Source organism: Tyto alba, unplaced genomic scaffold (assembly GCF_018691265.1).
Source record: "Tyto alba isolate M040663 unplaced genomic scaffold, T.alba_DEE_v4.0 Super-Scaffold_9, whole genome shotgun sequence".
Classification (NCBI taxonomy): Eukaryota; Metazoa; Chordata; class Aves; order Strigiformes; family Tytonidae; genus Tyto; species Tyto alba.
In genome coordinates this window covers 7,916,946-8,061,124 of record NW_024881330.1, presented here as the reverse complement: position 1 = coordinate 8,061,124, position 144,179 = coordinate 7,916,946, and the positions used below count along the sequence as shown (strand labels likewise).

The window sequence follows — 144,179 nt, the reverse complement described above, 5'->3', positions numbered from 1 at the left end:
ACATTGGATAAAAGTTGTCAGGGCTTATCTCAAGGGAAATCCCATTTACCAATCCAGTCACAGTTTTATGGGGATTCAGTAAGCATGTGGCTAATGGAAACACAGAGTACGTTACACATTTTGATTTTTTAAAAAGCATTTGATAAGATTCCGTAACATCGCTAGAAAAACCAAGTTGCCAAGAGATAGTTAAGCCAAGTGTTTGGAATGAAGCTGGTGAAATTGTAGGAAATCACAATTTTCAGGAGTCAGCAGTGGGGGTCCCTTGGATCCTTAAGGCAGAAATTCTTAAAAATAAGCAGAAGGAAGGAAAATAGGACAAAATGACACAGTGAGTATACCCTCTAGACTTGGCAAAGTATATTAATACTCCAGTAATTTAGAAGACACTTCCCTGTTTCCTTCACAGGCATTAAAGGGGCCTACAGGAAAGATGGGGAGGCACCGCTTATTATGGAGTGCAGTGGCAGGATGAGGGGTAACGGTCTTAAACTGAAAGAGGATAGATTTATATTAGATATAAGGCGGAAATTCTATCCTGTGAGGGTGGTGAGACACTGGCACAGGTTGCCCAGAGAAGCTGTGGCTGCCCCCTCCTTGAAAGTGTTCAAGGCCAGGTTAGGTGGGGCTTTGAGCAACCTGGTCTAGTGGAAGGTGTCCCTGCCCATGGCAGTGGGGCTGGAATTAGGTGATCTTTAAGCTCTCTTCTAACCCAAACCATTCTATGATTCTCTGATTAGGTATTATGATGACCATTACAGCTTTGACGAGTTTATAAGTTAATTTGCCACTGCTCCCTCTTGTATACCTTCTCACAGTTGGCTGTTCAGCCTTGGAGACTGCATTCTGGACATACCTCTCTGCTTCTCTTCAGGAAATTGCAGTTCAAGTGCTCTCCAATGTCTCTCATCTCTGGTCATAAATGGACCCTACGTTGGACTCCTTCAATTAAGCTTCTAGTGTCAACACTCAAGTAATCTGAGATCCTTACCACTGCATCAGCTAATATCCTCCTCACTGTCTTAGCTGCCCAGAGAAAAATCAATATTATAAAGAATAACATTGTTGTCTTGCCCACAAATAAGCCATTTGAGCAGAAAAATGCTTGTTTCTAGCTATTATGGAGAAAAGTCCCTTATTCCAGCAGTACAGGCTACTGTTCAAGGTTACTCACCTCCTCCCCAGATCTGACATGATTCTTTTGCCATTTCCTTAGTAGACTTCAATAACAGCTTCTTTATTATTAAACACAAATATCTCAAAAATCAACACACATAACAGGCAAACATCATCAATCTCAGTAAGTTCCTCTTGCCCCACAAAGATTTCTTCCTACTTGGGTCATCTGTCTATCTGGATTTTTCATAAGCATTTATCTTCATCTACCAACTACCCCTTCATTCTCTGAAGATTTAAACTCCACACTTCTCACCTCACATCTTTGGGTAAATTCTGAGGGAGAATGCAATATGCATAGCACAGCCTGCATATGTAACTATTACAAACAAATATGAAATAGTCATACTTATGTCAACAGAATTCAAAACTCAAATGAAACTTTATTATCACAATCAGTAACACATTTAGATGAGAATTCATATTAAGTGTAATATGAAATATGGGTATCATAACAGCTGAGCTATCTCTACATGTCTTTCAGGTTGGTAAGTAATAACATGCTATTCAGAGACACAGATCCACACCCTTCATCCATCCTAACAATGCAAGCACATATTTCTTTTTTGTTCAGTGTCTCATTATATCTATTTTTCTGTAGATAATTTTAGTCCTAGAAGTTCTCAGTGACAGCTATTTACATTGTGCTTCTGTTCTTTAAAGTGACTGTGGAGCTCCATAAGTATTGTATGTTAGTGATTTTCATATCAAATAAGATCAGTTTAATATTAGAGGACTTTTTCCTTCACTGTTTCCAGCTTAACAAAGTCAAGCCTATGCCCACACTGTGATAATCGGAGCTGGGCTTTTCCACAGCAAGTGACACATGGACATACCCACCAAGGATCTGAAGGCTTTGTTTCAGGGCTATGTTTGCTCCAGCATGTACTTATACACCCAGAGTTTCTGACTCCTGGAGTCACCTTCCCAGGAGCCAGCTCTGGCATCTAGACCGGCTGAATACACATGGCTCAGGTGCTTTCTAATTCTTCTGTATCACTACTGGTAATAAAGGTGGTGTCACATCTTTAGCCATACTGCCTTCAGGTTATGTTTCACTGACTCCACACGATGCTAATTTCCATCCCTACAAGGACATTTTCTGCAAAACAGTTTTCTCTTGGTGTAACTTTGGGGACAAGCAAATGTCAATAGGGTTATGGAGGTGTTATTGAATTGTTACTGCTGGCAATAAAGTGCCAGCAGAGAAAAGCACAGTTTGACTGCCATATTCCAAAACTGAGTTACCAGCTATGACAGCTAAGGAAAAGAAATGAGTACATATCTTTTTGTTGGTAAAGTGACCACATTTGACTCAAAGCCCCTGAAATACTGTGTGTTTGGAATGATACGTTACAGCTTTTATAGTCACTAATCAGAGAAGAAACGTGATTTGCTGTAACTTCTTTTAATGCAGACATCTGGATGATATAAGCTAACTGCATGCAGAAAATCTTACAAAAACTAAAATTCTGATCCAAAGTTTTGCAATAACCATACATGCCTACAATAATAGCTTGAGCTCCCTAATCTTTATTGCATGTATAGTGCACCACTGTGGTAGAATAGTATACATTACAGTCATTTGTTTTTCAGCACTGAAAATTTAAATAATGTTAACATCTCTTTAGGTTTGATGTAAATTTAACTTCCTTATATAGCAAACTCCAGTCTTTCCCTGGATAAATTCTGCATTCCTCTTCCATCTTGACCTTTGAAAATCTTCCCCATGACTACCAATCAAAACACTCTATACATCAGAAATTCTTTCAGATCTTGCTGGAAGATTAATGATTCTGTATTCCAAAATATTCAGTTGAGAGTCTTTTAGTTAGTTAATATCCTCAAATCACATTCGAGTAGTGTCTAAGTAATAAAAATTGGCAGATATGACTAGCAGCAGTATCCTACATTTGCCATTGAAAAGGACATGAATACTTCCAAAGATACTCATTCCTCAAAGTGTACTTTTTGCTTCCTAAGCTAGATCCAGTAAGAGACTCCTATGCCTGGAAGCTAATATATGACATTTAGAGGTCTGACTCCCCCTAGGCAGAGCCAAGAACTCTTTGCTGAGTGTCTGGACTGTGGGTATGAGACATAGAGAATAACGTACCACAAAATGAGATTTGGGGCAGCTACTGTGCTGAACAGAAAGCTGACAAGAGTATGCTTGGAGTGCAGCAACCTAGGTGCTGTTGATAAAAAACATTGTTGGGATAACTCTGAACACAGCTTTAAAACAGTTTAAAAACACCTCTGCTCTGTCTCCTTACACAATTCAGTTTATTTTCAGTGATACTGAGAATCCAAATATAAGAGCAGACATATAAGAAAGGGCTGTAAAGCTACATCCACCAACTCTTCCAAAGCACACTGGCAATTAGCACAGACACGCTCCAAACGACTTGACAAATTCAGGCCTTGCCATACCAAAGAATATGGGATGAAGGTGCATTTATGTGTTTGCAGAGAGCATTCATGCAGATCTCAAGTCCCTGCTCCTTCATCTGTTGGTTGATGGAACGTAGGAATGTAATTGAATAAGAAATAACCAAAAAAGGGGTTCTGGGATTTGTTGCCCTAACATGACACTCCCACTCACACAGGAGCACACAGTTCCTGTGGTCGCTATTGCCGCAAGTTTAGTTTCTCCTTTCTATTGCCTTGGAAACATATGTGTCCAAGGGAAGGCTCTGAACTGAAGCAGAGGGAGACAGGCCTTTAACAGCATGGTCATGTAGGTGCTCATCCCTTAATCTCTGCACTTTCCCCCCGAAAGTTCTTTTATTTTTAATTCCTCTGAATATCAAAAATTCATCGTATAATTATATTTATAATAATCCCTCCTTGGAAAGTACCAGCAGGGTTGTTCAAGATGAAGGGCACTTTAGAAAAACATTAGTTATCTTTGTAATATCAGGATTTATCATTTGCAAACTGTACAAATAACAGTCTTAGTAGCTCTTCCTAACTTTATGTTTGTGCTCTCACTAATTGGTATCTCTCTTGGGATTCTTTACCACCAGATGGGTGACCATATGGATAGGGACACTTGTTTATAAACCCTGTTATTTATGCACATACAAGGCTACCTAGGGAAAATAAACATCCCCTAGATTTTATTAGGGAGACAGACATTAAAGTATTGTCATTCCATAGTGGCAGAAATTGCATTTTTCTTGTCCCTTTTCAATGGAAGCTAGAGAAAAAGCTCAGGTTTTGGTTGTTCTTTTTTTTTTTTTTTTTTTTTTTTTTTTTCTTTAATAACTTCTTAAAGAAAGTGAGGATATAAATCAGTAGTAAGGTAAAAAGCTATTAGCTGTGCAACTGCATTGCTTTTTCTTCTCCAAAGAAAGCACAGAATAGTAAAAGATAAAAAAAAAATGTGTCTTGCAATAAGACTGACTCTACTAAAGAATAGCATGTTTGACTATCATAGAGTGCACCAGAAATACCAGCTGGAAATCCTGCAAATGAAATCTGCATTTTAAGTCCCACCAAGAAGGACAAGGTGTCTGGATTTCAATCTGAAAATTAACAAATGTTCAGAAAAAGTATAGTAGCTCTAAGCCAACAGTTATTTGCATTCATGCTGGTGTAATTGAGATCAGACCCTGGCCTGGAAACCGAAGTAAAACTAATAATATTAGAATAACATTTTAGGCTAATGATAATTTACATTACTTAATTTGCCGTTTACCTAAAGCCGTTTAATCCACCAGAAAAATTAATTTGCTGTTAAAAGACCTTTTATATCCCATTGGCTTCAGTGGACATCGGATAAACCTTTATGAGTTCACAGTAATTTTCAAAAGGAAATGAAGATAAATAGTAGCTAGTTTTAATATTGGTCAATTGAGACAGTACAAGTAAGGAATATTATGAAACAATTTATACCAAGTCATTTTTACATAATTCTTATAAGTCAGCAGAAGAGTTTTTTCTAGCATGATGTTAATAATTGTATTAGTAACACATACAACGATTGCCATTGCACAAGGTTTTACACTGAAAAGAAATGCAACCATTTTGCATGCTGTCTGTGACATCAATTCTGTACTGATACACCAGATAAATAAAATCTGCAAAATCATCAGCCCCTGCAACAAAACATCTATTCATATTTTTCTGTAAGCATTAAACATAGTCTGATGCCACTGTTGGACTGAAGGACTGAAGCATAAGTGGTATAAGCAGTATAAGCAATGAAGGACAGAGTTCTTTCTATTACTAGCAGGGTTGTTATGTTCATCCCCTTGTCCAATCTCCAAGGCCTCATCCAGTTTCTCCTAGCCCCTGATCTTCCAGTCTGGGAACCTTACTGGACCCTGCTGGGGTCCTGTTCACCTTCCCAGTTCATGGATAAAGGGAAGAAAGAGAGGGTATCTGGGTTTCATCAGGATGTGAAGTCAAATGTGAGCAGGGCTTGAAAGTGAATACAGGAGTTTGGAAACACAACTCAGGTTGCTGGGGGATTTTGGTTTTGTTTTAGGTTTTGTTTTTTGTTTTCAGATATAGCTCAAGAAACTGCTCTATTTGCGTTTAGCCTCTGCAGCCACTTAAAAGACAGGTTATAACAAAGCAGAGCTTACATTTTCAAACTGTTGGTTTCATCCACACAAGCACTGCAGGGAGGTTTCACAAAGCAGCTCACCTCCAGAGCCCAGTGTGCAAGAATGCCTTATTTCCCTTTTGAAGCCCTGTAAGGGAAATAACAAGACGGTGTGAGATGGGGGAAGTACTCTTCTGTGCTGTGATTCCCCACTTAATTTGTCTGAAATTCTGCCTTACTTGGATATCAATCAAGTTAACTCAGCTGTGAGGTTAAGTTTAGGTAGGAGGTTTGCATTGGCTCTTCTCCCCTTTTCCTATAATACCTCAGTAATACAGCAAACATAGCAGCAGGTTGGCTACCCAAGTACTGATTTCTCACAACTACTTAGAAGATCCACATTTTCAATGACAGACTAGCACAGAAAGTGTTTTCTAAGGTCAAAGGTTTCTTCCTATTTACCCAGTAGTCACATTAATATAGCTTTCATATAGAATTTATAGCTATGTCTATACAGTACATTAAACAGTGCCAGGAAACAGTCCCAGACACAGGTATTCTATTCTCTGTACACACTGTTAAATCATTCAGTTGGTCCCTGGTGCTGTTTGGGCCCATGCCAACCAGCAGTGCCCCAAAACAATGTTCAGGAACAGTCTGGGAGTTAGCACAGGCCAGGGATCACTCCTAAGAGAAAGTTTGGATGTAGTCACCCTCTTTGGAAGCTACAAAGCTTCTGTAGTGTGGATACCAGTCACTAGTTTCAGGGGAAGATGATGGTCTTGGTTACTTTTGACTTGTTAGAATAATAGCCATCTATGATTTTGTTGTATGAAAGTGTACATGCCAAGAAAGAGATGCTTACAAAAGGGTGAAATTTATAGCCATAGTAGATCATAAAAATCACATTTCCATTGTAGTAGCCAGCAGTGCATGTTATTGAGGCAGTTTATGGAAATAGTGGATATAGAAGATGAAGACAATTCCAGACAAGATGGATCCAACAGGTACAATGTTCTGTGAGGGTGACCGAGCACTGAAGCAGGTTGCTCAGTGAGGTTGTGCAGTTTCCATCATTGGAGTTATTCAAAAGCTTTCTGGACATGGTCCTGGCCAGCCAGCTCTAGGTGGCCCTGCTTGACCTCCAGAGGTCCCTTCCAACCTCAACCATTTTGTGATCCTGAGATTCTAATAAAGAAAAATAATTTTAAATTTTTCTGGTTTAATTCTGTCAACGGTTGAAAAGACGATGAGGGGAAATGTCCCTCCATCTTAACTGTTTTGTAACAGAATTGATTGTCTTAGCACGACTGCATAAGGCTTAGGCAGAAGAGAGCTTGACCCATGAAAATACTGTGCTCCTGGATCTGTTCCTATAGTACACAGGAAAGTGGGAAAAAAATGAGTGAAGATGTTAGCTAAGATACTTGAACAAAATAAAAAATGTGTTTGCCACCTTTCCCTTGTAGAGATAAAACATCAAACCCTAGTACTGACTAAGTCAAGCTGGAATGCAACTTTTTCCTTTAAAGGTAGAATGTATTTCTCACAAAAGGTGATGAATTGTCCAGCTTCTGCACAGAACAGGAAAAACACAGGGAATGAGAAAGAAAACTTCTTTGTCATGAATTGACAAGCATGCTCTTAAGGCTATTTACTCTGCAAATATGCCTCTAGAAGTAAGCTGTCATCCTGTCATCTGAAAGAACTGCAGAGGACAAGTAAGGTGGGTATCTGATCACTAGAAACAGGGCTGAGATCACTGCACTCACTTTTGACCACAGGTTGCAGAATAAAAGGTCTCATATCCCATAATTCATCAGGCTTATTAAGCCAGAAATATGGCCACATCTGTGGTCCTATTTACTGAATATGCTTGAACGTTAAAGAACCAATAAATCAAATTTCAGGTAAAATCTGCAAAGGAAACATGTCAGATGTGTCCTTAATATTTCACAGCTTGAATAGGGTTATTGACCCCTTAATTCTCATTTCTCAGAGGGTTTAAAGTTTGAAAGGCATGTCTATACCACCTCCTTCTCATATCAACTGCACCACGTTATTTTCTTTAAATAACTTAAATTCTGGATTAGAGTCATCAAACATTTCTTCATAACTAAGTAGAAAGATTTTGATCCTATTAGTAAAATATATATTCAATCACTTTTAAGAAATCTATATTCATGGACTTTTTTAAAAGTGCCCTTGGACACTGGAGCAATTGATGGTACTAGGGAGAGCAACAGTTCTCACCACTGAAAATGGGCCATGGCTTCACAGAGGCCACTATTCATTAAATGACTGGTGTAAGAGGAATTAGAGACAGATAAGGGTGTAGAGGGGGAGAAGGTGTTTCCAAGGAGAACAGAAGTGGAAGGAGTAAATCCAAGATGGGGGTCAGCTGATACCTACCACTGAAACACCTCATGCAAAGCAGGTTTCTCCTCCTGGCCTTGAATTCATTGTGCATGACCATAACTGCCCTGGTTAATCAGATAGGTCCATACCTCTTGATTTTCACCTGGGCCATAACAGGGTATAGAGTAAGCAAAGTAGGTCCACAGTGCCTTGATGAGCCCATATGGTCTGTTCAGGGTCACATAACCAGCATAACAGCTGTCTGAAAACTGCAGAATATACATATATTTTCAGTGATACCTGATGGCACTATCAACAATTTCTATACGTCATAGCACTAGGTATACTCCTCCTAAGCAGCAGACTACGCTAGCTGGGGAAGAGGATTTACATCCCTATTGGTCGCTTGGATGATGTTTGAACAGATAGGTGTAGCTTCTTCATAACCACAGTGGATGAGAAAGGCCTTGGACCAGGGTCTCACTTTGTGGGTAACAGCTTCTAACCACTTCTCTCAAAGGTAAAGGAGTGACACTACCACTTCTTCTCCTTCCTCTTTAAAAAGGCAAGAGTAAATCATCATCACATAAGTTCTTTGAGAGAACAGTTGTAGGGGCTTATCCTAAAGAGAAGACTTTGGGCTCCACCTTCCAATAGCCAGGTAAACCTTTCTGGAAGACCTTTGTTGAGACTTCTCATCTCTGGAAGATAGTCAGGGTTGAAAATGCACCCACATGCTTAGCAGATTCAACAGACTACATGGATAGAGGTCCACCTGAACTCTGAAATGGTTGAGTTGATCTAATACCTCATGATAATCAGAGGAGTAGCCTACTTATGTTTATATGCTCTAATTGCATCTTACATTCAGGAGAGACCTTGCAGCTTACTAATCCAGGAGAAAACTGTTCACTCATTCTTCTTAGGGCAGTTTTCTTCTAGCATAAGAGAGGGAATAAAGAGAGAGGAGGGGAAAGAAGACTATACCTCTGGCTGAGTTTAGCCTTTTTCATGAAACTTCACCCTCAGAGGTGCACATTCTTAACTTGCTTTCTCTGCCTAAATCTTCCCGTATAACAGTAAGTCAAACCTCTGAGATCTGGATGTAATCCTAGGCATCAGGGAACTCCACTTGTAGGTACTTAAGTCTTATACTGAATTAATTCAACAAGAGTCAATAAGTTACTGTTCAAAAAATCTCAAGGCCCAGTAACCACAGGTCAAACCTCTGTCAACAGATGGGAGTTCTGTTGCACTTTTCTAAAGGCCCTCTGGCTGAGTTAAATTTTCTTGTTCTTCATTGCTCAAAGACAGTGAGCAATATGGAAAAAGTGATATATGTTGGCATGTGCAAAACACTTCAGGAATCCCCCAAGAAATGGGTGCTTTGTTGTATATATGAAAATTATTCGCAACATCATTTTAAAAATAGGACCTTGTGTAAATCAACAATAAACAAATTGGTGCCTGACCTCATGAAAACAGATATCACAATGGATAATTCAACACTTCAGTAATTCAGTTATTTACCATTTTTATTCTTGTTATTAATAATGTTTGTAACATTATTCATCCAGGTTCTTATTTACTTTTGTGTCATTAGGATTAAGTCAGGCTGGAATTCCATTTTTTTAATATATATTAAATGGTAGTTGCTGCTCTAATGAAGGTAATTCCTAATGGACAATTCATAAGAGGCGGGTGTCTATGCCCTCACAACTACACAGATTAATGGAAAAGGTTGGAGAGCTGAAAGAGATAAAGAAGTAGTAAGTAAAAGTGGAAGAGGGGATTTTGAAAACAAAATATTATTTCAGCATTAGTCAACATACACGTAATTTAGAGTTAATTAGTAGTGGCAATTACAACTCCATACTGGCCTAACTATCATCAGATGACAATATTATATAAATATTCATGTTATAAGAATGGATTACCATTATTATTCACAGCTACATTAATTTTTATAGTGACAAAATGGTCAATATCCTTTCATCCATGTGTGGCATATTAAAATCTTAGTTTTGATAGAAACAGATCTGCTCCATCCATCTTAGCACAGCTCAGCTGCTGATGAATTTTCTGATTACTTAACCCTGAAGAAATATTCTTGCTAAACTGCCATTTTCTCTCCTTTAGACACAATTTACGTTTTGGAATAGCAGAACAAGCGCTGGGAGGTGTCGAGCATTTATAATTTTAATTCAGAGAAAGTTACAGATGCTTGATACTTTTCAAGGCATGAACCAATGTCTGCTTCTCTAGGTACTGAAACACCAATGCTGTCCACTGTAATTTGAGTTCACTTTCAAATCATGGATTTGATTGTCAGTTGCTGGAGTTAATGGTAGTCTTGCCATTCATCCCACATGGGCAAGAGAGCGCATTGAGTATTCCGTGAGGTAGCTGAGTAATAGTAAAGCTGTATTTATAGAACAGATTTTATACACAAGTCATAAAAATACTTTACAAATTGCACGGCCTATGATTATATGTCCAACTCTCCCAGCATTCAGATAAACTCTTGTGGTAACATTTGGCTAGCCTTTGCTCCAAGTTCAAAGCTCCAGGTAATTAACAAAGTATTTGTTTATTAACAAAACAGAAGAAAACACTTCTGGAAATAATTATTTAGTTTATTTAGTGGTAAAACTAGACATGAAAATATCAAGTTTGGGTTTTATATTTTTTACTTAAGTGACCAGATTTCAGTAAGTATAGACATAAAAATAAGATGAAAATCCTAGAAGAGATAAATACATAAAGATATTATTCCAGTGTTTACATATGGCCATGTATTTCTGTGCCTAGAGATTAGATGGTGTTTTAGAGACGGTCAAATGCATTTCACGTATTCACCTCTGGGGTCTATAGTATTTCTGATAAGTATTTTTCTAGAAAGAAATGTAGACATTTCAGCAAGAGTAAGACCTGCTGCACAAATGTTGTCCAGCTGATCTGTGTTTGCACAATTCTGAAATTTCCCAAATGGGCTAACCATCCAAGGAGTGGAGGCTATGAGTCCTCCTGTGTCTGAAGGGACACTGAACACATTGCAGTTGCACAGAATTGCACAAAATCATCTAACTCCACTCAAACTAAAGTTTCAGGCCAAAAAAAGATGTGACTGAGATAATGCTGACATATGGTAGCCATAAACCACTGGGCTCTGCAAAGCAGATATACAAAACAGAAGAAAGGTAAATTAAATGTCTTGCAAGATGTTGCAAATGAGAAATAATTCCATTAAAAGTTGAGAATTAAAAAAATCTCACCAGTGGGGTGACAATGACAGTGTACCACTGTCAAGATCTCCACAAGTTCACAGCTCTATTTATTGTAGTTTTCGAAGGATTTTGATCTTGAGAGATCTTCATCACTTATAAATGAACCCGTCATTAGTGGTCTTTTATGTATCTCCAGAGAGCTATCACAGCTCTCATTAACTGCTATATCTAAACAAGTGAGATTTCCTGTTCCAATGGCATGTATTTTCAAGTCTGAGTCCTTACCCGTTACCATGTCCTGTCTTAAGGAAGCAGAATAAAGCCTGAATAAATTAGGGTAAACCACAAATCTTTCAGCACTGCCTCAGTGTTTAGGATGTATATAAGATATATTGAACTTAATAGTTCAGTTTCAAAGACTTTTTCAAGAAAATGAGGAGAATGTAAAGGATTGTCACAAAATATTTCCTCTGAACTTACAGAAGTGAGCTTTTTCCATCAATTGTTGGTGATCTAATTTATATATTCATTTGCTAGCTATGAATGTGATCCTTTAGGTCAGAAAAGAAATCTGTAATAAGAAGGTTTTTATGCAAAACTAGTTTGGACAATTATTGAATCCTATCAAGAAAATCAGCTGTTTTGCTTGTTCTATTTTGCCACAGCTTTCCAGAGGAAAAAAAAATAATAAATCCAGAAATGAGTTGTCACCTAAGACACAGCTTCCACCCTGCTACTTCTATGGTTCTTTGTCTAAGACTGTGTAAAAACACTATGTACTTAATTAATGAAATAATTCTGCTTTTCTCAGTCTTAATACCACTCTTTATTTTAGCTAGAAATGCAAAACATATTCATACTGAATTAGACAAAAGGTCCGTCTTGCCAAGTCCTGTCTGTGACAGCGGCCAGTAGCTGCTGTTTATAGGAAGGTATAAAATCAGACTAAAGATCCAATGGTATTTTCCCTCATCCACACTACTAGCTTCCAGCAAAAATATAATGGGTTGCTTTGTACTCATCTTTTCACCCAATTTCTTCCCTTCCTGCTAACTTGAAGGATTTTATGAAGCACTATAACCACACAATCACTGTCCTCTTTTATGGGCACAGACAACATTTCCCCCCGCCCCCCTCTTTTATTACATTTATAGTCTTTGCCTGCCAAGATACTTTTATGGTGGTGGGAATGATTGCCTCACTCTTGATAAAGTCTGGAGTATCCCTTGGTGCTCTATATAACTTGTCACAATATTCTTAACAACAGCTCGTTGCGTATTCCTGAGCGACTGATGCTTGCTACCAACTCCCCTGGTGTGCTTTCTGACACTGTTAAAAAATGTTCTTCTTTACAATATCTCCCACACAGTGCTGTGCACCAGTTCTTTCCAACTTCTGCTCTTGGTTTCTTCACTCGTCTTAACTCCTGGGTTTTTGCCTTTGGAGACAATGAAAATTTATACATTTGCTTTGCACAGTAACTACACAAACAATTTGAAGTAAAACATCTCCTTTGCTGCATCACATTTCTGTTGAGAGTGTTGTGTGTGTTCTAGTAAGGGGTATATCCTCAACACTTTTTTTTTTAATGTAACTGGAAACCAGGCATGTTTACCTCAAAGTATCTTGTGGAGAGCAGCTTGCATTGTTATAAACTCTGGGCTTTCGATTCAGCTCAGCCTTGCTGCCTGGTTCATCTGCATTTCCAGCTTACAGAAGATTGCATATGTACTTTCTGTACTGAACTATGTGACCTAAAGGGAATAAAAGACCAAGCAATAGTATAGATTTGGTTCTTCTTCGGAGATCTAAATAGGAAAGAATTATTGAAGATACTGTTTGGGCCCCTTGCTGAATCATCGAACTATTTTGCAGTGGTAATTGAGACAGCATATAAATACTGTCTAGAAACCTCTTCAGGCCCTCTTCATAGAGCAGTTATATTCCATTAAAGTGCTTTTTGTGTACAGGTTAATCTCTCAGAATAAAAGTAGAAAATACAGCAACAAAACAAGATGATATTTTCACTATTCAATAGACTTCTCTTCCCTTGTCTGTAAATAAATGATCCCCAGAGGCATCCAAACCAGGGCTTCGGAAAACACAAAAGGGCAAGGAAAGGAATTAAAAAATATCACAGCCTGCTCTGACACATTCAGAGTATTTATTAAAAACAAACAAACAAACAAAACTGCACGTCAAAGGCTGTCCTGCTTTATACTGCATGGAGCCTCACTGACTTACATGGTATGCAAGTTAAATCAGATTTGGACCCAATCTGGCTGTAGGAATACATGCTTTGTACTCCCACTGATTGAGATAAACTTGAAAACAACCTCACAGTTGATATGAAGCAGAAAAGCTGCTTTTTTAAAAAATGAGAATGGCAAATCAGTCTTGATGATCAAGACTAATCCAAAGTGTGAAAGGAGTAGAACAAGCTGCAATATCACCTCTTGTAATTTCTTGTACATCCCTCACTTTCTTTTTTTCCTGTCCTGTGATATTTTTTTTTAGTGCCAGAACTATATCTACAGCTACTGAAGAGCATCTGATTTATTTTGGATACTATCATAGTGTAACTACCAGTAACAAAAATACATTCTCGTTGCAGCTGCATACATATGAAAGTATTTCAACAGTCATCGTTGGATTAATTTTACATTACAGTTTAAAAAAATACAAATGTCTCTCCCAAGGGAAGTGAAGTCCTGCAGTATAATGGCTAGATTCCAGTACCAAGGTACTTTGTTAAATTGAATTTATTTATAATGTATATAATTATATCCTATCTACCATTCAGTTTTGACACTTTTGTCCTGTTTGTATCCCAAACTGTTATATAATGGTATTGCATATTTTTCCAGACAATTGTTTCTTGACCAAGCGGTGGCCACATTTTCTGCATGGGCCTTGTATTTCCTCTCAAAAAGGGTCTTTAAAGGAGTTCGTAAAATGCTTTGGGATCTTTGGGGGATGGAAGGCACTATATAAATCTCAGTTATTACTATTAAAAGAGCACTGAGTGAGTTGTCTAGAGGCAACTCCAGTATGTGGTTTGGCTCTTTATTGATAAATCATAGAAACCTGCATTACTGGTCTGCTTTACTGTATATGAAACAAGTGTTGGATGACACCTTGTATTTCACCAGCTGCTTTCCTGCAATTTCTCAAAGAAAGTAACACAATATATGGCCCACCTGCTGTGATAACATCTGAAATACCACAGACAGTAAAAATCCTTTGAGCAAAGTTCTTCCAGAGAGTCTTTTGTTGATATACTCAATAGCCCTTACTCAGTTTTCAGACACTGTCTCTAGTTTTCCATGGGAAAGAACTATGCTTATATCACTGTTCATTTTTTAATGTGCATGAGAATTTTAGGAGAATATGGGTTTTTTTAAAAATATGTTCTTTTTGTTTTTGGTTTGTGTTTTTTTTTTTTTTTTTTAATTTTCATTTATGTCTGCACAAAGGATCAATCAGCCTATTATTACCTCATTGCTAGCAAGTACAAATTTAGCTCCTGCAAAAGTCCTAACAAAAGACTAATCTTGTATCCTTCACTTATGTAAGTAAATTGTCAGATGTTAGTGGAACTAATTACGAGAGCATTGCTTTCTACTTTCATCAGGACTTCAAGGCCTGATTGAAGCATGGTCAATATACAGCACTGTCTTCCAATAACAACTTTATTCCAGACGTTGATTTAAAAAGTAGTGTCTTCTTTGAAAAGTGTGAAAGAACTTTAATTTCTGCAGTGACCTGGAAGGGGGCTGCAGCTATCCTACCGGCAGGTTGACTGAGTCACAGCAAGGCTAGGTGGGTCATCCGACATATCATCATCAGCAACTGAGCCACATTTTCCATAACCCACACAATTCTCATCGTTAAATTCCACTCGATTCCCTACAAGCACTCTGTGCCTTTGATTTATACTCAATTCCTTTAGATCCACAAAGCAGCCACTAATTGTACTCTACATACACAGTGGAATGGGACCTTAAGGGATAGGTTTTTAGTAACTCTGATGACACCTTTCTAGTTAGCGCGGTGTAGCAGTATCCTATTTAAGATTGCTTTGTTTAATTATTCAAGAGCCATTATGGTAACTGGATATACTCTAACTGTAATTTATTAACTCATACACTTGAATTATCCAGGTCTCTACATCCACTTCACAGAATTACAGAGGTACTAGAATAAGGTAATGGTATGGAATATTCCGTCTGCCGAGAAGTACAGTTCTCATCTCTCATAGCAAAGGGGTTCATAATCTTTTTCAAACTATGCAGTAAGACCATAAGAATCATTTTATCAGTTGTTCATAGATAGTATTAAGAAATTGTGTGTATTTTATATATATGTATATATAAGTAAATATTTACACATATGTATGCATTCATAGATATGTCTTCAATGTAATGCTACCATTCGTTTCCTTTTTTTTTGTGTAAAAAATGATACTGCACCCATCTGTTCACCCCTTTTTCTCTGCTCCTTTGAATACGCTTCTTCACACCCTGATCCTTGTCTGTTTTTCTACTCCTGTGCTTTCTTGCTGTCTACTCCTCTTGTCTAAGCTAGGTTGCCATGTTAAATGATTCCTTTCTCACTGGAAATACTGCCCATTCCCCTAAATCCCGCTTCGCCATCATCTTCTGCATATACTGTCTGTCTGCATCCCACCTGCCAGCATGGGACATCTTTTTTCCTCTGGAAAAACACAGCTCTGGGAGTAGCACCCTGAGAGCAGTTCTTCCTTGCTCCAATATAGTGTCTGTTCCTGCCATCAGCAGCTAGAGTGTCTTCTTGCCACTCAGGCACTTTTACACCTCTCAGAGCTGTCATTTGCAAAAAGAATAGAGACACATGGAGCAGCAGATGAAGAAAAAAAATCTAGAGTAAATCATGTGAGCAACCAGCTCCCTGAAAGCCATAGCAAGCACTCACAGACCATCTCAGTGTTATAAATTAATTTGAAGCTGCTTAGAAAGGAGAACTTTTAGCACTTGAAATTCTTACTTACAGCAGTCTCTTCATCAGAACATTGCTTTAGCTAAAGCATGTATCTTTCTTAACCCAAGATGCTTACCAGAATTCTGCTCTGCTCCAGACAATATGTCATAGCCATCATGAACCTGCAGAGCCAGGTCCCAGAATCTGGGCTGCAGCATCCCTGCTGTTCAAATATACTGGCACAGGACAGGAAACTGATAACAGCAATTCTACAAAGCTTTTGAGCCAAGAGAAGAAAAGGATTACAACCAAATACTGCCTTGGAGGCTTAGATGTTCTAAAGGAAAAGGGGAGAAAACTCCTAATTTACCCGGACTGATCACTCCTGGAAAAACAAACAAACAAAAAAGGTAATTTACTCTAAACCAAAAAGTTTGCCAAAACCAAAAAGTTAGGCAGGCATGCTTGAGAAAGATTGTTAGCATATACAGAATGCTTTCCTGCACAAACAGAATTGCGTAATCACCAATGCACAACATCCCTCTTACACTTAACCTTTATGTGCTACCAAAGTACAGTGTCAAGATTGTCCTTCCAGCACATGTCTCTAACTGAAAGCTTTTAATATCCTTCTTCCATCTCCCTCAAAGCCATGTTATCAGGAACATAGAAAGATTTAACCACTTATTATACAGCACTATCTTGTCAGGCAATATGTTCTTCTCTGCAGGGCACTAGTGAATTGAATGTGCAAGACAGACAAATGTCTAACAAAGAAAAAGTTGCAGCATGACAAGGATTGCTTCTCCTCTCCCAAGGAATTTAACTAGCAAGGAAACCTCTCTGTGGAGTACAAAAGAAAGCAAATGAGACAATAGGAAATCACACAAATAAAGATGTAGAGAGAGACTGTTAGACATGAAATCTGTTTGTTTTGTTGTTTTATTTTTTAATAAATATTGCTTCAATAATAAATGAAAAATTGGGACCTAATTGCTTTGATTAGCTGTCTCATAATCAATCCATCTCTCCCTCTTTGTAAAATGGAGATGGAAAAACCAACTCTCACTGTCATGTTTTACACCACCACTGCACAAACACGGCACACAGCAAGCCGAGCACAGAAAGTAGCTGAGAATCAGGCCTTGTGGCAGGCACTTGTATGCTTAAGAACACAAAATGAGTATCATTATATAGCTATGGGTATATAACACTGTAGGAAAGCCACCGTTGTGAATTGCTCCAGTGAAGAAAAATGCAACAAATAGTTCTCCCATAGCAATAGTAACACATCTTTATGGCACAGTATACATCCATGCATGCATACTGACATGGAGAGGTCAGAATAAGCCTGTATCCAGCCCTACTACCACACAGTTTCAACATATCAGCACCTGCACCACCTGTGGAGACAAAAGCAGTGTGAACAGTTCAGGACTCCTACATTTCTATGCTGGTAATTCTCATCTTCCAATGAGACTATTGCTGATACAGATTTATACTGGCACACATTTGTTTCCTGTCTTTAATGCTATGTCTAAATCCATAATTACAAGTTGATGTATAACCATGAGTCATATATACAAAAGTCACCAGCACTTCTGGGCTCTTCAGTTTCTGAAACCCAACATGAGACATGCTGACCAAACAACATCTCTACTTGCCTCTGCAAATTTCTGCTAATTGGAGGACATAAGGGCTTGGTTATATTCCTCTGTTTTTTCTTTTGGACAGAATTCCACCCAGAAAAAGAAGATGTGGCCAAGAATGTATGGATGCATGGCAGCCTTGAGTTTTAGGCTTCCTATCAGTAGCTATTTTAAAAATGTTGGCTGTAACTTTTACAGGGTGTGGAGCATCCAGTGCAGCTGCTCTCACATGGCCCGATGAGATCCTAAGCACAGTTCTAAGGTGAGAAAGAAAAAAATCCACAAAGCAGCCCCCAAAACTACACCTCCAAACTGAAATACATCGTGATTTCAACAGAAAACTGAAATATTAATATCAAAATTCAAAATTAACTCTACAGTCATAATATTAATTTCACACTGTTAATTTAGTTTCCTTATTTCGTCTTTTAAAAAAGGGGAATTGTTTTACATTCAGTAAAACAAACATTTAATTAGGGTTTGTAATTCACATATAATTGAATAAAATGCATGGAAAAGGGCATATCCATCTCAACTAATTTTATACCATTGTTTGAATTAATACAGCATGCTTCCATAAACAGTGGCTATACCCTGACAAAATGGAAGTGTATTGGATTTAAATGAAACATTAAAACCAAGGACATTTGCAAATTGTTGCACATTCAATCATTTAAGCTCCCTTCCTCCTCCTCCCTACATTTAGTATGAATGGAAATGAACTAGCAGAGACTTCTGTATCACCCTTTGTAAAGCATTACATTTCTCATCCCACATGTGCCAGGTAAAGCTGACAGTCTCCAAGACAAGCTTCTTAAAATGATCTGAAATACCAGTGTTGGTTTTCAACTTCAAGATCTCGCTCTCCAGGGGTTACAAAGAAAGTTCCCCTACACACTAATTGTGTCCTGTGCACATTCATAGCTACATGCCTTATCGCATTATATACACATATATATGGCATGTATGTCTGTAATTTGATCATGCTTGAAAACTTTCAGCTACTCAGTACACTAAGTGTTAAAAAAGAAGCTGGCTATGAATGTGGCACTGGGAGGTCCTGGAGTGAGCGCCTCAAACTTTACAAAGGCTGACCCTTCTTTTAACAGTGACTTTCAGCTTTTGAAAAGGTAGTCATCTCTCTGAAGTCTGAGCGCTTCTGTCCTCTTTGTGCAGACAGGTCAAGTGGACCTGAGTGTTCTGGGAAAGTCATAAGGAACACACAAAAAGCTAATGCATATAATTAAGTTGAAGGGTACAGACTCATTAAATCATTTCTGTGAAATGGTGAGAAGTTGCTAGCCATTAGACTGCTCAGTATGCTGCAAGCGAAATTGTGCTGGACCCAAATTTGACTTAAGGAATATAACGCTTTGTGCATCTTTCTAAATATTCACACCAAGCCACAGTAAGAATTAAACAGTATCAGGGTTTTCAGTCTGAGTTACTGCAGTTGTGGTGGAATAATCATATGAAAAAGTCAGAAAAAAACATCCTGCAGGTGCACATATGAGTGTATCCATGTCTTACTGAATACGGAAAAAAAGAGCGTGCTTACCTGTGCGCATTTAGCACCCAAAATACAAAAGAAACAACGTGCTTGCTTTCAACCGCAAAGCAGCTTGGAAAGGCGGAGGCGGCCACCGGGAGGCAGCACCGCCCCTCCGCACGCCGCGACCCACGGGGGACGGGGCAGCCGTGGGGCCGGGCCGGCCGCTCCGCGCCCCTCAGCTCCCACGCGGGGACGCCAAAGCTGAGAAAAGGTTGCAGGTGGAGGTCTTTCGAGGCTGATGCGTTTGAGCCTACCTTGAATAGTGGCGAAAATAGCCGCACTGAAAGTGACGTGCGGGTTTTGCCAGCTACCCAAAGCTAAAGTGGTTTGGGTTTGTGTTTTTCTTTTTTTTTTTTTTTTTTTTTTTTTGTTTTGTTTTGTTTTGGTTTGGTTTGGTTTGGTTTTTTTTTGTTTGTTTGTTTGTTTGTTTGGTTTTTTTTGTGTAGCATCATCTATCTTCATCCTGAACAACCATAGTATAGCAAATAAAGAAGGCTATAATGCACAAACCAAAGTTTTATGCGCTTATGAAAGAGCTTCTTTGTAAAATATAAATTAAGGAATGTCTACAGAATGAATACTTCTATTTCAAAACTGCAAATTGCTATGCAAAAGAAGAAACTGAAAGTGGTGATTTAATATGACTCTCTTCTCAGTTGACAAAAATCCTTACATTTGTGTTTTATTAATTTTCCACTGTATCAGCCCCCTTGATTATAACCTTACAAGAAGAAACAAAGCTATGTGCGGCACAGATGAAAATCAGAAACCATAAGAGTCTAAGAGACATCCTGTTCTTATAATATCCCTCATTAGAATAAAAGTCTACAAAATCCAACTTTTTTTTTTCTTCTAGATATACCTAAGGTTTTTTTTTTTTTTTTTAATGTAATTAACAATTCTTTTGCAGCCTGAAGAATATTGTAGGTCTTTTTCACCCCTGCATTCCATGACTCTGAAAAAAACTTAATAAAAATTCTGACTCTCATTTATATAGTATCATAGCCAGGGAAGGCTTTATTTAATATTTTTGTCCTATGCGTTTATTATATTTTTAAAAGCTGACATAAACTTGCAAAACTACAGCATTATTTAGGATTTTTGTTGTTTTATAATGAATATATAATATGAAAAATGCTATTTCAAATAATGCTTTATGATCTATATTGGTCCACACATATGAGAGTTTAATTGCTGAAGCTGATTGTGCTCTAACATTTTCCTTTTCTGCTGTTACCCACAATATTTCATATGCAGGATATTTGCCCTTTTTCACTTGTAGATAGAAACACACATATCTCTAATTATTGATAAATGTGGTATCATCTCCCTTGACTGCCAAACAATTAACCCACCAAGATCTGCTGATAGCATGAGGTATAGAAACACTTATAATATAAAGAACCCAAAGTGAACAATTTTAAGGCACATTATGCTTTGAATTATTTAGCTCACTACACAGAATACATTGAGAGAAACACAATACACATCTCAATTGAAACTCCTCTTTAGCGCAGAGGCTTTAATATTAAAGTGAATGGAGCAGGTTAATCCGTGGGAATAACAGATGTCACCTGGAATATCTGTCTGTGCCAAAAGCGTGTGCTCGGGCAGGTGGAAACATCTGGTTTTAATTTTGCTTCCACTCAAAGCTAGCAAAATGCAAATCAGCTCCAGGTTTGATAGCTCTGCTCCTGCAAGAGTGTGTCACCCGAGATGACGGATACGAGCAGAAACCTGAGCCAATGACATTAAATAGTTCTGCTTTTACACCCGGCTCGCAGCCTGCTGTGCTCCAGCGGAGGCAGCGTGCGCCCAGGTCAGATGATGGAGATACACCAGGGCACCCGAGAAAAATGGTTTGCTGTATGGGGTGCTACCTGAAACCTAATCCGCTGTTCTGTCATAGCTTATCTTTGGACAATTTTCTGTGCTTTGGATCTTCATCTACAAAATATTAGTTATCTAATTATCACAGTATTGCAGAGATAAATCAATTGATGGCTGTCATGCACTTCAATACTGTTGTAATGAGGTTCATATAAAATACTTCAGAGAGGTCCTTAGAGCTATGTTCTACAAAAGTGCAGTAATCTGGACAGGCAGAGTTTACATCTCAGGCATGAGACACCCAGCAGCTTCAGGAAGAGGAAAAAAATCTGTTCATTTGATGTATTTATGTACCTCTTCTTGCTGGACAAAGGGAGCAAAGAACAAACATTTAGTTCTATTCCAGAGAGAGAAAAAAAATGCAAAGTTCAACCAATATTCTAGCTGTTTGCTTCTACCTTTATTAAAAACAACTTCTGAAACTATAAAGTTAAGTTATATATGCGATTCAGACCAATTTGTGATTCACACAGTCAGTGGTTACAGAGCAGCTCTGCCCCCACACTGCTTACTGTCTAGGAGTGCTGAGAACCCCAAAGAGTCCACTCAGGAACCTGCGATGACATGGGTGTGTGTTTCTATTCCTGTATTAATGAGAGTTAACAATATTACAGAGAAACTTCTTTTTTAAAAATTGCCATTTCCAACCTTGATGTCAGACATAACGTGCAGGGAGAAAATTGTTTCACTGATGTTATTAAACAACTTGGTTGTTTGCTTAGCCTCCGACTTCTGGGGTTATGGGCAACCAGAACAGGTTTCTTGAACCATTTTCACCCAGTAGCTCATGAGAGAGCACATAGAAAATTATATTTTCAATGTTGTTCCTACAAATTAAGCCATCCAAGGGAGACTGTTCCAGACAAAACCAGAATTTGACCAAATGAAACTCACCAACCTACATTATTAGGAACATGAATTTGTACAGGACTAAGTATTCTTTGTTCTTTTTTTCCCCCTCCCCTAAAGAATAGTATCGTTTCTACAAGTTGGTGGGAGTGGAAACCTATAAATAACTGTTGATTGGTTGGGAATAACAATCCACTTACATTTGTACAGAGTAATAATCATAATTAATAACTTAGTAATATTCTGTACAATGTCATGACCTGGTAGAAGGTCTTTCATCTACAATTAATTATACTCCTCATTTTGGATAGATTTTTTTTTAGAAATAGGAATTACAGTATTTGTCCTGATCTATTCAACTGCTAACATTAGTTTAATTTAATTCACTGTGAAATTTTGTTTCTGATTTGCACCAATGAAAGTGGAATCAGATGCATAACTCCTGAAAATTACCTTACAACAGCTTTGCTTGCTTTTACCGAGGTACAGAAATAGAATTCTTTCCTTGTAAAAATGAGAAAATAGGCATGCACTTACCTTTACTGACTGTCCATTTCTTCCATTTTGATAATGCAGTAGCTGCAGAGATAAAAGATAGGCTTGGAGGACATTTGTTTTAAAATGTACTCTTTGAAGAGTTATTGGATTTATATGCTTTTTTATGGAAAAAGGCAAAACAAAAACCATGGTGAAAACTAGAATGCATAAATAGACCATGTACCTAGTTATGTACTATAAATTATGCAGATGGGTATTTTTAACTGGGGAGAGGCAAAACAGGAACTGAAGAAATGTAGCTGCTTCTAAGCCCTAATGTGATGATATTTTGTTGTTCTAGAGACAACTAGAACTGCACATATACAGAGAGGCTTATAGAGCTTTGCTTACTTCTCAAAGGGAATTGATAAATGGGGGAAGGCATCCCAAGGGGTTCCCTTAGTTTAACAAAAACAAAAGTACTTTTCAGTACATTGCTTTTTCCTGACATCTTCCCTCAAATAAAATGAATTATGCACACAGATTGTTTATTGTCAATTTGCATGCTGTGGAATTTCTGTTGTAATAAACAGAGCTCTGAGGACTTCTCTTTAAATGCTTTTCCTGTTTATTTATGTGTTTTTTATCAATACAAATGCTTATCTCAACGCTAACATTTTATCCCTCCCCCCCAAAATAAGAAACTTTATTAATTTGGAGATGCTGAGATATGTTGTAAGTTGCTGTCTCTCTGCATCTTTCCATCTGGCGGAAAAAATGGAATAGGAAAGTTTACATTCCTGCAGGACTGATTGTGAGATCTGCTGCATTTCTTATATACTTAGAAAAGAGATTCACTAGGTGTTTAACTTAATTTTATAACTCAATTTGCTGTAGGATTTAGGAATAGTTATTCACAACTAAAAAGAAGCATGCATATAAAAAAACAACCTGAGGAAATTTTTTTGGCAACTCCATTTTGTACACAAATATGGCATTTTTTTTTTTCAAGCAGGTGCAGTTCTGTCTTCTTCCTCCAATAGCTCAAAGCACAAGATCTGTCAGGATTCAGAAAACATGTAGAGCAATGCCTACCAATCAAGACACCCGGTCTGGAAGAAGTCTTCTGAGAATGGTTGCGGACACATACTCAAAAGGACAAGTGCTGCCAAAATCTGCTTGTAGCTGCTTTATAAAAACCCAGCTGCAGCAGTATCTATCATTATAATACCCCAGGAGTTGCAATATTTACCCAGAAACCTTTGAGAACTAACTTGTATGCTCTGGGAAGATTCTCCCCCTGAGAAAGCTACTCTGGTCAGTGAGCAGTTCACTCTTTCACATCCTTTCTCCTCCTGCTCTATGAATCTTTCCTCCTTTTTGACACAGGGCGACAATGTACCTACAGGCTACCGTGGTTTGCATTCAGAAGTAAATGGATTTTAAAAAGAAATAATCTTGAGGGCAAATTGGGACTCCATGACTCCACACTTAAGTCAAGGCATTAGACACTAGTGTAAACGCATTTCTGATTAAGTGTTCAAACCAGTAAGTAGGTAATTTTGTACAAGGAGGGCATGACAATGTTTTTAGCACAAGATTTTTTCCATTCTTTCAGATTAGGCATCTTACCTTATGAACCGGTTTTGACTCTGGTCTCTGAGGAGGCTGTGTAGCATCTCCCTCGCGGAACTGACTGAGTTGCCTAAATTGCAGCGAGGACACAAAAATTGGACTCCTCCCATGCTCAGAATTTTCTGCTGGTGACTGCTGAGGCACTAGCAATTCACTAATGAACCTGAGGGTCTTTGGATTGTCTCCCCAAGTGTACTAGTTCTCTCCACAGCATTGCAGAGAAAGCACATAGTGGGTTTTAGCTTCCATTTCTTGGGACCAGTCATCTAAAAAATAACCGTTGCAAAAAATCACCGCAGTTCTTTATCCATCTGTCTTTAGTGGTGGTGTGAGACAATTTTACTCTAAGTTGCTAGTACTGAAGGAGCCCTACTTCACTGAAGTATTGCCATTGAAAACAGCTAGGCAGAGAAGCTGTTCTTGGAGGATATCTTTGCTCACTGAAGCAGATTATAGTGCTCCACAGATTTACACAATCTTGAAACAAGTAAGAAGATGCAGAATGCTCATTTTGGCTCAGGTTTCTGTGGCTCCCTGTTCTCATTATAAATGTGCTTATTAGAGGCCATCATAAAGGCTCTGCATATATGTTTGGAGTTAAACACCTGCACAACCTTTGGCATGATGGGGTTGTAGCTATTGGTAGTTATTTTCATCTGCTCTCATGCTAGCTTATTTTCTATGTTTTAAAGGTTACCAAAGCAGCAAAATGTCATTAAATATTGTTAAGACATGAAAAGCTTGGTGAAGAACTTGAAGTCCTACAGAAAAAAAAAAAAAAAAAAAAAAAAAGCTACACAAAAGCTATATCACCCCTTTGCTTGAATATTGAAATATATAATAAAACTCAGAATTTCAACTAATATTACTACAAAAAAACCCCATTGTAATAGATTTCAACAGATGATTTACTGCATGTTGCTCACAGACCCTATTATGAAGCAAATAATGAAACCCAAACCAAACTGTCCTACATTATGCTCATAAAAAGCATCTGGCTTCTTTACTGAAAGAAATCAAAACACAGGCTCTAAAAACACCAGATAACCTAGACCAACTGTAGCACAAACAAGATAATGGACCCTTATTACACCCTAACATTCTCGTGCTAGTGTCATGTTGTCTTTAACTGTAAAATACAGATTTATCAAACACTACCAGCTCTTCATCCCCTTTTCCAGGTGTGTTAATAAGGCTTAATTACCAAAATAATCACTTGCAGTAAAATGATGTTCCTCAGCCTGTTTTTCTGTCCTAAGACCCAATAACAAGAAACCACCTTCCTGAACCTTACTCGGGGAGTGGATTTTAAGACCCAGTTGAATCAGCCACAATGGTAATGTAGAGTTGTTCTCAACACAGGGTTTTCAGGTATTTGTAAACAAAGACAAAAGATTAATTTTTTATAGGGACCTCATCTCGTCTCAGCTTACCCTGCTGTTGTGTCTGTACAATGTTTCCTTATAACAAAATTTGAAGGGGGAACAACATTTTCGAAGAATTTTCTCACCACAGGAAGTGTTAACTGACATGTAGCATGGGAAATATGTAGGGCTATATTGATAACTTCAGTTTTGGGGGCCTTAAAAAATCTTAAAACCCACAAAGGATTTGTTAATATGAGATAATAAGATTTTTCACATTTTTAATGCATGTTAACTTTTATTTGTTTAAAAATTTCTAATATTAGAACCAATCCTCTTTTTGGTGGTTTGGTTCTAAGGCTCTGGAGGATCAGAAATTGATTCAGAATTTCAGAGCTCCTTCTTTCCAATTTGGATAAAGAAACATGTTACAAGCTGTGTGTAAGGCTTCAGGGTTTTGTGCTTTTTAAGGGTGAAGGTTGATGGCTTTTTTAAAAACAGGTTAGAAATCACTCTAGTAAAGACTTGTGCTGTATCAGCAGATCTGTATGAAAGTAATAGGTATAAAATGATGTATGGGCTTCTTTTCTTTAATAAAAAACCCCAAACAAAAAAACACAAACAAACAAATAAACAAAAAAAACCCAGAAGGTGAGATCTCAGCGTAAATAAGGAAAAGCTAGCTGCAATATACATTATATGAACATACAGACTTGTGCAAAGCATTTGACACTGTTCCACATGACATCCTTGTCTCTAAATTGGAGAGGCATGGCTTTGACAGATGGACCACTTGGTGGATAAGGAACTGGCTGCATGGTCTCACTCAAAGGGTTGCAGTCAATGGCTCAATGTAGAGGTGGAGAGCAGTGACGAGTGGTGTTCCTCAGGGATCAGCATTGGGACCAGTGCTGTTTAACATCTTTGTTGGTGACGTGGCCACTGGGATCGACTGCACCCTCAGCAAGTTTGCTGATGACACCAAGCTGTGTGGTGTGGTCGACATGCTGGAGGGAAGGGATGCCATCCAGAGGGACCTGGACAGGTTGGAGAGGTAGGATCACGTAAACCTCATGAAGTTCAGCAAGGCCAAGTGCAAGGTACTGCACATGGGTTGGTGCAATCCCAAGCACAAATCCAGGATGGGCAATGAATGGATCGAGAGCAGCCCTGCGGAGAAGGACTCGGGGGTATCAGTGGATGGAAAACTGACTATGAGCCAGCAATGTGCGCTTGAAGCCCAGACAGCCAACTGTATCCAGATCTGCATCAAGAGAAGTGTGGCCAGAAGGTCGAGGGAGGGGATTCTCCCCCTCTACTCTGCTCTTGTGAGACCTCACCTGGAGTGCTGTGTCCAGCTCTGGGGCCCCCAGTATAAAAAAGACATGGACCAGTTGGAGGGAGTCCAGAGGAGGGCCATAAAGACCAGGAGGCTGGAATACCTCTCCTATGAGGACAGGCTGAGAGATTTGGGGTTGTTCAGCCTGGAGAAGAGAAAGCTCTGGGAAGACCTTATAGTGGCCTTCCAGTACTTAAAGAAGGCCTACAGGGAAGACAGGGAGGGACTCTTCATTAGGGCATGTCGTGATAGAAGGATGAAAGAGGGTAGATTTAGATTAGATATAAAGAAGAAATACTTTAATGTGAAGGTGATGAGACACTGGCACAGGTTGCCCAGAGAAGCTGTGGCTGCCCCCTCCTTGAAAGGGTTCAAGGCCAGGTTGGACGGGGCTTTGAGCAACCTGGTCTAGTGGAAGGTGTCCCTGCCCATGGCAGGGGGGTTGGAACTAGATGATCCTTAAGGTCCTTTCCAACACAAACTATTCTATGAATCTATGATTCTATGAACACTAAATTAGCTTAGAATTTATTATTTTTTCTTCCTGTGTCTCATATGCTTTTGAAATTGCATGCTCAATGTCATTTTATGTCTTTGAAATGACTATGTGGACTATATTTTCTTAGTTTAATTATTAATAACTTATATAGTTGAATATTTTTCTTCTCCTGAAGGGCACAAATATTAGACCTCAATTTCAGGACAGTCATAGCAATGAAATGCCCTAAGTCCAGATCTTTTAAGATCCTTGATACGGATGAGCCACCCTGTACGATTAGGGCCACAAATAGTTAACAGACTTTGCTTTCATTCTTTTAGAAGAAAACAACTTACTTGTTTCTCAAATTACAGTGTTTGGTTTCGCATCTGAAATCAGATTCCTATATCTTTTTGTAACTTTCCAATAGAAAAGAAAAATCAGAGAAGTACACCTATTCTAACTTTTTTTTTTTTTTTTTTAATTGAATTAAAAGCATCTGTCTCACTACTAGTGTAGTAATAATGCTCTCCACATCTATTTTCTGAGTCCTTTCCTTTTGGAGGAATTTTGAGATTGAATATTGTTTTCTGAACTTCACTCATCCCACACTGCATTGCATAGCAATTTAACTAAAATGACTGAAGCATTAACATTTTAATTATGAAGATTTTATTGAGAATTTATTCTTCAGAAGCCCATAAGTTTTATGATAACCTTTCACAAGTGCCTTCCTTTAGCCTTTATATTTAGTGAGACACAGAAGACCATTAGTCTGCAGAAATTTTATTGCAGTAGGTTTTAAATAAAAAATAGACTAGCCATTAACCTTTTCAGCTAAAAATGGGTTAATTGGGAGATAGTATTGCTAGTATCATTTTCATAACTGTTTCAACGTGTTAGAAGAGCAGTACGGAAAAGATGTGGACTCCTTCATGTGAGATTTACTCATTCCACGTGTAAATAGATCCAGTGGTGCCAATTCAGCATCATCTATGAGCCCTGAACTAACTTGAAAAAGAATTCATACCATGGAAAATAATATAGTGGGGGGTAAAGTTAGGTTTTTCTCTTATGTTTAGTATAAGAAAGGGTAACTAGGCACCTGTATAGAGACTTAGATTCTAAAAGCATAACATAATTATTCACATTCTTTTGGGTGGGTGAATATTAACAAACAAGATGCAGGATGCATAAGAGCAACCTGCATAACCTGAACAAGTGGTATAAACACTATATTTGCTGTCTTACAGCCTTAGGGCAAAAGCTCAAGTCCTGCAGTGAACTCTGTCCTGATGCACTTGCATCCTATAATGCTTTACATCAAAGGAGATGACTGTAGGTATAAGAAAAGGGCATTACCGGGAGCACAGTATCCAATTTTCTGGCAAGGCAGTTCAGCAGATATTAGTGTCCCCTGGACTCTTTCTTTGGGCAAACTGTTGGATTAGATGACCTTCTGGGGTCTGTTCCACTGTTTTTCTTTGGTTCTGTATCATGTAGCTCACTGTAGGACTGTGTTGTCAAGAAAAAAAAATGTGTTGATTTTTTTCCTGCATATAGAGGACAACAGCATCTGCCAAAGACACATAGTATAAAGCTGCAGTTGACCACTGGCCCAATGTGTTAAAGAAATTTGAATATTCGTATTTTCTTCCATATGAAAAAAACAGCAAGTCTTTAATACTGCTATAGCTAGATATCATAAATCTTGAAATGAAAGCATATGTTTCTTTCACACATTCCCACTTTTATGCTTCAATTTGTCCCAGCCTACCTGAAGTGTTTTTACTCAAATTAGATCTGTTACTAGCATAAAATTATAGCTGTTCTATTTATGTGATATAAAAAAATTAAATAGAAATGTATCTGGCTATACTTACGATTGGATATTTTTAGGATTGCTTCCTAATCTTGCTGTGGAAATCTAATGTAATATAATGTAATATACAACATAAGAGATCGAATTATTATCCTTATAGCTATAATATAGGCCATCATGAATGAAAAAAAAAGGATACAATAATGAATATTAAAAATCTAATTATTTGTGTCATTTAGAACATTGTATTTGTTTTATAATATAAACAAGAATATGGCACATTTGTGCAACACATTCTGTTTATTGAAAAACAAATACAAAATGAGATAATTTTAACTGCATATTGTATCATGGGAAAAAAAGATCTGTGGGAAAACACTAGAAAAAAAAATCACAGTAATGAATGAAAAAATCAGGAACCGAGAAACTTACAGCTAGGGACCCATTTGTTCTTTAGGATTGTTATGCTAATTTTGGGGACTTGCTGCAGCCACAAAGTTGAGATTTAGGATGAATACACCAATTACTAACTACTAATGCTATAAAGATATCCCTAGCTTCCTGAGGTAATTTAAAAGACTTATTGGTATCCCGCTTTTCAAGCATTGCACTTTTACTTGAACTGTGTAAGAGGTAAACTCTTTAAAAGTCAATAAAACTTAACAGTTTCCTTAAGAAAACAGAAGTGGTTTCCTTGGGAAGTACTATGTTCTAATTCTCCACTAATTTAAAAAAAAAAAAAAAAAAAAATCTATCTAGAGGCCTGTGAATAAGACCCAGAGTTGGGGTATTAGCCCACTGATGTATTATTTTTAAGGAAATGTGTTCTTGGATACATTTTAACACTTACTAAGCCTTTCTTACCCAAGCTTACCTTAATGGCTGTTCACTGCCAAAATAAGACAGTGCATTAATAAAATTCGAACTATTTATTTTCAGTAAATTGTTTTTGACAGAAACTTATTTCTCAGTTTAAGTCACAGAATTGCATTAAATCAATCTCCCAAATTACTTAGGGCAATGATTGGGTGAGGAAGGGACACTACATTTAATTAAAATATTTTAGCAAGAAAGCAAAGGCATATTTTTGTCTTAACTTTTCACTCTATAAACTGATCTATGATGAAATAGTCCTGCTTTTTACTTTTCCTCAATTTGATAAAACTTAATACATGGACAGAAGTGCTGTGATATTTGTGAACATATGGTCTAGACTATTGTTTCCCAATTGAGTTCTAAATTAAAATTCTGAAATCAGGTCATTCTCACCCACTGAATTCTCAGGCATATTGTGTAGAAACTGATTTTTTTTTTTTTTTCACCAGTGACTTCTCTTTCTTCTCTCACAGCCATATTTCCTTTTACCAACCCCCAAAGCAACAGCTCTCTCAACTCTTCTTATGTTGCTCTATTCTACGTGTTCTGTCTTGTTTCCACAACACATTTAGGACTCACAAATCTGCGACAGCCTCTAGAATTGCTCTTTAAGCCTCAAAAGCCAGTCGTCTAATATTCAATGGCCAGACTGTATTCCCAGAGCACTTTCCCCTGGGATTTACTAGTGCACAGATATTTTTTTTTTTAAATGTAACTACATTTGATAATTTTGTAGTTTCTTTTTGTTTTCCTTGTTACACCATAAAAATTCCAGTGCACTTTCCAATTATAACCAGCCTAGGATTTATTTTTATATATATATATATTTTTAATAGGGCAGGTAAAATTGATTTTCATCTGTTAAGGTAAAACTCTGAAATTATGTAACTTCTTTAAACAATCCTAAAACTGCATGCAGTACAGGAGGCTGTAAGACAGCTAACATGATACCACCTTATAACTGTAAAACTAACATGAAGGGTTGTGACAATTATTCTAATAACTCTCCCCTTATCTCCATGGAATGCTATCTGATGCTGTGACCACTCAGCATCTAAACGATACATGATACAAATATTGTTTTCCTCCTACAGTGAGACAATTAATGGGAGGATGAATCTTGATAAACAATTTTAATTGATACTTACATCCAGACTATCTTAAATAGAGAAGTAAATATATGGTTATATATTTCATAAAATTATTATAAAACATATAATTATTACAAAGAACTCAAGATTGCTGTTCAAATGCAGTACCATATTGCAGAGCATGCACTTTAAGTTTCAGTTCATGTCTGATATAAAAGAAAACCTAAACATGAAATCAGACTGTTACTGAAATGGAAATTACCTAGTTTACTGTTCAAAGCAAGAAATGCTAAACTTATAATATTTAGTTTGCTTATTGCAAAAATGTAGAGAAAGTTAAGTAGGAAAACATTTTATTTCAAAATATAAGATCAAAACACAATGATTAGACGTTCCAGTAGAACTCACTTTAAACTTACCAAGTGACAGATTTAAAGAGTGATTTTCCTGTGAGACAAAATTAATAAATACAGAAGCTGACACAACGCTGCCTTGCCACCATAGGTACTCTCTTTTTCTATTACTAATAATCATCAATATATACACAGCTGAAATCTTTTTCAAAAGAATTGTTTTGTGTATATTGTCTACCTGCTTTGTGATATTACAAAATGAAGCAATGAGATACATATGTAATACATCAACATTTCGGTGTGAAGCTGCTATTGGTAGGTGGCTTGAAAGCACTGGGCCTTAGAAAACAGAACTACTTTGTGTTAAAAGTGCAGGTGACATTATTTGGAGCTAGACGTAAAAACATGATAGCCTTTTCAGCAATTGCTAGTGAGCTCAGCAAATCTCTGATGGCAACTAACTGTTTGATGATTCTGTTTCTGTCCCTTAACTCTCTGCCTCACCATGTACATTGGATCCTGAGAACATTTTGCACTGCATGATCCTTCCGTTGTAGGACATATGCCTGGCAGAGTGGGAGCACTTATAAAATCAATGTTTCACATACTGATTTGCCTGTATACTCTGAGCAAGAGCTGAGTCTTGCTGTGTTTCATGGTGAGTTCATCTTCTTTCATCTGTTGCCTGTACAAGGTGCAGAAGGAGCATGCTCCCATTCCTAAGCAGAAGATGAAGATGTTAGAGTGCTTTATGCTTTTTTTTCCAAGAGCTCCTCTGGGGCTCTCCTGCAGCTGCTGCTGTGTTTCATAATCTCACATGTCCTGGGTTTGAGTGAGTGGTGGGATTTTTTGGTAGCAGGGGAGGGGGCTATAGGAGCAGCCCCCTGTGAGAAGCTTCTCGAAGCTCCCCCAGCTCCACGTCAGCTCCATTTCTGCTCAAAAACTGAGCCCATCAGCTGCGCCTCTGCGATAACACATTTAAGTAGGGACGTGGTGAGGAGGAGTTGGACTTGTGAGGAGGAGTTGCAGCATCTGTGTGAACAGCAAGGTCAGTGGAGGAACAGAGGAAGAAAGGAGGCGGGAGGTGTGCTGGAGCAGAGACCCCCCCGTATCCTGTGGTGAGACGGCAGGGCGGCCCCCCCACCACCACCCATGAAGATCTACGGTGGAGCAGACACTGATTTATGGCCTGTGTATTGTTTCGCCTGGCTGACCAAAGTGTCTGTGCCCGAAGAAGGCTGGGGTCTTGTGGGAAAAGGTAGCCCCTGCTGTTTTAGTTCAGCTCTGGGAGGATTGCAGTACACGGGGGTGTCCCATGGCGGAGCAGCTCGGGAAGGGCTGCAGCCTGTGAAAGGGACTCACATCGGAGAAATTTTGTGGAGGACTGTCTCCTGTGAGAGGGGAACCACGATGGATCAGGGGGAACAAGTTCCAGAAGCTCCCCCCACCGAAGATGGAAGAAGTGACACTACTGACTGCACCCCCCATGCCCTGCCCCCTGCGCTGCTGTGGGGAGGAGGTAGAGATATCAGCAGCAGAACTGAACCCAGGAAGAAGGGAGGGGTGGGGGGAAGGTGTTCTCAGGATGTGGCAATGCTTCTCACTGTCCTACTCTGTTACGTGTTGTTAGTGTCTGTAATAAATGTATGTTCTTTTTTTTTCTTCCCCTAACGAGTCTGCCTTTTGCCCATGACTATAATGGGTGATTTGTCCCTTCTGGTCCTATCTCAAATCCCAAGCCTGGCTCATTTGTCCCTTCTCATCGCTGGAAGAGAAGGGGGAGTGAGGGGCTGCGTGGTGTTTGGCTGCCGACCAGGCTCAATCCACAACATCACTTCAGATATGCAGACTCCTGAAGGTCACTTAAAAGCTCCATTATTTTTGTGTGTACTTTGGTCTCCCCGTGGTCTGCAAAGTTTTCATGAAGTATGTTCTGGATCATTCTTGTAGAAGTAGCTGGTGCAGGTGAGCACCTAGACTAAAAATCACCATCTTCCAACATCTTAAACGAGGTTTTTTACCCAAAAGAAAAATGTACATTTTACTGTTATCCCTCCTCCACCTTAAGAGAAGCACAAAAAATGCTTTTTATAAGACTGCTTCATGGTTACTGTGTCTGAGTTAACTCTGTTTAAAAGCAAATGCAATAAACTACCATCACAAAATGGTCTCTATTATATAACAACTTGAGTTTACCCTAGCTCTCTGAGGACCTGAGCAGTCTGAACAATGATATTTTTTGATATATTATCACAAGAAAAGAAACTATCTACAGTTTTCATGCAGAATAATGAAAGAAATGGGCCATGGGTAGATCAGAAAAGAAGTATTGCAGAAAACAGTTGTATGTAGAAGATATTAATACAGCAGATTTCTTTCAGGGTTGGAATAGATAATATTCTTCACCCTGAATAGCCATTTGTTCCACTAGGTTACAAGGAAAAAGGGTATTTTCAAAGTTTAGGTATCCAGTAAACCTACAGAAGCAGACAAGAAAACAGAGATTAACATTCCAAATTGAGTTCTGTTTCTTTTTAAAGAAAACATCACCATACAAAGATAAATGTTGTGACACATTAAGGTCTTACTAGGACAACTGATAAGTTATGGCTGGTGAGGCCATGGAGGTTAGGAATGACAGTCTGTGAAAGACAGGCTTTTAATGGCATTAAATATAAGAGAAAAAAGTGAGTAACAAACAATTCCACACTGGAAAAAGCTGTGCTAAGAACAAAAGAGAACATTCATTAGCACACAACACAATGTGCTACAAGAAGTGCAACCAGGAAGAAGACAGGTATAACGAAGATAAGCATGTACTGGATTTGGCATCACCCACATTCAGAGCAATAAAAGAGGCATGTGGGAGGGCCAGATGCATCAAGGTTCATAACATGTTGATTGTCCAGCACTAGACAAGACAGTCACAAAGAGCACAAAGCAAACCACTTTTATAAGCATACTACACAGGAAAATAAGGAAGTAAAAAGCATACAAATTTGTAAAAGCTTCTAGCAGAGGAATTTAGCAATAGTACAACATTACTTCACAGCTACAGTACAGGATCAAGAAAATCTTTTCACCATTATAATATTGGTATCATTTTCATCATTAGAATTATATGAAGTGAGTATTACCAAGTATATAAATGAAAATGTGAACATCTAGATTTTTAATAAATACATGTACGAAGCCAATACTGGGACAGAGAGCTGTAAAATCATTGCATTTTATTAAAAAAAAAATTAGAAAATATTTTTAATCTCACAAAATACTTCAGAGCAGAGAAAATAAAATTCATCATGAAGCCTGCAGGCACATCATTTATTACGGTATATGTGCACGCAGCTCCAGGACTATGTGCACTGTTACAACTGCCATTAGCAAAATGCCTAAAGGAAAGAAAAAAGCCTTTTAGATCATGGCATACATGAATATAATGAAAAAAGGTGGTGAACTCACTGCAATGTATTGCCTCAATTACTGCACTAGAAACTGGAGAGACTGTTCTGATACAGTGCGTTAGCTTTTAAGACCTAAAAGGAACAATAAGGTGGAGTGCTAAAATTTACCTGCTACAGATGATGTAATCTTTTTGCTCTGCAGATCTCACACATTTTACGTACTGTGTGTTCTACCTGGATACCAGGAGTTCAGGCCAGGCAGACTGTAGCAACCCACTTTTCAGCTCTCTGGAAGATGGCAGTCCAAGAAAATGCTTTTTATCATGACTGTTGCACATAAGATTTTTAAGGAAGGTGCAACGATATACTAGAAGGACTGTTTGGAATTAGCCATTATTGATAGTATACTGAAACAACAACAATAGCAAAAGATTATGGCAAAATCCTAATGTCACAGGCAAAAGATACAGGAGTTGCAGTCTAAAATTCAATTACATTTGATGGAAAATTGGTGCTAACAATTTTGGTTATGTCTAGGAACAGTGATGTATCTAACTCTCCAGAGTTAGCACATAAAGAGCTGAAGAACATAATGAAAATGATGACTAAGACTGGCAGAAATCTAGAGCAATTGGGGAGGTAAGGATGAAAATGTTATTGGGATCACAGGATGATTTCACAGATGATGTTTTCCATAACATGAAGGATATAGTCGTTTACTTGTTCTTGCATCATCTTAGCTCATTCAAGGAAAGGCACTGTGGTCCAATACACAACAAGGAGAAGTTAAGAGTAGCCCTTAATTAATTTAAATTTATGGTTATCAGAATAGTAATTACTTGTGGACACTATACTTTTTTTGTTTGTTTGTTTTCATTACATATATGGGTACACAGGAGCAATAGAAACTAAATATGATCAGGTCAGATTCAACAAAAATCTTGATAAAGCTTTGGCTCTTTCAGTGCTCACTCTATAACACAATATAAAATATACAAATGTACAACTTTAATGAGGCATATAATCCTTAAAAAAAAAATTTTTTTTATATATTTTGTACAAAACAGAATCTTTGAAGTTGGACAGGACCTCTGGAGGTCATCTGGTCCATCTCCCCTGCTCAGGCAGAGCCACCTAGAGCCAGTTGCCCAGGACCATGACCAGACAGCTTTTGGTTATCTTCAGGGATTGGAGACTCCACAATCTCTCTGAGCAACCTGTGCCAGTGCTCAGACACCTTCACAGTAAAGAAGTGTTTCCCGATGTTCAGAGGGAAATTTCCATGTTTCAGTTTGCACCCCATTACCTCTGTTCCTGCCACTAAGCACCACCAAAAAGAGCCTGGCTCTGCCCGCTTTGCACTCTCCCTTCAGGTATTTATATACATTAACAAGATCCCACCAAAGCCCTCCCTTCTCCTGGCTGAACAGTCCCAGTTTTCTCAACCTTTCCTCTTAGGAGAGATGCACCGGACCCTTCATCATCTTTGTGGCCCTTTGTTGAACTCTATCCAGTATGTCCCTTTCTGTCTTGTACTGGGGAGCCCAGAATTGGATACAGCTCTCCAGGTGTGGCCTCACCAATATGAAGCAGAGGATAAGCATCACCTCACTCAACCTGCGAACAACACTCCTAATGCAGCCCAGGATACCATTACCCCTCTTTGCAGCAAGGGCGTATTGCTGGCTCATGTTCAACTTGGTGTCCACCAAGATCACCATGTCCTTTTCTGACAACCTGCTTTTCAGTTGGGTGGCCCCCAGCATGTACTTCTGCCTGGTGTTATTCTTCCCCAGGTGCAGGACTTTCCACTTCCCCTTACTGAACTTCATGAGGTTCCTGCCAACCCATTTCTGATATTTAATACCATAGAGCAAGGTGTAGAACAAATGGAAGGCTTGGATGAACAAGTGCATGTGACAGTATGGCATGCTACAGTGATTATACATATGGTGGCAAAGAACTTACATGCCTGAAAGCCGTTTTTTTCCTAACACAAGATACTTCTTCCTGCAACACTTGTTTCTCTTAGAAATAAATGTAGAGATCGGGTGAATAAAATAGGAAAACAATATAACAAGTCTTTTAAAAGAAACAACCTTAACATAGCTGATAATGAAGTAAGTTCCATTAGGGATGAAAATAACCTAATCTTTGAACTATGGGGCAAAAAGTGAAAGCCATGAATTCTTAGAAGGAAGCATCCAAAGCTTTTGAAAATGGTTCATGATGGATGTCTTGATATGACAGTGTACTCTTACCTGTATTTTCATAATTTAACCCATGTGCAAGTTTGGAAAAAAAAAAAAAAAAAAAAAAAAAAAAAGAAATGGCCACAGGAATATTAGAGAAAGGAGTGCAATGGTAATTTCAATGTGCCTAACAGAAATTGGCAAATGTATAGTAGAATACTAAGGAAGCCAGCACCTACTTAGCAACATGCTAATCAGAACTATGGTGAGTCACATCAAGGACATATTCACTAGATGTGGTATTTGTGACAAACTATTCCCCAAAATAGACCCTGCTTCTATAGGTCTTCAGCTGTGTGCATTTTAATGAGCTGAAGACTCAAATAAATAATGATTCCATAACAGTCTCTTGTGGTCTGAGCTTTAAATTAGGAACCCAGAGGTAAATCAGAGGCAAGAACCGCATTAGAGCCATGTAAAGTCTAACATGGTCAGCGGCAGCTTAATATGATCATTGAATAAATGGATTAACACTAATCACATGAAAAAATAATAAAAATGAGTGGACAGTAATTTAGGCAAAATTACAAATATTTAAGTGTACTTACGGTAGCAGAAACAAATACTTAATGGTAAAAATACTGCTTGTTATGTTGATCCAGCAAATAAGGAATATGTACCCGCGACAAGTTGTACAGAACCTATATACCAGACTGAGGATGCAGCTCAGTTTCAGCCTCTTCATACATAGTCCCTGGACGTCCCGTTGGCTGCATCAAAAAGTACAAGAAGTAATAAAGTGAATCTCGCCCCTGGGAGTGAAGGTACTAACATGTTCCAATGCTTCTACTATGTATGAATATTAATTTTTGTTTATAAATAGTCAGGGAAACTGTCAGGTCAGACAAGTGGTGCTTTAAGAGAAGTACTGGATATTAGTCTGATGTTTCCTGACTAATGTACACCTACAAAACTAACTTCCTGAGACTATCACAAGCATAGAGACAGCAGAGTAGATGTGTAAAAATCCCTGGTTAGATTACTGTTGGAGAGTAGTGATAAACACATTTAAATCATGAATTTTAAAAGTTTGGACTAATGACTTTTAAACATTTGTGAGTACTAAAGCTAACACTGGGCAGTTCCTTGATCAAGCTGTTTTTCAAGCTTTGTATAGATTTCAGTAGCAAGAAAGCAATCAATCCTTAAGAAGTTGGTATTTCCTGAACAGTAAGAACTACATTCAGCAAGCTTTTCCCAGCTAACCACATCTTAGGCTGCTTTCTGCAGCCTGAGGCTCATAATTTCCCAACCTTTCTGTCCTCTTGTTTTATTACACCCTAGTGAATTTCATTGGATAAAACAATATCCTGCACTTGTTATGTGCAGGTTTGAGTTTGAACAATAGGCTAAAATGTGGATAATTTTATAATTCCTATATTATTATAGACCTGGTGAGAAACAAATCTTCAGATTTCCAGTAAGTCTTCTCTGTTGTAGGCCAGAGGGAATGGCATAATTTGGGAAAAAATACTGTGGTTTCTTGAAACACCGAATGTTTATTTAATCAGTTACCACGGAGAATATGACTCTTTCCAAGAAAGGTACATTGTGTTTTACACCATTTGTAATAATATAGCTACCTTTCCGTCTGAGGTCCTCTATGCTGTAGAAGGACTTTAAATACATTTTTGGCTTTACTGGCAAAGATAAGGATTATTTTGCTCCAGGTCATTCAATAAAGATTACACTCCTACATATTGTCTTGTGTCAAAGTTGTATATGTCTGCCTGTTTCACACCAGATGGCTGCATTTCAGTAGTTTTATATAGAAGATGTATATGGAAGGTTGAAATAAAACATTCATTGTAATCCAACTTCTTCCAGTTGCTTGTATGTTTTAGTTGTATCCATCAAGCTTGATGTCATGCAGGAGAATGTTTAAAATACAACTTTGTAGATTTGTTTCTGTTCATCCTGAATTGAGATTTATTTAGAACGATTGTAGAGAGAATGTAAATCAAGTGTATTTCATATTATAACATATCAGACATTGTTTTATGAGATATTACAGTCTGTAAAATACAACAAGAAATATGATGCCTTAATCTATGGTTCTACTGTTTTAAGGGTGAAAGAGCACATGTAATTCTAAGAGAGCCTTAACCTCTGCTTTCAAGTTTTGAGTTATTCCTCATGCTAGCTTTCTTTTTTTTTTTCCGAGCTTTTTTCTCCCCACCTTGCAAGGATATCACTAAGATACATGGCAAACCTATTTTTTTTGCCTGAAACACAAAAGTAAATGTGTGATTATTTGATTCACATATTTTCAGTGGTCTTTTAACTGCATCTTATGACTTAGTTTCTTATCAGCTTTTCTATTAAATGTTGGTTCAAATGTTACTTTAGCATTATGGTTTTGGCTTCAGTGATTTAGTAATTTTTCTCCAGTTTACCTTTGTACTCCATTATAGAGAATAGTTGGTCTTGCTTCCTTTGGGCTTTTGTCGCCAAAGATTCACTGATGAAACACCTAAGGCCTAATAAGGAAGCCATGTAAAGCCTCAAAGCTAAAGATCAAAGTAAATAACAATCTAATATATCAAGTGTATCAACTGAAAAAAATGGGAAGATAGGCTTGAGCAAGGCCTTTTAAACTTTGCTCCTCTTTCTTGTAAAACAGGCTGCTACTGAATCACAAACCCAGTTACAATGACCTATCAGTGCAATTCACTGGAAATAAGATTTTCTGACTGGTATTTATGAAGCGCTTCGTATCACTAGATGTGCAAGCATAAATAAAGAATATCGTTGTTCGGGGATGGAAAAAAAAATAAAAATCGCGGCTTTACTCCTCCTTTAAAAACAAGTCTTGCCTTTCTTCGTTCCCCCCTCCCCTTGAGAGTGGAAAAGAAGGGTCAGGACGCCGTCCTGGCTCCCCCGAGCCCCTCTCGTACACCCCGTTGCCTCGGGGAGCGGGACCCGAGCAGCGGAGCGCGGCCGGCAGAAGGCGGGACACGGCGGGCGGCTCCCCCCTGCCCCCGCCTCGCTGCAACCCGCCGCTCAGCGCACTCCCGCAGGCCGAGCGCCCGCAAGCTCCCGGCGGGGAACAGCCTCGGCTCCCCTCTCAGGAGAGGGTCCGCCGTGGGTTTGAAGAGAAGACGGCGCCCCTCGACGCCCCGCAGCCCCGGCCCGTCCCCCAGCCCGCTCCCCCTCAGCTGCCCGGGGGCGGCCATTACCTCAGCGCCGCACTCGGCACCGGGAGCGGGGCTCGGGGGCGGGGGGGAAGGCTAAGCGCAACCACCAACCAGAAACCGCGACTGGCCTCTGACTGACAGGTCACAGCACCCAATAGGAGCCGTCACTTGAGCAGGCGGGGTGACAGGGAAGGGCGCTCTACTGTCACCGCCCATAAGGAGGAGCCAGGGTGCGGGGCACGGCTCGGGGGCGTGGCTCGGCGTTCAGGGGGCGAGGCTTCGAGGCCGTTAGGGGCGTGGCCTCGCTAGGGGTATTTAAACCTGGCGCGGAGGGGCTCACCCGCTCAGTCGGCGAAGCGCTGCTGGAGGTGCGGGTGTGTGTTGTGCGCCGGCCGCCTCACGGGCTTTTTTTTTTTTTTTTTTTTTCCCTCTTTTTTTTTTTTCCCCTACCTTACGCGCGTGTGTGCAAGCGGCCGGCGGGGCCCGTCCCACCTGGGTCAGCGGCTCTATCGGCGCGTCTCTTCCTCCTTCCCTCCCTCCTGCGCCTCCGCAGAGGGATTTCTCCGGGCTCCTTGTCCGGTGTAAGGGGGGGGGGGCGTCCCCCCCGGCCCCCGCGCCCCTTCCCGCTCCCGGCCGGGGATTTGCGGCGCTTCCCTCTGGATGCGTCCCCGCAGCCCCGGGCGGGAGGCGGCCAGGGGGAAGCGCTGCCGCCGAGGATTTACCGCCGTCTGGCACTCGGACCCGCGCCGCCGCCGCCCCCTTCCCCGCGGGGGTACCCGGCGTCCCGGCTCCGCTGCCGCTCCAGGCCGCCGCCGCCATGGACGAGAAGTACCTACCCGAGCTGATGGCGGAGAAGGACTCGCTGGACCCGTCCTTCACCCACGCCCTGCGGCTGGTCAACCAAGGTGAGGGCCGGCGAGCGCGGAGCGGGGCCGCTTCGTCCCGCCGCGGGAACGAGCGGTAGGGACGAGCCGGAGTCAGTGACGGCCGCCGAGAATGCTCGGTGAGGGGCTTACTGAAGAGAAAAACACTTGGTGGGTTTTTCTTGTTGTTCGGGCTGCTGGTGTTTACCGGCTCCCGCCTCCTTCCCTTGGCAGGGCTGCGCGGAGCAGTCGGGGAGTTTCCTCCGGCACTACCCGGGGGAGCTCCCCGAAGCTTCCTGGGCTGCTCCTTTAGCAGCCAGAGCGTCTCCCCAGAAAACAGCAAACGTTGGCCTGCCTTCCCAAATTTATCCTGTTTCAGAGGTGTCTTTTACCATAGAGAAGGCGCGATCGTTCACTGCTTGAGTTACAAATTATTCCAAGTTGAATTGCTGTGTAGAACAGCTTTGGACTTCTGCACTCTGCTTGGGCTTCGAGTCGATTGATGAAACCCTGAAAGGTGTTTCTGTTTTACCCTGCTAATGTGTCTCTGAACAATAAATAGCTTACTGTTTATGTGTGAGCCTTTTTAAAAAGGAGCCTACAACCTGTGTCACTTCCTAGGAACTTTTGGCTCTGTAACTGAATATTATGGAACCAACAATATGTTTTGGTGAATTTCTTAAAAACCCCAAAGACTGTTTTCTTTTGCAATTATATAATGCCAAATAATAAGTGATGCCTACCTCTTCTGCATCTGACATATTAGATGAGCTTTAAAGTGCGAGCTTTTTGTTGTGATGCTGTACTGGATAGAAGAGTAATTCTGTGATTTAGAGTATGGTTTGATAGAAATCTAGAAATATTGTGTGATTGGCAGGTGACTTTCCGGTATAGCTCTGGAGAGACAAATACTTGCGCTTGGGATGGTAAAGTGAAGGAAGTTACAAACTGATCTTCTAACATAATGGCAGCTGAAATTATTTTGGCTTCAATTGGAATGATTACAAAGCTGTGCTAGTGTACTCTACTTCCTATAACAGGAATATGTCTCAATCAATGTGGCTGCTTTTAATGCTTTGTTGTAGTTTTTAATGGGTAATGGACTGCGAATGCCCATCTCTAAGCCAGAAGGAGAATCAACTATTGTCTGAAATATTGGGGAGTTTGGAGTAGCTGTTTCAGTTTCAGCTGTGGAATGCATATGCCATGTGATTTACAACTGCATGTCCTTGGATGGTTGGTATTCTGTGTATTTTTCTTAACTTTGCATTTGTAGAAATGCTATCGTTGATAGTGGGAGAAGGAGAATTATGTTAATAAACAGATATTTGTATTGTTTGTTATAAACAAAAACTTGTTAAAATTTAGCTTGATGGCTGAAAATTTAAGACTGCAAAATAGTGAAGTTCCTTTCCAGATAGTGAAGGAAGAATCTATTTTGCATATGTAAATTATTTTGGGAAGTTACAGGAGTATGTGATTTACTATTTTACAAACAGCATTTATGGAAGTAGATATGACTGTATGGCTATTAACAAAATTGTGACTTTCTGGGACTATCATAGTTTTTTGATGTCTTAATTGAAATGACAAATTAGGAAAGACAAACTTCTGCCTGCTTTTATCATGTAATACTTGGTATTTGCATGCATACTTTCAGCTCCAAAAATAAATGATACTGTCAATGAAAAAAATGAATGTAGATGGACATGGATACAACCTCTTTATTCTAGTATGTCTCTGGATTTTTTTTGACTTGGAAAGTGAAATCTTGCATTAAATCTGAAGTATGTTACATGTTAGAGGTAGGTAAAAAAAAGATTAAGCAGGGTGACTGTCAACTGGCTAGTGGTAGTTTAAAATGCAAAATTATATAATTTCTATGTAAAATGGATATTTTAGTGATAGAACCAAAGAACCGGCTAAGGTAAAGTGAGTGTATAAGTCAAGTGGGAAATATAAGACAAGATGTTTTTACAAACCCATCCTGTTATGATGGAAACTATCAGTGACTGTTTTTCTCCATCCCAATTGTAATAATTCTGTGCAGTTAAATGAAGTTGAATATTAATGGAAATGTATATTTAATAGTTCTGGCTTGTACTTCATATGTCAGCTCCACTGAGTTCTTTCTATGATAGTTCAGTGAGCAGGGAAATGATATGGCTTGTCTGATTTTTTTTTTTTTTTAAAGTGGGTTTGTTTAGTTTTTAAATTTAGAATAAAACATGTTTCTAAGTTTGGCTTCTTCCAGCTATGTGTAAGAACGCCTTAGCAAAGGTTTTAAGTCCTTAAAATAGCCAGTTTAGTTCTGTAGTAGCATTTTGATGTCTTAATAGTATTTTATTTACTGTTTGTGTTTACTGAAATATTATAGATCAACTTTCTTCAGAAACTCCAGACTGATTTATAGGAATTGTATAGTGGAATAAGTGAATCCTTCTGAGATGCTGAAGGGATTAAGTGTGTGTACTGCTTAGACCAAAGAGCCAAGTCACTAAGAAATTTCTAACCATGTTGAAATTTGGTTTCTAGGGAAAAGTCCTGTGTCTAGACTTTGAAAATCTGTTATAGTTCTCAAATGGAAGTGGACACAGTTAGATATTATGCTTATAATTACAAATTGTAATTTGGGTATGCACAAATTACATGATTTTAAATGATAAAGGAAAAAGGTGAAGCTTGACATGCTTTGAATTCCAGGGTAGCCTTTTGAAAGAGAACAATGTGGAGATAATGAAGATGCTGCAAGAATATTTCCATAGACAGTATTATTAATCTGTCTTTCAGGATTAAGAGCTGACAGCATCTTCTCTTGCCCTAATAGAACCGTGTTTTGAAAGCATTAAAAACAAATATCAGTATCCTTCATTGTTCCTGTGTGGTACATGGTCGTGCTGACTTTTGTTGTTGAAAACTCTGCTTAAGTATTTGGTGACTTGTCTCTTTGGGACACAAAAATAAGACCTATTGCTTAAATTTTGCTTTAAAAGGTCATTGAAACATCCAGCAGCTGCTTAAATTTTAGAACAGTAAGAATCTTTTGCAGGAGAATAGACTATATCCTTTGCTCTAATTAAGATTTAATTGTATACTTGAACATTAAGCCTTCCTAAAGGGGATATTTTTACCTGTAAACCTTTAAACATGTTACAGATTGGAAGTAGACTTATTTTACATGTGTAGTGAGGTGACCATGCTAATAGGATTGATTTGCAGATGGTACTAGACAATGGGAATGGGAACATTATGTCCAATTATTATCTTACTATACCTTCTGTAATTGAAGAACCTTGAGAAAAATGAGATTCTGTGAAGAAGCAAGAGTTTAGTACATGTGTGTATCTATTTTTTCTGTTTACAAATCTCAGGTGCTCATCTTTATTCAACATGTGAAAAATACTTTTGTATGTGAAAGTGATGCTTGTTCTTTGTGTTTATCAATGCAAGGCACTGAGTATCTTTTCAACTTTGAGACCTTTATTTTGAAGTCAGACTTTATTTGCATTTGGGGTTATGTAAATGGTGGTAAATGTGCAGGTGTAATGTTGATTGTCATAATTTAGTTTGTGATGATGCTGTAAAAATACCGAAAGATCTGTAAGAGAAAAGCTACTTCATTGTCTTCTTTCACATCTATGCATAGTATTGATTTATGACAAGTCTTTTGTGAATGTTGGGTAAAGTATGTGGAATTTCAGATGGAAGATAACTAAATAAAACATGTTGATACCAGACATGTTTTGTAGCAGGGCAGACATTAAAAAGGATGCCTGGCACTTGTTTGATTTGTGTAATGTTAAATGTGTAGGTGAAGAGGACTCTGTAATCACAGTTAGGGCAGCCAAAATCCTTAAGAGTCCCGGTGCCAGTGCTAAGAGACAGCTTTTACTTCTCTGTACGTTGTACCTGTGGAATTTTCTTACAAGCTCATTTTAGCTACTTTGAGATTTGAGGTAATAACTTAAATTGGTGAGGCTTCCTTTAAATTATCAACAAGATGTACAGGGATAACAAGCCTTCCTATCAGTAGATGGCTGTATGTGCTAGCTGTGTATTGAATGACTTCACTGAGCCATGTGTCTAGTATCAAACAGTAGAGGCTTGATGGTTCTTGTGTCAAATTTTGAGTAGGAGTTCAGTGATCAAATAGACCAGTACCTCCTTAAATAGCAGAGAGCATGGGGTGTGAGGAAAGGTGTACTGACTTTCTGCATTGTGGAGGATATTAACCATCTGTTTTTTTATGAGCAGGTAAGGGATAGCTTTGTAAAAATCATTGAAGTAGGAGCTTAATAAATTAAGGTTCCATAGAGGTTATTGATTTTGAACAAATGTCTTGGTATGCAAGTGCTTTGGGGTACTTAGCAAGGATTTTTTGAATTTTTCACAGATAAATTTTTTTCACATTCTAGAGATATACTTGATTATATGTACTAAAGTGACATATATATGTTGTGGTATAAATAATCCGTTTGCTACTGAATCATCTACTTTCCTCTGAGCACAGTCATTTCATGGCATGGAGCAGATGCGTGGTACTGCTCATTCCCAGTCCCTAACAGTGTTACTTGTACTCCATTGCTGTATAACCTCACTCTCCTTCATTTCTCATTGTAGTCTTAATCATATGAGCAACACTTGTTTCAAGTGTCCTGATATTGGAAGCTGGCAAAACACTTTATGAAGGTCATAAGCTATATTTGCTTTAAAAAACACAAGGAATTTGATTGGGTTTTAAGATTACTCAGAGCTTCCTATTAATTTGAATAAAATAGTTTTGCCCTTCAGACAGATTTTTTCAGACAGCAAGTCACTAAGTTGTCTGTCTTAGAGGTTAACTAGAAAGAAGAAATTCTTCAGTTGTCTTCTAGTCATCAGACTTCAAAAAAAAAAAAAAAACAAACAGTCTATGAAAATGTGCAGGGGGAATTGGTTATTTGGCAGGCTCAGTGTGCTAAGAAATTTGTGACAGTACTAGGAATGGATATGGTGTGATGGTAGCACTGTAGAACCAGGAAAGGCTGACTTTGGTTATATTTGTTTTCTTAAAACTGCATAAGAAAGTAATAATACTTGGAGTGGAGGAGGGATATCTCAGAGATTGTTCCTCATGTCTCAGCCTCCCTTGCTCAGTAACACTTCCGAATTTCACATTTCTGTAATGGTTGGCTCTTTTATTTTACTGCAGTGAAACTGTATTGGGAAAGTCACAGGACTTAACAATCAGATTCCAGCCTTGGTCTCTTAAATGGCTGGGGAAGTGATTTATCAGGTATTCCAGTCATGTTAACAGGGCTGCTGTGAAATGCTGCTGAAGATAATCATGCATACTTCACCCTAGGCTCATCTGCTCTGAAGCATGACTAGCCTGCAGCCACCCACCAATGATCACATTTAGTCTAAAGCTGACTTCTAATTCACTTGCACACTTACTTTGGCAGTCAATGAGAGAGATCGAATTTAAAGGTTTCAAATTTAGACTGACATGGTTTGTCACTTTCAATCCTTTTTGACACCAGCCATGCAAATTAAAACTGTAACCTTCTGAGTACTTATTTACCGGAGAAATCAAAAAGAAGGTCACAGCACTGGATGGCTGCTCTTGTGGCCTGTGGTTTGTGACTTAACTTGCATGTACTTAAAAATCTATGTATGTGACCTTTCTGCCCTCTGAGTTTTTTCCACCCCTGCTGGCTTCAAGTATAATTAAGAAACAAAAGAATTTAGGATGTGCTTCGATTTGAAAGAATTGGCTTATCAGAGTTCAGAGTTGAGTACCCTCTGTAAAGTATTCAGTGTGGTACTCCATGACTCTTTAATTAGTATTTAGCAGTTCCAGTAAAAAGCATGTTTAAACGGATTAACTGGTAACTGACACACCTAATATTTTATGGTGAATTAACTGACTGTTCTTAGCTGAGCTCTGCAGGAATCTTGTGAGCTTAATGTTTAAATTTTTAATACTGTTTTTCAAATAGAAGTGACAAAGGACAGGATGTTTATACTGACCAAGTGGAGTATCTTGATAAAGTGGGGTTATTTACCCCCGAGACTTGGAAAAACAAGTCTCACCTGCGCAATGGGAGCTGCATGCTAGGGAGGTGGCAGTTCTGGGGATTACTTTACAGCCATATATTTCTAGCTGAGTGTGACTTCCAAATACAACACTAGATAGAAAATTAATATCTTTATGGCCTTAAGCTAAGGACACAAGGGCATATGGAGCAGGGAATTTAATTTTCTTGTGACATTCTAGATACAGAAGTCCATGTGTCTTAAGCTTTGAGAAGATCATGAAAAAAAAGGTAATTCTTGTCAAGCTTGAGAAGATCTGTAGGCCTCTCACTAGTCTAATTGGTTTGTGAAAGTGATCATTAACATATGGTTTGAGTGCCTTACTGCCTTCAAAGAGGTAAATAAAGGTGCTAAGAGGCCCTTTAAAGAGATGATTAAGTGTCTGGCCAAAAAAGTGCAAATGAAAATATATAGCATAGTACTTTAGCAATGGATGATTAACTTCTAAATCAAATGTAAGAACTGGAAGATTTTTGCATCTCTTGACATCTTTGCTTCAAAAGTAGATGCATTTCTGAACATTTGATCTCTACTAAATTTTTAGGCTCTTTATGAACTGTCAGTGACTTGGGCTATGCAGTAGATGTAGGCTGGCTATTTATGACAAGGAGCAAATTAGAGTAGCAACTGGAGAAGTGGAATAAAGAAACATTTTTAAGATGAGAAAACTGTATTTTTAAGTCTCAACAGCTGAGCACTGCATGTGTTTATTCTTTGTGTGTTTATCCTATATTAAAATATTAATTTACTTCAACTTTGCTATATTTATAACTTACTGTTCTTTTGTTTTGTCATTTTTCATCATTTTACCTTTTTGTTAAGGTAAATTAATAAGAAACTGGAAAGTTAAATGCATTTCCTTCCTATTTTCCATTTCCAGTTGCTGTTTTGCTGGCTGCCTTCCATTTCTTATTTTGATGTGTTTATCAGGCTTTTGGCTTCAGCTAGCAGCTCAACAGGAACAAAGTTGCAAGGCAGCAAACAAATGTCAGCTTAATTCTTGTAGTTGGTAATCTTTCTCTTTTTTGGCCTACATAGGTGTTTTCTTATAGGTCTTTATTTTCTAGGTAGAGTTTCTTGACAAAATAATTGGAAACCTAAAAGATTAGAAATCATTTTAGTAAACCTATTGTTCTTGCACTTAATCCAAAGTAAAATTTGTTATAACAACTGCTGCTGTGCTGATCTTGGTATAATGTAGTGACAGTGAAAATCTGAAGCTGCAAATCCTTTGAGGATTTACTGATTTTTGTCAACTTTTATTAATTTGTTTGGGTTGTACAAAAGGCATAGTCAGTAGGGGAAGATGGCTTTTCATGGACAAGACAGAATCTAGGAAAGTCAAAATTGCTGCTGCTGTTCTGATATTGAATGCTTGGAGAGTAAATGCAACTCTAGTAGCAACTGTCATATCTTACTGCCTCTGATTATCCACTAACAGTACACCTGGAAAACAGATGTGTTTGAAAACAAAGATTTAGATATTTTCATCCAGTTTTTCCTGCCACTTTGGGATAATGATGTTTTTAAAAGCTGTAGAAATGGAAAAACTGCTTTTAATGCATTCATTCTTCCTTTCATGTGTCTCCTTTTCTGGTTACTGATCATGGACAAAAGTTTTAATTATCGGTTCCTTTTGATCTGTGTCATAGTTAACTTAGAGGTGGTAGTGAAGCACCAGTCCTGATTTGTCTCTGGTCAGCAGCCTGGTTTCTGTTCACTGAGCTCTTTAGCCTTCAGGTACTGGGGATCTCATCTTTTTCTTGTTTTTCTCCTGCAACCAAGCACAAATGTGCCACATTGTATGCAGACTTGAGTGATCCAGCTCTATGGGGTAAAACTGTAAAGTCAAAAAAAAAAAAAAACCCACCCTTTTCTGCCTACCTTCAAACCAATGTTACATCATAAATTTCACTTTTGCAAAAGTGAAAAAGACTAAAGTCTGTGTCTGGTTCTTCCATGGCTTTTTGTTATGTTTAACTACACATGGTAGTCCTTTCTGAGTCTGAGGGGAAAACAGGTTGTTTTTTGCCTTCTAGGCCAGTCTTCACACTGAGTACAGTGTTGTTACAATTTATACACAATTAATCAACACTCCACAAACATACAAACAGCAGGCTCAAATGCCCATAAGAGGGGAACAAACTATCACCACACAAACTTCTGGGGTTTAACGACAGCCCAAAACTCTATCCAGGGTTTAAGGACAGCCCGAACTGCTCAATCACTCACCTAAGAAAAGGTGAGGACTCTCAACCTCGAGGAACATCTCAGGGCAGCATCCTGACCCACAGAAACCCCAAGGAGTTTCCTTGGGCAGTGTCCCAACCCAAGGGGAGAGCCCCTACCTGCAGCACATTGCTCCGGGCAGCACTAGCTCAAAATTGCTCCCCCAGGGACTCCATTTATACCCCAGCTGGATCTGACCTGTGGTCAATACCAGCCACTGTTGGCCAAGGACCCCAACTGCTGTAAAGCCCTGAGAACAAGGGCACAGGAAAGGTTCAACAGCCAGGGGGCCACATTTTCATCAGGTGTCTGCACCTGCCACACAATCGACCCTGTGATCACAGTCATGATTTGGCTGGTTTCCTTGAAGTTGTGGTACAGTCACATCTTGCCTTCAAGTTAAAAGGGAGTTCAGTACCAGTGAGTTTTAATACTTGTTGTGGATCATAATTTCTAAGTAATTATACCAATCAGTCTGAAAAGAAAACCCCCACATACTCCAACACAGACTTTATTACTTAGACATTAATATAATCTATTATAACCAAAATTTTTAAACTAGCCATTCTAATAAAAAAAATCAAATATATCCAATCAGTATTTAATACAATAACAATTCGTTTTCAATCTCTCACTACATTTAAGCAACATTAATACAATCAAGACATAACCATTAACAAAGTTCTATCGTAATATTAAAAATGCCAAATTCACAACATTAATTTACCACCATGTTGCTGTCTAAAACCTGATCATCCGTGGGTCACCATCACTGTTGCCAGTAGAGGTGCCTAAAGCCAGATACTTTTTCCCTGAAAAAAAAGTTAAACTAGGCTTCACATTAAAACCCAGGAAACAAGTTAAAAATTAGGAATTATCCATCAGGCACTAATATGATGAGTCCTACCTTTATCTAAGGCCTCCCAAGCATATAACCCTCTAGGTTTTACTAGGGTCGTAGGTACAATGCCAACTGAAGGAAACTTTACCATAATGGGTTGACCCACAGCTATTTTGAATGGAAACTGACCCTTATCATTGTTAAATGTAAAAGTATCATCAGCTGATAACCCTGTATGGCAAAATGCTTTTATCATTGGGTTCTCATAATTTCCCCAACAGTTATTAACAATAAAAACTGCTTTGGACAACTGCATATCCCAAATATGTTGTGAGACCTTAGCATGCTTCTTAATCAAACCATTAATCTCCTCAACCATACTATTAGCCTGAGGATAATAAGGTGTGTATGAAGCACTCACTTGATACCCTCTCCTTGTGCCTGGTCTTGTACCACTATAGCTGAAAAATGTGATCCATTATCACTTTGAATACGTTCAGGAACAGGCAAAATACTAAACTATCCTCACAAAACTGTTTAATCTCCAGTAGCTCTGCTAACAGCTGTAGCCATAGTTAATCCTGATACCACCTCTACTCCCACCAAAATGTATTTTCTTTCATGGGAAGGCTTCGAAGGACCAATATAATCGATTTGCCAGGTGCTCCAGAGTACCTTACCTTGTTTAATATGCTGGGCTGGAGCTTGGTCTGGATGATTAACCTTAACCCTCATCTGACATTGTGGACAAGCTATAAGAGCTGATTCACGTGTTTTCATTGACACAGGCCATCCCTGGGACTGACACTCATAATAAAGATATGTTTTTCCCTGACTGGCCTTGCTTAATATATAGCCACTCAGCCAACTGATCCCAACCTTCCTTATCACTATGAACTACCCTAATTTGTGTTAAATAATCTAGCTATTAATTCTACTTCACAGGGAGGGTCCCATTCCTTGTGTGGCCCTTTAACCACACCACCTTTAAGGGGCATGATCTACTTATTTCTAACATCTATTGCCAGTCCTTGGCTCTCCAAACCTTTATATGGCCCACTTCCCACTGATTAGATTCCCACTGACATATCCACTCTGTAGCACCCTTAAAAATTGCATAAGGGTCAGTATAAATCACAAGAACACCATTCTCTGCTGCCAACAAAAGGGTACACAGCTCCCTCACTGGTGCACTACCTTCTCCCTCCTCTACAATTGTTTTACCAATACCAATTTCCAAAGCTACTGCTTTATATTGCCATTTTAATCGACAAGCAGATGCATTGGTAAACCACACTCCTCATGTATCTGAATCTCCAGTCAATTCAGGTGCCTCTTCAATTAGAGAAGGTTTATAAGATTGGCCTAACAAGACCAAATCTAGATTAATGGGCTGTTGGAGCTTAGAAACTTTAACTGGGCCTTCTCTTAATTGCAATAACTGACTAACTCCTTCTAAATAAACATATCACTTACATACTGTGGCCTTCTGGGCTACCCCCTCAGGAGGAGGTGATCCCTTAAGAATTGAATTTAAAAGAGCGAAAGGGCCTTGTACCACAACATTTGCATGGTACGTAACTTCTCTGATTCCTTAACTGCCTTAGTGAGAGAAGTCCCCTCTCTCACTCTGAATATCACCATTCAGTTACTTTAAATGAAGTAGAAGAAAATAACAAAGATGTAGGTGGTCCCCACGGTCCCTTCTGAAACACTCCACAACAAGAGGCATGTTTGACAAATCCCCACTCCACCCCCAATGGATCCTGTGGGTGCAAAGGCTCCAACCTTTGACAGGCTTAAGCTCATCTTTCAAAATATTCAAAACCTCTGTAGGCTGTAAAGTCCAAGCCCACACTCTATTTTTCCAAAGCATATCATATAAGGGTTGAGAAAGCATATCATATAAGGGATGAGCAATCACTGAAAACCCTGATATATGCTTTCTCCAATAACCTGAAGTCCCTAATAACTGCTGTAGTTCTACCTTATTACCTGGAATTTGCCCCTTTTCAATAACTGATAAAGTATCATCAGGGACTACAACTGCTCCAGCCACCCACCAAGCTCCTAAAAACTTAATCCCTTGCCCAGGACCCTGACATTTAGAAGGTGGAATATCTAACCCATTCTTAATTAACAAATTCCAAATATTTCCAGCCACCTGCCCTACCTGTTCCTTAGTATCACCACCAACCGAGATATCATCTATATACTGATATATATGCAAACACCCAATTGTACTTCTACTGTATCGAGAAGTTTGGCCAAAGCATTATGAGCAATAGTAGAAGAAAGTTTGTATCCTTGTGGGAGTTGATTAAAGGTATACTGTATTCCTTCCCAGGTAAAAGCAAACCGAGGCTTATCCTCATCCCTCAGGGGAATAATAAAAAACATATCTTTAACGTCTAAAGCAGCCATCCATGAATGAGCAGCTGTCTGTATTGCTGTTATTATTTATGATATATATTTAGGACAGCAGCTGTTAAAGATGGGGTATTACTATTCAATCTCCAATAATCAGTTGTTAACCACCAACTCCCATCTGCCTTACAGACTAGCCAGACTGGAGAATTATAGGGAGAATATGTATGATTTATAATTTCTCTTTTCTCAATATCATTAATTACCTCTAAGATGCCCCGTTTAGCAGCTGTTTGCAATGGATATTGAGAAACATGGGTTACCTTAGATTGTGGTAAAGAAGGAGCAACATGCAAAATTCTTGCTTGAGTCACTCTCATGCCCCTACCTCCAAAACTCCACAGTCTACCATCTGGTAAACACCAGTGTTTACCTGCCAACACATCAAGCCCCAAAATATTTCCTTTATAAGGGCTTAAAGCCACCTCCACCGCTGTCAACCTCTTTTCCCCTAGTAACCAAAACTGCATTTACACTACAGGACATTTTTCCATCGCCCCATCATACCTTTTATATTTATGATCTTCCTCAATGGTTTAAGTCCCAACTCAGTAGTTTGTTGCCTGTTTAAAACACTAATTTGGGCCCCTGTATCAATTAAAAATTCTAGACTTACCCATCTGGGACCCACAGGAATATGTATATAAGGTTCCTTGTCAACAGACCATTAATAAGAATTCACCACATGGAATGAGCGGCCCAATCCCCAAACCGAAACTTCTAGTTTTTTATCTCTCTCAATTCCCCTCCTGAAGACACAAAAGTGTTGAATTTCCCTTCCTGAGGGAGTGCAGTTACTGACATTTCCCTTTGTTCTCGAGTTTTCCCCTCCAGCAATTCCACCAGCTTCTGAATGTTATCAATAGAGTGCCCATGTATCATTGCTCGGGGTGCCTCCAATTCCAATGCCCTCCGCCAAAGATCCTTCCATCTTAAAACACAAAATCGACTTGACTTATCTCGGGGCGATTCAGGCTCCCTACAAGGAGGCTGCTCGGGGTGGAAACGTTCCAATTTCCATCCACACCACCACTCCATCGGATCCCATCTCACGCCCCCAAGCAACCAGATCATGTAACACTTCTGCCCACGTTAACACGTGCACAAGAGAGGTCGGAGGATTTCACTGGTTACATTCAATAGCTCTTTGCACCCTTTCCCTAAGGGACTGGACATGTATCTTTAAGGCAACTGGGAGTCCTCTAATAAGAGGTTTAAGGTGGCTAGAATCCACCAGCGCGGCAATCGGTATTCTGTATCACCCCCTCTTGTACATCACCTGAATATAAGCAGCCTTTTGTACTGGACCCTAAAACTCCCTCATCTCGTCATCTCTCAACAGAATTTGATCGCCCCTGTTAAAGAAACCCTCCACAAATACTTGGTTTCCATTTCACCTGGCTTATGTGAGAACTCAACCTGAAGTTCACTAAGCTCAGGTCCTGTGTAGGGGGTCGTATGGATGGTGGTTTGGGGATTCCCACCTTGTGGACCTGTATACCTTTCTGTTTTAATGAGGGGTTGCACATTTCTTTCCCCCAATCCCTCCATTTCCTAAAAACTACTTTCATCAGACTCTCCCCAGATATCCCCATCCCACTCAAGATCTACACTCATAATCAACTTCTGAATCTGGGTAACACTGGGGGATTTTTTTTGCTTGTGCCAGTATAACTTAAATTTTTTGTTCCTTTTCTTTCTCGTAACAATTCTGCCCTCAAACAATCAATCTCCAATCGTTTCTCTAAATTCTCTTTCTTCACCACTACAAAATAATCCTACACCCGAATCAAACAGGCAGCTAAATGGCGCACGTGTTTCCTTTACTTCCACTATCCCCAAAACTTCTGTGGTTCTGTTCCAACTTCCTCACAACTGCCATTGGATCAAACCATTTCTCCTTCGCCCATTGTACATCTGAGGGAGAAGGAGCACAACTATGCCTCTGCAGTAACTCCTCTATCGATATCCTGCCGACTACGCCAATTGTTGCGGAAACTCCCAAAAAAAGAAATAGACAATAAATAAAATCAAAATTTGTTTTTATGCACAATTAATCAACACTCCACAAACATACAAACAGCAGGCTCAAATGCCCATAAGAGGAGAACAAACTATCACCACACAAACTTCTGGGGTTTAACGACAGCCCAAAACTCTATCCAGGGTTTAAGGACAGCCCAAACTGCTCAGTCACTCACCTAAGAAAAGGTGAGGACTCTCAACCTCGAGGAACATCTCAGGGCAGCGTCCCGACCCACAGAAACCCCAAGGAGTTTCCTTGGGCAGTGTCCCAACCCAAGGGGAGAGCCCTTACCTGCAGCATATTGCTCCGGGCAGGACTTGCTCAAAATTGCTCCCCCAGGGACTCCATTTATACCTGAGCTGGATCTGACCTGTGGTCAATACCAGCCACTGTTGGCCAAGGACCCCAACTGCTGTAAAGCCCTGAGAACAAGGGCACAGGAAAGGTTCAACAGCCAGGAAGCCGCGTTTTCATCAGACGGGTGCACCTGCCACACAAGCGTCCTGGGTCCATTTGTGCAGTCACGGAAATTCAGAAATCTAGTGTGGTTTCTTCTTTACTAATTAGTTGACTGTTTGACCACATGCAGCCTGCTCCTTTTTAGGATCAGAAGTCCTAATTTCAAGGAAGAAGGTAGTGCCACAGGTAGGTGTTCTGCCTTCCTTACAGGAATTCCCCAAAACTTTTGTGGTAGGTGCAGTTTCTCAAAGTGAAACAGTTTCTTACTAATGATCTGACTCGGTTTCTCCATTTAAATACTGATGTGTGTGGAGGGGCTAATCTGCCTCACTTCCTGCTTCACAGCAGATAGGTTGCAGTGGTACCTTTAGCTCTAGTTAACACTTACTGCTTTTCTAGATAGCCTAATGATACCTTAGGCTGACCAGTCTGCAAGGTGAAATGTAGCACTTTAGTACTAGATCTTAAGAATGGAAAGCACTACTGTGGTCCAATTTGTCTTGTGTAACACAAATTGGTCTTAAAGATTCTTTTCACTTATCATATACCCTTGACCTTTTTATTACACCATGCATCCATGGTCTGGAAAAATGATTAGTTTTTTATTGGCCTTCTGTATAAAAGCATACAACAGAAGATTTATCATGGTTTTAAAGCTTACTGTATCTGTTCTTCAGACACTTTTTCTGCAGATGCTTGAAGTCTTCACAACAGCTTGTTAATACCGTGTGAAACAAATATTGGGAATGATGTGTCATCGTACAAAATGCTTGTGAGAGAATTAATGACCCTTTAAGATTTCCTCCAGCCTTATTTTTTTTTTTTTTTTTCTGTGAATTTGGAGATCTGGGGCAATTATAAATTATTGATTTGAGCACACTGTGGAAAGAGCAGTAATGTTCCACGATGAGTTTTCCTGTAGGATACCTATAGAGCTTTTTAAATATAGTGATACTGAAATTTTAAGGTGTACCTTAACCAGAAAGGTTTTTGGACGCTGTCTGTGTCAGGAAACTCTGTTGTATCAGCATTAGGTCACTATGTATTGGAGAAATCATCACGCAGTTTTTAATTTTGCGTGGAGCTTCTTCTGAAGGGCTTTGTAGACGCGTGTTTTTTGGCGTTTTTTAAAGAGCAGCGCGGCCCGCCCGTGCCGGGTGCCGGCTGCGTGCCCTCGCGGCAGTGCCGGCGCCGCGCCAGCAGGGGGCACGGGCGCGCGGGCCGGCTGGCGGGAAAGGGCGGCGGGGGGGGCGCATCCCCGGAGGAGACCCGGGACATGCACCGCACCGCTGGAGCCGTGGGTGCTGGTTTGTCCCAGGAGCTCTGGCAGACAGGCGTCACCTGGCTGCACCCAGAACCGCAGCTCCCTCCCGAAAGCTCCTCCTCGTTAACTGAGGCGGCAGCGCTTAGAGACTCATTTCGTCAGTGGCAGTTTTCACGTAGCTTCACTCTGTGAATATAAAAAGTAGATGCTCAAGATATAAAAGGCTTTAGGTGGGAACTGGCCTGTTTGAAGTTAGCATTAATTGCATCCTGCAGGGCCATCGCAGAGGTTTTTCTTTACTGCTCATACCTTGGTCACAAGCTTAGGGTCAAATACAGGCTGAACGCTGTGGCTGCAATGGATTTGCCTTATCTTTGGACACAGGGTTTCCAAATACAACCGTGGTGTGGATGGGACCTGAAATAGCTTTGACCTGTGCAGTTCTCTTGATATATCCTTTAACTAGTAAGACTCCTGTCAGTCAGTATAATTGAAGTGTTGAATAGGGTTTTAAAAAAAATACTTTGCCAGACTTTTAAACTCTAACCTCTTAGAATATCACATTATTATCAGCTGATTAAATGGAGAGTGCAGGGAAACTACCATAATGTTACTTATAAATCATTTGTTCATAGGTGCACTTACAGAATTTACAAATCCCCTGAAATAATAGGTCTTGTTTGGAACGTTACGTAATAGATCACATAGCTCAATATAAGGCTAACTAAAAATGCTGATGTGTATTTCATTATCACATAAGTCGCAAGTAGCTGCCTGTGAGATCAACTCTGTGAAAAACTCTATACAAATTGTCCTTTTTAAATTAATGCCCCAATAGAGGAAAATGGATGTGATTTGCTTCCTTAACCAGTAGATCACAGTTGCTTTAGACTTCAGTGATATACTGAGCATTATGCTAACATAATGTATTTTCTGCCTCTGTGTAGCTTGTAGGTCCTCAAGGCACTGATCCCTTATTTTTGTCAATGTGCCCAAAGCAATGACCAAAGCTTTCAATGTCTGGTTGTATAGGCTAGAAGGCTACCTGTTACGATGGCTTGCATGAAGGTGATGCTGAGAAATTAGCTACTCTAGGCACTAAAGCACTCAGCTTGCTGGATAGGCTCCTGCTTAGTCTTTCTGCAGGGGTAAACAGTGAAATGGATAGAAAAAATTGCATCAGAAGTACTTTACTTTCCCACTTAAAGTAGGATGTAAAACTGTAGGTTTCATTCTGTACAGTCCTTTCAGAATCCTTTGCTTAATAATATACTGCAGTAATACCTGGCTGGAGCTCAAACCTATAGCTTGTAGTGAGTAAATTTTTCAGATTTATTTTTCAGAATTACTCATTATTTGTAAATTTGTACAAATGATGCTAATCATGAAGGTATGTCTTGTCAGCATTTGCACGAGGCATTTTTGGGCACCTCATTTGGAAGGTTTTGGTGCTGTCATCAAAGCTGAGATTTGAGGCTTTTCTGCAGCGTCATCTGAAAAGAGCTGAGTGCAGAGAATACAGAAAGCATAGTGCCTTTATTCAGATTCAGCACCTTAAAACATGGCAGTGCATACTTGTCAGTAATGGATGTCAAGCTGTGTTGTAAAAAAAACAAATGTCAGAGCATTATTTTCCCTTTATTGATGACTAATTAGGTATTTGAGCTGTATCAATTACAGTCAATCAGCTTTTGATAATAATCACTTTTCCCACTTTGCCCTATAGTATTTCATCCTCAAGACAGCTATCCTAACCTGGGAGAAATTTTTACCTGTAACTAATTGAAATCCCAACAGGATAGTGAATGCAATTTCAAGCTAGGTCATGGAATGAAGAAATAAGAGCAGATGGCCCCTTCAGAAAAATAGATTAAAGAGAATAGATGTTCCTGGTCAGCTACATAGTTAATCCCTTGGTTCTTGTCAAGAGGTACTGCCAATGGATAGTAGTTATGCAAGGGTAAAATAAAAGCTGTATGAATTTAGCGAGAAAAAAAGCTCGTTCCCAGCTCTTTCTGATAATTTAGTGCTATGTTTATATTTTTAAGATACAGCTATAGTAAACTGGAATAGTAGCATGTTAAATTAGTTGTGTGTTGCTTCAGAAAGGAATACTACAAAAAAGAGCAATCCAAGGAATATAGTTCCACTTATATTCAATGAAGATTCATCCTAGCATTTGATATTTTCTTGCTCTGTGAAACACTGACAATAGAGTCTTTAAACCCTCATGTCGAATTTGGTGGAGGTATATTTCTCCTGATGGCGTGAGGAAGAGTTTAACTTTTCCCTTGTTAACTGTTCTTTCCAGATTTATTATTAGTGGATAGTCAAATCTTTTTCAGTTCAGTTAAGCACCTTTATTTCTTGGGTTTATGCAAAGTAGCAGATTCTAGCATTTTAGGTGGTTATTCTGTTTGTGACTAGGTAATTCCTGCACTTGCTCTAAAGTCAATGAATCAAGAAGGGGAAGTGAGATTTGAAATCGAATATATACATGTACCATTTTTTACGAAAACTTATGCATGGGACCATAAGTACCCATTATGAATCTTTCGGTCTTTTGTTCTTGCCAAGTGTACTTTTATGCTTTGCTTCTAGTAGCAAGGAGTGATAGAACAATCTACCATAGTAAGTGGTTATTGCTGTCTCAGCTGTCCTTCATCCTTTGGGCACCTAGACCCTGAAATTTTTAGGCAGTTATTTTCTTTTTTTTTTTTTTTAATTTAAAAGTTTATTTATTTAAAAAAATTAATTTAAATTTTATGTATTTATTTATTTATTTTAAAATCCCTTTGTCCTCTGCTACATCTAGAAAGTAACTTGCTTCTTTACATTTGGAAAGTGGAACATCAAAATTTTCTTTCCCATACAGAAAAAATTCAAACATCACTGAACCAAGCAGTAATGGCACCTCAAGATTCTTGGTGTTGATACTTCTCTTATTGTTTCTTGGCAGACAGAATCAGTGAATGAGCAGAAACTTGAAAATATGGGATTATGAAGGCAAGTGGCAGACAGACAGGGCAGGTGTCTGTGGTTAGTAGCAGCATCTGCATTTTTCCAGTTCTACTGGTATCAGTATGACCTGTGTGGTTTTGGTTTTGCTGTCTCACATTGACTGTAGGTGTACTTCCCTAGCTGTGAATCATTCCACTGCTCTTAAAGATGTCAGCTGCCTTGTGCATGTGACACTTCCTAGTATTTGATTATTCCGTGTAAAATCTGTAGAAATGTACTGATAGCTGCTATCTAAACTATTAAATATAGGAATTGCTCCCATAAGAAAATTCGTAACACACACACACACACACACACACACACAGTTGTCACTGGGGAAAAAGTTGTGTTCAGTGAATGCTGGGATTTTGAAATTAGCTGGATTAAAACTAAAACGGTAACAGTTCTAAAATTAATTTGGCACAATGGGATAATGTGGCTTCTGAAACTGCAGTAAAACTGAGGCATCACATTTTCCACTTCCATATAAGCTCTTGCTTTTAAACTGTCTTCAAAACAAACTTGTAAGACTAATTTGCAGTGTCTTGACTGCTGAGTAGTTGCAGAGAACATCATGCAGGTACTCTGCTTCTTAGAGCCATAACATAACCATGTCTATTGGAAAGAAACATGACCTTGGGCTTTTAAAAATACTTTTTACTGAGGAAAGATGCTATTTATAAACAAGTTTACTAACCTGAAATATATGACTTAAAAGGAACTGTATAGTTTTACTTAAGTTAAACATAAAGATACTTTTGTTAGATAAAAAAAAAATAATTCAAAGCTGTTTCCTATGACAAGTAAAACAATACCATAAATGCTATTAATACTAGTATATTTTAATTTTCTGTAAGGTATGTTTCAGCAAAAGATCACTGGCATAAGTTGGTAGTTACTTCAGATATTTATGCAGGTATAAATCATGAGAATCTGTTTAAGTTTTTCTTTAATCTTCAAAATTATGAGTTATATTCTACTAGGTGAATGATAGAAATAGTTTAAGAAAAAACCCAACTTTCTCCAGCAGATGCCATAAAATTTGGAAGATCGCTTTCCTCAGAGAAAGCGCTGCATGGATATGCACATGGTCCTACAGAGGCTTGTTTCAGAGTTAGATCTCACTACTGTCCCGGAGAAACTGGTCTGTTGGCAGAGATGTTAGTTCCTTAATGAGTTGCAGTTGGAATGAGTTCATAAGCTGGACTTTAAAGGTTTGTCACACTTCCCTAGAAGTGTGATCTTGGTCTAAAATTCCATTAAGTGATTCAACTGATACATGAGAATATGTTGAATAGAATAATATTTGGAAACAATCGAATAAGGTAGCAATCTGCTTAATTCTGTGTAATATGTATCTTCATACACAGAAAAGATATTTGGAATCACTTGCTGTTGAGCATGCGGAAGGAATAGTAATTAATGTTATCCCTCTGCTAGTTAAAAATCAACTTGGATGCTGATAGTTTCTAACATTCATTTTATGCTGATGTTAATACATAAAATTTCCACATTAATTTTTTTAAGCTGCCCTTTCCCATTGGGCAGTAGAACTACAAGCTACCTTTGTATGTTTTTCCTGCCAAGCTATGTTACTGCAGCCAAGGACTGTAATGGATGATAAATAATAAGTACTGCTTACAATAATTTTATCAAAAGTAGTGTTTTGCCTCTTATCTGCTGGCAGTGGGAGTAATGGCCTTCTGAAGGATTAGAGGGGTGTTAAAGTCATCCAAACAGAGGGGACTAATGCCAGCACATTCTTCTATACATACCAACTAACTTCCACAGATTTGTTTCATACACCCGTGGAGCAGAATACACAAATGATTTAGGATCTTTCAGGTTCTACCTTTTCATAAGTATTCTAAAAGCATTTTTCAAGTTTTTGAACTATATTTTTGTTTTATGGATTAAAATACAGCCCATCTACAATGTTTATGTGCCTTCACATTCACCTGTGGCTTTATGTTCTTTCTGTACAAGTTTATTTTTTTACACAGTTTGGTTGCACATCAATAGTTCGTGCTTTAGTAAACATGAAGTCTTGAGAATCTGAGCAATTTACATCAAAGGACCAGGAAACTTGTGTTAGAATCAACAAGCTGAGAAAATTATGAACAGTAGGTTGAATCAACATAGATACACATAAAGATTACTCCAGCATATATTGTTTTCAATAGTTAATCTTTTACAGGCTCCAAAGCAGTGGTAGCATTGACTTTCTTAGTTTACTCAACCAGGTCAGTGTCACAGAATGTATAGATATTGTTCTCAATTTCTGTAGTAAGAGTGAGGTTATGCTTGTTGGTAATGGTTATATCGGATCCAGTGGGTACAAATTTTCTAAATCCTAACAGTGTCTGGTGCTAACTCTGAGTTTCATTGAGTTCAATATAAGAATTTGGACACATTACAGCTTCTTGTGATAGCCTCATCTCAGTTCCTTTCCCTAACACTGTGTTAAATATGAACAACGATAAGTTTTTATCAGACAGAAAATGTATTTTTGGCAGCAAGGTGTTCTGGGAAGCAGTGGGAAGAGATGTGTAGCGTTGGAAGAATGTGCATGCTTTCAGCTGTGGAGGGCAGAGTAGTGGTGGGGCTGTGGAGAGGGGAAACAATGCACTGCTGTACACTGGATCTGTCAGAATGTTTCTCTGTACTATTTGAACATATATAACACTATGATGCAACATGAATTTCTAGCATGTCTTCATGTAACAAATCATGGCTTTCTGTGCTATAGTATTTAATGAGAAATAAATCTTAGGGTGGGGGCAGAATTCACTAGAACTAGTATTTTTAAAAAATACTGAAGATGGAACAAATCTTTCCTTCAGAAAATCCTTTCAAAACTCTTCTGCAAAACAGTAGAAATCAAACAAACAGCTTGCAAAAGATTGCATCAGTGCTGAGTAGAGAGGAAGGATCACCACTTCAAAAGTGCTGGCAGTGCTGTTGTAGTGCAGCCCAGGGTGATGGTGGCCTTTGCAAGAATGTATTCCTGGCTAGTGTTCAGTCTGTTAGGACTCACAGGTCCTTTTTGGTGAAGCTGCTCTCTGGCTGTTTGATTGCCACTCTTTTCTCGTGGATGGGATTAATTCCACCACAAATACAGGACATTTCACTTCCCTTTGAACTTCATGAGATTGCTCTCTGCCCATTTTTCCAGCTCTTCAAGGTAATTTTGAATGTCATCACAACCCTCTGCTTGAATCAGATCTCTCAGTTTTGTTGTCCACAAACTTGCTGAAGCTGTACTCCGCCCTATCATCCAGGTCACTGACGAAGATGTTACAGTATTGACTCTTGGAGCACACCATTAGTGTCTGCCCCCCCTGGACTGGCTGTGATGCCACTCATCACAACTTGGCAGGTCAGTCTTCAGTCCACCTCACTGTCCAGTTCTCTAGCCTGCAGCTCATCAGTTTACATGAGGGTAGTATGGGAGACAGTATCAGAAGCTCTGCTACAGATGAGATGGACAACATCAGCTGCTTTTGTCTCATCTGTCAAGATACTCATATTGTTGAAGGTGCTGTTTTCTGTGGTGTGACTTCCCTGTCATAAATCCATGCAGACTACTCACAATCACCTTGTCCTTCACATGCTTAAGAATGGTTTTCCAGGGCTGTTTACAGCATCACCTTCCAAGGGATCGAGGTGAGTCTTGCCATCTTGTTGTTACCCAAATCTTCCTTTTTGCTCTTGAAGATAGGACTGATATTTGCTTTGCTTTAGTCATTAATGTTCCCTGATGACCATGACCTTTCAAAAACAGTGGCCTGACAATGACATCAGCCAGCTCCCTCAGCACTTGTGGATATTTCCTGGAGTTTCTGCTGGTGTGATAATTGCAAGTAAATTGTGATTTACAGAATCTGTGAATTGTCTTATTAGGATTTACCAATAGGATATGACATACTGCTGAATTAAGGATACCCAGAGTGTGATGCTGTACCCTGGCCTTCTGTCAGTTGTGATTGAGGCAAAGCTCTAGAATTGCTCAATGATTTTGAGAAGTAGGAGAATATAACATTACTTTGTCTTGCTAATGGCTACATAAATCTTGCATAATGCTAGGAAAACAGTTGTACACTTATTTGTGTAACTGTCAATTAAACAAAATATAGGGATGGAAGTTCCCTATCAAGATGTGTTTTGGTAGTGTAGGTATCTTCCAGTATTAAATGTGGTTAGTTTGTCAAAAATCTGTCAGGAGATTTTTAGACTACACTGTCTTTCTCAGTGCTCTGAAGCTTTAAGTGTGGTCTTTAATAGTGCTCAAGTCTGCTTTAGCGTTCAGTAATGGGATGTGCTATGGCTGGTGTTTCAACTTGACAATAGTTTAAAATGTGATATATGCATATTAAGAGCTGCAGGTTGTATCAGTTTTTCAAATGACATCTGAATTACGCTTTTCCTTCTTGTGAAAGTTGTCAAAGGAATCACAAAGTTTTAGTGCTATGTACATAATAAGAAATAAAGGATATAGACCCTTCTTGATGACTCGCCAAGATGACAAGTTAAATCTTTTATAAGGGCGACCTAATCATGTTCATATGTATAAATGAAAAAGATGGAACAGCTTTTTGTAAGGGCTCTTGATACAAAATATTAACTTCATTTTGTCTCAGCCCCATTCCCCAAGTAGTATAAGGTATGTATGTTGGATCCCCCCCTGCAAGAAGTTGTGGCTTTACACTGGAAATCTACATCCGAAGTAGTTTTATACCTATACTGCCAATTGCCATGCTTGCACATGCTGCTTTTTTGAGGGAACTAGTTTAGGCTCATGTTTAAAACCCTAAGAAATGTTTTCTAAACATAAAGATTACTCAATATGAACTCCTCCATTTTGTTCCTACTATAACATATAAATAGTTTAGAGGGCTTCCAGAGCTTTGACTTTGGGGCTGGTGGGCTACTTGTGGTGCCATATGGAAGCACAAAAAAGTACTGGCAGAAAGGGAATTGTATTATCTACAGGCTATATGGTAGGTAAAAATAAGACAGTAAGGGTCATTTTTTCAGACACCTGCTAGGAAGGATCATAAGGTAACTGCGGCTTTAAGACATCTCTGAAGGTCCAGTCTCCTGCTCAGAGCAGGACAAAAGCCAATGCTCTTGCCAATATTTAGGCAGCAAGATTAAGTGTTCCTGAAACAGGGAGGAACATGGCAGTCAAGTATTTTTGTCCTGGTAGGATGTAGCATCCAGGTTTCAAGTGCTTGAGAGTAGGACACTGGGTATTGTTCTTCCACGTGTTTAAGTTGCTTTTGGATTTTTTTTATTTTTCAGTTATGAAACAAATGAGTTAACATTTTTGCAGTTAGTGGATTCCTGACCTTGCTAATGTAAAAACATTCATGTTTACCTACTGTTGACAGCTTGCTTTACATCATACAGGAAATTTTAGCACTTCGTTACAGATTCAGAAACTCTCTTCACAAGGAGATAAATAGTAATTTTCAGGAGTAGGGTGGATAAATGGGATGGGAGCCTGTGTTTACGTCATGTTTTTATTCTGGAGCAGGACTGACTGAACATCTGTTAGTAGCTCATGTTACTTCTGAGTTTCTACTGAGGTACTTTCTTCTTTATTGCTAATATTAATCAGTCTAAACAGATTTTAGTGGAGTAATTCTTGATGTGAAGGTAATAGGTGTTCAATTAGTTTTGAATTGCTTAAATAAAAAGGCCTATTCAAAATATTTGTCATACTGGTGACTGAAATGTATTTTCAGATCAGTGCAGACAGTAGTACCTAGACTGTAAAATAGAACTTACAATGCCTGTGAATGCAATTTAAATATTGGTTTGAGTCCTTTAACAAGGATATTATTAATTTGAGTATGCTGAATGCTGTAGACATCATTCTAGCATGAACCACTCATTTTATTGTAAATTCAAATTAGATTCATTGTCAGTTGCTTCTGCAAAAATAAGGTGGCATATGAAAGACAGTTATTTGTAATTCTACTATTGTAATAATGTGCATTTGTTAAAACAAATTCCTATGTTTCTTATGCACAGTTCATGTTCTTAATGTATTACTTTTTATGCCAGTTCAGAATTAGGACCTTCTGTGCAGGGTAAATTTGTAATTTAAAAACATCAAAATAATGGCTGAAGAGGATAGGTGGAGTTTTCTGAAGTTCATATAGGAATGTGAATGGGTGCAATAATAGAGCAGTTGCAGTAAAAATTAAAAATTTTAGTGCATTTTTAAGTGTTTTAGGCCCATTCAAATGGATCTAGGTGTAACCATTCCACATATTTTACTTCCTTAATATAAATTTTTTGATACTATTTTTGTTTACTTGATTACTTCAGTTCTTTAATTTGCCTTTTTCATGAAGATACACTAATTAGTATTTGCTCTGGAAGTATCTTGTGGGTGGAAAAAGGGATACTTGTCTAAGCATTTACTTATATCAGAAAATGTTTGGTTGCTATTCTTAATTTTTTTTCTGGAGGATTGGGATGCTATATACAATTTAACTTAAGGAATTCTGCATTTTCTGTGAATGTATAAACAGAGAAACTGCTTTAAAGCTAACTAGACTGTTAGACATGTTTTAAGTACTCAAATGCAGGAGGCTAAGTTTACCTCTTCTGTTTAGTGCAAAAATTGGAAGGGTTGTCCAGCTTCATACTGATCAATGGGACAGGGCAAGTGAGTAGTAGGTCTCTTGGAGGCTGCTTTCAGGAAATCTGGGGTTTATTTCAGAAAGCCTTTTGAAATGTATTAAAGCCTTAGTGTGGTGATTCTGGTTCAAGTTCATGTTGTGCAGTACTATTTTCAGCTGAGTAGACAATAAATATTTGTTGGAGAGGTACTGTTTCAGAACTTTAATTGCCCCATTAGTCGGGGAGGAATAAAGGAGCCCACTATAAGAGATGTATAATCTAAAGCACAGCTGAGACCATTTTACTGTGACAGTGGTGAGATTAAGCTCTCATCGATGTCATCAAAATTAGTATTGTTGGGTTTCTCATACTATGTTGCTGCACTTTGAATTTACCAGAACAAGTCATGGAAGGGCTGTGAGCATTAAATCAACATCCAGCATAGCAGACTTTCTATGACTTGGCTTCATTTTGAAAGTTCTAACTGCCAGTGTTTTCAGAATAAGTGTGCTTAAAATGTGCCTTCTGAGATAAAGTATGGATTTTGCCACAATGAAAATTTTCAAGTAGGAAACAGTACAGAATGATGGAGAATTTTACCCATGGTATAAAAGTAATGTTTTAATCCCAAAGTCTGTTTCAGAAGCACGCACTGATATTGAATGGGAACGATTGTAGAAAGTTTGAAGAAACTGAACTGATATTGTCCATGGCTTTTTCTCCATTAAGGAAAAACTATTTTTATTCTGAAATTTTGCAACAGGGATTTGGAGTCCCCCTCATCCTCTGGAAGCTTGTCTCTTATCAAAGCTTGAGTGTGTTCCTCAAAGGAGATCTTTATAAAATACAGACTAACAAACCAAAGTCCGTTTTATATAATGTCATCATTTTGATTTTTTTTAACGTGAAACCATAAGGAATCATACTGTCAGACCAGATATCCATCTAACTCAGTGTTGTTTCTCCAGCAATGGTCAACAGCAGTGACTTTTTCAAGAAGAGGACCGGGAACGTATCTAAAGATACTTCCACAGTCTTCAGTTTGACTTAAGATTAAGCTTTCTAAATTGAAGATGGTGTAATTCAGCTATGAAGTCTTGAGAATTTACTGAGAAATACTGTTGGTTTTGGTGCTTCTTTCTCTTAGCTACAAGCTAATAAAATTGAAATAGTCCAAATAAAGCAAAATATATTGCTGCTGTTGTATAGTGTTATTAATTTGCAAAGCCACCTCAGTGTATTTCAGTCAGGCATTATGTAAGAGTACTTCTAAAGGATAATGCTGTTGCTACAATATTTTCATTTTCAAAATTAATGTGGAAACTATTTCTAGTGAAATTGCAGTGCAGTTCTGTCAACCTCCTGTTTTCTGAAGCCATGATCATTTGGATGTCCTAGAATTTGAGCCTTGGATTCTTTACTTCCATCTGAACTAAAAAACAAACAGTATGAAATTATTTGGGTTTAATAGGGTGACTGATAATGCTTCTGAATCTAACGAAAAATAGGAGACTGTTTCTTAAGGATTTACAGACATATTTACCTGGTTCCTGTTTCTCCTGATTTTTTGTTTTGGAAACATTGTATTAAGGACAAATGCGGTGAACCTTCCTGTTTGACATTTGGTCTTGCATTCATGTAGAACAAAGTGATGATCTGTATTTGGCTGTAGTAAACCATTACAGTCAAAACCGAGTATTTATATTGGCTTAGCAGAGGGAGTTGGAATCCTGGTTTGTAGTATTGCCACAGGAAAATTAGTTCTACCTAAAGATTAACGTGAAACAATTCTACTTCGTCATTATCTGATGTATCTAGCAACATTATTTGGTGAATTAACTGAGGAGTAATCATTGCTTAGATAGATCTCTCTTCTGTGATTAAATGCAAAGAAATAAAATCCATGCAGTTGTTACTTCATCCACTTAAATTCCTGGGCTGTGGCATTAGCTGCATGCTTGGTCTGAGAACATGGGATTTTAATCTCTAGCATTATGGGAAGCTTTAACTACATGCCTATTTACTGTTTGTGATCTAGGAAATGTCATTGCTTCATATAGCTAAACAGTACAGAATGTAATCTAAGGATTAAGGAAAAGCAAATCTTCCTATTCATTTGACCTTGAAAATCTGATTGGATTTCCTGTGTGATCTGGCATGATTTTTCCCTAATTATCTAAAGCTTGATGTATGTGAACAACAGATATTGAATGAACTGTGCAGATATGGATAGAACTCTAATGCTTACATTTATTTCATATTCATCTCAGATTTGAGTGCAAAAAAAATGACAAGAATAAAACCAGAAAAATATGAGATAAAATGTGGTCTCAGTGCAAGATAAACTTTTAGTAATTCAGTAGCCTTGACTTTGTTCATTTAACATGGAAGTCTTATGATAGCAGTGAATATGCATAAAGTCTTAAGTCAGCTTGATTAACTTCAAACCACAATAGGAAATTTTTTTATCTTACTTCGTAGTGCTATGTCAATGGGCTATGGCTATTAGAAGAAAAACAGGTCATTCGACTTTAAAATGAATGGGGAAAATTGTGATCCATTTTGCAGAGAGTTGATTGACAGCCTCTTACAGGTTTCAGTAGCTTCTTCAAGCTGATGGAAAGTTGATTGAATAGTGAAAGTTAATAAAGAAATGGTTGTTCTTAAAATGGTCAATAAAAAGTATGTAGCTGTTTGGGGTAGGGAAACTGATCTTCAGAGTGATGAATTTAATCTTTTAATATTTACTTCAGCTACTTCAAGTTGAGTTTACTAGAGCAAGAAGGAAATGTTCTTTCAATGACCTTTTAACTTTTTTTTTTTGTATTAAACGAAAATATTATTGAATTACGAGTGTATCTAGCATTAATCGAGTTGTTTCAGTCAAGTCCTTAAAATACTGAATTAAAGTAAGCTAAAATAGTTGGGAAATACAAATAATGTAGTGATCTCTGAAGGAATTTATGCAACTGGCTTATCAGGAATGTAATGGAGATATTGTTAGACCTCTGCTCTTAACTCTTCAAATGCTTTTTAACTTTGACAAGTCCATTTGAGACATCTGAATGTTCCTGACTAATTTTTAAAACTAATTTTTAGGTGTAATATTACTTGGCAGTTTTGAAGAAGGTCCTTAAACAACTGTTCATTCATAAAATTTTGGTTTTAATTTAGAATTCTTTACTACTTATAGAAATACTGGTTTTATAAAATTAAATTATCAGGTGGGATTGCAGTATATGCGATACTATGAAGTTGTGTACAACGGTGTTTGACTTAACAGGAGAAAACAAAGTTTGGCTTTACCAGTTCATAAAAGCACGTTGGGCTTTGTTAAAGGTACTTTTATTTTGTAAATTCAGATTGCTTCAGGAAAAAGTCCTTCACTGTAACAGTAATTATAGTTACTGAAAACTTCTAAAGATCTTGTATCAATCTAACTACCAAGAGTCTTCAGTGCACTGATCTGTTCCAAAATACTACAGCACAGTGCATTAATTTCTAATCTGGAATGGAGTTGAACTGTGGTTTTCTGATTTTTCTGGACAAATTCTAGTCCTAATATTTAAAGTCAATACTAAGTGAAGTCATATCAAATTTTGTTGTAACTGCATTTATCTCAGACTTAACAAAATGGATTTATTTTGATTAAAATTTTAATATTTGGTATTTCTTGGTGTAAAATGTTGCTAAAGAACAGCATACCTCTGATCAGTTTTGAGCTTTGAGTATTTATGCTGTTGATAGCATATACCACCAGCAGCATTAAAAATCAGTGTCAGGTTTGATTTCTCTTGGAAAACAATACTAGATAGTTAGAGGTTTGTATGTTTTACAAGTGGAAAACAAAGAGCTTTGTCATAAATGCCCTTGTTACATCAGGAATCAGAGGTGGTAAAAGTAGTTTATTTGTATTTGAGTGCCTTGATAATATTGCGCTCTTACATCTGAATGTGATATTCAGAAACTTCTACTTCTAAACAATACCAGTCACTTGCTTTCTGAGTGGGAACATCATGCCCTGTAAAATTTTAGTCTTAATTTCATCTGGAAATTAATTTCAGTGTAACTTTACATCTATTTAATTGTCTATAATTCTCTAGTCCATAAAGTGGCATCTATAAAGAACATGTGAATTCCATTTTTACCTGGATTCAGCTGCTAAAATATGTTCCTCAGTAGCTGTCAGCCTGTGGGCTGAGGGTTTTGGAGTTCTTTCTGAGCATGCTGCAACATAAAGGATGCTTCAGAGGAAAGTTGCTCTGGGGCTCCTCCAGAATGTTTATATTACCACAATCCATATGAATCAAACATCCTAGGGACTTGCCAGGAAGGTGTGAAAGTGTAGCTGGGGAAGGCTTTTCTTTTAAGAAGCTTTCAGGTAGTCTGAGGCTAGTTTGACTTTCTTAGTTCTTCAGTCACTAAACATTTGAATACATGCAATTGTATTCATTCACTGAACATCTGAATACATGCAATTGTATTCATTTCCTGTTCTGTGCTAGCGAGGTGAAAACTTGCACGGAAAAATGGAGTTTCAGTTATTGGGAAAGATGTTGGCATCTTAATTTTTACTGTGGTAAATGGGAACAGACTGATACTCATTAAACAAAGCTGCTCATCATGCATGGATTTTTTCACTATTAAGAAATGTGTTGGTTTACTACAGTTTTTCATTGGAAGCAATTTCAAACTAAATTGTCTTTTAAAGTGTATCTAAAGGATGCTGTCTTCTTTTATATTTTTGATTGGTTTCTTTGCACTCAGTTTTTGTTACTCTCTCTTGTTGGCGTAAGATCACATTGCCACTGAAACTTCAAGGTCTTGATAAACGTAATAAACTTCTAGTTCAATAGAAGGGTGTTTCTTGTTGTGAAAAGCAAACAAGATATTTGAAGATGATTGTGGAGGACAAATGCTAGATGACCAGAGAAGAACTCTTGTTACACTTCTGAAATTGTTTGGATTTTGCTACATCCTGTGCTAACATGTTTAACACTGCAACCCACAGCATGCTGGACCCAATCCAGAAAAGACTTCAAGTAGTGCTTCATTTTCAGTCTCCTTTTATGTTCCTCATATTTCCTCACCAATGAAATGAAATCTGCAGTTTTTCATTAGCACATGGGACAGTCAATATTTGGAGAAAACTTTAATCAAGAATCAGTTTTGTATTTATCTCTGGAATGAGTCATGCAGCCTGGGTTTGAACTTCTAAATCTCATTCCCAATTATGTCATTGATATAACACTAATCTCAGATTTTTGGGTATGGTCTATGTGTTTCTCTCTTATTCCTGAAATTTTATAAGATTGATTTGATATTTGCTTATAACTGCACTGTAGACAACAGTTATTAAAACTGTATACTTTGTTTAGAGGAATAAAATAGTCAAGTATTAAACTATGTTGTTAGTTTCTGAATTTAGGAATGAAGGTATCTAAAAATGGTTTTTACTACTTGAACCATATAAAATGCACATGTATCCTGAGTGCTAAGTTAAAAGTTACCATTTAAAATTCTTGTAATGCTAAATCAAGGTGATGATATGAACATGAATTTTAGTTTGAAAGAAAAACGTGGTATACCCCATTGACCTATATAACCAATTATATGTATCAATTACACAATATGCCATATGTATTATACCACACAGTATTAGTTTTAAAGTTTGAAATTTATACTGACTTTGAAGATTCTTAGCTTTTAGATTGTTGTATTAAACTGAGAAAATAACCAACTTTTTTACTTTAACAGAAATTGAAAAATTCCAAAAAGGGGAAGGAAAGGAAGAAGAAAAGTATATTGATGTAGTCATCAATAAAAATATGAAGTTGGGACAAAAAGTTTTGATTCCAGTAAAACAATTCCCTAAGGTAAGCCCAGTTTTCATACTTGATAAATCTAAATGCTTATAAAATACTCCACTAATATCTTAACTAGTTTTTTTTTTAACTGTTAGATTTAAAACTATTAACAATTTCTACTGTTGCTGTTCTGTAGTCTTATGTAGTTCTAAGGCAAGAATGGCTCTTGGAATAAATGTGCAGGAAAGTGGTGCTGGTGACACAAAATTGTGTATTGAGAGCAAATGATAAGTGAGTCATATTTTCAGGATAGCAGAATCTTCCTCTTCAGAGTATCAAAAGGAATGAAGTACATCTAAGTTGACTCTGATGCCAGTCTTTGAAACTTCTTGTAGGTAGAAGTACAGCTTAATGCACTATTATGGAACTCTGCGTAATTTTTTTCTTCTCATCCTTTTAAGTTTCAGCCACTGTTAGTCTTGAATTAGTTAATTCTACACTAATGTAAATTTTGTAGTCTACACTGGAGGGGTAGGGACTGCTTCGTTAAGAATTCAAGGTGGTCAGAGATATTAATACTACTGCCAAGTATTATCCTGCACTGAAATATTGCTACTTGCAAGCATTTATTCAACATTCAATAGGCTATGGAACTTTATTCTTTTGGTCCCTTTTTAAATGTTAAGGTTAATGTTATGAAAAACAGATTAACATTTTTTTTACTTGCTTGAAATGGCTTTTTCTTTCTACAAGAAATTTCTAGACCACTTTTGCTCATGGAGGGAAGGAATTCCTTTATTATTTTCTCCATTTCTTTAGGAAGACTTTCTAAATATTTGTTTTCCCATACTATCAGTGTTTTTTCTCAAGACTGTGCTGCGTAGCTTGCAGGGATTGCTTCACTGCTTTTCAAAGTTCCATGACGTACTGTTTCAGTGAATTCAATACCGCATGCCATTTCTATGTGGTACCTCTTTGGAACTCTGACTTAAAAGTCATCTTATGACTGGGAAGAGATATATACAAACATACAGAAACATAAAGATGAGAAGGTGAAAGATAGGGGAAGCTTACATGGTCAGTGTTTGCAATCAAGTTGTTTTTCTTACAGATGCTGAGATGTAGATACTTGAGTTCAAGTGGAAGAAAGCCAAAATTAATGTTAAAGGGAAATAGCAGCTTTTGAAGGATGCTTTTGCCTTTACATGTCAACTTTTCTTTAAAGGACTAAACACTGAAATTCTTATTTAGGATAGCTGGTCTGGAAGCACTGACCATCTTCTGCATGTGCAGGTGTGCTCTTCTGTGTGCTCAGTAGCTCTGGGCTGTGGAGACTTTGAGCTCGAATAAAGCCTGGTATGTGCTATGAAAAGAAACCTGAATTTATATCCAGATAGAGCTTTATAATCCTGTATGTCTCTAGACCACCAGGATCCAGGGGGCACAGAGCAAAATTGCTGTGCAGAATAGGCATGCTGTCAGTTCCTGTGGCTCCACTGGGACTTTCTCTACAGAAAGCAGAATATGGGTTTCTCCACTCGCACAAATCTCCCTTCTGCCAGAGTGAATAAAATTCTAGGTACTCTATTTAAGACCATTTTTACCCCAATATATGGGGGCTCAATTTTTATTAGAAATTTCCACTTTATTGTATGTGGATGGATATGTATGTTAAAGCTTACTTATTAAAGATTACATATTGTCAGAAGGAATTAAAATTTCTCACTGTATAGGAGTAGTGTGGGAGCTGAGTATTAAGTCAGACTTATGACAGGTACTCTTGATCTCTGAAAAACACCCACCCTAAACCACAAGCAGTCACTGCAGTTCAGCATCACTTGTTTACTAGAACCAGGCTCGTGGTTTTATTTCTGAGTTCTAATAAATTTAAATACCTTTTATGAAGGGACATAGCTTTAACATGGCAAACTGAGAGCCTTATTTCTGGCATACTGTAGTCTGCAGTGAGTGACATGAATTCTGAATACCTGGACACAGGGGAGCAAAGTCTTTTTGTATCCTAATATTTGCTCTAAAGTCTGGTTTTCTTCCTGTTAGGTGTGTTCAGAGCAGGGCTCAAAAATTAGGGATGTAAAGTGTTTTGGGGTAGATATGGAATTATTGCAGTCATCTTGGTTTCACTGAGATGTATTTAGAGTGCATGTATTATATATTTAAGTCCTGCAGAACTTAGGCAAAGTATTACATGAAGCTTATAAAATCTGAAATGAAGCTTCACATAAATGCTTTATGCCTGTGCTCTTTTCTGTGCATGTGTGCAGCTTCCTAGACCATTTTCCCTACAAGAGGTGTTAGTATCAGTGCAAATGTGTAATTTATAGAAGGTGCCAAGTGATAGTTCCTCAGAAAAATGATAAAAGATTTGGTTCTGATTTATGAGCAGTTTTCTCCTTCCTACTGATCAGGATTGGTGACAAATGTTTCAGAAGAATGGGACTTAAGACTTAAATATGGATGAAGTATCTGCAAAAAGCTCTTCTGCATGTGAATATTGAATTTAGAGAAGTTCTAGCAGGCTGGTATCTGTTTCTGTATGCCTGCAGTCCACACTAATGCTTTTAGCTATTGTGCACGATCCTGAGCAAAAAGATAACTCCAGTCTTTCAGGAGATGTAGTGTTTTTGGTGTCAGTGAACTGGGAATCTGCTGCTTGTAGCTGACCAAGTCACTACAATAATTGATAAATCTGTCAAACTAGCATTGGGGTACCAGTTTGGCTTGAATCTGGCAAACTTGAGTACCCAGAGAGCGGAGAGGAAAAACTAAGATTGTTTCAACTTTATGAATATAATAGTGCTTCCCCAAATACATGATAGTACTTTTAAAAAGATTCAAAAAAGCAAGTTATTAAAGTTATTAAATACTTAACAGGGTTTAATATCTGAAAATGAAAATAATTACAAATATAAGTGATTTTGCTATCAGAAACTATTCCTTTGTTTACATTTGCCAGTGATAACTTTGGCAAGCAAAGATGCCTTTGCTATTTAGGTATATAGATAGGATTAATGAAATATCAATCATATTTTTTTTGTGATAAATGAGGTCTCTGGACCAAAACAGCCCATCACTGTACTACCCCCATTCAGACAGCTTATTAGACCTGACACAGGGTTAACTAAGTTTCCTTTATTATTTCATTGCCCTTTTCCTCTTTACAAATTCTTTCTGACTCCTTGAATAAATCATAATAGCTTCAACGCAGGTCAGGCAGTCCTAGCTCTGATCTGATCAGCCTGGCATTGTAATGCTTGCTCACATTACCCGTTCTGTCAGATAGATTCTCATGGGCTCATAGCTGGGTCCTGTGCGAATTCAGCCTCTACCTCTGACAACCCTGGGAGGTGACAGGTTAACTGCAGCAGAAAGCTATTCAACTGAAGTTCAGAGCAGCTGGATTTCTATTGGAAAAGAGTCTGGTAGACCTCAGAATCAAAGTAGATATTTCACTTTTTTGGGCATCTTTGTTCTCCCTGCAAAAAAAAACCTTATGAGTTTCTGGTCTTCTGCTTAGTGTGCAAACAGTTGAGTCTGATGTGCTTAACTTGCCTCAGACCTAACAGCTCTTCGTTGCTTCTGCGGTGCTATATATTTATATCCTTTAGCTGGGACCTTCTGTCTTGCTCAAACCTTGGCAGTGTTAGCAGGCCTAATATCTCATGCTAGAGCTAGCTGGCCTAAATGTTTGTTTTTTCTTGTCTGGACCTTGATAGAAGATGGTAGAATAACCAAGACAGCCTGATTTTTTTCTGCCTTATGAAATAATGTAAGATAGTCCCAGGAGTTATGTTCAGTTTCTGCTTGAGGCTGGTTGTGCATTTGAATTAATTTCTTCATTTGTGTTCTTTAGACTCCTGTACACATTTAAAACCTGAATTATTATGTCTTAATATGGTGACAGATAGTCTTATTTGGTAAGACAAAACCTCGTGGAAACTTCTGTAGATTGCAGGTCCAGTAAAGTCTTCTCAAAATCCAATTATGTACAATCTTGTTATGAACTTTTCAGGTTGGTCCAGCTCTACAGATTCCTCTGAGAAGTCTCAATTGCTGTGAAATTAAAATTAATGTAATGTATTTGGGTGATGCTTGAATATGCTTTGGTAATGCTGTCTGCAATCCTATTGGAACTGGGATGTGCGACAAGCAAGGATTAGAGAGGTCAGGGATCTTACACAACCACATAGGAAAAGGGCCAAGTTTTTGAGGTAGGATTCTGTTCTAAATCAGGTTACCTATAGGTAGGACTCCACGTAAATGTTGGATGTCTAAACTGCAGTTAGTGGAAGCAGATCTTGTCAGCTTAGTCAGTGGAGTTCAGGGTGATTTAACACAACTTGTTATTTGATCAGCTGAATACCTCAACTGATTCTAGTTCACGTGTGAAAATGTGACCCTTAGACCTGTACTTCTGCTGCATTTCATGCTTGAAAATAATCTTCAAACTTGCACAGACATAAAGGCAGAAAAAGTGAGCTGGCCCTAGAAGGCCATGATGTGGTTGTCTTGGTGGAGGGCTTCTCTGGATTCACACTGCTATGGAATGCCAGCATGTGTGAAAGGGGTTTCATAGCTTAGATATGTACAAATGTGGCAGGAGGGTGTTATCCCCCCTCCCACACATTTAATGAATATGCACTGTGAAGTAGTTTAGTCTCAGAAATATGATTTTGCTTTGACAGTTACTGAGCTCAAGTGTTCTGAGTTCGGAGATAAAAATAGTTCCCATGGATGATAAATGGAATGATGATGATTTTCCATTACATGGATCAAAACTGTGGGAACAATTATTTTTTTTTGTGACAGGCTACCATTTTAAAAATTGCTTATAGATCTACACTTAAATATTGGGTAAGTCTCCGAAGTCAGTAAGAAATAGTCTGTGTTCCCTGAAGTGATAGTTTAAGTATATATTCTCAAAAGTTACTGACTTATGAAACTGGTATCCTTCCAAGCCTTTTATCCAACATTAAAGTGAAAATATCTATTTTAAAATGTCATTGTCATATGTAATATATTTTCAGTTGTTACATGAAGTCATGGAGAGATTAATATTTTAATCACATAACTAGTTGAAAAACAATTTTTCATAGTAGCTTAGCTCTAAGTATTTCTTAGAGTAGAAGTGGGAAAAAGCGGTTGTATAACCATAAGTGACATGGAAGAACAAGCCTCAAACGTAATACTAGGGATAAGTTTCGAGCAACTTAATAGTAATTGACCAAGCTTTCTGTTGTGAATACATGTTTAAAGACCTATTACTGTGTTGTGTGAAAGAGAGAGTTTGGTACAACACAGATGTTTGAAGTATTTACCTTTCTATAGAAACCTTATTTTCTAGAAATGAGTAAAAAAGTCTCGCAGTTTTCCTGGTTTCAGGTCATTTTAAGGAAAGGTACTCCAAATATTTTTTTCTAGTGACCCTATCGCAGAGGAACTGTTGCAGAAAACTAATATACCAAGAAAGCTTTCTATGGCTTTAATGACAGTGGTTTGCTTAGAGCTTTACAGGAAAGCATTTGATCAAGCATTTATCCAAGTCACTAAGTATTTTAAGGTGCATGAGCCATTCTCAGCAGACTTGTCTTGATAGGGATAAACAAGGATTACTCTTTCTATTATATCTCCCTTTCTGTAATACATACATTTAAAAATGCTGTAGCACTGTCATTAATTCCTTTTTTTGCTGAAATTCATATAGTAGATCAAATGCTTATAAAGAGAATGTCGCACTTGTGTACTCTTTGTGGCTGTGTTTTCTCCAGAACTGTTCTCAGGGAATAGTTTCAAGCAGTGATTTGGTAAGGAAATAAATCTCTAGATGACTGTTAAAGTCATATTTTGATTTGGGGATTCTGAAGAAATGGGTGTTAAGCAGTGATGTTCATTATCTCCATTGTACTATATCTGCAGAAATGCTTCTCAAAATGAGGATTTGTGAATATGTAGAGAGGAAACAATTTTCAAGCAAAAAACTGATTATTGATTAATTTTATGTTTTTGTTGGGAAAATTTTTTTCTACTAAAAATGTATGTTAATTTTGAGATTTTTAGTTATACAGCACTTTAAAGTAATCTGTAAAAGGGAAACAAGTACGTGCTTTCAGTATCAGTATAGTTAATTGATGTTTGTGAGCTAGTGCACACCATGGCCAAGGGATAGAATCCCATATCTGAGGAATTTGAGAGGGAGCTGTTGCACTTCATGGTGTCTTTCTACCTACAAAGTAAACCAGAGGTGTAGATATAGGAGGATGTGCTTTCAGTGATCAGAGGTTTTAGGAAATAAGAAAACCTCTTAAATCTTACATCCTCTTGCTCAATCTAATGTATATCTGGGGATACTTTGTAATAATACTACAGAGAGTATGACTTATCACTACTGGAGTATTATTTGTCTTGAACTTTAGCTGAGGTAACAATTTTTCCCATCTTTTTCAATTGTCTCCTCCCAGGTCTGTTAATCTGAATCTCGATACTGTTCTTGTAAAGATGACTTAAATGTTTTGCTGTAATTTTGTTTGAGGTACCATATTTGGCTGGTCTAGAAGCAACTTTGAGCTGGGGATTTGGTCTTTCTGTTTTATGTACCATCATCCATAATATGATTTTTACCAAAGACATCAAAAGCTATTCTAATGTAGAGATAATCCTTGATTTAACATAGGTGATTCATCCAGTGTACAATAACACTCATGGTTGACTCTTCAGAATTCAGTTATCCTGTAGAACTGTGAATATGGCAATAGCTTCCAGATCAGCTTGTGCTGGAAAGCAGTGTGACTGATTTAATACAATGTTAAGCTGAAGCCGGTGAACTTGAGGACAATTTGGGGTATTTACCGCAGTTTTGGTATGATCGTGCTGTACTAGGGAGAAAGGTGAGAAGAGGGGAGTCTGGCATGTCTGATTCTGAGACAGAGCTAGTGAATGTGACTGATCTGACTTGTACAGAGCTGCTCAGATTTCTTTTTGTTAGCATCCAGTGCCTCTAGTTCAGAGTTAGTTTATAAGCCTGAATTCAGTGCTAGTCCCAAATTTGTTTTTTGTTGTGCTCTGGGGCAAGTAACCTCTAAACGTGAAGCATGGGAAGCGCTCATGAGACTTGTACATGAGCTATCTTGTGTAAGAGCTAACTTGGATTTGCCAGACTTAGTTGGTTCTGTTTCACCAGCAGATAGTCTGGATTTATTAATTTTGTAATGAAAACCTGTCCTACTGGTGGTGGTTTGGTACCTTTAGGTCTAAGTCCTTCATTGCTGGGGATAAAGTGTATAAATAACCATAGTAACTTAGTGTCTGATATCTTTTTGAGTGTTTCTATATCTCTATGAAATACTTCAAAATAAACCCTTGCTGATCACGTTTCCAATTTGATGTAAAAGAGAGATAAACCAATACTTTGAACGAAATTCAGTACCTGTTCAAAGTAAATGATCTGTTTTCTACTGAAAGGATTCATTCAGCATCATAAATGGGTTGTATTTATGGAATAATCAACTGAAATGTTCTAAAGCTTTTTAGCTTTGTTATGTGAGAGCAAAAAGGCTGTGGGACTGCATTGCAAGCCATTTTTTAGTAACCCTCAATGTTAGTTGTGTTTTTAAGCTACACCTAGAGATACTGCGTTTTCAAATCAGCAGATTTTCAGACTTGCAGCACAGGTTTCTCATGCTTCAGACTTGTCAAATCTAATATTTAGAGCCTTGGTGCACAGGAAAGAGTAGTTCAGTGTATCTCAGGGCACAGCTAATAAATTTTCATGTTCATTAAATGTGTTGTCTAGAACATGTCATCTGTGCAGCTACTTGTATAGGTACCATAACATCTAGCTTCAACATGAGAGCTTTTTTGATTTTGACAAGATGACAACTTCTGGTGGTGCTAAAGTTTTGTAGGTGAAGTTTTAGATATATACAACATATTAAACTATTGGGCTTTAAACAATACAGCTGCAATAGACAAATGCTCTTTGGAACACCTAAGCCTTCTCTGAGCACCAAAGCCTTTTATTTATTTTGATTACATGCAGAGTGGATTTTGCTTTTGTTGCGGGTATGCACTTCCATTTGTTATGATTTGTAGTGGTTATTTTAATTGTCAGATAGTTGTTTATTCCAGTTAGGAAGTGATGTTCAGAGATACGCATTGCATAGTTAAATACAGGCTTGCCGACTCTTAAATTGCATTCAAAAATTGAGTAAAATTTCATCTAAATATTTTAACTAAGATTACTGCTAGAAATTTAGATTGTATCAGGCTGCAGGTACTCCACATTCTGAAATAATTTCAGCATACTTTACTATAAATGGCGAACATCTCATTTTAAATGTATGCAGTGTTTATTTTTGTTCCTAATAACTTACAAGGCTATTTTAAAGTAAACATAAGTAATCTGAAGTAATGCTTGAAAAATTGATGTAGTATTCCACTATATGAAAGCTTTCATTTGAGCTTAACTATGAACTCCATGTTCATAAATAATGATCCTTTATTTAAGGAAACTGTTCCCAAGGAGTTATTGACTTGTAGAAGTTCAGACTTGTTATGAATTGTTTCAATTTGTTTGCTTACCTTGCAGTTATGCCTCCAGAAATAATAAAATCAGAAGTCCAAGTTGGAAAGGACCTCTAGAGACAATTTGGTCCAACGTTCTTTTGAAATCATGACTGTAAATTAGATTATACAGGGTCCTGTCAGTAGCCCTGAGTCCTGAATATTCTCAGCAAGGGAGATTTTTACTGTTTTGTTGGGCAGCCTCTTTCTAATTAATGTTTTCCTTGACTGTATCTTAGGACCTATAAAAAAAAAAAAAAAAACAACCCCAAAAATGCCTGAGGATTTCTTGATATTTGGCCTGATAATTTCAGAAAAGACTAGTTCATGTAAGGCCTTAAGTTTAATAGCTTCTGTGGACTGTAGTCTTCTGTATGCAGTTTGCTCAATTGTATCTTACTTCTAAGGGGAATAAAATTATGTTTTCATATTTAGTAAGCTTTTCATGTTTGCACTTCTTTCTGTCTAGAGATGAAGTGGGTGAACAGGAGCTGTAGACTTTCTCTGTTGTAGGGTGACTGCAGCTGGGCTTTTTTTCCATCAGCACTTCCAATGTAGCGACAAAGCATTTTGAGCTGCTACTACCCCATTGTCAAGTGTTTTCAAATTCCTCTAGAGGAAGAGGGAGATCAAAGGCTGAACAGTTGTTTGATAAATAATCTCTATTTCAGTATTTTGACAGGAATTGTGGTGAGTTGACCTTTGCTGGCTGCCAGGTGCCCACCAAGCTGCTCTATCACTCTCCTCTCCTCAACAGGATGAGGGGAGAAAGTAAGATGAAAAACTTGTGAGTTGAGAAGGACAGGGACATAACTTGCCAATTAGTCACAGGTAAAATAGACTTGACTTTGGAAAGATTAATTTATTGCCAATTAATTGTAATAGAAGGATAGTGAGAAAAAAAACTAAAACCACCTTTCTTCCAAATGCCACCCTTTCTGAGCTCAGCTTCACTCCTGACTCTTCTGCCTCCTTGCCCCAAGTGGCACAGGAGGGTGGGAAATGGGGGTTGTAGTCAGCTCGTCTCGGCTGCTTCTCCCTCCCGCTCCTCCCTTGCTCCAGCCTGGGGTTCCTCCCGTAGGATATGGTTGTTCACAGCCTGCTCCAAGGCGGGTCCTTCCCATGCGCTGCAGTTCAGGAACTGCTTCAGTGTGGGTCCCTTCCTGAAGGGCTGCACCCTGTGGAACAGACTGCTCCCGTGTGGATCCCCCATGGGGTCACAGGTCCTGCCAGAAAATCTGTTCTACTGTGGGCTTCTCCCCACAGGTCGCAGCTCCTGCCAGGGGCCTGCTCCAGTGTGGGCTCTCCAAGGGCTGCAGCTTCCATCAGGGCACATCCACCTGCCCTGGCGTGGGGTCCTCCACGGTGGCAGGGTGGATATCAGCTCCACTGTGGGCCTCCGTGGGCTGCAGGAGGAAAACCTGTGTCACCATGGTCTTCGCAGGCTGCAGGGGAATCTCTGCTCTGCTACCTGGAACACCTCCTCCCCCTCATTCACTTACCTTGGTGTCTGCAGGGCTGTTTCTGTCACATTTTCTCACTTGTCTCAACTTCAGTGTGTTTACCATTTCTTAAATATGTTATCACATAGGTGCTATGTTGCTGATGGTCTAAGCTTTGGGCAGTGGTAGGTCTCTCTTGGAGCAGACTCTATCCAACATGGGGGCAGCTTCTGGGGTCTCTTCACAGAAGTCACCCCTGCAGCCTCCTGCTACCAAAAGTTTGTGTGTAAATCCAACACATGAATACATTATTACTTTCAGAATTGTTTACAACATTCCATACCAAGTTCCAAGTGTAGCTTATGTTTGCCAGATCTTTTTGGGTGTTTTTTTTCCATACTTTAAGTGAATCTCCAAGTCCTCTCTGTAAGTATCCTTCAAATTTTATATACCTTCCAAAGCACAGTGCAGTGATATATGAAAGTGGACTGCTGAATGTACACAACTTTTCTCGTATGTGTGACTGGGAATATATGCCCTATGGAGCAGTGCTCATGAGAACTTTCAGACCTCCTGGCTCTACTAAGTCCAGTTTTGTCCTTGAGATGACAATTGGCAGATTCTCCCTTTTTGTTTTCCTTTGTTATGAATGGATTTTTTTGATACCTGTTTTCTTCAGCCTACTTTCCCTCTGCAGCACTTTCTGGGCTGAAAGAACACCAGCTGTATGTTCGGGTGTTTTCTGTCAGTGGGAATGGTTGAGTTTTTCCTTGTCTTCCTTTGTGTGGCTCACCACTTTCTCCCTTGTTACCTCAGTGTTGTAATGCCATGGTTATGAACACCAACTGGCTTTGGTAAACTTCAGTGATGATGGGAGTTGAGTTGCGGTTGAGAAGATATCAAATGTTGATTTTGATTTGGGACTGGGTTTATATGCTTATGTTCTGGATTTAATTCCTTGCTTGTTTCTGTGTTTTAGTGGGTAAGGTATATTGTATAGGTTACTTCATAAATCTTCAAGGGAGGATAAGGCAATTGAGATATTTTCTGTCAGCTTTGCTTGGTATTGTATCTGAGATTCTTGCCAGCTTTGTTTTTATGGCTGTGTACCTGGTGACAGTTGTTGAAAAACTGAATTGCAGTTTGAGCACATCTGTTCTCAGTGTTGAGTGGGATAAACACCAAGTTCTTGCTATACTATTTGATTTGTGAATTTCAGATACTTCTGTGTTTCTGTTGGCACCGGGTAGAGCCACTGACATGCTGTTAACTATCCTACACAGTTGTACTAAATGACTGTTATTTATGATGTAATACTTGTTTGCACCTAGAATAAAAAGTAGTTTCAGCAAAATATGTTATTTTGCTTGTTCATTTACGCTTAAGAATCCAATAACCTTAATTTTTTTTTGTTTTCTTACAGTTCAACTTTGTGGGAAAACTTTTGGGTCCACGTGGCAATTCTCTAAAGCGTTTACAGGAGGAAACACTGACAAAAATGTCTATTTTGGGAAAAGGCTCTATGAGGGATAAGACAAAGGTAAGACCTGAGTATGGTAGTGTTTGATACTTGAATTTTGTAACTTAACTAAAATTTTTGGGGAAGCGAACATACCGTGTGACAAAAATTGGAGCAAGTAAATAGCATAGGATATCTTCATATTGGTTAGATTCAAATGGAGTCTGTTTTCTCTAAGGATTTTGTTCTTAGAGTATTTTGAGGCTGCCATGAGTTGTACATAGGCACCCCCCAAACTATGGCGTTTAGGGATATAAGTGGTACATGTTCTAGATTTTGGTCTTGTACAGCTTATAATGAGTAATGCACAACTGAACATGGTGGTATTCTTGCTTCTGAAGGAACCTGACTTCCAGATAGATCCAAACATTTTCACATAAAATAACACTTAACATTTAAATTTAATAACATTTAGTAACATTTCCTGAGAGAGAAAAGCAGCTGATGAAAGGAGATAAAATACAACCAGAAAAAACTTCATGGCTCTGATTTCTGCAGCTAGAGCAGTTGACAAATTGCAGTTTTTTCTGTTGGAATTATTTGGTTATACTGGATATATCCATTACAAGAGCCAAAGTAGACAGCAGGAGAGAGACTTCTAGCCTGATAGGTGTTTGTACTAATCAGTTTCACTCTCTACCAAAATAAATCTCTGTCTAAATCTGTAGCAGGTAAGTGTGCATCAGTGAGGAGAGGTGTCAGCTGTCTGGTGAACTGCGTTTTTTTTTTAATTGGAGCATTCCTAATGATATAAATTAAAACACTGAACATATTTCTTGCCTGTAGCATACCATGTTTTATAAGCCTCCAGTGGAATCATTCTGTGGTTATGTAATCTGAAATTTAAAAATACTGTGTGCTATAAAGACTGATAATGACATGCATATGGAAGAGTGACATAGAGGGCTGGATACTGAATTTCATAAACTATGTATTTTTTAGCACATTTCTCCATCAGCAAAATATACGTGTTATGTGATTTACAGAGTATTTATCAAGAACTTGATCAGAGCCCATAATTACTTTGTTCTGTGCAACTTGAGAGCTAAGTCTTCCTTTTAATTCCTTTTTGAAAGTATTTTTATTAATTATAACATAAATTCAACTTATTTTTTTCCAAATACTTTTTCCTTTAATAAAGGCTTGAAGATGAGAGGGATTTTTTTTTGAATGGGGGCTGTTATATAACACATAATACAGATAATGAAACTTTAAGATGTGTTTCACAGCTAATTATGAAAAAATACATTGCTAGTAACATTAAGAGGAAATATGGCAGTTCAACCAGAAAATAAAGAAGATAAACTAAACTTGCTCTAAGCCAGGATGACAAAGTATATCTTCAGATTCTGTTTTAAATGACACTTGGTGAACCTTCTCAGTTCTTGTGCAATGTGTCAAACTGACATTCTTCTATTGCTGCGTTACATGTTTCTATATCAAAATGTGATGTGTCATGGAGTAGGAAGGCTCCTGAGTTTTTTCTAATGGCTCTGCAGTATAAAAAAGTTTGTTTGATTAAAAACAGAAGCTCACACTGAAAAGTTCAGATCCGAACTTGAGTCTCAGAACCCTGGGGAAGAGTCCTAAAGATTTCTATTTATATAATTTGAACTTCTCTTTTTTCCTTTGGTAATGAAATAATTGCTCATATTCTTATTAGATTTTTTCTTGATTGAGATGTTAGCCAAAACTGCTTAACTTTTTTTTTTTTTTTAAATTAAATGGCTAATAAAATATTTAGTTTGAGCTGTTGTTTGCAGAAAACTTCAACACAATTAATCTTTGAGTTCAGAAACAGTGAGATTCCTGTCATTGTGAGTCTGATTGTGTTTTAGAAGAGACAATAGAGAGGATCCAGTTGGATACTTTGTAATGATACAGCTGGAACAGCTTCTTTGTACCTCCTTGGAATAGTCCTTCAGAAAGTGTCATTTGGAACTAAAGCAGACTAAATTAATGACACTGTTTCCGGTACTCAATTGAACCTACTGGGTATGTGCAAGAAAGTACTGGTGCTACAAAGGGATCCTATCAGCTAATAATCTAAATCGCGTTGCACTGATCCCTAGTTCTTTGGGTTCTCAGCAAGTCAGAGACTCTGTATGTGGAAAACATAAACAAACCAGAATTTAAGACATTTTTTCTAGTTTCATGGAGATTATCTATGTACTGACTGTTTCAACTCTATCTCCTTCACTACCAGGTAACTTGCTTTTTCCCTTTAACGTCATACATTCTTGGTTAGCATTTGGAACTACTGTATTAAACTTGTCCAGAGAACTAGCAAATAAGAGAACCTTAATTATACAGGTGTGTTTTTGTATGAGAAAGAAGGGGTCTTTGCATAAGGGAAGTCCAGTATGGAATCACTCTGTGTCAACAAGTTGCTGCTCAGAAAAGCTTGCAGATTCTCACGTGACCAGACTTTGCATTACCTGGAAAATCTAGTTGAGACTTTAGTGTCGTATTGACCAATAATGAAGTATATCCCTCTTAAAATCATAGAATAGTTTGGTTTGGAAGGAACTTTAAAGGCCATCAAGTCCAAGCCCCCTGCCATGGGCAGAGACATCTTCAACTAGATCAGGTTGATCAGAGCTCTGTCCAACCTGGCCTTGAATGTTTCCAGGGATGGGGCATCTACCACCTCTCTGGGCAACCTGTTCCAGTACCTCACCACCCTCATTGTAAAAATTTTCTTCCTTATATCTAGTCCGAGTCTACCCTATCTTAGTTTAAAACCCTTACTCTTTGTCCTATTGATACAGTCCCTACTCTTGCCCTGTTTGATATATTTCAAATATGGAGAGAAACCTGAGTTGCTCCTATAGGAGAATAATAGTTAAATAGTGTACAGTTTCTACTTAGAAGTAATCCAGGTGCCAAAACAAGCAATTTCGTTGCTGCCTTGGCAATGCTTAGAGCACTGGTCTAGAGAAGATAACTGGTGAACCAAGGTGATGAGCCATCCTAGAGACACACATCTGTGACTCTAGACATGACGTACCTGCCACAGTCTCTCCAGCATAGTTGCTTCTCCCTGTTTTCTAGTGGTCTATCTGTCCAAACAGAAAACCCACAAGTTTCTAGCTTGCTATTTTGCATCTTGTAGGGCAGGAGGAATAGATTAAAAAGTATGATTGCCATTGTGTAAGATTTTCTTTCAATTCTCATTGATGCTTTGATTTATCTAAAGGTCAGATGAAAGTGAATTCTGAACAATTATGTATTCTGGTGAACAGGAAATTGGAGCAAACCTTGTTTTCAGAAGTGCATAGGTGGTATAAGACAATGTTCAATGGCATGAACTGTGATTTTAAAGTAATTTTAAAATTTTCTTGGAAAACCCCCACTATTTTCAGTTTTGAAGCACAATTGTGGTTAGAATTTTTGTTACAGGTGGCAAAATCTTTGGAATTACATTATCACAGAATAAAAAAAACTTCAGCTGGTGTATGTTAGTACTCTTACACTGAAGTCAAATTTGCACCATAACAGCTTAGTATCTGATCTGTTGCCTCTAACAAGTTCATTGCAGCATCTTTGCTGTCACTAGAAGTGAGATAGCATGCTTTGTGGCTACTTAGTGATGGTGACCACAGATGATGGGATGAAACAATTGTTGTTAGCTCTGGATCAGATCATCAGATATTTATAAACACTTACACGTTAGTATACCTGCTACATTACCGGTTTTAAATGAATAATGGTTATTACCTCTTTCCCAAGGGAAGGTGGCAGTAAGCTTCATAAACTTCTCAAACCTAAATGTCTAAATACTATTTTATTTTATTTGAACTTTGAGAGCTTCAAAGGCTCATGGAAGAAAGCTATTTGGTGTGGAAGGTTGAGAAAATGTAGCAAAGATCGCCATTACCTTTTGCAGGTTCTCTAGGAAACATTTAAATAAACCAGGATAATAGATACAGGAAAAACCAGTCTGACTTTAAATTCATTTTGGGTGACGGTATTATTCTATCTCTGACATGTAAGTGCCTTTTTAGAATGGCCAATCTACTCTGTGATAAGAGATTTGGGTTTAAGAGCACGCTCTGGAAAGTTGGGTTTTTTTCTGTATCATCCTTACTGCTTAAGCTGAGTTCTAGAATCAGTCTAGGCTTCTATTTCCATCTCTTGTTAACATGTGGAGGACCATTTCATGTATCTACTTGTGATATACAATATCTAAATTCAGTAATTCTTCTCTACAATTAACATGTTTTTTTCAAGCTGTGCTGTCAGTTTGTCACTGACTTTTCACTACTCAGTGCTGAGATTTTCTGCTAGACTACTCAGGCTTTCATGTGTCTAGAGTGAAAAAGTAAAAGGACTCATTTCAGAATTTCTTTATTCCATGACAAGATTGCTTTTATATTGTAAATCTGAAGAAATAACTTAAAGCTTTCCACTTCAATTGGTTATTCATGTGTTACCAATAGTTTGAGACTGGTACAGGCCGTTCAACAACTTGGAGAATCAGAATGGTTTATAAAATCTGACAGAAGCCAAATTTAAGGTAACATTAAAAATAGATACCAGGTAGTACCTAAAGAAATTTAGAATCTTAATCAAAGGTGATGTAGTGAAGATGAAAATGGACAGTACTCTGAGCATGTTTTGATAAATACTGCTACTCAACTTCTGATTTAAAACAGTAGACTTCTAGGGCTGGTATCTGGTTCTTTATAGCTTGGCAAGTAGAATGAAAAGCAAAAGGCTTAGGTGCAGTAGAATACAGGGCAAAGTATATTAACTGTCTTCTGTAGGCATATTGCCAGATATCTTGTGCTGATGTGCATCATAACCTCTGCTAGTACTCTGCTTTGTTCTGGTCCACGAAGGGATGAAATACAAGAGCACAAGGTACAAAGAAAATAGGGTAAGCTTTCTCAAAAGGCTCTCAGAGTACACTACTGCAGGGTTGTGTCTGTACCGAAAACATGAAGTTAAATTGGATAGTCCAAATCATGAACTGTTTGCCGTGACACATTTTGTGTGAGAAGATGGGGATTCAAAGGACAGGTTTTTTTAAGGAAGTGGCGACCTTGCTGCCTCTTAGCTCCCTTGATCCACATCTGGTTTGCTTTCATCCTTTCAGCAGCTCTCAAATCTCCATTGAAGTAGAGGGGGGGAAAATTGTTCTCTCTTTTGGCTAGTCAAGCACCATCCACATACACGCGGCAGGCCTAGCCAATGTATGTACTGTCAAGTAATGGAAAGCAGAGGATTGGGGAACTAAAAATGCTGTCAGTGAGGGATACTAGAATGGAAACAAGCTGTGGCTTTTGTGTTGGTCATCCCGGGGAATAAAAAGCCTGAAATGCTTAATGTGTGCCCAAGTTTGGGAGATGTAGGCCAGTGAACTTCATCCTCGTTTGTGTGCTGTTAAGAACTGTGGAGAGGAGTGTGTTGCCAAGTTATGTTACAGAATTGAGAAAAAAAAAAATTGTAATCAAAGCGAACTTTGCAAGTGAAGCAAGAAAAAAGGATAAAATTACTTTAAAAGCTTGTCTATGGGAATGATTTTAGAACAAGCCACACTGAAATTTCTTATGTTTTATTAAAATTGCTGATTTCAGTCCTCTTTCACCAGGCATTGCATGTGAAACTGACTTTTCTATTACCGGGCAAGTTGATTGATAATCACATAAATGAATTTTCTTATTTCTTAATTCTCTGCACATCTATCTGCACAGTGATTTTTTTTTCCCCTTTAAAAATGGACAGGGAATGTTTGATAGCATGTATATACTAAAAAATGGATATGGTGAGCTCCACTGATGAAAATACCTATTTTCCAGTGCTAGATGAGAGTTCATGTGTTGAATAACTGTGCTTAAAGTAAGTATTTAAGCGAGAAACAGTTTCTATTAAAATTAAATGTTTAAGAGCTGTAATGTTTATTTTGGTTTACTTCCTATTTTAAGATCTCTTTCCTGGTTTGGGATGGAATAGAGTTAATGTTCCTTTTTTGTAACTAGAATAGTGCTGTGTTTTAGATTCAGGTGCTGTGTTTTAGATTCAGCATGAGGTTTGGTATGAGAAGAATGCTGATAGCACACTGATGTTGTCAGCTGCTGCTGAGATTTCAAGGACTCTCCAACTCCCCACGTCCTGCCCGTGCACAAGTGCACAAGAAGCAGGGAGGGAGCACGGCCAGAGCACCAGACCCAAACTGGCCAATGAAATATTCCATATCATGTAATGTCATGCTCACTGTATATAGGAGGGGTGGTTGGGAAGGGGCTCTCGCGCTTCTGGGATTGTGATTGCGGGATCTTGGTATTTCGGGATTGCTAGCTGGGAACGGGCTGGGTATTGGTGAGCAGGTGGTGAGCAATTGCACTGTGCATTGCCTGTTTATATTTTCTAATGCTGTCATTGTTTTAATTTTATTACCATTATTAAACTGTTTCTATCTCAACCTGCGAGTCTCCCTTTACGCCTCCAATTCCCTCCCCCATTCCCAGGTTGGGGGGGCAGGTGTGTGAGTGGCTGCAAGGGTGGTTGGCTGCCAACCAGACTCAAACCACAACAGTCTCTCATCTGAATTGATAATGGTTTTGATGATAGTCTAATCCTGCAGACTCTGGCCTCTCAATATTCTTGCTCTGGGTGCTCTAACAGCTAAATAGATTCTGTTGATTTTTCTAAAGATCTGCATAGCCAAACATGAAGTATGATGACAATGGTATTTATGAGAAGCAGAAACAGATTGTCACTTACAAACCTCAACCCATAATTAAGGGATATGGGGAGACTTTTCAACTATAATTGAAACTATAATTTTAGTAATCTAAGGGATGAAGTTCAGGGGGGAATTCGTAGGGCTTTGTTTTAGATAGCAAAACTGCTACGAATTTGATATTAATTTATCTGGTAATACAATTTAATTATTTTTAATGGTTGTTTAGTCTCTTGGAATGTACCTGTCATACACATGGGAGGGGGGCAGCCTAACTGAGACTAACAAATGATGTCCTTTAGGTCTGTGAACATGTTGCATGTAAATGCAGGTATTTGATAACTGAGCCCTGCTCCACTACATTAAAATCATAGTTTCTCAGTCATATTGAAGTGTGAGTGAAGAAGAATAAAAGAAAAATTCTCTTCTGAAATAGAGAGGTCCTCCCTGGTTTCATATGCTGTTTTGTGTTCAAATAGCACAGTTCTGTGAAGGATGTAATTGTGGGATAGAAACTGAGAACAGAAAATAAATAAGATCTGAGCAGTGCAATAATACTAAAATTGAAATAATATTGGTAAAAGAACCTTGCTTCTGTGGAATATTAGTTCAAACCTGCACCTAAACACTTTTGAGAAAAGAGGCTTAAAGTTCATTTTTGTTTCTGAAGCTGATGCACTTGGGTAAGTTCCTCGGAACATTCTCCCTTGTGTTTCTGTATGTGAGCAGAAGAGTGAGATGGTTCCTATTTTGTGTGTTACTAGCCACTGTTGATAAGCAAACTGATATTATGCTGATTTTTAGCAAAGTGATTGGTTTGAAGTATATCAGAAAAATATGTAATTTTATACTTTTTTAGTTGTTGATATCTGAACATGAGTAAACAGCATGTGCAAAGACCTCTGAAGAAACTATCACACTTGCATTATATGTTTAAGGTGTTAAAAAAACCCAACTTTTTTCTTTTCTTCTAGGAGGAAGAGTTGAGAAAAAGTGGAGAGGCAAAGTACTTCCACCTAAATGATGACCTGCATGTTTTAATTGAAGTGTTTGCTCCACCAGCAGAAGCATATGCCAGAATGGGACATGCATTGGAAGAAATAAAGAAGTTCCTCATCCCTGTTAGTATTTTAATTTTTTTCATAAGAATTATGGTAGTCTTGAGTAAGAAATTTTGTCACTAAAACCGATTTACTGTACAATATTGATCAGGTCACGTTGCTTAATTTCCTTCATCTGTAAAAGAAATAATGATATTTACAAATACTTTTCATTTTGATACAGGCAGTTATTGGGTAAATGCATAGCTGTCCAAATACTCTCATCTCATGATATGACCTGTAGTAAAAGAGCAACTTATTGTTAATTAAGTGGTTATGTGCAAAGTGTTTAAGTTCACAAATAATTGTAAAAATCTGTAAAATATGGAAAAATAAGTTTCTTTGCTTTAGGTAGGGCTTTTCCGTGTTCTTGGTACACCTGAAGCATCAGCGTAGGGTTCTGTTTCACTAAGAATAAATTTTATTTTTCTTATTTCTTATTTTTCTTTATTGAGCTTGATTCACCTAGTGTCATAAGTGAAGCTTATCAAAACCAAGCCATTACTCTGCTGCCGTTTAAGCCAGTAGGATTACAGACTGATAATGACCAATTGCATTGATTGATTGTACACTTTTCCATCTCAATTTTTGATCATTGCATTTTTATTGAACTGATGTTACATAATCTTTTCTGAATTATGGGATCAAGCCAGCACTGTCTTAATTTCCCTTTGCCTTCTCGAATGTAATCTTATCTGAGGGTTCTCAATGCCTTAATCTCTTCTGCCCCCCTCCACCCTTGCAGCAGCCAATCTAGGAAGCAATCTAGGAACAGCTTTGTCCTCTCTAGAACAGCCATTTGGTTAACTGCAGCCAAAGGCAACTTGATTTTTATTTTCTGTGAGGTCTGTTGTGACTTTCTTAGCAAATCAGTAGTTTTATTTCCAGAAAAAGTCCTGCTATCAGTATATATGATTATGATCTTAATTTGTGTTCTCCTTACGATGTAAGCTAACTATGCTTTCTAGCAAATTTAGATGCTGAACCTAGTTTAGGAAGACGGTCATTGTTCAGTTTCTAGATCAGGCTTGAATATACAATCACAACTACTGCTAGAATGTAAGTAGGATACAAAATATCGTTGCAGTACTTGTAGTAGCTGACTACAGCAAAAATGCCTTAGTCTCTCTTCTAGGATCTCCTTAGATCTATGAACAAGCATATGACCTTTGCATTGAAGCTCAGCCTCATGCAGCTGCAATGCTGTACCTTCCTTTAAGCTTACTGGTATAACTCAAACCAAGACACAGAACCTTGACTTGAGGGTTGTTTTTTTTTGGCTGTGCTTGTCATGTTGGCTTTACTCTTACCTGTCTTCTGCAGGTAGAATTGTGGCTTTTGACTTCATGTGTATTCTTTTGTCCTCCTTTAAATTAGCCAATCCTTTTGCTCTGGACAGACCATCTGGTCAGTAGTCTGTTCAACTGTTAGATTGGTGGGTGCTGTGCTTGATGTTAATTATCCCCAAATTACTTCTGTCTGGATAAAAAGCCAACTACTTCCCCTTGCATCCTGTATTATACCATGTTTACTGCAGTTTTGTCCAGTAGGACTTGTCTTAGTTTATTTTGCTTAATTTTTGAGTAGTGGCAGTCATTCTTTTGACAGCTACAGCATTAGTTATGCTTTGTTGGTTACCCAAGTTACTTGTTTCCCTTGTCTTTAAAGCAAAGTATAGAAACATATTTGAGAGAACAATCTGTAGCAGTCAATTTACAATGTGAGCAGAATTTACAAGTTTTTTGTGTAGTCTGCCTTGCCTCCTGTATGTGCAGTTTGTAAGGTGTGATGATGAAATAGCATTTAATGGCATTTATTTGGAAGAGCTTGGTGGGCTTTGGAAACACTTTTCTTTAGGCAAGCTGGCAAATAACTGTAAGGTGTGTGTCCATAAAGGTGTCTGGAAACCTGATAACTATTGCTCACTGCCAGGATAAAGATCTGCTTGTGTGTTCTGCAAAACTGCATAGGGTTTTGCAGGGATCTGTCCTGAAATGAACATGAAATAAAAAGTTTTTGCTAATAGTTTGAATTATAAATTTGATCAAGGTCTTAAGTTACAGATTTTCCCAGGGATAGCTGCCACCACTGTGTTGATCAGGGCTGGATGGAAGTTGCAGATAAAATCTAAAAGGGTGTTGCTTAGTTGGATCATGTGAGTAAGTCCGTGCAGGGAGAAAATCTCTTGCATGTATCTTGATGTAGTCATTCCTACAGAAGGAAACATCCTCCACGTTCAGAGAAGACTGTAGCCAGTCAGGATGGGCAATATTCATAAAATGAGATTATGTCTGTTTACTTGAAATTAATCAGTAGCATTTGACTGAAATTCGAGTGTTGCTTCTGCCTAAAATGTATAGAAGAGGAGTGCAGTCTGAAGGGTTTCTATGTCCATCTCGTGTTCTAGGTGAGGAAGAGGTTGTCTCCTCAATTTGACTTCAAGTGTGCTGTTTTCTAGTAGTGGATAGTCATAAATTGACCATCTGTTACTTTTAACTGAAGAATCCATTTCAGTCTAATGGATTAACACTGCTGCTTATAGCCTCCTTGTACTGCCCCTTTATTCTGTATCCTCCTGCTGCCTCTAGCATATGCGATGAGGACCATATTTTTTGTCCTGTCCTTTGCACAGTGGAGTACTTGTCTGTGACTATGGCTGCTGGTATGTTTCATAGTATGCTACAGAAAAATTAGAAAGCATCGGGGAGAAAAAAAGTACCCTAAGGTCATCTTTGTTAAGAAATTAATGTAAAATGATCAGAGGTGTTTTTCTAGAAGACCAATTCTTAGTATCTCTTGTGGAGAATTTATAAAGGACATCTGTTTTAAAGGACATATGCTGTGTCAGAACTTTGAGACCTAAGTATTGTGTTTGTGGTAGTTTTAATAATTCATTACCATTTTGTTTCAAGATTGAAGTTCTTTGTTTCATATATTGCATAGAAATTTGCGTACGTAGCTAGTTCTGGTCCAGCAGCAAAGCACAAATACAAAATGGGTTTCTGTACAGTAGTTGACCAGAATAGTTTTCAATTGCCTTTTTCTATTCTACTCCCTGCGATGGCTTTGCTGCATATTGGTTCTGAGTGCTTTTATAATGGAATCTGTTTCTCAAAAGCTTCAGTTATGCAGTTTGAAACAGTTCAGTCTTCTAGACTTTTTTCTTGATCCTGTTTGCTAGTTGATTTCTGCTGCTAAATAGATGATGATCTCAGATGGGCAGTTGTGAGTAAAATTTCAGAGCCTATTTAGGACAGTTTGGACAAAATGTCTTTCTGATGCCACTTCTTCTGACAATAGTAACTATCTTCAGCAATGGCATGCAAAGGAAAGCTCTTATTTCTGTTTGTGGAAGCTATGGGAAGCAGAATGTTTCAAGGATAATAGATATCTTTGAGTTCATAGATGTTTTAATCTCCTTTCAATGCAGAGTTATGTTTTGGTGAGTTGTCGGATGCAAGGCTGCCCGACAGTCTTTTGGTACCTGCCTCGTGCATAAATGTAATAAAATCAGTTTTCTAATAGGAGATAGAGATCCTTTGTTTTGTAATTGAAATGTAAAAATTATACAGTGTTTGGACAAACCTGCCTTTGTGAAATGGGAGGGTTTGCAGAAGATAAGAGCTGTTATATCAGAAGTATCACTTCATTCTTATTAGAGGACCTATTACTATTTTAATACTTAGAGTGTATATATAAACATGGAGTTAAGTATTTTTTTTTCTGATTCACCTTTGCACATGCCTTCTTCAGCTCACTAAGTGGAGGAAAAATTGAGAAAAAATATGTACAGCTCAAGAGTTCATTGATGTATCTCTTCCTCTGATGTGCTAGTTTTGGAGGTTGGCTCAAGGTCCCTGAAAAGACTTGTGTATTTGAGATGTACCATATTCCATGTAAATAGCTTCAGCTTTCTTTTCAATAGACCTTGAGAGAAGATTTGTGCAGAACAAGAAACAAGACATGTGTCTTGAAATTGTTTACCCTTGCATGTTCTAGAATTGAAATTTTTTGAGCTCTTACTATTAAATAATAGTGACTGTCTTTATTGACTGAATTTAATTGTTAATTCTTTAACTCTGGATTTTAAACGTATAGATGTCTACTCTATTCCTTAGTTGTCAGGGGCTGTTCTCCACAGTGTATTCCATATTGCTTTGCAACACCAGACAATGCAATTTTTCCTGCTTTTAACACACTGTCATTCTCCAGCTGGAACTACAAACCAGGTCTCTGCTCAGAAATGCAACCTTGATTTTTTTTGCTGTTTCTCCCTATCTACAGCATTTTAACATTGGCATTTTAATTGGTAAAGCTATGTAGAGGTAATACACAGTGGGAAAGAAAAATATGCCTGAGCAAAAATTTCAGTTAAAATGTAAATTTCTTAGATTTTTTTCTCTGAATAATATTCTGCATATTAAACTTCTTCAATGGGATGTTCAACTTTTTAAGAGAAAAATTTCATCAGTGTTTGATACTAACTTGGTGTGGTGGTTGAACAGTTTGTGTTTTGTTTTTTTTTTTTCCTCTGCCCTTGTTATAGGACTACAATGATGAAATCAGACAGGCACAGCTTCAAGAATTAACATATTTAAATGGTGGTTCAGAAAATGCAGAAGTTCCAGTAGTTCGTGGAAAACCATCTATTCGATCAAGAGGAGTACCAGTTCCTGCTTTGTCTAGGTAAGTACCTCAGCTGCAGTTGGAAGTAAATTTGAATATCTATATTAAGCATTACCCTTCAAATATAAAATGCCCAGAGTACAATAGTGAAATATGTGAAGGACCCCCAAAATAAGAGCAAAAGATAAGGGTAACAATTGTTTTGTTGAATATAGTCTAATTAGCTTGGACTGAATTAAGTGGTGCTGCAATTTGTCTTATGAAACTTGAAGGGTACCTAAGCAAAGAAACAATGTACATCAAGACGTTCAGTCTTACCGTGAGCAGCACAGTATGACTTCTGTGCTGCTTGATTTACAACTTTCTATTGCTCCTTATGTGTGTGTAGGGTCAGTGTATTGGCCCTATGGAGATCATGGCTGTGAAAAACTAATAAATCCTGTTTGAATTGACATGAATTTCTGATCAATTTCTCTAACCTATGGCATATACATGTTCCTTTTACTGTATTACTAATTTTTTATAGTCCTGATAAAATAATGTTATGTAAGTTTTTTGGAGGTGGAATTTGGATTTAGTCTCCTCTGTGTTGTGCTTTTTTTTCAAAAAAATGTGACCTGTTTCATGAATAGGCAAGTCTACTGCTTTTGCTTTATTTTTCTTTGACACAGGAGATATTTTCCTATTTACTCTAGCATCCCCTGTCTTCCTTGCACTAATGAGATGACAGTTTCAGCTCCTTTGAGTCCTGAAGTGTGAAAACAAAACATAAAGTGCGTAACTGTTTCTCTTACAGTACAAAGAGACTGTGGCTGCAGCAGTTAAGTGCAACAGTTTTCTACAGTGAACTGTTTTTGTTCAGTTGTGGCTATGGTGCTTATTAATGAAAGTTTGAAACTTACATTTCAGCTTTTAAAATATTTTCAAAATAATTTTCTGATGTGTTTTAACTCAGATCAAACATGTTAGAAGAAAAAGCACTGAGGAATTTTTCCATTTATACAGATCTGTTTCGTTACATGTATCCTGTCATGATCTCAAATGCAATGCAGAATAAATCTTAATGTAGAGAATTTACACACTGTTACTTGTATTCCGTAAGAATAGAATTATTTTCTCTAAATAAACTAATTTTTGTTCTTAAATTCTTAAGTAATATTATATAATATATGCAATTGCTTCTTTTCTTGAGTTTAATGATGTTCAGAGTAGTGGTAATTACATACCAAGGTTCACTTCTTTAGCACTGTAATCAGCCATAGAAAAGTACTTGCAAATTAGAGATCTCATTTGATTTGAGATGGGTTTTTTACTAACTTCAGTTCTGAAATATCTGGTTTTAACTTTCCAATAGATGCTTGTATCATCTATGCTGCAGGTGCTCAGTATCAGAGGCACTCAGTTCTATTTCATGTTCTCTTAATTTTTCATGTCCTTAAGCTAGTGTTTGTGATACAGAAGTTATTGTTCAGTCTGATCTTATCACTAAAGTTTCCTACCTAATTTCTACTACTAGCATCTAGCACATGCATACATAATTACCTTTCCATAGTACTAAATTTCTAACATCATTAGTTCCATTCTCTGGATTTTGGTAAATTATTTTCTCAAACCTGCATTTTATGTAAAACATAAATGCTGTTAGGTGGCTCACAAATCCTTTGTAGTTCATCCTATTGGCCTACAACTATTGAATTGTCTTCATGGTAAATGTAAATGTTATTAGCATTTGATTTGGAGATGACAGCTGAAAATTATATTTGTCATCTCCTTTTTTTATATATGTTATAAGGAAAACTGAAAGGTGGTTGGTTTCTTGTCCTTACTTTAAGGCTTGTCTTAAACTCCAAGACTTTGTCCCCCTCAAATTGTAGTGCTCTTAGCATAAATTCCTTAAGTGAAATGTAATGCCATTGCTACTGAGATACTACAGCCACTGAATTAAAGAACTTACTCAGTTGCAATGCTCTGATTCTTTCTTAGCATGAATAGATTTCCATGAGTAACGCTTTGGTTAAAGGAAGGCATTGTTAAAGTTTTTGTCTTAGTGTTAAATAAAACAGCTTAATAGCAAGCACCCCTGAGATACCCAGGAGAGATTGAAGCAAAGCTTGAGAAGACTTGGGAAATGAAGTCTAAAACCTCAATCCTAACCTCTTTTTATAATTCAGAGAATATTTAAGATAGCCTTGATACAAGAAACATCCTGTTGAGGATGCAGTAACTGTGTGTTTAATTTCCCAATTTATTTAAGCCTTTATTCCTGAATAGTTTCACTTCAAAGAACCAAAGTACTAATTTATGCTTTTTTTACTCCTTATCAGACATATTGAAACTGGAGATAATGCATCTTATCAAGTGCCTTCTTTTAAGAAGACTTGTTACATGTATGTTTAGCTTCATACCAAAATTTTACTTTGTAGAAAACAGTGTTTGTGCTTGCGTACAAAATTCTAGCTTGTGCACAGGTATTCCTGTATATGGTAAGTAATTTCCTAATGGTTGTGGTTTGGTAATCTTTTTATTCTGCTATTTCTGGCTTGTTCCAGATTTTCTTGACAGAATTTTTTTATAACTGTAGAGACAGGTAAGGTTTTTGGGGTGAGTAGGTGGAATTTGTGTAGAAGGGTTGTATGTGTTTTGAGTTTTACCTTTAGGAATATGCATTTCTTATCACTGATCTTGGGCATCATATAGCTTTTTCCTTCCGCCCTCTTGCCCCCATTTTTATTTTTTCTTTCATGCTAATACTGTTAAAGATGACCAGGTTTAATTACAACACTTCCATTTTCTGTGATGTTTATGCTGAGCATTTAACCTCCTTAGGTAGTTAGTACTTACCTCATCTGTGCAAGGGAAGGGACATGAGACTTTTTCCTTGGTGAAATTCTGGTTTTCATTCCTTTGTTTTTATTGTAAACTGACATTGTTCTTAAATGTTTTTTTGGAGGTGACTATATAAAATGAAGGATCATACCAGTTACTTTGTAATTTATTGTGCTAGTAAGCTTTGAGGATCCATGATGTTTAATGTGATGCTGTTACAGTGAGTGGCTAAAGGATGTACCTCTTTGGATTCAGTGTTCCTTTAATGCATTTGAATTTCCATCCTGAATCAGTGGAATAAATAATACTACTGAAATGTGAATTGAGATTTCTGATTAACCCAAGATTACAAATAAACGTGTAACATACAAGTTAATGTATACTTCTGAGGACATTTTGCAAATAAAGTAGCATTTCCTCTCTAAAACGTCACATTTCTATTTTAAGAATAAGTAAAAATAAGATTTAAGGATCACTCAATTCTGACTTAAACTAAGATATGTTATAAAAGTGAAATTCTAGAGGATGGTAATAGTAAGTCTAAGAATATGGATAAATCTTCCTTGCTACCTTGGGGTGGGGGGTGGGAAAACCAATTCATGTCACTTGTAGCTAGAAATCACTGTTAGAATCATAGAATGGTTTGGGTTGGAAGGGACCTTAAAGATCTAGTCTAATTAAAGAAATAGCAAAATTCTGGTTTATGCTTGCATGACAATATGTTTTTTTTTTTACTTTTCCCATTTATTCTTTTCATTCTTATGTCCTTGTATGCATGGCTGGGATGCTAATGATTGAATGACTGTCACTATCTGGGGACAAAAAAAACTTACAGAAGTTGTAGGTTAGATTTTACTGTCTTATATGTCAGAAGTAATATGAAGTGATGTGGGTAACTGCTGTAATGTGTACACAACTTCCAGTTATTCTTTGTTAGTTACCAGATCAAACTTAGATCACTCGTATCATGTATCTGGACTCAACTGGTTTCTTTTTTGAAGAGTAACTTTTTGCTGAGAACATGTAGGACTGCAAAAAATTCTGTAGCACAAAAAAACATTTGACAAAGCCAGTTCAGGATCCAGGAAAAAGGCAGGTACTATGTTCAGTGTGTGTTTATTTCTTTAGTCCTCTGATAAATATTCAGTTTTTCACAAAAATTGAAACATGAACGTACATATTACTGTTTTCAAACAGAAATGTGAAAAAAAAACAACCCTTGAGTAAGAGTGTTAACATCAATGGCGACTCATTAAAAAAAAAAAATATGTCAAGGTAGGAATTCTAGCTCTGAGTGGTATCTGGATATCAGTGTTCAGTATTTTGGTGCTGACACTTTAAAATAGCAGGTCTGTTATTTTTCAGATGTCTAATATAAAACCTGAACAAAAATACTTAGTGCTTGAGAAACTGACTGTATTGGGCTGTTTTCAAAGGAAGGACTTACATCAACATCTGTTAACAAAATTTGTTAGATCAGTTTATTGGACAGTTTAAATCCTTGCAGATGTATGGAACTATGAATGCTAAAATGAAAGTATTCCAAACATTTCCTCATTGAATAATAGTGTTGGGGAACTTGTCCTAGTTTTCAGTTATTTTTATTTTAAAGCTGCTAATATATTTACTTCCCCTTCTGGAGGGGAGATACTGGAAAGGAACTTTGTACTGCATAAACTGATTTAATTGTTGTTCTTTCACAAAAGCAAAGTGAAGGAAAGCTGTGAACTGACTCTAGCTGTGATTTTTATAATGAGAGTAATTTTTCTAACTCAGTTGTCCAGTGAAAAAAAGAAACTTGAAATAAAAATCGGTGTAATACTAGAGAAGAAAGTGATAAATGAAAAGATAAAGTGGAGCTATTGCTTAGGGAAGCTGGAGGTATTGGCTAGATGCTATGTCTACTATGGTCAAGGACAATAACCTAGTTTGCTGGAAACAAATCCTAGCAACTGTGGGACTAATATAAAGTAGATATATCAAATTATTGCAAATAAAGACCTAAGAGGAAGTATTTGAGTAGTTTTCTATGGATATATTTAAGTTATGTGCATTAGTAAAATACTGGCTTAGTGGCAATCAAAGATTAGATTATTATCTGTGAATTACTTCCAAACATCCACAGATGTTCTGAGTCTAACAGTATAATGTGGCTGAGTTGTACTAGGCTTTCTTTAGAACATTTTTCCACACATCAGTCTCTGAACAAACAGTGTTAATCAGTTACAAAATGCAGTTCTTAAGTAATATTTTAACTGTACACAGTAAGGCACACTTACCTTTTTTTATAGATTATCTTCTATAATTACTATACTGTATTTCAAATCATGCTAACACATTCTAATGCTTTTGTGAAAGTCTGGTTTTCACATTCTCTAATGTATTTGATAGCTTTATAGAAATTTAGTGCTTCACTTATTCTTTTTTTCCTCTCATACTAAATTGCAAGTATAAATAATGAAATGTTATGGGGGAAAATTCAGGTTGCAACTAAAATAGTTTACATGATATTATCTTCAAGAGATACTGTGACATACGAGTTAAATTAGATTATTTCCTCCTGCTATCCTGGTACACTCTTCAGCGTGTAGTGAAAACAAAAGATATTAAATGAGTTACTGGGATTTGCTTTATTTGGTTTAGTTCATGGTATCCAGAATGAAGATGACCTTTTCACTGTAGAGCCTATAAGCTAATTATATAGCTGTGAGAGTAAAATCATTCTTTATTTAACCACCTCAATTACCTGTGTGTTTAATGGGGAAGCATTAACTTCCATCAATGGATTCACTACTGCCAAATGAATAAATTCAGGAAAGTCAAAATCAAACTGATGAAACAGAAGTATTTCAGATTTTCTTGCATAGCTGTAGTAAAATGTTTTAGGGCAGTAAAATGCTTCTTTGAGAGTAGGACTCAATGGTCTCAAGTACCTAGATGATAACTGTGTTGTTAAAGCATGTCTGGAGGTGATAATAGCATCTGACTAGAAGCTAGGATTTACTGAGTATGTTTACTGTCCATTTATCTATCACAGTCTATTTAGTATAAAATACAGTTAATCGGTACTTAGAGTAGGGTATCCCTCACCCAAAGAAATCTGAGATTCTGGATAGCAGCCTGATGTAAGATTCAGAAGAGTAGAATTTTTCTTAAAAATGTAGCAAAAAATAAACCCCAAACAGTAGCATCTTTATAAAAGCCTGTAGGCTGTGTGCAAAGACGAGGAGTTGGTGATGACAGCTGAAATGTGGCCTGCAAAAGGATGTCCTCGGTCAAGGAAGCAAGCAGTAGAAGACTTGGAATGACTAGGACCCATGATGAATTTGATTTGATGGTAAGATATCTCTGTGAATGATAGAGCTGATATGGATGAAATAAGTAGAAGAATTAATATAAATGTTAGCAGATTCACAAAGGTTTCTCAGTTTATAGGTGAGATAGTTGTTGAAGGAAGTGTAGAGAAAATACCCTCTGCAGTTTCTTCAGAGACCTGAGAAGCAGAAGGATACCCCTCACAAGTAGTTGATTGGGAGATAGAAGGAAAGCCCAGGAAAGTGAAAGAACAAGATTCCGAAAGGAAAAATGTCATTGGATCATAAATAGTAAATACAACATGGAATATATGGAGAAACTCTGTAGGAAATCTAGCTGAAAAATTGTTAGATACCCACTGAGAGTGCTTTCTAATATGCTGTGCGTATTTGTGCACCACTGAATGTCCAGGGTATACAGTGAAAAGTTTATTAGTGCATTCACTAAACTTAATAGTAGTAGTGTGTTACATTCAAGTGTGAGTTAAGCTTTTACTTAAAAAGCAAAATAAAACGACTTAAACCTTAAACACCTGGAGTAATATGTAAATTATAAAGGAGTGAAATGGAAAACGAGAGTAGACAAGATGGATCAGAACTGAGCTGTGGAAAGATTAGCGAAAGCATAGATGGAAGATGAGAATTGCAAGGGATGTGTGGAGACTAAAGTGCCCTAGGGCCATTGGTTCTGCCAATAATGGATAGACACATCTGCTACGTAGAGATGAGTAGAGATGACTTGCAAGAGTCATCACCAATGTGGTGAGGGATGTCAAAAGCAACAAGAAGTGCTTCTATGAATACTTCTGTAGCAACAGGAAGACTAGAGAAAATGTGGGCCTACTTCTGAATGGAGAAGGGGCCCTGGTGACACAGGACATGGAAAAGACTAAGGTACCTAATGACTTTCTGCGCTCAGTCTTTACTAGTAAGAGGATCCCTCTGAAATACGAAGACCGAAAGATAAGGGGGAAAGCATACCCTTCGTGGAAGAGGATCAGGTTAGAGAATAGCTAAACAAACTGGACACAAGTCCATGGGCTCTGATGGGATGTACCCATGAGTGCTTGCAGATACCACTGCAAAGCCACTCAATCTTCGAACAATTGTGGAGATTACAAGAGGTGCATGAGGACTGGAGGAAAGTAAATGTCACTCCTACCTTCAAAAATGGCAAGGAGGACCTGGTGAACAGGTCAACCTCACCTCACTCCAGAGCAACCTTAACAGGCTGGAGAAATGGCCTCAAAGGAACCCCATGAAGCTCAGCAAGGGGAAGTGCAATGTCCTGCACCTGGGAAATAACAACCCCATGCACCAATATATTCTGTAGGTGACCCAGCTGGAAAACAGCTTGGTGGAGAAGGACCTGGGTGGACACCAAGTTGAACAGGAGCCAGCAGTGCAAAGAAGGCTAATGGTATCCTGAGCTCTATTAGTGTTGCTTGCAAGACAAGGGAATTGATCTTTCCTCTTTATCTGGGGCTGGTAAGGCCCCACCTGGAGTGCTGTGTCCAGTTCTGGGCTTCCAGGTACAAGAGGGACATGGGCATACTGGCTAGAGTTTGGCAAAGGGCCATGAAGATGATACCTTCTCCATTCCCTTGATGTTTCTGTTGGGTTCTATCATACATGCCTTAGTTGTTTATTCTAATATGAAATGCCTTAATCTACTTAATCGGTCCTTATGTGTAAGCTGTTCTATATTGTTGATCATCTTTGACATAGTTTCTGTTTTGCTTCAGTTCCTTTGTGTTCTTTCCAAATTAAGAAACAGGACTGTAAATACAGTAGGATAACAAAGTTTCCTGTATTCTCTTATTTTCTAAAACTTGATTTGTTTTCATTGTGCTGACCACTTGGCCAATCTTAATTATAAATATTCCATGGATAGCGATAGCTCAGAACCTATTACTTCATATAATGTTAGGATATATAAATTACTGTGTGTGTATATTAAGTGCAAAGTGTTCCCTTTGAAGTTTTTTTTTGCTCTTTTCCTTAAAATTCAGGTTGGGGTTCAGCTACAGATTAAAGAGAATGATATCTGAACTCCTGTTTTAGTTTACAGAAAGACATGGAGCAGTTAGAAGTAATTGCACTTCATTCTGTAATTTGTCTCAAGTTAGTTGGCAGCACCATCCAATGCATTCCCTATAAGGAAAGACTCTAGTATGAGAACCTGGTCTGGTCAATCTTGATTATGTAGCAAAAACTTAATGGATGTATACATATATATACACATATATATATATCTCTCCTTACTGTTCTTCACTGATGATTTTACCTCAGACTGGCAGGTTTCCTAATTCAAGGATGTTTGAAAGACATTTTTGTAGGCTTTTTACAATTTCTTTAAATTCTAACCTGCTTTTCTGAGTATTTTACATCTGTTTTATTAGAATTTGTCTTTTGATGTTAGAGATGGGTTCAGCTTTTCAAGTTACACCTTTTATGATACCTCTCCTTACCCTGCTGTTTTAGACTTACTAAGCTCCCTTTGCCCTTTCTCAAGTTTTTTTTTTTTTTTTTTTTGACAATTATGTATGTGCTCTGACTTCCCATGGGATTTCTCTAAATGTCTTCCCATGTTGTTTATATATATTATTGCTCTTTTAAATCTTCTTAAACATCATTTATATAGCTGCCCTTTTTCAACTTAAGCAATACCAGAACTGATCTGTTGGTTTTGCAAAGGTAGGCAAAGGTTCCTATTCAAAGTGGTTCCTCAGTATTTTCAGATTGTTTATTGCTCGTGTCAATCTAACTTCTGTAGTTCCCTGATAACTTCATAATGAAACAACAATTTCATTTCTAAAAATTCTCTTAGTATCATACACTGATGTGACTCAAATATGCATGGTGATAATTGAACTCTACTATTACTGGGTTTCATATCTCTGTACCTTTCTAGTCTCCTCCCCCCTGGTGCAGTAACCATCTGAATGATGTAATACAGAACTATACATCTCAGATTGTTTGCTCCTCCTGCAGTAAGTCTTTTTAAAAAAAGCGTGTAAATGGTCTCCTAGTAGAAGAGAAATGTGATTTCCCACCCATCACCACTCCAATCCTATTAACTGTTTTTTAAAATGCAGAAAAAATCTTCTCAGCATGTGGATCTGGTGTTCTAATTACTCTTCAAGAATAAATCTATGCTGACTCTAAAAACTGTACTTTTTTTTTTTCTTCCCTCACATGTTTTTCCATGTTTTTAGCATGTCCCATTTCCTGCTGCTCTCACTTGCACCCTGCCTAAACGATGCCATGAAGATTATGGCTAGTAATTCCTCAATCTTTTTACTGACTTTTTTACTTGGTATTGACTATTGTCTATGCCAATAGGTTCATTTCCCTTTCTTTGGCTTCACTTGGAAGGTATCACATTTGCTATTTCTTTATATTACTTCAGCAGGCTGTGTCTGGGAACTTCACTGCTCACCCCTGCCCCCACTACAATGAAGTCAAATAAGCAGCTGGTACCCTGTCCTGAGGAGGCATTCTACAGATTAGCCAAAACCAAGTAATAAGCACAGTTTTAAATCACTTACTCTCTAGGCTTGTTTAAAATACTTTGTGACTGTATATTGATCAGTAATTAGAATTAATAAAATCTATCCTGATTGTATCAACTATTTACGTTTTTGCATTCTTCATTTTAGTGATGAAGTTTCTCAAATACTAATTATTTGTGCTAAAAATTATTATCTTTTCCTGATAAACTTACCAATGAGAAATTATATGACTTATGTGAAATGGGATATGAAATCTTAAAGCCAAATCTAGATCTTTATAATGTTTAAGTTGGAAATTTATACTGAAATCAGGACAGAGTATTTTCACTCAGTTACTACTCTTGAGATTAATTAGATGATGGCTTGATAGGTAGAAAGGTAGTGTAGAGCTTGTGCTTGTTTTTTCGTCTGTGTATCTGTTACAGTATACAATAGGGGTGTGACTTCCTTGAAACAAATCTATATGCCTACAGAGCAGTCATTTAAAATTAATTATAGTCCATGGAGTGAAGTGATCTCCTTTAAAAAGGAGATGCCTATTTGCAATGTCTTAGACATCCTGTTTAAAAGAGGATAAATGATGCAAATTTCTCACAGGTTGTACCTCTAAATCTCTCCCTTTACTATAGGGAGGTGGGGGGGACACCACCTCTAAATGGGTCAAATTTTGAAAACTGTTCTGGTTTAGGTCTTGAGTTTTTCATCCTAATGTTAAGAGTCCAAGTAATGGAATGCAAATTAATGCTTATCATTCTTTCAGAACATTAAAAACAAATATACTGATATTGTTCTTAAATACATATTGAACATCAGGTTATATCCTATAATCACCCTGCACGTTTATTACATGTTTTAATGTTTCCTGCAACAGCTGAAAATCTCCTCTCTAGAACCAGAGGATGTAACTTTTTTGACCCACTCAATCTCAGATGCAATATGATCTTTGGATTGTATTTAGAAGCCTACACAGGATCAGAAGGGAGTTGCAATTGATTCCTCTGTGCAGGGTTTGAGTATGATATGGCCTGAGAGTTTCAAATTAACCTGTTATTCTATGACTGTGATTTCACATACTATAAAGTCAAAATCGAGTGAAGTTGACTGATTCCAGCAAATTGGTTTTGAGTGTCTGTGTATGTGAGAATGGTTCAAGCTAGCAAGTTCATCACTGAATCACGTCTAGTTTGTGTCTTTCAGCATTTTTTTGCATAATGTGTGTAATTGGATTAAAGCATACAGATAAATGACAAACTACAAACCTTTTAGACTTTTTCTGGCTATAGTAAAGCAAAATTATCATGATGTGGGGGAGGGAGCTGTTGAAAGGGAGGGCAGGGGTATAGTATTTAATGGTAAGTGATGCATGCATTCACAGGGGCCGTGGGGGAGTGCCTCCACCACCAGCTGGAGTACCAAGAGGGGCACCAGCACCCAGAGGAGTGCCTCCCAGTAGAGGACCAGTCAGTCGTAGCCGTGGACTTCTAGCACCCAGAGCAAGAGGAGTACCTCCACCTGCGGGCTACCGACCCCTTCCACCACCTCCAGCACAGGAGACATATGGTGAATATGTAAGTCAAGCTGTTGACATACCATGCATAGAGTGTAATTTTGGAGGGATGATCCTAACTATCACTTTAGAACTCAATAGCATCTCTTTAATTAGTACGTAATTAAGTCTTGCACCCAGAATCTGTGGCAAATGTGGTCATCTTTTGTCACACTTTCAGACTTGGAACTATTTCACATTAATGAAACTTCAGTTTATATGTACTACCATAGAGACATTTACAGTGCATTTGACAGAATAGTTATATACCTCTTAAAAGTATTGTATTAGGTTTCTGCTTTACAAAATTCTGAAAAATCACATTGTCAGTAGATTTTTAATTCTCAACTGAAATTGAGAGTAACATTCTACTCTTTCTTAAACCTATACTTGTGGTCATATAACTGTTCAACGATTATACAATTAAAATATTTTTATGAAAGCTTCAGAATTGACCCTAAAATTTTAACAGTATACAGTGTATCTCAGTAAGCCATACATATTTATCTTGATTTTATTGTATTAAAAATTAAAAACCATATAAAAGTATTTTATAATGTACATGACTGATAATTATAGACAGTTATGAATTGTTAGGTTAAATTTAATTTAAATTGAACTTAGCGTAGTAAGATAAAGAAAAAATCTTATTAAAACTATTGTCATAAAAATGGATTTAGTCTTATAAAAAAATAACATTTTCAAGGACAATGCTTTTAATGTTTTATATATCTTAAAGCTTATAGTGTGCCCTCTTTACAGCCAGGTCTGTCTGGACTTTGTTATTCAGACCAGCAAAAAAGGAGTTCCTGAATTCCAGAAAATTATTTTTCTATTTAGACATCTTTTGTTTTTCTCTAACTTTCTTGCACCTATCTTTTCCCTTTCTTTTTTTTATCACCCCTGCAAGATCCTGCTAAATCAAATCTCAACCTTTGTCCTTTTGATCAGAATCTAACTTTCTATATAATGCTTATAGCTTTTTGCAGAAAGAAGTTTAATGTCATTAGTGCAAATATTTATAAATGTACCTGAACGATTCGGAATAAATTAATGTAATATATTCATTTTGAGAAGTAGTATTTGAACAATATATTTAAATGTCCCTTGGCTATACTTGACTTGACTAGTCAAAGTGAGTACTGCAAAGAAGTGGTTATTTCACAATACTTTCAAAGGAATTACTCCTCATTAAACAGCTTATTTCCAGGGCATATGCTGTAGAACGCATAGTAATGTGGTAGAAAATAAACCTCTTTGAGTACCTTCATATTTATGTATGTCTGCTGTTTACAGCGTGTCTTATAGGAGTGTCATGGAAATAACAGCTGTTTGAATCAGTATCCTGATGTATACTTCTGAGAGAGAATAATGAGAAAATCGCACTATAAAGAAAAATAGTGCTGTGTTAAATAACTTCTAAAAAGAATGTTCTCTATAACTGGATCACTTACCTTCCAAGCAAGCTATCTTAACTGGGATAGATATATTTAAAGCTGTAATTGATAAAGCAATGCTATATGGTCTATTTTAAAATTACCATATTTCTGTGTCTCCTTTGGTAAAATGGAGATTCACTAGAACAAAGTTTTGCTAGGACATGAGCCATTAGTGTATTTTATGTTAAGTGTGAAATTTAATGCATGATATTTTTTTACCTGCCCATTTGTAGTATGTTGTCAAAGTGCCTTCACTGTATCTTTTACACATTAAGGAAGCATGGTAGGAATCATCAGTAGTATTTCTATCCTTTCTTTACTAGTTGCTGTTTAGCCATATCTAGTATTAAGCGTTGGTTTGCCAACGACACCTTCAGTGATATTGTGGGTATCGTAAGAATTTATCTTAGACAGCATATATTTTCAAAGCTTCACAGACTGGGATATCCAGAGAGGTGACAGAGCAGCCTTTAGAAGTATATTGGGTTCGTGTGGCCAGGTTTTGGTAGTGGGGTGGCTTCTGTGAGAAGATGCCAGAAGCTTCCCCTCATGTCAGATAGAACCAATGGCAGCCGGCTCCAAGATGGGAGTTGCTGCTGGCCAAGGCCAAGCCCATCTGCAGTGTGGTAGCACCTCTGTGATAATATATTTAAGAAGGGGGAAAACCCCACAAACAAACAACTACACAGCAGCTGGGAGAGAAGAGTGAGAAAATGTGAGAGCAACAACTCTGCAGACATTGAGGTCAGTGAGGGAGGAGGAGGAGGTGCTCCAGGTCCCAGAGCAGGGATTCCCCTGCAGCCTGCATTGAAGACTCTGGGGAGCAGGCTGTGCCCATGCAGCCTGTGGAGGCCTATGGTGGAGTAGATCTCCACCTGCAGCTCATGGAGGACCCCATGACAGAGCAGGCAGAGCCCAAAGGAGGCTGTGACCCTGTGGGTAGCCTGTACTGGAGCAGGCTCCTGGCAGGACCTGTGGCCCCATAGAGAGAGGAGCCCACACTGGAGCAGGTTTGCTGGCAGGACTTGCGACCCTGTGGGTGATCCGCACTGGAGCAGTCTGTTCCTGAAGGACTGCATCCCATGGAAAGGACCCAAGTTGGAGCAGTTCACGAAGAACTGCTACCCATGGGAAGGACTCACATTGATGAAGTTTGTGGAGGACTGTCTCCTGTGGGAGGGACCTCATTCTGCAGCAGGTCAAGAGTGTGAGGAGTCCTCCCCTTGAGGAGGGAGTGGCAGAGATAACAAGATGGACTGACCTCAACCCCCCATTCTCTGTCCCCCTGTGCTGCTGGAGGAGAGGAGGTAGAGAAATCAGGAGTGAAATTGAGCCTGGGAAGAAGGAAGGAGTGTGGGAATGGCATTTTAAGATTTAGTTTTATTTCTTATTATCCTACTCTGTTAATAAGTTAATTTTTCCCTAAGTCAAGTCTTGTTTTGTCTGTAATGGCAACCGGTGAGTGATCTCTCCCTGTTCTTGTCTTGACCCACAAGCCTTTTGTTATATTTTCTCTCCCACTGTCCTGTTGATGAGGGCAATGATAGAATGGCTTTTGTGGGCACTTGGTGTCCAGCCAGGGTCAGCCCACCACAAGGAGGCTTTCCACTGAGGATCGGAAAGTCTGCAAGGATTTGTGAAGCTTTTCATTCCCTTAGGGTTACAATCCTCTGCTTTGTACTCATTAAAATAATGCAAAACTATGCAAATTCAGAAAGAAGCAGACTGTCTTCTGGATGTAAGCCTTCAACCATTTGCTTCTGGAACTCTTTAAATGTCTCAAAGATGATGCAGGAATTTCAGTACATAAAGTCTTTGCCCATTTCCTCTGTGGAGTACTATTAAGTATACGTTGTGACAGAAAATGAGGCCATCATTGAGTGACAAACAGCCTCCCTTTTTCTTCACTCCCTTTGCTAACTTTTTTCTGTAGTCCTTGAGAACAATGAATCTTCAGCATCAGGAGGAACTTACTCAGTTCTGCCTCCTATCCTATTTTTTTCTCCTTCCTCTTCTTGATTAAGAAATTGTTTTCTATGAAAATTATTAAAATAGGGAGGGGAGTATCTATTTCATTCTGAAAAATTGGAAGGATTCATTCTGGTGGCAGTATCTCACATGGGGAAATAATGCCACAGACAAAAACTCATTAATTTGAATTTAGATGCATTTTCATGTGGACTCAAGATCAACAAAACTAGGTGAGCATTGCTGTCCTGTGCTTAGAGCCCATAGGGAAGTTGTCCAAAATTTACCCATTAGAGAAGGCTCTACAGAGGTAGACTATCTCTGTCTGTCAGCTTTCTGGGATGTTTGTAATGCTGACTTTGGATGCTTGATTTGGCCTTCTGTGCAGAAGTCACACAACACATCAGACTAGCAGCAGTATCTGCACGTTTTTCTAGTTCAATATAACTAGTTTTCCCACTCTCCTGTTGCCAGTCTCACTTATATATCTCTCTGAACCAGGACCCATTCCTTCTGGGATCTTGCCATATTGTTAGTACCATGATGAAGTTTTTGAAGCCACTAAATGACAGTTCCTTATCATTTTTCTGTGAACATTGTCTATTTAATAGCTGTAGCATCAGTTTAGATGATAGGAAAAATTCAGGCCTCTACAGCCAGCCAGCTTTATAATCACTATTCTAACATCACTGCTCTGTTTGATGTGATAAACTTCTTCTGAAGGCTAACATGCCGCCCATTTTTATGTCCTTAACTGCTCACAACAGGAGAAAGCATACTATGACGTGTGAAGTATGGCCAGGATTATTTTTGTAATCCTTGGATAAGGGAAAACATAATAGGTAGTTGCTAGTTTTACTGAAGCACTTAACAATGTCCCTGACACTGTCTCTTAATTATATGAGAATTTTTTTCTCTACTCATAGAATGAAACCGTATAATAAATAAAAATATTTTAATGTATTTTTAAATGGACATTTATTCCAGTATTATAGAAATAGTGTTTAACTATTAGCTGGAAATTTTAAGCTTTTCCATGATTTTCAATAAGCAGGAAATTAGTAACAGTATGCTAGAAATTCACTACTCTTTAATAGTGTTAATTCCTTAGTAGATGTTCAGTCAACATAGGTTAAAACAGAACTGTTCAGTCTCAGTTACAGTCTAGTAACAGTTGCTGCTATCTGCCTTTTCCTGTTGTCTTCTTCTTACCAGCTTCAAACCTTTGAGGCTTTTTCTAAATTTGTAACAAAGCTTTTTTAAGATTAATTTGCTGGTATTTTCATTTTACAACAGTAAATATTTGCAAATATTCTGTAGCTAGTATGAATATTTTTGTGATGATGCCATGTCAAGTCCTGTTTTGGCTGCTTAAATGTGTTAAATGCAAAGTGAGATTTATCTGAGTTCATAATCAGATTTTTAGTCATTAAGAATTGTACTTTAAACATAGATTTAAAACCTATTGCTGTAGCAGAGTGGAATGTCTGCACTGAAAAGTAAAACTTGTCAGTCTAACAAGTTAAGACCAAGACTTTGTCCAACACTACTTTGGAAATCAGTCACACCTACATGTTGCTCCCTAGTGCACGTGTGGGAAAGTTGTGGCAGAGCTTTAGTTCTCTGGCAATTTTATTGATGTTTTCTTGTGTTCAGACAGGGGTTACCTCAGCATCAGATTTTTCTAATGCAGTGACCATGTGTGTAATTCCTAGCAGTTACTGCTTCAATTAGAATGCTTCAATTAGAATGCTTCAATGAGATTGCTTTGTGTAATAAGAAAATGAATTAAGATTGAATGTCTACAAGTAAGAGACCTAGGGAGCCTTTCTAATGTTAAGATAATTGTAATCTGGAAAAAAAAAAAACATTATGAACTACTTCCAATTACATGCCAAGATTTTTTTTAATTTAAGGATACATATACAGGCTACTTAGAAGAATGTACAGAACACTTGGATGCAAAAAAGATACTGATAACAAACTTTAAAAATCTACTCTTTAAAATCTATGTTTAGTTATTGCTTGATTCTGGAAGATCCTAAACCTTAGAGACTGCTGAATTTTTAGGCTTTATAGTTCTTGAAGCATACATTGCTAGGTATTTCCAGAAATACATTCCTTTGACTGATGGACAAAGCAGTACTTCTTACTTAATTCAGATTTAAGCTTGTAGTTCTCATACTAAGTCTGTATTATGAGACTATACTTACACTTTGTATACTGTAAGGTATGCAGATATAGTAGGTGTTACGATAGTATGAGACTGTGCTTATACTGATTCCCATGAGAAATGGGGAAGACATAAAAGACATTAACATAACCTGCTCTCTAACAAGATCTCACCCAAAGTTTGAGTGGATGATGTGGTGCTGTATGTCTGTCTTCATAATAGAAAGCTCGATATTTCTCCAGTAGTGGAAGGCCCTTTGTTCAAATTCCTGTTTCAGGTATTCCTATTCCTTTGGTTCTTTCTGGAGGTGGTGTCCTGACCGCCAGGATGGTGGCTGTCCTAGCATGCAGTGTCAGGAGCAGTGGTTTCTGTCCTCTTGGTTTTCAAGAAATTCTTACAAATATGTGGGGAGACTTAAGGGAAGTTTGTTCACAAATAACATTTGGGTGGATAGCTAAGAGCAAAATCAATTTCATGATTGAGTGATTATTATAAAATATGCATGTATGTATCCATTAGTGAAAATAAGGAACGCAAAGTCTTATATTTACAGGTGAGAGCCCTTTCAGCTGAATAGCCTATAGCCTCACTAGAAAGCCAATGAAAATTGTCTGTTTTGATCTCCAGCGTTGATCTTGAATTCCCTGTCTCCCCATTGAGATCATACTCAGTTTAGAGTTTGAAAAACTGAAAATTAGGATTAATATGGAAGCAATTACTTGGAGCTATTAATACAGTGCTGATTTCGCATGGTGAACTGTTTTTAAAGTTGACATTTTTCTCATTAAAATTCATTTCCTCACTTGCTGTTCATGGTTGAAGAAGGACAGATCTGTAGGAAAAAGCAAAAACTTTGTATACCATATTAAAAAAAAATCTTCTTATTTACAAAGGAATGCTTCTTGGAGTTGAGGTGGCAAAATATTTGGCAAAGTAAGGGCTACTCCAGATTACATCACTTTGAGAAGAACTTAAGTTCTCCTTGAATAGAGTTAGAGTATAATTTTAATGTCACTTTTCAAGAGTCACACTATGTTTTAATTTACCTTGGTCTTCCAAATATTGATAGTTTCCTAATAACATGCAACATTAATTTCAAATGTTTTTATTTGCTTAGTAGTTTTGAGTGTGAAGCTTTTTGTTTAGGTTCCTGAAAAAGGGCTTGAGATAGCTTCATTCTCTAAGAACTAGAGAAATGACCTTTTGTCCATTCTGTGTCTTTTGCCCTCTGTGGATAATGTCGCAGTTTCCATTTCAGTATTAGGCCTTTTTTTAAAGCAATGTATTTACTAAATTATGGCACTAAGAAGTGCTAATACTGTTCTTGGAGTAAATTCAGATAAGACTTTTGGAAAGCAAGTTCATAACATCAAACCATTATTTCTTGGCTTTTTTTTTTTGCAATTACAATATTCTTTCATGCTAAATAGGACAAGCAAGAAGAAATAAATGAAAAAGTTTTAAATTTAAGTCCCTCAGTTGTTTTACTTTTTGGATCTTTTACATCTACCTTCTCTGGGGTTTTCAAGATGAGGTGGAGAGAGAATAGAAAATCTTTTAATTTTCTCAGGAACTCGGGCAACTTTGGCTATAGAAACAGTGGAATGTTTTGGAGGAGGGGCTGAAAAGCTTTTCCACCTGACTATCTTGAAGTTGAAAGTTCACCTATAATATGCATACACTTTATTTTCAAAATATTTTAGTTTAAGCTGCTCATCTAAATTGACCATTTTCTGACTTGGTGTTATTGAATGAGTATGGGTCGTCCTCCTGATTCTGACACTGCTCTCTGCTGTTGTGTATAGCAAGACAGAATTGGTTTGGCCTCATAGTGACTTGGGTTAAATGGTATTGCCTATATTCATTAGCAACTCTTATTTTTTTTGAGGTGTGTGAAAGACAATCCACTAGTACATCTTTCATTCCAGGAATATCTTATTTGTTCTGGTTGAATATGCACTAGGCTGCTTCTAGCTGAAAACAGATGAAAATCTACAAAATAGGAGCTTACAGTCTGTGCATGTTTGCTGCTAATGTCCCTAATGTTATCACTCAGACTTTGGATGGTAGTAGCTACCCATATTTGTTTTGATTGCCCCATATTCCCTGTTGATTAAATGACGGGGAGATGTTATTTCCACATAACAAAATGACTGTTCCTTCGTTTTACAATTCTAACTTGCTAAAAAAAATTCTTCATTGCACTGCACTGAAGTTGCCTCATGTTATTTCTCCTTCAAGTTAATCTCTGCAAACAATTTTTTTAATGATAGTTTTTATCTAAGGAAGACATTACTCCAATATTATGTGATAAAGTACTGTTGTAAGTTAATACTGAAATTAATATTTCTGAGAATGATGAGAAAAAAAAGCAACAAACTTTTAGTTGTAGTGATAACAGCCTCATTTTTTCCCCCTTGGATGGATTTCCTTAGGTGGGGAGACATGAAAAATTGATTTATTTGATGATTTTTTTCCAGTGCTGCAAATGGCCTTCTTGTTAAAATGATCTTTTTACCCTGTTTTGTCTTCCATTACTCTGTTTTGTTCTCTTTGAAATGTTAATTTCCCCTAAAGAGGACCCAAACACCAGTCTGTCATTGTCACTGCCAGCAGGTTATAAGTTAAAGACACCGTTTCCTATTCCCCATGAACAGGGGTATATTTAGAGTACTTAATTATAAGAAAGAAACAATGATGAACAAGGGGTAGCATGATTCATAATGTTATGAGTAGTGAAGAGGTTTTGGCAAAGATTGCTTTCATTGCTTCTATCTTCTGACCTGTGATAGTAACTTACCATTTAATGTGTTTGAAGGGTGCATTTTTACACATTGCCTTTGGTTGTGTTCATGAAAAATTCCTGCACTTCACAGTGAACCATTACTGTTACCAGTGCTGCTCTTTGGATTTATATCACTGCACTATCACTGAGACAACAGGCAGAACACCTCTTTAAGAGGAAATGTAATGTGATTCTAGCTTACAAGCTGGCTTAATAAAGAAGTTATTAACAAGGTTTGAGATTTTACAGAATGATTTCATGTTCTTTTCAGAAGATCTGTCTAGCTGTTCTATTACTTTGGGGAAAGATTCTTAAGACTGAAACTAACAGGAGTCAGAACAATCACTCTTGATACATTCCTGGTTGATATTTCAAATGTTGTATGGAAAATACCTGTACTTTAGGAGGACTTTAGAATTTTCAGTACTATTTTCTACATTTTATTGTACACACAAACTCTATAGCACACTTGTCTTTTGATCAGACTAAATCTGATGAGAGTTAGTTTTCTAGGTTATCCTGAAAAGTACAGTAATGAGTAACAGAAACAAAATGATCTCACTCATGGGATGAAAATATGATATTGTTTGGATTTTTTTGTTTTGAGTGGGAGAGGGAATACAGATTCACCAGTAAACTCTTCTTGATTACAGGATATCTTTAGGAAGAGCTATTTATAGACTTACAGAATTAGAGTTGAGAGGGAAGTCCATTTTATTGCATTTGGTAGGTAGTAGGAATGCAAATGCTGCCATCCACATGAAGAATAATGGCTTTAAATACAAAAAGAATGCTGTCATAAATACCTGAACCATGCCGAAAAATCAGCAGGAAAAATGCAATTAAAATATTCTTACAAAGCTGTAATTCTTCCTGGATTATACAGAAAGAAATCTGTACAGCAGTGCTTGTCAGCGATTCTGATGTGATATAGTACAGGATGTCTGTGCATATTTAATTTCTGTTTTGTCCTGTCCATTTTCATTATATATGTGTGAAAATAGCTATCAATTTTATTTCATTTAGTGTGATATTTTATAGTACTGAAGCATGCCAGATGGCCAAGGATATTTCACCTAGATACTAAATAAAGAAAACATTTGTTGAAGCCACAAGAGGTCTGTATTTCAGAAAGAAAATACTCAAGTAGTGTGGATTTAGTCTATAAACGTTAAACATTCTGCCTTGGCCAACCTTATTTGTAACCTCCTGAAAGAGGTTTTCAAATGCTGTATGACTAAGAGAAAATACTGTGAGACCTAATTCAGGAAAGCTCTGAAACATACTTCAGCTGCCCCGGTCTAATTGCTACTTCAGAGAAATAGTGCACAGTAAACAAATGTTTTGGAATTTGAATCTCTTCTCTCTTAACAGAATGAGCCATTGAGAGCCGCTCTTTAAACTTACTCTGTCTTTGCAGCATGTTGCATGTGAAGTTAGACTTGGTTTGAATGTAAATTTTTGGCTTTATAAATGTAAATACATCAATAAAGATGAAAAATTGATTTATTTAAGCAGATTATAGTAATTGCAACAGCACAGGTTGATCTTTTTAATGCTAAGTGACAGGAGTTCCACATATAAACTACAAACCAGATACCTTTTCATTCAAAGTTTACAAGAGCCACCTTCAACAATATAATAATGCGGGGCTTAATTTCTGCAGTAGGCCATTCAACAGCACACAAAATGGTGAACTGTAATGAGTTCTGAGCAAAATTTCTCTGGAAGATAACTGCTAATAGTAGGAACACTTAAATCTGATAGAGCATGGACATCCCCAAAATTTTCTTTCTGTTCTGCTGGACATCTTGTTAAGGGTCTTCCTATTTCAAATTTACTTTGTTCCTTTGTCTTCAGGAAGTCACAGATACACCATAACTTCAGAGCAGTCTGTTTTCCCCTTTTCTTCCATGATCAGTTCTTTAGTAAAATAGTTAACATAAATCTGAAGAATAGGACTGATTTCTTAAGAGGTTGTCCATGATTCCTTAGTGGCAAAGCTTTCTTAACGTGTTAAAATGTTAATTTCAGTCCTCTGCTTTCATTTGGTGTCACTGCTGGGTTGAAGTTTGTGAGTCCCTCTTAGGGATGGCTAGTTCACAGCTGGGAGATTCTAGAAGAGGAGACCGAATGTCATGTAAATACTCTTGAACAGAGCAATTAAGTTGGCTCAGACAGCTTCTGCTGTTGATCAATGTCTGTATTGTTAACAGATGTCTGTGTATTGCATCAGTAAGTAATAAAGTGCTTGTTCATACTAACTGCCAGGAGGCAGTGGTTTTGTGGGTTTAGTAGGTGGCTTATCACTAAAAATCCGTATCTGTATCAGATGGGAAAAGAAAATGCTAAGACCCTATTTTAATTTTTAGTTTCAGGACAGTGAATTACTGAAAGAGAAAACAATGCATTTAGTTTTCAAGTGAGACTCCTTATCCATGGATCTCTTCAACAGACAATTGAAAGAATCCTCGTATCTTCTTTCAGACCTATGAATAGGCTGTCACTCATTTGTGCTGGCAAATATTCATAGACACCCTTCTACTAATGTTCACTGTTCTGGCAGTGGTAAAGCAGTATTGATGGGCAGATTGCCTGGTTTTCCATACAAGCAATTTCAAATGACCAGAAAAAATGCTAAAGACTCTTAGCAAATTCAGTTTCATATCAGTTATTTTAAGGATGTTATTGACTTCTGATATAGAAAGCTTTCCTTACAATGTGTAGCAAGCTGTCAGATTCCAATCATTGGAGATGTTTTCTACTGGAGTTGGACAATCTATTATTTGTCATCCCTACCTAATTGAATCTGGTAGTAGGTTTTGTTTTCTGTCATTGCTGAAAGATTCTTAAAAGTTTCCTTTTCCCAGGAAGAAGTTTGTTCTTTCATCAGGTATTATCCTTACATTGCCAGGGTTTGATATGCAATTACTCAGAAAACACCACATATAAGATGATGCCAGATTTTAATATCTCTGTGTCCCTCTATCTTCAGAGTATTTTATTAGGTCATTCTCATCTGGCAAAATTGGTCAAGTTACCCCTAAATATCCATTGAGCTCTTTGGCATATTTAGGTAGGATTTGGATATTGATATTTCCTAGGGATCAATACAAAGGAAGTGCTGTTTCTACTTTTCATGTGTTTAGCTTAGGTTTATTATTGGATGAAATAATAAATTGGCAACAGTTCTTTTGATTTCTGTAGTTCATCCTTCTCTGGAGAAACATCATTATCACTTGATTTTTATCTTAAACTTCTGTATACATTGTAGCTGGAGTTAGTGCTTTGTTCAACTTGGTATTCAAATCCAGTGCTGCTTTGGGAGGAATGTTACTGCAGTGTATACTTAAATAGTGTGGATAATGTGGAAGGAGTAAGAAATACTTACTTTTAATGTCTTAATGGATCCTAAATTCACACAAGTTGAAGAGTATATAGAGGGCATTCAAAGTAGTAAATCCATCATTCTTACTAGTCTCCTCTAGGGAATTTTTTTCCCATCCATAGTCTGTGTAGGATATTTAACTTCTTTCCCAGAAATAAGTCAGCTACCTAAGTCAGTTCCACATTTATTCAAATGTTTTGATTCCTGAGATGCTTCCTAGAGCTTTCTTGAAGATCAGTAGCTCACTTATCTCAAATTCAATTACATGGAGACATGAAGCATTTGTACTGTCTCTGCACAAGCCAGTGTTAACTAAAAAAAACTTTTCAAAGCACACTGCCAATAGTTCAAAATATCCCTAAAGTAATTAGAGTCTCAGATGTATGTAGCCTTCTAAATTGAAGTAGTCACTACCAATATCATTAAGATTTTGGCATTTCATGGTGTACGTATGTCATATATGCATTTCAGGAGAGTATTGTTTTTCATACGTAGAACTAGCTTCCTACTTTGTTTCTGGAGTGTGCTTATGGTTAATATTACCCACTTTTTATATCATTTCAGGAGTATGACGATGGTTATGGAACTGCTTATGATGAACAAAGTTATGATTCCTATGATAACAGCTATAGCACTCAAGCACAAAGGTAAGTTTCCAAATCTGCTGTAACTACATTTGAAATAATCTACAGTTGCAAAGTTTGTTTTATTTAAAGATTTTTTTCAATTTCATCTTAAACAGCAAAAATGTTAAGAGGCTTATTAGAAATAACCCCCAGTGTTACTTGTCTCTGGTATCACAGAAGTATAAGTCAAGTTACTGAGTGGTTGAAAGAAAACAAAAATGGGATTAGAAACAAAGTTTTAGTGATGTTAAATCATAAATAAAAGTTTTCAAAAGTTCAGGAAAACTTAATTCAGAATCATTTTGGGAGAGGCATGGCAGGGAGGAGAAAAGAGTAAAAATAACTTTATAAAGGATATTAAATCATTTGAAACAGAGCTGTTTGCATTTTATTAGTACTTAAACGTGGTTATATTCCAGTGTTTTACCTTTATTTGGTGTAAAAAAGTACACCCTTTAGCTTTTTTTACTCCTTTGTGGAATTGTCTTTAACAAATTTGAATCTCTTGCCATTTGTGTTCCTTCCCCCATTTTATTCTCAGCAGGATTTTTAAGCACTTCAGATGTATTTTGTTAAAGTTTTGCTTTCTTCAAAGGAGTCACTATTTGGAAATGCCATGAATTACGAGGAATACTAATGTGTCCCAATGATGGGGAAAATTTTATGAAGTGCAAACTATGTGTATTAGGTGGTAGCTTGAATTTAATGGCAAATATCACATGACATGTTATTTAGCAGCTTGGCTGATTGTCCCCACTCTTAAGTACTTCTAATGTACATGCCTAGAAAGGGAACTTCAGTACACCTTTCACTGTGTTGCAATTTATTCTCACTCTTTTTCTCTTACACCAAGCATTCATAGTTTGATCAGCAGTAGATTTTGTAATGTCACTGAGAATTTCTTGAGAGTTTTATGGCAATAAACTTCAAATGGTTGAAGCAATGTTGAGAAAAGATAAAATGCTGTAGTACTGCATTACTGCTTTGGTTATTTGGGGGTGATAAGAGCTTCAAACTTTGCCCACTGGGAAGAAGATGACAGTAGGAAGGAAATAGTGGATATTGTGATGTTGGTAAATATGGCTTAGGCTGTTTTACCTTCTGCTAAGTATTTAAGACTTTTTTACAATGTAGCCTTATCTGAAATAGTACAGAACTGTTCACAGCAAGTTGAGAACAAAGCTGTTTGCACCTGACATCTGCTTTGCTGTAGTGTTGACACACCCAACTTAAATTTTGTTGTATAAACAAATGCTTTCCTTTGTGCCTCAACTTACTCAATTCGAAAAAACTTAATGGAAAGTTCAAGTGTCATTACTGTTGAGAACTAACAGAATGAATATGCCTTTGTTTCTTACACTTGGCTCCTACATTAAGCCACTGAAAATTGATTTAAAAAATATAAGAAACTAGCAGTGTAGGACCTCCAGAATATGAGGCTCTGTAGAATGTTACACTTACGAGAGCAGCTGCTGGTAATGGATTTTTTCCCAAAAAGAAAATTACCAAAATAGTTCTCAACTTTTATGTTGGTAATTCTGTTCTGTTTTACTGCTTCTAGTGTTGGTAAATGGGTTTACTGCACACAAACATTTGGACTTCATTACAAAGTCATTTGCCTGAGCCAAAACTAAACATTACTTGGATTTGATACTTTTTTTCCATGTTAAGAAGGTTTTCACTAAGGTTTTTTTCCTTTGAACTAAAATTAGTAAGAAGCAAATCTCCCAAGAAATTATGCTTGTAAAAGAGTAATACATAAGAATATGTATAATATTTTTAGATATAATATGTACACATGCTTAGCTGTCCGGAAGGAGATAGTTCATAAAATGATTGCTCTACTTTGTATTTTACATGTAGTTTCACAATACATATGCTGTCAGATTTTTGTTGTATTCATTATCTTCTGAATGATTAGTTCATTTTTTTCCCCCTAATTTTAAGTGCTGCATGGTACATGAAAACAAGAAATGATTCACATGTTCAGTTCTCACAGGATATTGACACTCATTTTCTGGCATATTTTCTGGCTTGGCAAAAAGTTTTTTAGGATTGTATTGGCAGGCAAAAAGTAATAACCATAAACAGCCATCTGAGCTACCTAGAACAGCATTCCTATCTTTAATCTGAATATCAAATAGTAGCCCATACTTTAAAATGTCATTTTGTAACCACTAAGAGATACTTATCATATTAAGGTGCATTCCAATGCGCTTATTACGACGGAAATTAGCAAAAGTGTATTGTTTTCATAGTTCAGCCTTATCATTCTTGATATTTTGCCCTCATAAAGCATGGAAAGAAAATACTGTTGCATGTAGAGGACATTGACATGTTTAAAGTGCATCATTTAGTGATTAGTATTTGTAAATAACTTCTTCTCTTTCCTGTTGTAAATTGGAAGTAGTAACTTTAAAGTGATAGTATTTCTAATGTGTCTTTTGATATTAATTTCTCTAGAAGATTGTGATATTAATGATACTGAGTGTTAAAGAGGAAATTTGAGAAACAATTAGTTAACTGAAGAGATGGGTTTGCTCACTAAATTATTTGCAGTAGTTTTTCAGTATATGAACCCTCTTCCTGAATGTCATCAAACTTAGTTAATGTTCGCAAGTGTACACTCTGTGATATGGTGTAGACAGTTGAAATAATCATTTTTGCTTTAAAATTTTTGTTTATTTTAGTGATTTCTCTGTTAGATGGAAACTTGCAATAGAATTGGAAATATCTCTAGAAATGGTGTAGATGTGTAAGATGTTGCATAACAGCACATCTTTGATATCTGTGCACAGGAGTAAATTCTCCAAATTTGACCATTCAGTACAACACAGCATGACTCTCCTTTATTGTTTTTCATTTTGATGTTTCTAGTGTATTACCCAGAAATGGACAAATATAAGATGGACTGGGATGAGGGATATGGTCAGATATGAAAAATAGCATACTATATATTTCTGTGTGCATTAAGGTAGTTGAGACTTTGCATGCCTCTGCAAACAATTCTATCTTTCTATAATTGAACTGCTTGCTGCTACTAAATCATGTGTGTTTAAAAGTTTAATGGCATTTTATTTGACATTGTGTGAGACTCTATCCTTGCTGTGCTTGGAAATCTGAAGCTTTAGTTAAAACCTGTCACAGCACTAATAGAGAAAGAAATATCAGTTTTCTCCAAGTTCTCATCTATCTTAATGCCCTGTAATCCTATAAAAAAATTGTTTTCCTTTAAAATATTTTCTTATCCACAGTTGTTTGTGCAACAAAGCCACAAATAGTGCTTCAGGGCGTCTTTTAACAGAATTATTTTTTATGGTCAAAAAGACATAAAAAAAAAAAAAAGACAAAAAACCTTGGAGCTGTATTGAGCTCTACTAGTTATCTTAACTGATTTTTAGAAGAGATGGGACTATAGGTGTATTTTTTTCAGAGGATTATTAGATGATATTTTTACCAGTATAAACTGGGATGGTCAATCAACTGGCTGTTCAGTATTGTTATAAAAAATGAAAGCAATCTAAAATTAATTTAACAAAATATTTCTCAACTTCTAAAAATCGAACACTAGCAAACATTTAAAGTAGCCAAGACAGTTTTATCTTAATAAAGTATAATGAATGCTGTCAAAATCTATGGTCATTTATGATTGATACTCAGTGCCTAGCTAAGGAGAACAGCAGGACTAGGCTGAATGTTACTCTGTCATGCAGGGCAGATTTCACATTATAGAGTTAGTTATCTCTTCATGAAATTTCTTCTATATACATATGTAGTAATTAAACATGTGCAGTTGTATGCCAAAGAGCTTTTTGGAGTCTTATGCTAGAATGTGAATTGCAAATGTGAAAAACCATACTCACGGCTCCTGGTGCTGGTATTTGACTGTGTTAGGTAACTGTAGACTTGTCAGCTTCCCTCACCAGCATGTATAAATCCTTACACAACCTAGTCAACTCTTAAAGGAGTTCCCCAAATCTGTCTAGAACTCTAATTCTGTATTTGGATTTATTGAAGAAAGTAATGGGACTTTTAATGGCCTGATGTTAATCCTAGACCAATTTTATTATGAAAATTCAGAGAAGAATACTATGGAGGAAGCAGGAGCATTTAGTTGGGTCTTCATTTAAATAAGTAGATCAGTTTAAACATTTTTAGCATGAAGAAAAGTATTATTTACTCTAAATCTCTGAAATATGTTTCAAATTGAGCAAAAGTGCTTTTGTCCCTTAGTGGCTTCATACATGATCTGCACAAGTGTTTGTGAAGACAATAGGGCAAAGGGAAATGGATGCTAATAAATCAATTGTTGCTGTCAGTTCACTGTTTAATGTTCTCTAGAATACATAAGATTTATCACTGAGGAATTGTAGAATAATGGTAGTATATGGAAACAAAGTCCACCAGGGAGATGTACTACATCATTCGGATTTAGCGCTGCCATCTGCTTAATAGCATTGAGATGACTACAGAGGTACTTATGATCAACCATTCATAGCCGTGACAGATGCTGCAGAGAGTTAACATCCCAGAGAATGAGGTTTGTTACTAAAATTCAGATTATGTGACAAGGTTGCTGAGAAAGGGGGCTGGGTTTGTTACCTCTCCAACAGCATTAAAGGTTTACTGTGTGCTTTTAAGTTTAGTATCAAGAGAGAATGGCTAACACAGTTACTGTAGTACCAAAAAAAAAAAAAATGTGGAGAACCCCATCTGTCTGCTTCATGGCACTCAGAAGTTTCAAATAACTTCTTTAGGCTTGTCTGCTAGCATTTAAACGGGATATTTATTTTCCTAGAAAAAAAAATGCCTTTCCTTTGTCTACCTACATTGGTTTTTCTTTCAACAGAGATAAGTGGACTCAACTATAAAAGGAACAGTTTGTATGTCTTTAGGCCTGTGCCCATTCAGGGGCAAGAATAAATCATTCATGTACAAATGTCATTTTGTGTTTAATTATAGCTTATAAATTTGATACTGTTTTAGGTCTTTAGCTAGGGTGATCTCACCTTCACTCCATTGCAGAATTTAATCTAAATACTGATATGAAAGGGGTAAGATTGGGATGTAGGGTAATTGCTGGTTTTGTCTACATTCTTCTGTAATGTTTTCTGGTTTCCTATTTGCCCGTTAATGCCACAGATTTCTCTTGGCAACAGCCACTGTACCATCGGCTTAACAGAGTGTTTCTCAGTTGCTCTTCTTGCATATCTAACAATAATTGCTACCATTTCAAATTACACCAAAAGGTGATACATTCAATTACCCGAAAGTTGCCTGTAAACCTTAGAGTCGTCCGGTCAAGCAAATCTGAATTGAGGGAACTGGCAAATTCTCTTTAGTATACCTATGTGTCTCTTCAGTGCCTCTAGTTCACTCTGTGTTTATTGGTTAATGTGTTGGGAAGTGAGAAGTACATGCTGCAACTTTATTTTAAATTATTTAACTAAAAGTGTAAAAAGATAAATGCCCGTGTAATAATTCTTAAGTATGTTAAAAGCCCAGTGTTATGAATGCCATGTGGTGAGGCCTTATTCTTTACCCTTCATTTCAACAGTGAATGTTTCAAGAGAAAAAATTTCTCTAAAGTAGGGTAAATGGCACAATGACCCTGTAGTTTGAATGGTTTGAGGAAGTTTGTTTTGTTGCTTGTGGTAGTTACTTGAGAAAAAGTACCTGGGTGTCAGGTCTAAAAGAGGACTAAAAAAAAAAAAAAGACCTACCTTGAAATCAGGCAAAGGTCATTGTTCAACTGATGCCCAGATAATACAACTAAATTTAGAGATTTTTAATCCTTCAGGTTTCTAAATCTCCAATTTTGTGTCACTCCAGAGGTACCTTAATTTTGAGAGAAGCTGTTTCATACAGTATAGTTATTGCCAAGACTCAGAGACGCGATCTTTCCCATTCTCCATTAGGAACTCAAATTTTCAGGTGTATTCTGAAATTGTGTGTAGTAGTCATACAAAAGATGATGACACAGCTGTTTATAAGAGGAGGATTTTCTTAGAGCTGAGTGTTTGTATTTGAAATTAGCTTATGGAGGTGTTGCTATTGGTATTTGAAAGTTAATTGCTAACATTTTTTGTGATGCTCCATGTTTTAAATTTACATTGTTAAGTTTGTCAGCAATCATGGATTTCTGGGGTGTATAAATATGCATTATATGCAAAATAGTGTCTTTTACTGTAGCTTCTCAATATGTAATTCTTTGGATTTTAGTGCTAGTAGCTGTTTGTATTTTATGCTCTGACTTACAAATCAAATCAATCTATGGCAGTTTGATTTCTGGGGATAGTGCAAATGGCTAGTATTTTGCAATTTTTGCTTATCAACACCTGGTATGTACAGGCTTATTGGAAGTTATAACTTTGCACAAATAAAGCCTCAAAAAGCATTAACATAAACAAGCTAATGTATCTTTTAACAGAAAATCCCTGCCATGCGGTTTTCTCTCAATTTTTACACTCATATTATTGGAAGAGATTATTTTCTGCAGTTTTTCAGATCTAGTTCTTCAGATTTAGATAGATGTTTTCCTTTTTTTGTTACCTGTTAAAATGTGACAAGAAATACCTCAGTAGCACAGATAACTTTAGTTGGAATCTGTATAGCATACATGCTTGAATTTTTTAAAATTGGTTTACAGAAATCCGTTCTGAAACCTCAGTAAACATGAATAAGACGAAGGTAATTCAAGTGTAATGATTGAAAAAACCTTTAAAAGAAAAATTAATCTTAACATAAGTATATTGTATGCTACACTCCTAAAATTGGAAAAGGATTTTAGAATCCTTATCATGTTGACATTAGATTCCTTCACTATTTGAGGAATATTGGGATTACTTTTAATTTGTACTAATTATAGTTGGTAAAACGCTTTTTAGTTACAAAAAAATAATTTTGTTTTGTTTCATGGCTTTGCTATTAAACTTAACTATGAATATGCCTCAATGTTTGGAAAACAAGTAAAATTGCGTTTAAACATAAATTTAGAGACCTGTTGGAGAAAACTTACATAGAGGTGTTATAGTGGTACAAAAAGTAGTAACATGAAATTTTAAATATTTGAGGAATCCAAGAAAGGAGTTGCTTCATAAAATTAGATTAGTCATTTTGCATGATTGGTTTAATTTTACTTAGGTGATTTTAATGCATCTTAAACTGGGTGGTTGAATTAAAGAGGTTTAGTATTTGCCAGTATTTAGGATTTTTTTCCTCGAGTGATTACACAGGTGAAAACATGACAAAAGTATAGGTCAAATAGGATCTTTTAAGAAGTCCTTAATAGGAAGAAAAACTCATTAAAATTGAATATTTTAAAAGTATTACATGCTATATTACTATTAATGGTAGCTTGTGGAATTAGTCATAGTTAAAAATACCTTAATTGTACGAGTGCTTCAATTTAATTATATTTTTTTTAAAAAAGATACTTTAAGCTTGGATGATGAAGGTAACAGAGGAGGAGAGTATCCAGTTGCTAGGTCTCAGCAGGATGCTGCATCATTGCCACTAGATAAATAGTCTTTGGAGACAGAACTTAGATAATGAGACTTCTAGATCTTACGAATTAAAGTTGTTATTCATTTAGACATAACTTTTCAAGTGTCTTACATAATAAACTTTCTGCCGGTTTCATTAAGAGATACAAAGATAAGGAAGAGAAACTACATAGTCTCTCTATGACTAGAGAAAAGACAGCATCATAAATTCACACCTGCAGTAGGTAGTTAAGAATATATATAAGGTAGTTTTATTTTCCCCTGGGTGGGGTGGAGAAGGAGCTTCACTGGAAACTTACACTTGGAAGCCGATGTGTGTTAATTGGATGAGAGGGGTATGAGAAATCAGGCTTAATCAGTTCAGAACATACTTTTATCACAGATCACCTTTTTGTAGATGAAGATTTGACACTATTTTGCTGGTTAACAGTCAACATACTATTTCTGCTTACTAGCAGTAATTGAAAATTGCAGTTTTTCTCTTAGACTATCCAGTAGTATTTGGTTTGCTTTCAAGGGAAGAAATATCTCGCCTCTTTCTGTTGGTGAGGAAATATCTATTTAATTGGGCAACTTTAGAAAACGGTGATGGTTTCAGGAAAACTTCAAATTGGTCTGTCTTGTTTCTCTTGCTTGTATTTCATTTTTGAAAAAATGCGGGGTGCTGTAAATTGCACTTTGAAGCACAATTTTGGCATCATTCATTTGACAGATGATGAAAAATAGTTTAGTAACCATCAGAATTTGAGGTTTAGTGTGGTGTAATTGTCAGGTGCAATGTGCTTGGAACATGCATGTTAAGTAGTGGAGCCCACATAAGTTCAACAAACAAGTCTTAGCAGTGAAGTAGATTGAATTTTTTAACACAGTAGGAAGAGATCTGCCTTAGTGTACTTGGAGAGGCAAGGCTTAAACCATGCTTGTATAAGGGGAATTAGAGAAGCCCTGGAAAGATCTCAAACATGGTAATACACTGCTTTTAAGATCTGTCAGTTGCTTGTGATTGTGCAGCCCTGGAAACAGTTACATAATGTCTTTAACCAAATACGTTCATTGATGGCACTCTTTTTGAATTATAAACATATAAAACTGGGATGGAATGATATGTTTTTTCTCAAATGCTCTTCAATGTCGACTGAGTAAGGATATCAAATTTCTAGGAAGCTGATGGAAGTTGTACCATTACTTCGGTAAATCAGACAAAGTCTGTGTATCTTACTGAGTAGTAATTCTAATGACAGAATGTTGACATACAGTCTGCAGTTTGTGGATGATGACGTATTAGAGGAAGTGTCTTGTAGTCTGTGGCGAGTAATATCTTAGAACCCTAACAACATCTTAGGCCTGGCTCAAGAGGGATAACAAAGAAATAGATGAATAATACCCATAGCTCCTTCCAATATTGCAATGGATAGTCTAAAGGTTTTCACTGATACCTGTCAGATCTTCATTGTTTTCTGCTGCTTCCACTGTCCTGAGTAGTCTCGTCTGTTTGGAGGGGAAAAGGAAGAAAACACATCCTTTGCCAATTTTAATGTTCATGTTGATTGACATCTCTGTTCTCCGTTTATTGATTGGAACGCATTTGGTACACACCTGGATAGTTTAAGACTTACAGTTTAGTTTCCTCTTAGAGCAGTCTAGTTCACTTCCCCCAAACTGCTTTGTTAACCAGACAAATGTGATGTGGGGTGGCTGGGGCTTGGTCCTAATTCGCAAGCCAAAGCAGAATGCTGGTGTTCACGCAGCCTGAATTTCTAATTTTTCTGCTGGTGCTTTCTTGTTTGATGTAGTGAATTTCTGACATTTTTATTTAGCATTTCTCATGTTTAGGAATGAATTGTTGCTGTATTCTATTCACAGTTTCAAGGTAAAGCTTTAGCTCCCTGCTGCTGCTGTTCCTGAGAAGAAGCATTATTTGTAATGTGTGCTTCAGTCACCTCTACTACTTGCCATTTACCTTTCTCAGTTTGAGAGACGGAACATGAGTAAAGTGGGGGGAAAAAAAAGAAAGACTGGATGAGTTCACAGACAGCAATAGCTGGGCATTTTCGATGGCAAAACTGTTAGCTTTTGGGAACTGTGTATAGTTCTGCCAGAAATATGTAGACAGACATAATTCTGTGCCTGGTAAGTAGCACCAGAATGCAGATACTTCTGAGGGCATTTCACTATTCAGAAGGCAAATTTATTACAATTTCTAAATAGTGATAGTTAAGGGAGTCCTTGAGGGGGCACTCTGGTCATCTTTTAGGATTATAGGTAATAGATTTGCTATTTGTATCATTTTTATGTGTTTTATAAAACTTTCACATACAGGTCTCTGCTTTCTGAGATCATTACCGGTTTTACAGACAAACTGAGATGTAGGGATGAGAGTATGGAACAAAAACTTCTGCTAAGAAGTGACAAAAATGGGCATTAAATAAAAGTCTGTCTGCAAGATGACAGAGAAGTGGATCTCCTCTTGATATCTTGGTTTTACGCTATCCTGCTGTAAGCTGAGTTACAAAATATGGTATTTTAGTGATCCACAGAAACGTTAAGAGCAGATACTTAACTCAGTGTTCAAGACAATAATGGAGTTATGAGAAACTTCATTACAGTGATTGTTGTCTTGAAAATAACTTTTGAGACACTATTCTTTGTTTACTGTTGACAAATGCTTTTTGATATCAGAAGCAGCTGAGCATGAAGATCTGATAGGAATGATAGAAAGAGGCTTGTCCTTGTGCAAGATTTCAGTTCAGATGTGATCATATCAGTCAGGGTCTGTCATATGAGACCTCTTGCTAGAGAGAGCCTCATCCTACTTTGCTGCTGTTCTGCATGATGTCTATGTAGAAAGAAGGACAAAGGTGATGCTTGTGGAGCTACTCTTAGCACAAAAGGAAACATTAGTGTCTGGGAAGGGGTTTTTTTAGTCACTGTCTGAAAGTGCCTTGGCTTCTAACTGAAGGGATCAGTCCCAGTGTTACTTGTGATACCAATGTGCAAAAGAAAAAGCAGATTTTTTTTTTTCCATTTTTCCCTAGTTAGCGTTGAAAGAAGCTGTACTGGTTGCAAAGGCTGTTTTTTCATCACTGAAAATGAAGAAAGTTTCAGTTCATTCAGTGCTTAAACCCAGTAACCAGCCTTGTCAGTGCTTAAGTCTGGGCTTTTCCAGTGAACCAGAAGCTTTCAAAGACCTTTTACTCTCCCTGTTATGATCCTGACTGGGAGCCCAGGGAGTCATAAAGGTTCTGTGATCCTCTCATGTTAAAGTAAGGTGAAGTGACACCAGATGACCAGCTAAAATATTTTGCTTGTAGTAGAAACAGCTTGAACCTGGAAAAGGATAGTAATCAGTGTGGTCTCCAACTGATAAATCTATAAGAAAGAAAATAAAGGGAAAAGAAGAAAAGGAAAGGAGAGAAAGAGTCAAAGTATCTGGATCACCACCCTGGCTTCCAGCATTGTCTCAGATCTGGTAATCTTGGGTGGTGTGTGCACACACAACAAAGTTTTCTGTCACCTTTTAAGTTCATCTTAGCTGATTTGCATACTAGACAAGCAGAGGCAGATCTGGTGCCCGGTGTTCATCTCTCTTATTAGCCTTTTAGTCTGAACATATAGTTTCCTTTGAGACTTAGATAAGTAACTTGGCAGTACAGCCCCAAGGAAGGGAAGCCTTACATCCTTGGATATACTCCCTGCTTCCTTGGGCAGCATTCCTTAGACTAAGCATGAAGGCCACAACTTGTCCTTGAAGCTTGTGTGTGGAGGAATGTTTGAGGCATTAACTCCTTCAGTTCCTTACACTTCCCCTACCAGCCAGGCTCCCTGCCATACTACTTTTGTTTCAAATGCAGAAATGGCATAATGTTGTTTCTAAAAGATGTCTATCAAATCTAAAGATCTGTGGCAATCACATTCATTAATCACAAGATATTTTGACTACCTTCATGTATTTTTTAGAAATACTATAGAACACTTGCACTGTGCGGTTGACATGCCTGTTCCAGGATTGTCCCAAAAATAGCCTAATGACCTATTCCGATATCTTCATGAGTGTTAGGTTGAAACTATACCATTCTGTTGGTATCTGTCCCCAGAGAATATTCAAACATCTCTAGACAGAATAAGCTAATAGTTAATAAAGTAGAAAAGGTAAAACTTCCTTAAGATTTAACCATCATGTCAAGATTAGTTACTGCTATTTGTTTTTTTCATAAAGATTTGTTCTATTATGGTGTGCCACGATATTTTCAGAAACAATCAGCTTAGCAGAAAAGCCCGAGAAATTCAGGTCATATTCCACAAGACCTTTGATGGCTTATGTTGAATACCTCTAAATTAAAGTATTTTAAGATATTCCTCACAGTACAGTGGTTCTAGGAAAATGGCAGGAAGCTTTCCAGTCCTCTGTTTTACTAGAAAATAAAGCTCTTCTCAGGCTTTATGTCCATCAGTGATGCAGTGCTGAAATCTGAGGGTGCTCTTTTCTATCTCAGGCTGTTTCTTGAACAGAGAAAACAGGCACTTCCCCTTGACCCTACTTAAACTAATTAAGCCTCAATTCACGCATTCTCTAAGCATTGTAGGATTAATGCCCAGCTTTCCCAGTTAAAGCAACTTCGGTTTATTGTTGTTTGCTAACCCCTCCATACCATTAGGTAGTTCCAAGCTTTTATGTTGACATGGAAAAACAAAGCATTTTTTTCTTTGCCATCTCTGTCTTCTCTCTTGTCAGCCCAAAGACATTGTGCTGGAATGGGAATACAAAAGAAGTTAAATATGATATAAGCAGGGGCTGTATATGTACAAAATACCTGAATCACAGCTGATACTCTAGTGTTGATTGCATTAGTACTGTTTACTTGATGGTTAGGAAAATTCTTGAAAACAGCTGACTATACCATGTAATGCAATTACCCACCTACAAAGTAGACACCTGGAGAAGTAAGGAAAAATTAAGAAAAGAAAATTGAAGAAAATGGCCTCAAGAAGACATTTTACATCTGAAAATATAGTAACTCAAAGCAGACTCCAGGTTTAGTCGTGCTGGGTTAAAAATGAAAGGATCCAAGGCATGTTCTTTCCTTGTTCTGAAAGGAGGGAGGCACATGAGGTAAAGAAAATGAACCTGTTCTGTGGCTTTGTTCTCCTTTCTGTGAGACAAAATGAAAGGAATAGGAAGAAAAGGGCTTCCCTTGCAGAATAAATCCATTAAAGGGAAATACAGAGCTTGAATAGTCTTCAGTCAGAATGCTGAGATGCAAGAGAACCTACATAAAAAAGTATAAATGTCAAGGATGCTTTTAAAACAAAAATTGACATCATACCTTCTGTCCAGAGGAATAATTATTTAATATAGCTACCTAATTCTTCAAAACAGAATTGACGTCAACTATCTCACTTAGTGAGTTCAGATGTACAATTTAGATGTTTGGTATTACAGGTTCCTTTGACTAGGTGTCCTTTTAGCAGGTGATTGCTTTGGAAAAAAAAAAAAAAAAAAAGTTCTGTATTTGAATGAAGCTGTAACTTCATCTACAGTACTAGATTTTTCTGTAATTCCTCTAAAAAAACCCCTCAGTTATCTTTGGTCTTGGTTCTGAACTCCATGGGCTACTCAGACTCTGTTACAGGTAAAACAATAAAGTAATCTTTTTAATGTTTTCTTTCTTACCCATAATTCCTTACAGCCATCTGTATGTACCCTTTTCTTTGGGTCATAGTCTTTAAGTTGTCTCATTTGATGTTTTGCTTTTGTTTAACATATGGTTGAATTGTGAGAGCATTGGCATTGTTCACAGAGCCCAAATGAAAGCAGTTGGAGTAGAGTATTGAACTGCACTAGGCAATTTTATTTCCCATTATAACTTGTACTTTTTGAACAGATTAATTTTGATGGGTCATGATACACTTTCAGTATAAGTAAAAGATTTTTTTCCTTTCTGGTGTATATTCATTTTGCAGTTTACATGATGTAAAATTAGTCATTTTTTTGTTTAATAGATATTTTAGAACTAAAACAAAACACTGCACAAGTAATTTTGACAGGATTGACAGATACAGGGATATGGCTCAGCTGCTAAACTTGATGACAGCCTTTAAATAATAGTACTGTGTGGAAGGATGGTGAACATCCGTTTTAAATTTGTTGTCAGAATAAAGACTTTTATCACTGGTTGCTGCAGGGTAAAATTATGTTATTTCTTATGCTTCAAACTTTGTCCTTGTTAGTCTGGGGTCCACATCACATGGACTGACAAACCATAAATAACACTTAGGTTGCCTACACATATTTTTTGTGGGTCTTCATAGTGCATTGTGTTTAAGCTTTTGTTTAGGAAGCCTTATGCTAGCAATAACACTCATCCACACTTTTTAGATACAAATTTGCACACACTAGAACTGCTATTTCTGGCCTGGAATTTTTGTGTGTTTTAGAACTTTACTTTAAAAAAAACAAACCAACCAAACGAAAAAAAACACCAAACTGAAACACCAGGAACCCAAACACAACAAATGATCTTTGTCTTATGTCAGTTTAGAAGTGATCATGATGTGTTGTTTGTTTTATATAAATGCTTTACCTGCTAATTCATTTTAAGGCTATAATTGCTTTTTCTTTCTGGTTTTTATTTTGTTAGTGATCAGTCTAATGATAGAAACATTTTGTCAATAATAGTAATTACTTGCTAGTGATCATATATTAGTGATTTCCCTCTCACTCAGATGGTAATGACTTGGTGGCATCAGTTTGTAGAGTATTTTCCAAATTTTTTCAGCCCTGGGTCTGGCTGTGGTTAGAAAGAAAAGGAAATAAACAATTAAGACACTTGCTTTTGATGTCCTGCAAACATGTTGAATAGACTTTTGCTCCGTCAACTATGAAAAGGACTATACATAGCTATACTTATAGAAAATATGAAAGCATAAAGGAAAAGTAGTATGTAATAAGGTTTCTTCAGTTTCCATTCAGTGGTATTAATACTAATAGAAATGCCATTATGAAATGGAAAACTGTGTTAGGTCATGGTTATGGTATTCATACATACTTCTGAATCCTAATGACTGCAGATTTCTGCTTTAACTTGGTTCCTATTGTCACTTCTTGTCTCCCTATTAAAATGATAGCATTTACATATGTGCACATTTGTCTTGCTTTGAAGACACCAACTTGTACATGCATAGCAACTGTACAACCCTCCAATCAGCAAGATGCTTGTTCTTCTTTCATTTTTCAGTGAATTCAAAGATGCAAAGGCAAAATACTAGGCAACAGTAGGTAATGAAAAGAAGTTTATATGACAAATTAATTGTTTCAGTACCTACACCACCTGCTCTTCTTTCATTGACACTTGTAAGATGTTCAACCTTCCCACCTAAGTATAATTTTAAGTATAATATTCCTACATCCACATTTACACTGCGGACCACGGACTCAGTGATTGAAAAAAATCCTAAATTAATGTAAATGTGGTTTATTTTCTCTTCTAATTAATGAGCAAACAGGACCTAAGTTATTATTGTCACATGGATGCTTATCTTTCTTACCTTAGGGCATGTCTATATCCTTCAAGCTTTCTTTTCAAAAGTAGAATGTGTAATGATAAGCATTGCTTCTTAAAATGTAACTGCATTATTCCTTTTCTTCCTACTTCCCTCTTCCTGTACAGTGGAGCAGATTACTATGACTATGGCCATGGACTGAGTGAAGAAACATATGACTCTTATGGTGAGTAGCTTTGAGCTGAATGACTACAGTAGTAGACTCTTGAAAAAATATAATTAAAGAAGAATTTCCATAAGGAAATTCAGTTCTGCAGTGGATAACAGCTGTTCAGGGAGGGATTCCTGCACTGTCATGGAGCTCCTCATGTGGTTATTGAGAAAAATAGACAGAGGTTTCTGTGGTCTGTTAGCAACATAGTCATGTGAAACTAAAATCAAAGAAATAAAAAAATAAAATCTAAATTGTGCTGCAAAGTACCCTTTTCATGTCACATTCAGTGAGATTTAAGAAAAAAAGAAATGAGCATGAGGACCTTTTTTCAGGAGATGTTTTCAGCTGAAAGCAAATGCTTCTAGTGTGGCCCAAGTGGCATTGAAACTTGGTACAAGGATAAGAATGTGCTGCATTTCTCAGCTGAATCAGGGCCTTATTGAGTGCATTTTAGGCTTGTATGTTCTTTTTGTATTCATTTTCATGCATCTGTTTTGTGAAATCAAGCAGTGAGTCATTATGTAAAGGTTGTGAAAGTAGTTTAGGTAGCTAATAGACATGAGGACGGTGGGTTATTCATATGGAGACAAACCAATGCGTAATGAAGCAAAAAAACATATGTCAGTGGTAAAGATCACTTTTTTTAAGCTAGAAGTTTGGTAGTGACAGGCTTAATTAAAGAAATCTGTTACAGATTAAAAGCATAAAGCATATTAAACACCTTTGCTTAAGGGATAAATGTTAAATCTCTGGCTTGAGATCAGAGAAATATAATCTGGATCACTGAAACGTTTGAGGACTGCTGGTAACTAAAGAGTTGTGATTCTGGGTAATGGACACTTCAGTGATTCTAGAGCTCTACTTAAAATTTTCCTTGGTGTATTTCCTGACCTCCATTTGGAAGTGCTTCCTGCTGAAAACTAAAATGACCTTAACTAAGTTGTGATAAATGCACCTAATACAGAAGCTTGCTCCATGTTGTCTGCTTAAACTAATTGTTTTGCTTAAGGGGAAATTCAGTTCATCAAAAGAAGAGGTCATTTGAAATTCCCCTCTCCCCCGGCACTTTCAGTTGGTATCGGTAGATACATAGCTTAAATCTTTATTTCAGCATTAAAATAAACTGTTTGCTTTTATAAGCCTGATATTTCTAAGACTATTTCATGAATGCAAAATTGATGGAGGAAAAAATGTGTGAAACAGGTTAATGTAGATAGTTGACTGGTGAAAAATGTAGATTCCTGTATTTAAGGTTGAAAATACGGATTTTTTTCATTGCTTTTGCATTTAAAATTGTTTTTCTATTTATCAAAGAACAGCCACGCAGAATATTAAGTGATGTACTTACTCAAGTTGAGGCGGCTATAAATACCTTGAAGAATGATTGTTACAGCCACTGAAGTTTTTGCATATACAAGTAGTTATACACTTTATTACTTAACTAGCTGACCCTCAAGTACATTATTAAGTGCAGAGTTACATAACAATAATAATCATCCTTACAGTATGTAAAGAATATTAGGTGTCTTGAACTACAATTCATAGTGAGCAGATAGTGGCCTTGTGCTGGCCAGGAGGAAACAGATTCCCAGGAAGTACCTGAACTTTTCCTTCTCTGAAGCTCAGGTGCCAATCCAGAGGACATAAGAAGAATATCAGTATTTTTAGGATTTGGAGCCCTGAATGGCACAAAAATGAAAACTTGCTAAAAAGGTGACTCTTTACTGGTTTGACCAATTCTTGAAAAGGAGCAAGTATTCCCCTTAAACTGTAATCAAGACTGCTTTTTACATTTAAACAGCTCTTGCAGCAGTGCTTAAAAGCTAGGGTATTTTTAATTCTTATCCCTCAGCCAGATGCCTTTACAGTTAGGCTAGGGTTCTTTTCCTTGCTTAATATCCTTGGTTTTTGTGTGATGAAGAAGCACAAGAAGTTGCTTCTCATGTATATTATTCTGTTAACAGATTCCTGTGACACTCTCCTAAGGTACAGGTTTAATTCTTTGTCTTACACCAAATTTAAACTTGTTCCTTTTATCACCTAGGCAAGTGTTTTGACCACCTTGGTATGATACATAACCAAGGCTCTGCAGGCAACAACCTAAATTTTTAAAAATTAAGTAGCTAGGATAAGACTTCTATGAAGAAATAGTGACATTGGATCTTTGATTTAGGAGATTCTTCTCACCTAATTTCAGATATCTACTGTCTGAGCAAGTTACCTTTCAAAGTACAGGGGTTCTTTGTTGACTTTTTATTTTTTTTTTAATGGACTAGAAAGACAAAGTGATGCCTACATTTTAGGTTACCATACATTTGGATTCCACCCTTAGTTTCTGGATCGCATTGGGTTCGCTTGAACACCTGTCTGTTTAGGGTAGGGCAGTTCTCCAAAAGTAGATATGGAAGCACACAGTTTTCAGGTGTGTTTGCCTTTTTTCTCCTCTCAGGGGTGGATATAGTACTCTGATTTCTGTTTACTTGATTAAAGTGTACCTAAGTACTGTTACGTTATGGTCTGCATTTGGACCTGTGTTTTCCCTTTTCTTGTAAATGCCTGGCACAGTAGGTCCGACTCATTTAAGACAATACTTTACTACTTTTTGTTAATATTCATTAACACGAAAATGTAGTAGGATTATGAAACATTAAGTATAGCACAAGTTTTTCACAAACTTATTTTGCTGTCAAAATTCAAACAAGCAATTTCCCTTGCTATTATTTTTTATAATATGCCTTTATTTCTTGTTTTAGAGGAAGTGTGTGTTTACAGTGAAGTTGAATATTGCCCCTAGACTATTAGAAGCCGCAGGTGCTTGTAGTGATACTTGAGGCTCTTCTCTATTGGATTGCATATTTGAATTAAGCCTAAATGGGTGCTGATGCAAAGAAACTTATTTCTGAGGGTAGCTTATTTTCTTATACATAATTCATACCCTCCATTTCATTCTAGCATAATTATTTGTAGGTATACTACTATAGCTGACACTTCTGTGTATTTGCAGCAAGCAGGTCCAGTTGAATGCCAGATCCCTAGGTATTTTTGCTATTAGCCTGTCACACTCCCTGCTGTTATGTGCTGAAAAAACATTGTGGGATAGTTCATATAGATGTGTTGTACCCAGATTTTTTGGTACAAGTGCTATACTTCACTTTGTACACCTTAGTTTCAGCAAATAAAATGTCACTATCTAAATCACATTTAAATAAGGAAAAAATCAGTAGAACACCTGAGAATATTGGAAGGGGTCTAACTATATTTTCCCTTCTTGTAGGGCAAGAAGAATGGACCAACTCACGACACAAGGCACCTTCTGCAAGGACAACAAAAGGAGTCTACAGAGACCAGCCATATGCCAGATACTGATTGTACTGTCTGATGTTGTGAAATATCCAATCTCCACCAGTCCTGTATACTGTTCAAAGTAATTTTTTCTATGAACAATCCCTTTTTATTAAATCAAAGCGCATTAAAATCTGAATGGATGGACTGAACTTAAAATATTTTGTTGAAAGAACAACCTGGACAGAAAGATATGTAAAACAAGGAACTTTGTTATTTCCAAACTGTATTTGAAAAAATAGGTGATCAAAAAAATAACCTTTGATTAACTAGTGTTAAACAAAAAATAGGTTTACTAAATATGTTAGTCCGTTCTTTTAACATAAGTGTAACCTTTTCTTTTAAAGGTTTTCAACAACTTAGTTTTTAGTTTTTATTTTCAGCCATTTGCTAGATTTTCTCTTTGCAAACATGCATAAAAAGGGAAGCAAATTACAAATGCAAATAATGTGGTATTTTGTAACACAAGTCTTGAAATGTTCTGTAGTGTTAAGCAAAGTTTTACCCTTGCTTGATACTAAATAAACTTTTGAAAGAAAATCAGTGTGTGTGAGATTAATTTTATGCTTTATCTTATAATAAAACTTCATAAATAGTAGTAAACAGGGAGAAATGTTTAACAATGATCAGCATAAAAGGCTCATATTAAACATTGCGCAATTTCTTAAAAAAAATGGTATAAACCTAAATGTATATATATATACTTACAGTAGATATAAATGCTGTTTAAAGTATCCAAATGGTATGGATCTGCTTGAGTGCCACATTAAATCAAAATATTTTTGTTAAAAATGGTTTAAAATAGCTAATGAATTTTCTGAAAAAGATGTGACTAGTTTTCATCTTGTTGAGCATTTTTTCACTAGTGCAACTTTGGAATTTTTATGAGAATTTTGGTACGTTAATGACCACCTCGCTCCGTGCTGGAAGCAATAAACACAAAGCTTTTAAAGACTTTCTGACTTGACTAATTGAGGTCGCTTTCGTCAGAGGCAGAGGATGTGTAACCCTTAAAACGGTCTTCATTTGCAAAGGTAAATAAATCAAATAAGATTTTAATCTCACTTAATTTATCTTAATATAGCCAATAAAAACAGGGAGACTGCAACTTAGAAAGTTTCATTTTAGAATGTAGGAAAGACTTTGAGGACACCTAAATTCTCATTTTAAAACGTTTAATTTGTATTAGTAATCTAAAAAGCCTTAGCTTAGCTAGTTAAATTTGGACAAACTATTCCCTATTAAACAACTGTAAAACCTCATAACTAATAGCTTGCAATATATTATTTTTCCATAAATTCTAGTAACTTAAACATTACAAATGTTATCTAAAGCTTTTTCTTAATTAACTGTCTGTTATTTATAGTTTGATTTACATTGTTTTCTTTAGTTTTTATTTCAAAGTTCTTGAAATTTAGTAAAAATACCTTTTTTTTCTCTTGCCAGGAAACCCACATCCTTGGACCGCCAAGAGAACAAAAACCTTAATCTTCTGATGCTTTGGTAGGTATCTTAACTCATCTGTGAAATTATTAGATAAGTAATGGAGCTTTTGATCAGGTCCTTAATTCTTTATACACAAGGCTTTAATTTACATAATGATTACAGGTACTGAGCTGGACGCCAGCAAAAATCATTAGTGATATTCAATTCTGAACATGAATATAATTTTATGCCAGTGGTGTTCAAATAGGAGTTGAAAAATCTAATCTGGTCAGCAAACATGTCTAAAATGGTTTTCCAAAGCTGAAGGAAGCATTTTGTAGAATTATTTTCCAAGTCAAGCACCTCTGCACAAGGAGCAGACTGATTTTTGGCACAAGTGAAGGAGAACAAGTCCATAGAGAAACATTAGCTGGAGAATAGCTAGCTCACCTGTTTATAGTGAATTCAGTATATAAAATAAGAAATAATTTAACTCTGTGCTCATATTGTGTATATTTAAATAGAACAGAGTTTTTTCTTTATTTCCTACTTGGAATGGTAATTCCTCCTGATAACCTCATCATCTCAGTGCCTTTAGTTGACATGACTTAGAGTTCTATAGTTTGAAATATTACATATGTTGCACTGCCTCTGTATACCACAGTATATTTAAGAGACTGATGTCACAAGCTAAAGGCATTTTTTGTACATACAAAATGGCTTTAGAACAACTTTGAGAGTATTTTTAAGATTTAAACAAAAGAGCTTTTTAAGGTTAGGAGAGCTTGGAGACTTTTGCCCTTTGGGACTCAAAGGTCAAAATCCAATATTAGCTGCTAGAACTGCTCTGGCAAAATGGAATGTATAAATGACTTTTAAAAAGATTTGTAATAGAATTGGCCAAATCTCTATTTCTGTTTATATCTTAAATTATCACATGATGAGTTACGTAAGTCATAGCAAGTTTTCATTTGTAAAGATGAAGTTTTATATTAATCATACACAATGAAACTTGATGGGTTGAAACTAAAGTATCTAGTAGCAAGGGTGGCATCTAGACAAATAAGTGAATCAGAAGTGAATTCAATCTTCTGTAATATTTATTCAACTCTTCTTTTTTTATGCCATTTTTCCTTCGTGCCTCCTATATGGAGCATGAATCTAACAGCATGCATTTGTGACACTTCTCTGCTACTCTGCCCTGAAGTCCTATAAACCCCTAAAATGTTTCATGATCCCTTTGGGGGGGAAAAAGTGTGTGTCTGTCAAATCATGCAGAGGCTGTTTGGGCGCACCATTGTGTGACAGGGTGTCATATGACTGGATATTGCAGGTCACATGAGTAAATTAAAACAAAATTCCCCTCCTGGCTAAGGGCACACCCATCCTGTGGTCAGAAGTGATTGTTTTGGTCATGTGCCAGATGTGCACCTGACCAGATGGAATAGTCTGTGTTCGTGTGGTACTTCCATTAAGTAACTGTGGCCCACCTTGGTGGAAAAGTTTACCATTTGAGTCCAGTTTGATTTGTACTTTTAATGAGTTGCAAGATCTAAATTCGATGCATCTAAAAGTCTGCATATATTGAGCATAATAATGATATGAATTTTAAATCCATTAAGTCTTCCTTCTTCCAGTGCTCCACATTGATACATCTTATTTATCTTAAGGAAATGTGTTTTCATGCCTCTTAAAGGTTGTATCAATTTTTATGTTCTACACATGTTTACAATAAGCTACATCAGTTCAAACAGCTGGTATTAGATATTCTTAGAAACTACATATTTGCAGTACAAAACTTCTCTTGAAGTTCCTGAAATAATATGCACTAACATTGTGTTCTGCTATTGCATTTCTGGTTTGGGGTTTTTTTTTGGAGTAATCCCTGAAATGAAATCTGTTGTATTTTGAACAGAGGGAAAAATAATCTAAAAAGGTCTATAAATTTAAAAAAAAAAATATATCAATGTGGAACGCAGTCTTTCGTGACAAACTAACCTAGAAGTGTTTATCCATTCTAGTAGGGTTTTGTATTCTGACACTTGTCAATTGCTGTTACTGGTCAAAGAAATAATGTTTGTGATTATAATTAATTATATCATTAATTTGCCTTCATTGAACCTTTTTATCACATTTCCACTGAATTTCAATGATAGCAGTTTCTGCAGTGGTTTCCATAAATCTACATACATTATTATATGCATAATTGCCTGATCCCACTGCTTATCTGACAGTCTTCAGAGAATTCATAGTAGCTAGTCTCCAGGATGTATACAAATAAATTATATTTTGCTCTTTTTCAGGAACTTCTGCCATGTTAATTACGGACTGCTTAGAGCATTGTATTTATCCGTGTGCCTAGACAACAATGAGACAGGCTACGGAGTATGAAAATCCTGTTCAATATTTCTTGTATTAAAGCCTTAAAGTGTATCCCTGTATACACTTTTTAAAATAATTGTATATTTAAACTCTTAATTGTTTAGTGATGCGACAATGTTTTATTTGGAGCTCAATAAAGAATTTTCATCTAAGTTCCTGTTACAAAGCAATAATGCAACCTCATGTTTGTTTAGTGACTCTTTTTAGCCTTACGCAGCAAGTGTAAGAGTGTGTACAGTCTCATGACTAGACTTCAAATGCTTTTGGAAATAGCTTGTCTAATGTATGAACAACATGGAAAAGTTAACATGAAGATTAGTGTTTCATGCTGAAGCTCTTCTTAATAGCTAATTGTAAACAGGTCTACTCAAAACAAGACTCTTGAGTAGAAATGATACTCCAACTTCCATTTCCTTCAGAAACTCGTATAACATGAAGGTATTTTAATCCTTGTCAATTATACTATGCCGCTTATTCTCTTTCACTTGGTGTTTGATGCATAGAAATGTTTTCTCTAATATACAGTCACTGGTTTTCTAGTAGTAGTCTTGGATGAGGCTTTTACACCTTGATAAATCTTGTATCTAACAGTCATGTTTCCTCAGTGCTTTCTGGTTTATAATAATTGTGATTGTGATAATTTGTAATAGAAATAAAGTTCTAATAATTTAATTTCCGGTGTTCTTTTTCCTAAATACTGCTTACAAAGTATGAGTGTCCCATTCCTCAGTTATGTTTCTATCAGATGCATTTTTCTTCACTGAACCTCAAATTCATACCAAGAAAAGCATAATTTGGGTCTGTCTTGTTTGTTTTATTTTGAAAATAAGCAATATCACTTAATAGCTTCACACCAAATGCCTCCCCTTTGACACATATTCATAACTTCAATAGTAAGTATATGGTATTAGAAGAATGGCTTTGAAATTAATGGGGATGTGGAGAAAATTAAGTTTCCCTATTAACCCTGGCACTGATCAAAGTGTCTTGAGTAAGTTATTTTTAATAAAAAAACTTTGACAGTGTAAAAAAAACAGTTTGTATTTTTAACCTTCAGATATTAAAGTGATTTTATCAATTCATGTCGCAATCTGGAAAGATTTTCCCTGCCGTCATCTCACTGTACTGCAACTGCATTTCTGCAATGTTTTCCACAGCAAGCAATAGTAAATATTTAAATAAGTAAAAGCAGAATCCAAAAACCTTTGAATAGCCACAAGACGTGTATAATGATGATTCCCTTCAGATTGACAGACAGGAACCTCTGGTGTGGAACAGCACCTAACATTTTAAATGCTAGTCAGGCATAAAAATTGTATATAGATACTGTGGGGAAATTTAGATGAGGAGAATGCAATTTCCCTTGCTGTAATTCGGACCAGACACCAGGATTACCAACACAATCTCATTTGAGGAGTGCTATGAACTATTTAAGGTGTGAATTATCAAGTCTTCCACTCTGGAGTCATGAACAACAGAGCTTCTTAATGTCAATACTAAAATATTTTGCTAATATGACTTATTTTAATATGTGGCTATCAAAGCTGTCTAGCAAATCTGGTCATTTTTCTGAGATCTTGTCTTGAGTGGCCTAACACAGGAACTGTTAAAGTCCAGTCAAAGTGTGTTGACTGCAGAGCATCCAGCTGTTTGTCTTGCAAGTACTTTGCTTTGATTTCACTAAAAACTTAAGGACTGGCTGTTTCTGTGGTGTGAGGCCTGCACTTCATTTCTGCTGGGTTTTACTATCACTGTGTATATTTCTTGTGATTGTGTTTTGAGTGAAATCTGGATCTCAGTGGAGTAGTTTTGTCATTCACGTTAAGAGACCAAGTGTATGCATGTGCATCCTGCCTGTGCTGTCATTGATGACTTTCACCTACACTGTGAGACAGTCCTGATGCTCTGTTCTGTGTTACCAGTTCTACATGGCATTGCCTTACTTAAACGTTTTGAGCAAGGACGTGAGCCTGCTGCTTCATATTCCAGTCTGCATCACAGTCTTTCCAATAGCGTTTATCCTGATGTGGGGATGTCACCACATTTCGGTACATAGAATATTATTTCATACATTTATTATGACTATGTATTAGAACAAACCCCGAGGTCATACGTCTTTCTGAATGATATTGCAGAGCATAGTTTTCAAGTCAGAATTTCAGCCTTCTGAACACAGGATCAGCAAAATTAAAGATCAAAATGCAAA

General features: G+C 37.2%; 1 protein-coding gene and 1 long non-coding RNA gene across 5 annotated transcripts; one reads left to right on the top strand and one right to left on the bottom strand.

Moving 5' to 3' along the window:
- Positions 1-24,350: 24,350 nt before the first annotated feature.
- Positions 24,351-40,547, bottom strand: LOC116965935. The gene is made up of 5 exons (XR_004409827.2): positions 40,486-40,547; positions 39,703-39,786; positions 37,855-38,016; positions 28,871-29,023; positions 24,351-24,593 (listed from the first exon to the last, which is right to left on the bottom strand). It is a non-coding gene; the product is annotated as an uncharacterized LOC116965935 (long non-coding RNA).
- A 253-nt stretch (positions 40,548-40,800) lies between these two features.
- On the top strand, positions 40,801-142,645 carry KHDRBS3 (KH RNA binding domain containing, signal transduction associated 3). Of its 4 annotated transcripts, XR_006164709.1 has the most exons (12): positions 40,801-41,348; positions 72,024-72,142; positions 83,516-83,632; positions 91,274-91,420; positions 95,946-96,085; positions 105,578-105,688; positions 107,056-107,248; positions 119,544-119,626; positions 134,778-134,836; positions 138,099-138,248; positions 139,613-139,669; positions 141,895-142,645. XR_006164709.1 is itself a non-coding variant. In XM_042785979.1 (10 exons), the coding sequence occupies exons 1-10, from the start codon at positions 41,261-41,263 to the stop codon at positions 138,188-138,190; spliced, it is 1,146 nt and encodes a 381-aa protein (XP_042641913.1). In that variant the 5' UTR covers positions 40,801-41,260; the 3' UTR covers positions 138,191-138,706. The 4 variants fall into 4 exon arrangements, 3 of the variants coding, with proteins under 3 accessions (XP_042641913.1, XP_042641912.1, XP_042641914.1); XM_042785979.1 differs by lacking the exons at positions 139,613-139,669; positions 141,895-142,645 and having other exon boundaries at positions 105,581-105,688; positions 138,099-138,706; XM_042785978.1 differs by lacking the exons at positions 139,613-139,669; positions 141,895-142,645 and having other exon boundaries at positions 138,099-138,706.
- Positions 142,646-144,179: the final 1,534 nt, after the last annotated feature.

What these genes read in the sequence shown, in the direction of transcription:
- KHDRBS3 (XM_042785978.1), top strand. Translation starts at nt 41,261, where the DNA reads ATGGACGAGAAGTACCTACCCGAGCTGATGGCGGAGAAGGACTCGCTG. An exon ending in AGGAGACATATGGTGAATAT is followed by an intron (nt 107,249 to 119,543) that starts GTAAGTCAAGCT and finishes ATATCATTTCAG; the next exon opens with GAGTATGACGATGGTTATGG. An exon ending in TATAGCACTCAAGCACAAAG is followed by an intron (nt 119,627 to 134,777) that starts GTAAGTTTCCAA and finishes CTTCCTGTACAG; the next exon opens with TGGAGCAGATTACTATGACT.